A 144,179-nucleotide genomic window follows, 5' to 3' on the forward strand; every position below is an offset into this window, starting at 1 on the left:
TGACTTTGATTGGACATTTCTATAGACTTGTTTTAATTGGGACATTTTCTCGGCCTTAGAACTGTAAACCAGCAACTCATTAAATTCCCCCTTTTAAAAGTCATTCCATTTCGGTATATTGCACTCCAGCAGCTAGCAAACTAGAATAGGTACCCTGAAGAGTGAAATGGGGAACTGGGTGTATATATACAATGGAATATTGAACAAATGTGAGAAGGAAAGAAGTCGTGAGGCATGTAATAGATGAATGAACCTTGAGGACATTATGTTGAGAGAAATAAGCCTGAAATGAAAAGGCAAATATTATAACACGTCACTAATATGGACTAACTATAATGTGCAAACTCTGAGGATTGAATCTGAGAGTACAGGTTATCAGATGAAGGCCTATTATAATAGTTCCTGGATTGTAAGCTTTTACAGCAGTCCCTGTATTCCAAATTTGTTACGGTATTTCTAACTTCTGAGATGCTGAGCTCTTTGTGTATAATCTGGTTGTTCCTTGGAAGTTTGGGTATTTGTATGATACCTGAGACTCAGAGCCAGAGTTCTGCAGCTATGAAAGTCAGCATTATGTTAAAAACACTGAAGAAATGATCAGATTTCAATTAGATATATGAATGAAACTGATCTGGGTAGGACTAAGGTAAATCATACAAATGGTAAAGGATGATATTGACTATATTTTAAAACTTCAACTTACATGTGAGATCAAAGGAAGAGATGTTTATTTGGTGCAAAATTTATATTTTCAGTAGTACACTATCTAATTTAACTTGCATGGTCAACTAATTTGAACAACATAATTATATGGAAACTTGAATAGGAAGTGAGATCTTGTTGGTTTATCCAGGTTGGTGGGATGCCTCAATACATCCCAAAGTAATCAGGGCAGAAGATTAAAAAGTATTTTGTGAAGTTCCCTTGAGGGAATTGGGGGAAGGCGCGAATATTAAACCTTCCTTGTGGGGAATTCCTGATATTCTTTTAAGCATTAGGGACTGCCAATTTGATAGGACAGGCCTTTGATCTTTGGGCTTGCCCTTATGAAACTTATTTCTGCAGAGGGGAAGCTAAGCCTACTATGAATATGCCTAAGAGTCACCTCCAGAGAACCTCTTTTGTTGCTCAGATATGGCTTCTCTAAGTCAACTCGACAGATGAACTCACTACCCTCCCCCACTACTTTGGACATGACTCCCACAGGTGTAAACCTCCCTGGCAATGTGGGACATGACTTTCAGGGATGAGCCTGGCCCTGAATTGTTGGACGAGAAATCCTTCTTGACCAAAAGGGAGCAGAGAAATGAAGCAAAATAATGTTTCAGTGGCTGAGAGATTTCAAATAGTATTGAGAGGTTATTCTAGAGGTTATTCTTATGCAATATATAGATATCCCTGTTCAGTTTTTGGTGTTTTGGAGAGCTAGAGGGAAATACATGAAATTTTTGTATTGTAATCCAGTAGTCTTGATTCTTGAAGATGATTGAATAAGTATAGAGGTGGTTTTTGTGTTTGTTTTTGTTTTGTTTGGGCAGGCACTGGGAAACAAACCACTATAGAGCTTTTAAGATGTGTCCATGTGATTGTGAAAAGCTTGTGACTGACATTCCTTTTATTCAGGTCATGGATGTGTATTAGCTGTTAAATGCTGCTAGAATGCAAAATACCAGAAACAGAATGGCTTTTTAAAAGGGAATGTATTAAATTATAAGCTTACAGTTCTAAGCCATCAGTATACCCAAAGTAAGAGAAAGGTTAGAAAGAGAAAGGTTCCTTGACTCAAGAAAGGCCAATGTCTGTCACATGGGAAGGCATGTGGCTGGCATCTGTTGGTCCTTGTTCCTTGTTCTGTTGTTTCCAGCATCTGATGCCAGTGGTTACCTCTCTAAGCATCTGTGAACTTTCATTTAGCTCCTCTAGGAGCTAACACAACTTTGGGCTCTGGTTTGCTTAGCATCTCATGGGAAGATATATGACGATGTGTGCTGGGCTCTGCATCTCCAAGCATCCATGTGTAGGCATCTGCTCTCTCTGTCAGCACTTCAAGCATCTCCAAATGTCTGCATCTTTGTTGGTTCTGAAGCAACTGTCTAGCTTCTGTTGACTCTTTTACTTTCTGGTGTCTCCTGGCACGTCTGCATTTCCAAACATCTCTGTCTGCATCTGCATCTGTTGTTTCTCCAATATGTTTCCCCTTTTAAAGAACTCAAGTAAACTAATCAAGACCCACCTTGAATTGGCAGAGTCACATCTCCATCTAATCCAAAAGTAACACCCAAAATTGTGCCTGTCATATGTCCATGGAGTAATCTAATCAAGAGGTCACACCCACAGTTGAGTGTTTCAGTCTCCAGGAAACAATCTAATGAAAGGTTTCCACCCTACAATTTTGAATCAGGATTAAAGGACATGGATTTTCTGGGGTATACAATACTTTGTATACAGGATGGATGAGTAAGAAAAAAGAGACAAAAAATAATAAACAAGGGTAAGGATGATGGATATCGGATGCTTTGGGTGTTCTTTTTTACTTTTATATTTGTTTTTATTCATCTTTTTTTTTGAGTAATGAAATATTCAAAAATTGATGGTGAGGGTGAATGCACAGCTATAGATGGTACCATGAATCACTGGTTGAACAATTCAGATAATTATATTATGTGAATATATAATGTATATCAATAAAAATGCAGGGAAAAGAGCTGTATTGTGTGATACTTGATCTCAAATGTTCAGGAAATGAAAAGATAGAATGGTTATGGCATAGGTGGCAAAATATTAAAAGTGGTGCACATGAATATGGGTATTTGTGTTATAGTTCTCTGCATGGGATTTGTATTATTTTAACTTCCTATAAGTTTGTGAAAGTATTTCAAAATAAAAGGTTAAAGGAATGGAAAATAACAGGTTTTGGAGAGGATGCATAAATAAGAATACTCATTCATTGCTGGTGGCAATATAAAATTGTGCAGTGGCTGTTGAAGACAGTTTGACAGTTCCTTAGAAAGCTAAGTATAGTATAGAACCACCATGTCGTGGCAATCCCACTAGTAAGTATATACCCAAAAGAATTGAAAGCAGAGACTTGAACAAATATTTGTATACAATATTTATAGCAGTATTAGTCACAATTGCCAGAAGTTGTAAAAAACCCAAGCATCCATCAACCAATGAATAGATAGAATGAAGTACATACCAACAATGGAATATTATTCACCTGTAAAAAGGATCAAGCCCTGATGCAACAACAATGGATGGACCTTGAAGATATCATGTTGACTGAAATAAACTAGACACAAAAGGCAAATATTGTATGATCTCATTTTTTTTTTTTTTTTTTTTTTTTTTAAAGGGAGGAAGGGAAGGAAAGACAGAGAGAAGGAAGGAAGGATGGAAGGAAGGAAGAAAGGGAAACATCTTTAAACATTTTCTTGTTTTTATTATATTTTGTTTGTTTGTTTGTTTTTTACATGGGCTGGGGCCGGGAATCGAACCGGGGTCCTCCGGCATGGCAGGCAAGCACTCTTGCCCGCTGAGCCACCGCGGCCCGCCCTGATCTCATTTTTTTAAACTATTAGAATAAGCAAACTCATAGAATCAGAATCTAGAAAGTAGCTTACCAGGAGATGGGGTAGTGATAGGTAGTGGAAAATTAAGTCTTAAAATGCATAGTTTTCCTCTTTGGGATGATGAAAATATTTGGTAATGGATGGTGGTGATGGCCATACAACATTGTGAACACAATTAACAGCATTTAAATATATACCTTGAAACGATTAAAAGGAGAAATGTTAGATTATTTATATGGCAACAGAATAAAAATGTTTAAAACTCCCTGGAACTACATTACAAACAGTGAACCCTAAGTTAAACTGTGGACTTTAATTAATAGTGTGATTATAAAAAGATGCTATCAGTTGTAACAAATATTCCAATCCAGTTTGAGTTGTTGTTGTTGAGACGGTGTATGGGAATACTGGGTTTTATGAATGATTATTCTGTAAACCGACAACTTCTCTAATAAAAACATCAGTAAATGAATTTTGATACTTCATTTGGCAGATGAAAAGCAAAACAGAGTGAGCCAAAGCTGGGTTCCAATTGTTTCTACTACCTACTAGCTAAATGCATTTAGTTGTATTAGGTTGGGTTCTTTAAAGAAACAAAACCAAAAAGATGTATGTATATATGTATGTGTGTGTTTGCGTAATGTGTATATATTAAGATGTTCATTTTAAGAAATTGGTTCACCTGATTTGAGGACTGGCAAGTTAAAATTAGTAGGCCAGGTGAACAGGCTAGAAATTCTAGAGAGTGATATTTTAGTCTTGAGCCCAAATTTCTTAGACGTCAGCAAGCTTGACATTCTGGTCAGGGCTGATTGGAGATATTAGTCTGAAATTCCTAGGGGAGGCCAGCTGGCTGGAAAATCAGAGAAGAGTTGAGAGTATATTCTTAAAGTAGAATTTTTTCTTTTTCTGGAAACCATGAGTCTTGCTCTTAAGGCCTTCAACTGATTGTATGAGGCTAGTCACCTTAAAATCAACTGACTGTAGATGGCGATGTGTATCACAGAACACCTTCACAGCAGCATCTAGGCCAGTGTTTGACCAAACAACCTGACACTATAGCCTAGCAAAGTTGTCACATAAAACCATCACATTAGGTGGGTACCTTAATTTCTCAGTAAAATAGGGCTAATGATAACGACCTCCTAGGTTTGCCATGAGGACTAAATAAGATCAAGTATGGAAAACTCTAATTTAGCACCTGGCACCAGCAGTTGCTCAATGGCTATTATTAATAAACGGAGACAAGGCAGAGTCAAGGTCTACCAAAATATTTTTTTTGTGTGGCAGATAGAGACAACCATCATTTACACTTGAAAAATCAACTTTTAAAGTACTAGGTTCAAAGTTCAGAGGAAATACTGATTTAGACCCCATTAGGTAGCGCAGAGTGTGTCTGAATGTTGACTCCCTTCAGTGAGAGGGACTTTCTCCAGAATTCAGACAGGCTCACATTATAGGCTGAATCCAATCATTTTTTGCAATGATTTTGAAACCTTCAAAAAGCTATTTATATTTGCTGCCTTTTTTAGGAAAAAAAATTTCATTAAAGAGAAATTATGTAGTGTAGTAAAGCAGATGTTTTTTTTTCTTTTTTTCTTTTTGATCAGGAATGTTTGTGATAACTTAGATAAATATTATTCAACATCCCCACCTACTGGTAATCCTAAACATTAATATTATTCAATTAGTGAAAGAAATGGAAATTCTTGGCTTAAAATATATAAAATTCTACAAATAATGTTATTGACTAATATATTTGAGCACATAATAAGTATTAGAGATCTATCTAAGAGCTTTATGATAAGGTGATTCACAGAATAATAAATCGTATTGTGGATTGAATCAATATGACCTACAGAAAAAATAATTTTCAGCATTATCAATGAGCAAAAGAACAAGTGGCTCACTCAATATAAAGGAGGTCTTGGGTCCACATCATCTTATGCCCAGATTATTGTAACAGTTTCCTAAATGTGAAATCACAGTTTTGAGGTTGTGTAAATATCCAAATCAAGGCATCATCAATGTGATACTTTCTTCTTGAGTACTGACTGCCAATGATTCTTGGCTCCTCTGTCACATGGAAAGGCACATGGGGGCATCTGCTGGTCTCCCTTCTCTTTTGAGTTTTGCTTTCATCTTTTTACTTCCGTGGTTTACTTTTTTTTTTCTTTTTTTGATATGGAAAATGTTTATTGTTGTTTTAAGTCACTGAGTTTACTTTTTAAAGCAGTTTTATTGAGATAGATTCACAAACAATTAAATCTATCTAATCAATGCCTATTAGTATCATCACATATACATGTGCATTCATCACCACAGTCAATTTTATAAAATTTTCAGTGCTCCAAAAAGAAAAACCCTAAGCCCCTTAGCAGTCACCTCTCATTCCCTCTACCCTACTCCAGCCCTACTAATATAATTCTGTCTTTGTAAATTTATTTGTTTATATTTTATATAAATGGAATCATACAATATATAGTACTTTGTGGCTGGTTTCTTTCACGTAACATAACATTTATTTACAATTATTGTTTTTTTTTTAAATTAGAGAAGTTGTGGGTTTGCATAAGAGTCATGTAAAAAATACAGCATTTTCCTCTGTGCCCCCCATTGTTGACAGTTTGCGATGGTGTGGTACATTTGTTACTGTTCATGAAATAATACTAAAATGTTATTGCATCTGTAGTCCATAGTTTACATCAGGTATATATTTTTCCATATACCACCTATATTAACACCTTATAATAATGACAAATATTTGTTACAATTCATGAAAGACCATCTTATATTTGAACTATTAACCACAGTCATTTTCCACAACAGGGTTCTATCTTCTAACATGTTTTATTTTCTAACTTTCCTTGCAGTGACATATATACCCTCAATCTTCCCCTTTCAACAAATTCACAAACATGATTCAGCACCATTAATTACACCCAGTATGATGTGATACCATCACCATGATCCCTTTCTAAACATTTACAATCAATCTAAATAGAAATCCTGCACAAATTAAGCATCAGCTCTCCATTCTCTACCCCTATTCTATCCCCTGCTAACTTATATTCTAGATTTCAACTCTACGAATTTGGTTATTATAATTAGTTTATCTCAGTAGGAGCATACAATATTTGTCCTTCTGTGTCTGTCTGATTTCACCCAACATAATGTCCTTAGGGTTCATTCATGTTGTCATATGCATTAGGACTTCATTCCCTCTTATAGCTGAGTAATATTCCATCATGTGTATATACCACATTTTGTTAATTCATTCACTGGTTGATGGGCACTTGGGTTTCTTCCATCTTTTGGTAATTGTGAATAATGCTGCTTTGAACAATTATGAATATATATGTACCTAATATCAGAGCCCCCAAACATATGAAGCAGATACTGACATTTAAAGGGAAAATTGATGGTATTTCCTACATTAATAGTAGGAAACTTTAATACACAACTCTTAAGGCTAGAACATCTAATCAGAAGGTCAGTAAGTGAGTACAGGACTTGAGTGATACTCTAAACCAACTAGACCTAAGGGACATGTATAGAACACTTCACCTGACAAAAACAGAATTCACATTCTTCTCAAGTTCACGAGTCATTTTCAAGGATAGGCCATATTTTAGGTCACACAACAAATCTCAATACCTTAAAAATATTGAAGTTATACAATATATATTCTCTGATTACAGTGGAATGAAGCTAGAAATCAATAAGATGGAGAAATGGAAAATTCACAAATGTGGATATTAAACAACATACTCTTCAACAACAAATGGGTTAAGGAGAATATCAGAAGCAAAAATTAGGAAATATCTTGAGGTGAATGAAAATGAAAATATAACATATCTAAACCTAGGGGATGCAGCTAAAGCAGCGCTAAGAGGGAGAAGTATGGCCCTAAATGCATTCATTAAAAAAGAAAAAAGACTCCAAATCTGATTCATTCTTTCTCTTCCTTCTTTTTGGGACCCCAATACATGCACGATGATATTTCTGACTCTATTCTCTAAATTGTTTAGCCTGCCCTCTATGGATTTAAATCCTTTTTTGTCTTTCAGCAAGTCAGTCTGAATATTTTCTTCTGATTTATCTTCAAGTTCACTAATTATATCTTCAGCTGTGTATAATCCATTGAATTCTTAATTTCATTGATTGAAGTTTTCATTTATAGAATAACTATTTCCTTTTTACAGAATCAAAATTTTCAATCTTGTTTTTTATTTCTTTGAACATATTAAGAACAATAATTTTAAAGCCAGTGCCTCATATCTCTATTATCTGCATCCTCCTGGGCCTGCTTCAGTTGATGTTGATTCTTGTGATTTTTAAAAATTTAATGTTTTTATTTCATCCCTCATTGTATCTGGCTATTTTTGGAGTGCCAGGTATGGTATAAGAATATATATTTTTTCAGAAATAATTGAGGCCTGGGATGTTTTCTTCATGCAGAAAGGATTTAAATTATTTAATGAAATTTCATGGACTGAGAGTATTTAAAATTACCTTCAGTTTCTCCCAAAGACAGTCTATCATCAATTTCCCCTTTCTCCTAAGGGAAATGGACCCTTCACTGTCTCACACCATGCCTCTTGGTCAGGAACCCCTTTATTTAATAGGCTCTGAAGTTCAGTGCTTAGCTAATGAGTTTTGTGAAGATATTAATACACTGTCTAGTTTCTCTGCCTCTGAGGCACCCCTTCTCCACCTGGAAGATACACTCAGGGAAGAAGCTGCTCTTAAAGCCAGGGTTTCTTTTCTGGTTTGCTTCTTCCCTTGGATTTTGTTTGATTGTTCTTTATTGCATTGTGGGCTTTCCATTGTCTTAAAAGAGAATTATTATTTTTTTATTTTGCTTTTCTGCTTGTTCTCAGTAGGAAAGTTTATTTCAATTACCTAATTTATGATTACTGGAGGAAGTCCTTCCTATTTTCTATTTTAGTTTATGATACAAGTCTGTATTTCTTCACTTTAGAAAATATTTTAGAAACCACCCATTCCAACCCCACTGCCTGCTCCCTGTTTCAGGACATTTTCTTGGTGTGTCCATCCTTATGCAAAGAAGAAGGAAGAAGACAGTGGCTGATTCCTTTTCTTTGACACTTTCTTCTTTCTTCCTTTTTTTCTTATGTTCATTTCCTTCCTTGGCAGCACGGATCCAACTGATTAAATAATTCCCAGCAAGCTGTACAGCTGATCTACTCATTAATGCATGAAGATAACACCTAGATTGAAATTCATAACTGCAATTATTTGTTTAACCATAAATATATGGGAAAATGTAGAGAACCTTAATGTAGCTGATGGGATATTTTTCTAAAGGGTTTTCAGTCTAAAGACCTGACATTAGGCGGACCCTATTTTTTTTTCCTGTACTCTTTAGAGAAGTGGAAATGTGTCTGTTTTAAAAAAAACTGAACTTCTGTTAATTTACTCAATAGGGCTTAGCAGAGCCTTTTTTTTAAATTAAAAAAAAACTACTTTTTTAAACATTATTGACTTTTTCCATGGGAACTTGGATCTTGGATTTTTTCCATAGGTCTCTGCCAAGTGCTGTACATGCTTTATATAAATTATCCTTTAAAACAGGTATTTTTTGTCAATTTTGTAGAGGAAAAAAGTGAGACTCAGAGAGGTTAAAACACGTGAACAAAGTTACACAGATACTGAGAGGTAGATTCTGGATTCTAATACAGGTTTGTCTGACAATAAAGCCCATATTCTTAGATTTTATACCATACTGCTTTCATTTCATCATTTATGTTTTGGCTTGGTAAAGTTGCCAGAATGCAATATACCAGAAATAGTCTGGCTTTAACAATGGGGATTTACTAACCTATACTTTATACTTCTTAAGCTGTGAAATGTTCCAATTGAAGGCATCCAAAGAATGATACCTGGAATCTGAAGACAGGCTGTTGGGATCTGGGACACTTCTGTCACATGGGAAGGCATATGGTGACATCTGCTGGTCTTTCTCTCTCTCAGGTTTTGTTACTTTCATCTTCTGGTTTCAGTGGCTTCCTATCTATTTTCTGTGGGTCTTTTCTTAGCTTTTCCAAGGTTTTTCGCATAACTTCTCTGGAGCTTTTCTCTTCTTATCCTCTTATAAAGGACTCCAGTAAGAGGATTAGGACCCTTCTTGAATGAGGTTCAAGGAAATAACCACCCACAATAGGTCTATACCCACAAGAATGGATTAAAATAACGTGACCTTTTATGGGGAAACTACCATATTTTAGTAGAATATATACTGCATTTGAGCAGGGCTGAGTTAATTCGTTCTTTTTAATAACGGCACATAGCACCTTAGCAGGCACAAATTTTTTGCTGTATAGATTTATTGACTGATATTTTTACTTATTATTGCCATTTCCTCTAAGATTACTATTAAGTTTAAGGTCCTGAATTAATTATTCTAGTTATTAAGAACCTGTATATCAATCAGAGTCCAGTCAGTAAAACAGAACCCATGCTAGGTAGTTCAAATAGGAATTTTAGTATAAACTAACTACAAAGATGTTGTTAAGAGCTGCCAGAGAATGGTAAAGCAATGTAGAGATCAGCATAAGACCAGAGGTGGAGAGACCAAGGGAAAAAGATGATATTATTGAGGCTGGACAGGGCCAGGCCATTTGGCAGGAGCTGGACCACTGCAAGCTGCTCAAGGGGAGCCACGACGTTGGAGGAAGGGGCTGTCTTACAGGAGGCAGATCCTAGGAGGAAGTGCAGCCAACACAGAACACACTACCTGAGGCAGAGAGGTAGTCAGCTTGGCTTCTCTTTTCTGCCTCTCTGCTCATCTTGCTTTGGCTGAATCTAGCCAGAAGCCAATTGTCAAGATTTAGCCTGTATGTTCAGGCATCATTCCTCTTTTCCTATTTGTTTTTACATTTGCATATGAATATTTCACTCTTGGTTAGTCTCTGCATCTTAACCCAAGCATTCTCCACCTCCTTGCCATGGATCCTAACTTAAATGTTTACATTTTACATCCATAGAATCTGTGAGGTTGAATAAAACATTATCTATGTTCATATCAGCGAATCCTGTTTAAGTGTTTAAACAAATGCCCACTATCAGAAGCATTTTATTTCAATTTATAGATGTTATCAGTATTTAGTTGGAGGAGCCAGGATGCTCAGTATCCTATCAGGATAGTTCCACACATCAAAGACTCACTCTACATCTGCATGACTTCCAAAACACAGTGCATTAAGGTAGATGAAATATCTGTACATAATTCTATAAGCACAAAGAAGTTTGAGGTATGTTTTCGATTTATAATGACTTTTCTAGGAATTCAACCACCATGTAACTGGAGAAAAGAGTGTAACTTTGTATGGAACTTTAAGAAGAGTCGTTTACCAGTTTGGAAAATCACATCGCCAATCACCAATAACACCACCTCTCATGTATTTGAGTTGCAGTATTAGTCTGCATTTGTGACTGTCCATTCATGGTGATTCTGTGCTTAGCTGCCCAGATCAGAGTGCTTAATGATATATTTTAGTATAGTCATGCCTGAGCATTATCTATTTAAATGCATATTATTGATTATGAACTGATTTTCTTTTATTTCCTCTTTATATTAGAAGTAGTAGATTACATGAATTAGAACACATATGTAGTTAGCTATGAATTTCTTTCAATATGGTTAAGAGAGTATTACCAAATATTTATTATAAAAGGGGGTTTAGTGATCGGGGTTTGACAGGACTGAGAAGCATGTGTCCAGGCATGAGACTGAGACCCAGCATCTACTCTAGGTGGGAGGTCTGACACGCTAACATTGTTGATTTATTAAGAACATGAGCCTTTAAATCAAGCAGGGCTGGGTTCAATCTTGAGTCCTCATTTATTAACCAGGAGATCTTGGAAAAGTCATTTCAGCTTTCAAAGTCTCAGATTCTTCCTCTGTAAAAAGGCCATATTAGCCTCTACCTCATAGATCAGTGAGAATAAAAATGATATAATATAGACAAAATTCTTAACATAGTACTCAGCACATAATAAATGTTTGTTATATGATAATTCTTTTATTAAAAACTAACAAGTTAATTCTTAAAAGAATATTGAACATCAGTTGTGACCAAAGTATTATACACTATTAATAGTATTAATGTTGATAAATGCTTTACATGTATCTTTTCATTTCTGAGGAATTTGGACCTCAGTTCTAGCTTCAGTCATTGGATTCAATGTGCTATAGTCCACTGTGTGCTTTTTCCAATTAGTTCAAATTCTACCCCTTTCTGTTTATCTTAGTTATTTCCCTTGGATCTTCTTGAATTTGCATTTAAATATTTCAGACAATTAGACTTTTTTTTTTCCATTTTCTTTTCTCTCATTCTCTTGTCACCCCTTCCTATTTCTCCCCCCCATCCCAGACTTTAAGACTGCACATAGGTGAACGGGAAATCTCAGACCTGTTTAGATATCTTCAGTCCTGCAGTGCAGAGGAGGTTGCTTTGTTGGGAGAGACTAGACAACCTGCTTCTTCAGCAAACCTGGATGTATCCTCTCACTGTCTGAGTAAAAGTAACACTCAGACACAGAGGGAGCTTTACTGCCTAGAGTCCTCTACAAAGATATACCTAGAGAGAGCACTCTACCTACTGCTCACTGAATGCAGATGTGAAGACATCATATCCTTCCATCCCTGATGCAATGAATTTTAATAACACACAGGAAGGTCAAGAATTTGAGAAGTTATTTTACAACAATAACTTTTAAGCTAGACTCAGAATTTCATTACCTAGAACATAATTCATATTTCCACAGTTTTTCATGTGTACCAAGTTTAATAACAGCCAATTTGGGTGCATTTAAATCAAAGTGGGTGATGAAGTAATTCTAACATATGTCTGTTGTTGGCACCATGAAATTGCTTTGTCTTTCCATAGGCCTGTAATTATCAGTACCCCGGAATAGGGACAGTACTAGAAATCATCCTTATCATGACCCTGAGTCTACTAAATCCTTATTTTTACCTTAATCATTTCCTGTTTCAACCATTGCAATTTCCAGTTTTTATGGTCTTCCTCTAATCCTCTTATCTCTAACTAAGTGAAAGGTGAAGGCAGCTAGCAACTCATAGAGTATTTAATGGAAATTTGTCCTAGAAGATTTTCCATTGGTTTAATTTTTCCTTATATGGCCAAGCAGAAAACCATATAGTGACCTGGCTAAGTTACCTAATGTTTCTGGAGGAACCAATTAACTTTTTTTTTTTTTTTTTTTTTTTTTTTTTATTTATTTTTTTTTTTATTAACGGAAAGAAAAAAAAGAAATTAACACAATATTTAGAAATCATACCATTCTACATATGCACTCAGTAATTCTTAACATCATCACATAGATGCATGATCATTGTTTCTTAGTACATTTGCATCAGTTTAGAGGAACTAGCAACACTACAGAAAAAGATATAAAATGTCAATATAAAGAAAAGAAATAAAAGTAGTAGTAATAGTAAAAAACAACAACAACAAACAAACCAACAAGCAAACAAAAACAAAAAAAAAACCCTATAGCTCAGATGCAGCTTCATTCAGTATTTTAACATGATTACTTTACAATTAGGTATTATTGTGCTGTCCATTTTTGAGTTTTTGTATCTAGTCCTGTTGCACAATCTGTATCCCTTCAGCTTCAATTACCCATTGTCTTACCCTGTTTCTAACTCCTGCTGAACTCTGTTACCAATGACATATTTCAAGTTTATTCTCGAATGTCCGTTCACAACAGTGGGACCATACAGTATTTGTCCTTTAGTTTTTGGCTGGATTCACTCAGCATAATATTCTCTAGGTCCATCCATGTTATTACATGGTTCATAAGTTTATCTTGTCTTAAAGCTGCATAATATTCCATCGTATGTATATACCACAGTTTGTTTAGCCACTCTTCTGTTGATGGAGATTTTGGCTGTTTCCATCTCTTTGCAATTGTAAATAACGCTGCTATAAACATTGGTGTGCAAATGTCCGTTTGTGTCTTTGCCCTTAAGTCTTTTGAGTAGATACCTAGCAATGGTATTGCTGGGTCGTATGGCAATTCTATATTCAGCTTTTTGAGGAACCGCCAAACTGCCTTCCACAGTGGTTGCACCCTTTGACATTCCCACCAACAGTGGATAAGTGTGCCTCTTTCTCCGCATCCTCTCCAGCACTTGTCATTTTCTGTTTTGTTGATAATGGCCATTCTGGTGGGTGTGAGATGATATCTCATTGTGGTTTTGATTTGCATTTCTCTAATGGCCAGGGACATTGAACATCTCTTCATGTGCCTCTTGGCCATCCGTATTTCTTCTTCTGGTAGGTGTCTGTTTAAGTCTTTTTCCCATTTTGTAATTGGGTTGGCTGTCTTTTTGTTGTTGAGTTGAATAATCTCTTTATAAATTCTGGATACTAGACCCTTATCTGATATGTCATTTCCAAATATTGTCTCCCATTGTGTAGGCTGTCTTTCTACTTTCTTGATGAAGTTCTCTGATGCACAAAAGTGTTTAATTTTGAGAAGCTCCCATTTATTTATTTCCTTCTTCAGTGTTCTTGCTTTAGGTTTAAGGTCCATAAAACCACCTCCAGTTGTAAGATCCATAAGATATCTCCCAACATTTTCCTCTAACTGTTTTATGGTCTTAGACCTAATGTTTAGATCTTTGATCCATTTTGAGTTAACTTTTGTATAGGGTGTGAGAGATGGGTCTTCTTTCATTCTTTTGCATATGGATATCCAGTTCTCTAGGCACCATTTATTGAAGAGACTGTTCTGTCCCAGGTGAGTTGGCTTGACTGCCTTATCAAAGATCAAATGTCCATAGATGAGAGGGTCTATATCTGAGCACTCTATTCGATTCCATTGGTCGATATATCTATCTTTATGCCAATACCATGCTGTTTTGACCACTGTGGCTTCATAATATGCCTTAAAGTCAGGCATCGCGAGACCTCCAGCTTCGTTTTTTTTCCTCAAGATGTTTTTAGCAATTCGGGGTACCCTGCCCTTCCAGATAAATTTGCTTATTGGTTTTTCTATTTCTGAAAAATATGTTGTTGGGATTTTGATTGGTATTGCATTGAATCTGTAAATCAATTTAGGTAGGATTGACATCTTAACTATATTTAGTCTTCCAATCCATGAACACGGTACGTCCTTCCATCTATTTAGGTCTTCTGTGATTTCTTTTAACAGTTTTTTGTAGTTTTCTTTATATAGGTTTTTTGTCTCTTTGGTTAAATTTATTCCTAGGTATTTTATTCTTTTAGTTGCGATTGTAAATGGGATTCGTTTCTTGATTTCTACCTCAGCTTGTTCATTACTAGTGTATAGAAAAGCTACAGATTTTTGAATGTTGATCTTGTAGCCTGCTACTTTGCTGTACTCATTTATTAGCTCTAGTAATTTTGTTGTGGATTTTTCTGGGTTTTCTACATATAGTATCATATCGTCAGCAAACAGTGATAGTTTTACTTCTTCCTTTCCAATTTTGATGCCTTGTATTTCTTTTTCTTGCCTAATTGCTCTGGCTAGAACTTCCAACACAATGTTGAATAATAGTGGTGATAGTGGACATCCTTGTCTTGTTCCTGATCTTAGGGGGAAAGTTTTCAATTTTTCCCCATTGAGGATGATATTAGCTGTGGGTTTTTCATATATTCCCTCTATCATTTTAAGGAAGTTCCCTTGTATTCCTATCTTTTGAAGTGTTTTCAGCAGGAAAGGATGTTGAATCTTGTCAAATGCCTTCTCTGCATCAATTGAGATGATCATGTGATTTTTCTGCTTTGATTTGTTGATATGGTGTATTACATTAATTGATTTTCTTATGTTGAACCATCCTTGCATACCTGGGATGAATCCTACTTGGTCATGATGTATAATTCTTTTAATGTGTTGCTGGATACGATTTGCTAGAATTTTATTGAGGATTTTTGCATCTGTATTCATTAGAGAGATTGGTCTGTAGTTTTCTTTTTTTGTAATATCTTTGCCTGGTTTTGGTATGAGGGTGATGTTGGCTTCATAGAATGAATTAGGTAGTTTTCCCTCCACTTCGATTATGTTGAAGAGTTTGAGGAGAGTAGGTACTAATTCTTTCTCCAATTAACTTTTATATCTCCCATGTGTTCCTTCAAAATTAAATTCATAGTTGGAAGCAGATAATCAACCATCTTTTGATATGATTTGTCGTAAATTAGTATTTATAACTGCTATGCTGTAAGGATGAAATGTCTAGTTAGTCAATTCATAAAATCAAAGTTTAGTTAACATTAACTATGAGTCCATGAAGAGGTCTTCATGTGCACTTTGGCTTTATATTTGATTTTATGTTGCCCTACTTGTCAATGATTTTAGTTTCTGGAAACAAGAGCAAAAAAATTGAAACAGATCAGCCCAAAATGTGTTATCACAAGTAATTATTTTTCTCCATGTTAGTGTAAATGTTCTTGCAGTTTGCTTTTAGTGTTGTGTACCATTTAATTTTTTTTTAATTTGATACATGATTTTCAAAGTTACATATTTTCTGATTTTTTGCAATATTTTGAAGCATCCTACTGATGTGCAAAGTTATAATATCACTAAAATTCAACATAGTTTGATTTATGTAGATACAGGAACTCACATTTTTAGTACTATCCGAATTTAGGAAAATCATCAATAAGCCTTTTTATTTGAAATATATGTTTCTATCATGAAAAATGATTATATTGGATGATTCCAGTGCTATTTCAATTTTACATAAGTTAATATTAAAGCCAACTTTTGTTTTCTTTGTCTCTGATTTATTTCCCCCACTGTCTATTTTTTTTTAAACCTGGAATGCATGTTACGTGTTTCTTTATTAGATGCCAATGTGATCAACAAAGAATTTTCATTAAGGATAAAACTAGATTCTCTCCAGCACCTTTGTATATATTTGGCACTTACATCGTTTCTTCTTTACATGGATTAATAAAATTCTCTTGAAAATTCACTTCCTGGCACCATAGGTTGTAAACTGAAAAGACAACACAGGTAAATTATTTATTTATTTCATTTGTGAGTAAATAAAAACAGTAATTGAGAAAAATATTCTACATGAAATGTCACATCCTTTTGACAGTGTTAATTGATTGACTGTGGAAATAGAGAAAATATTCCATCTCCTTCCTTAAAAGGAGCTTGAAACTGACCCAACATCTTCCCATATTAGTCCATCTCTCTGTTCAATGAAGTAGAAAAGGCAAAACAGAGCTAAGGCATTGATAGCTAAGAGCGTATTGTGATGAACACATTAGCAGAGACAGAGTAATGGATATTTCCTAGAGTAATTCCCCCCTCAAGTCAGTCTCTTTTGGCAGTCCAGAGTCTTTGGACTCTGGCTTTAAGAAGACTCATCCCTTTACCCCAGAGTGGTAAATATAATGTTATCATTTTCCACATGTCCCACGATATAAAAACCCAGGAAAACACTGCTCAGACTACTGAGGGAATGGCATCACCATTTCATTCAGCAGCCTGCCTCTCTCTACCACCCACCTTCTCTCCCTTTAGCCCTCTCCTCCATACAGCCCTTCTGAACAAGCCAATACTAAATCTTAATCCTGCTGAGGGCATCTTTCAATTTTCCTTGCTTTGTTACGAGGAATTTATAAAATATGGCAGTATATTGATAAAATCCATTTCATGCATTGATTCCCTGGTTCTGAGGAGGCAATCTTCATATTTCTCAAAGACAGCAGGTCATTCTAATGCAGATGGTTCAGCACTGTTCTAATCCTTGGGTTAGATAAATCAACCACCTTTTTCCCTGACCTAATGTTTACATACTTATTATGTATTCTATTGTTATTTATCCTCCACTGGCACCCAAAAGCAATACATTATGGAAAAAGTAACATTTACTCAGCTCCTCTATTTGATAAATGGTACAGTAAAGATGATACATTGGGTGCGAAAGCTTTCGGACAGAATGAAGGATGAGGAATAAATGCATTGTACACAGTCTTGGAACCTCAACCTGGGGTTAGCATAGTCATTCTTTCCACACAGTGACACTGTACACAACTAGTAAATTAAACAAGACTAACTTTGTCTAGCTTTCAGGAAGTTACACACGTTCTGGAAAAAAAAGTTATTTCAACATTTCATATAAAAACAACACATTTCATCACAATTGCTAATGATAATTAGTCAAATTATGATATATAGTAAAGTGATTACAATGAGCATATTCAGTGTCAATTTTATAAAATTCTAAAAGTTGGAAGAGGAAGAAAAAATAAAGCTACAATCTTAAATATTCATGGAACTGGAATTCTAAGTAAAGGAACCATTTCTAGAGTGTATTTCAACTGAGTAATGATATAAAGAAGTACACTGAGAGGAAAAGCAAAATTGGAGCCAGCTATTGATTACAAAAATTAAGGACGAATTCATGATAAATTATAAATAGCCCTAAATTTTACATGATTTAATTTCTTCTATATTATCCATGGCAGTAGTTGAAATCATGACTAGAATTTCATACTTGGTTTATAAGGCATTTAATTTCAGTCATTTGCCCTATTATATTAGGAATTCTGGGACTGAAAATCATTCTTGTTTTGTCCATTTCTCCCAGCTGAACTTCAAAATGGCAAGCATAAAGCATATCGCATTATGTTTTAAAATGAAAGGTTTTCTGTATCTGGGATTCTACAAAAGTTTCATGCACTAAGATCAGTTTGTGGAAACGGACAACCTCCACATGGTTTCTAGGCCAGAGAAGTCCTGAAACCCAGAGGGGTCAGCCTTTCCAAAAACATTAACTGGTTTTATCCCTTTATCCCATATTATTGACAGCCCCTTTCTAACATGAAAAAGTTAGAATGGGTATAGTTCAAATACCCCTAGATTGGGAGAAGGATCAAAGAAGAAAGAGGAGTTACACAGAGAAGATAAGATTTAACAAATGAATATGACTTTTGTATCATTATATTGATATTTCTTTTTGTCTCCAGTGTCTTGGAGCAGCTAAAAGGAACCTGAAATTGTGGGACTGTAAACCATACCAAACTCTGACATCTGTTCTGTAACTACTTGTTATAATGTATTTTGAAATGTATTGCTTTTTTTTTTTTTGCATGGGCAGGCACCAGGAATCAAAACTCTGCCACTGAGCCACCACAGCCTGCCCAATGTATTGCTTTTTTGTATATGCTATACTTCACAATAAAAAATGTTAAAAATTAAAGGTTTAATAAAATTTATCTTGCTACATAAATTATTTCCTGAAATAAAAGGAACTTCAGGCCTGAGATCACTAGGGAAACGTGTGATAAATGAGAAACTGTAACTAAAGAGCAAAAAGTAAAGGAGGGTTTGGTTAACTCTCAAACATTCTTAATTTATTAATAAATATTATTAACATGGTTTACATTTGGAATATCTTAATCTGTTTACATCTGTAATGTGTCTCTATGTAGACGCGTCATTTCAAAGAAGCAGAATTATCTGGGTTTGGAAGTAGAAGGAGATATCTGTCTACAAAGTTACATTTCACCTGTAAACAGAAACTGCAGGGAGGTGTTTTAGAGTGTTCTGGGGCACCTCAAGTTTCTTCTCCCCTAAATGGGATGTATGTGTATACCTACTTGAACACAGTCCATCAACATCAAATAGAAGAGAAAATTAATATGGTATAACATTTTTCTTTATTTTACAACTTATGCAGGTAAGTTTAATGATCACAGCAAAATGCGATTAATTAGAAAAAATTATATGTAAGAGATGTCTTACATAGAATATTATATCCTTTTCATGGTGACTATTTTAACGGGGATTAAAACGAGTGGTTATTTTTCAGTTTTCTGAATTAAAATAGTTTAGGTGGCCATAAAGTCTGGAGACACAGACCAAATACATAATAAATAGTTTATTGATAAAACATGCTGTCAATGTATTGTTCCTCACTAACAATTCAAACTTTACTAAGCTTTGCGAAATTACAGTGAACAATGTAGATTAAAGCAGCATTTCCATCAATCCTTATATATACATGCATAATGCATTTTTTAGAAGATCTATATCTCTACTTTTCACTGAATAAACTTGTGCCTTTAGCATACCTGAGAAGAAGTAATCAAGGGAGTTCAATCTATTAAAAAATATTTATTGTCTATGTTTCTAGACTTTGTAACCACTTGTATTTCATTTTTTATAAGATTGACCTATTGCAAATTTTTAATTTTTCCCATTTGTATATACCAAGAAAAAATGGATACCAATTATGAGATAATGGAGGAAAGAGTAAAAACACACAAACAAACAAAAAAAGCAACTGTATTTTCCTGGTTTTCAAATAATTCTATACCAAAACATTTTGCTGAAAATGAAGTGATTTTTAATCTATAGATAAAATGTTCTCTGAATGATATAAAGGATATATCCCAAATTTAATTTTAAAGTAGACTTACATTTAAAACAGATCTTGCAACAATTTCAATAAATCAGGCATTCCAGAACACAATGTGGAGGTACAACAGCTATGTGATGACTCCTTAACCCTCGAGGGATAAAGAGCTTTTTCAAACATAGAAAGAAATCCCTGCTAACCCTAAGATCGATTCTCCTCTATAGACTAATATTATTGTCAGATTCGTATACTTTTACTTTAAAGAATTGCCACCCCAGGAAGACATCTCTGAAGCTTTTCCCAGCTATATACAGCCACATTTTCTGTCGTGCTCCCGACCTCAGTGAAATATGGCATATCCAGACTGGGTTTTTGTCTGCAAGAGGCTTCATAATTACCTCCTCCATATACTCTTGAAGTTCAGTCAAGTTCATAACCATCATTGTAAAAGGATCATCTCTTCATGTACTGTCACTACAACTTTGTAATTGCGCCCATGGCCCTTTAGATTGCTGCATTTCCCAAAGTTTCAGGTTTTCTTCATTTGCCCTGGAGCGGGTGCTTGAGCTGGAGGAGACCCAGCGGAGCTTGCGCGGGGTGATGGGGCCGGAGCTGCCGCCACTCTGGTTCTGCAACGATGCCAGGAGAAAGTGTCTCCCTCCGCGGTTGCCAATATTATGTTTCTTTTGGTGTTTTTGCGTATATTATTACATTTTTTCTTTTTTATTCTTATTAATTAATTTTTTTAAAACATTTTTTCTTTCCATGAACCCATTAAAGTGCATTTTATTATTAAAAAATCTCCTTCTGAAGGTAGTTCACTAGTGGGTATATCAGTAACATTACCATATTGGAGGTGAACATGATAGAAAGGAGTTGTATAGACTGTGTCTCACTGATTAACACTACAAATATAAATGAGTTCTTGATGAACTACTGCAAAGGTATGAAAAAAAAACTCCCTCTACTTTGGGTTCCATTCCTCCTCATCTATAAGCAAACAAGCAAACATAAAACCCCACCAAAAACAAAAATTAAAAAATTGCCCACACTCATTCACCAAACTGCTTCCCATCTCTAAAATTCAACCACTTATTGTGACCTATAGCCAATCCAGTACTGTACCAGTTAGTTGTTGCTGCAAAACAAACCACCCCAAATTTTAATGGCTTAAAACAATGATTTATTAGTGCAGTATTCTACGGATCAGCAATTTGGGCCAGATTCAGCTGGGTTGTGTTTCACCAAGGCTCACTCATGAAGCTGCAGTTAGCTGGCTCCTGAGCTGGAGAACGCTTAATTTAGAAGTTCTCCATGTGTGATGCTTAGATTTTGGTGTCAACTTGGCCAAATGATTATACCCAGTTGTCTGGTCAGACAAGCACTAGCCTGACCGTTGCTGCAAGGATATTTTGTGACTGGTTAATTAAATCATCAATCAGTCGACTGCATCTGTGGCAGATTAGATCTGCAATCAACTAAGACATGCCTCCCATAACAAGATAATCCAGTCAGCTGAAGGCTTTTAAGGAAGAAGAGAGACTCTTTCACTACTGCTTTAGCCAGTGAGCCTCTACTGTGGAGTTCATGCAGACCCTTCATTGGTTCATAGGCTGCCCTAAAGATTTTGAACTCTTCCGTTCCCATAGTTGTGTGAGACACCTTTATAAATCTCCTATTTACAGATCTCTCCTGTTGGCTCTGTTTCTCTAGAGAAACCTGACTAACACAGCATGCATATCACATGTCTGGCACTTGAATTTAGCCAGTGGTTAATTCTGGCTATTAGCTGGGGTCATAGTTTGACATATCTCTAACAGTTTAGCCTTAATTTAATCACCCGGAGTAGTCCCAGCCTCTCCAGGATCAGCAAGAAAAGTGAAACTCCAATGCACAAGTGGTTTTCAAGACTTTGCTTACACATTTGCTATTACATGGCCAAGCTCAGTCAGCATAGAAAGGTCTCACCAAGGACATAGATGGAGGATGCATGAATCATCAGAGACCGATACTGTAGCAATTTACCACAATCACCATGTATTCACCCTCAATATGTTTTTTAATCATGCCTTTCTTTTCTAACCTTACTGCCATTCTCCTAGTCCAAACTTCCATTTTTGTCATCTGGTCTTCCTAACTTCCCTCCCCCACAATCCATTCAACCTTTATGTTTATTCCTAAAGCTTTCCAATGACTTGTTATTGTCAGTTGTGATAAAGTACATATTTCTTAGCTTGACGAGCAAGGCTTCTCAAAATCTAATCTCAGTTCACGATATTCCATGTTCCATGATGCTTCTTAGTGTCCAACTGCAGCCAAATAATGACTGCCAATCAACCATGTTCCTTCTTAATTCTGTATCTCTGTATATTCTATTCCCTCTATCTGGAATGTCTTTTCACCGTTCTCCTTTCTTGTGAATACATCTAGTCCTTCAAGACCAATTTAAATGTTCCATCCTCTGTGAAGCATCTGCCCTGCGTGAATTGAGGCTGCCTTTGCCAATCATTCTTCCCTCTGTGCTCCCAGAGCACTTTGGGCATATCACCATTATAGTATTTATCATGCTGCATTTTAATATACCTACCCCCTCTCCTAGACTGAGAGTACTGAAGGGGGAGAAATCAAGTCTTAGGTATCTTTGAATCCCCAGATCATGAATAACTTGGCTATTATTATTGGTTGAATGAATAAACAAGTGGGTACTATTTTTGGTTGAGGATGGAAAGCTGACACTACTTCACATTCACATTTACAACACATATTCACCAGGTATCTACTATGTGACAGCTTCTGTTTAATATATAATCTAATATTTACTTGCATTCGTAACATAGTTTTGCTATTTACCATTTGTATTTATTGCAACACCGTATAGGAAATAGTTTTCAAATACACATAAAGCTGTCTATTATTTACTTTTGTGCACTGGCTAACCTAATCTACTTTCTTTCTTCACTCTTGCAAACATACAATTAGTTTTATATTAATCTAAAAAAGATCATCACACTATCTTTTATTGGAAGTGGAAAGAGAGGTTAGTGGTTATTTTCATGTGAAGGACAAAGGTTACTGGAGACATTGGATGTGGAAGTTTAATGAAATAACTTTCAATAAAAAGTAACAGGATTTCACTTTAAAGAAGTGAATATTAAAATATTTCAAATGCATTCTCTCCATTTTTTAACAAATTGTAATCAAAACCTATATTTCCTAGGATTTTAGATATTTTATGTGTGCTGTCTTAGAACACATAAATAGGGAAATGAAATTGATGGGAGATAGCTATAAATATGAGATTTTATAAAATTGTCTCATGCAACTATGAGGATGCACAAGTCTAAATTATGGCTTGTAAGCTGGGAACTCTGTTGAAAGTTTTCCATGAATTCCCCCGGCGAAGCTGGCTGGCTGAACAGGAGATGGAAATTATCTCTTCTGGCTGCTGAAATTATAATTTCTCCTTTTAAAATCTTCAAATAGATGAGATGTCTCTCACTGTTGAAGGCACTCTCCTCATTTGATTGCAGATGTAATCAGCCATAGATGCAATCAACTTACTGATGATATAAGTCCACAAAATGTCCTCAGAGTAAAAACCAGTGCTTCCTTGACCAAACAACCCGGCACCATAACCTGGCCAAGTTGACCATCACATGTGCATATGCACCCCCAGAATTATGTAAATATTTTCCATTTAAAAACTGCCATAGGTAAATTTTACTAAAGATAAAAAACTTACTCTGCTCTTTAAATTTTGTGTTGTAACAATTTTAATCTGGAGAAAAGTAAAGAGATTAATGTAATAAATACCTGTACATTCTTTCTAGTGGTATTTTTACCTTTCTAATGAAAATATAAAATACTAAAAAAATAGTAGGATTAGTCACACATTTAAGGTTTATAGTATGGGGAGTTACAAGGGAAGAAGACATTTTATCAAAGCCATAAAGAAAAGCTAATGCCCTGAATGTGGTTTCAGCATCCAATGCTTTCCACAGGGACACTTTTGTTCCAGGGCAGAATTTAGTAGCTCCATGTCCTAATTCAAGCTGACGTCCCTGCACTTGGCTTCAGACACAGGTCTGTCCTTGGAATGGTGGTGGAAAGAGAGGCAGTTGTTCCTCATGGAACTGTCGTAACTGCATCTAGCAGTGACTGTAGTGAATTCTTGTGCAGAGGTCATAGTGACTGATGGAGGAACTAGCTGAGCAATTCTTTCACATAGAAAGTTCTCCTGATTTTTCATGATAGTGCCTGGGATTGGGAGTCCTTTCCACTCAAGACCTGCCCATCTGTCACCAGGCAAAACTGATTGTTCCAGTTAAGTAACATTAATATCTGCCATTCTTATTTCCAACTGTACATTCCATTTCCCGGCCCTGTCCCTGCCCGTATGGAATCCTGCAATAGCTTGCTAGCCAACCCCTTTCCTTGATAATTGATCTCTTTTACACATGACTTACCTTAATTTTGTCCAAATTAATTGATCTTTTACACTAAATGTCTTATGTTAAAGAATGGTTTTGCCACAATTAGCCTGAAGCCATCAATTTGGTCTCCCAAATTCTAAACATTTGGGTATATTTATCTTATTAATTTTTAATTGACTCCCCTACTCCTCTCAGACATTTTTTTACCTTTCCTTTTCTCTCTCTCCTCTTTTTTCTCTGTTTCCTATTATTTCTCTCTCATCCCACATGCAATAAGGACAGAGAACAAAAACAATAACATATGGCACAATCAAGATCAAAGGAACAAGAAGTTAAACTGAAGAAGAATGGAGACATATTGGTTGAAGTTTATAGGACAGTAGCAAATCTGATAGCTTGTATTCTTAAACCAAGTCTGTGAAGTTAATGCACACTTCATAAATTTCCTTTTATAAAGGCGAGAACTCTGCCACCGAGCCACCATTGCCCGCCCCACAGCAAAGTTTTGAATATGGTAAGAGCATACCAGATTTAAAAGCTGTTTCTTTATAATGACCCTACTTAAAAATTTAAAAATTGAAATAAAATTCACCTACCATGAAATTCATCATTTTAGCCTCGTTGGAGTGTGTAATTTGGTGGCTTTTAGTTTATTCACAATACTGTGCAACCATCACCACTATATCTAATCTTGGAAAATTTTCATCATCCAAAGAGGGTATCACATACAGATTAAACAGTCATTTCCATTCCTCCCACACCAGACCCTGGCAACCACCAATCTACTTTCTGTCTTTACGATTTGCCTCTTCTGAGCATTTCATATAATTGGAGTTATATCATATGTGGACTTCTGTGACTGGCTTTTCTCACTTAGCATAAAAATTTTAAAGGTTCTTCCACATTGTAGCATGTATCAGTTTTTATTCCTTTTTATGGCTGAATAATATCCTATTGTATGGATATACATTTTATTTAGTCATTCAACAATTGATGGATGTGGAGAAAGAGGCACACTTATTCACTGTTGGTGGGAATGTCAAATGGTGCAACCACTGTGGAAGGCATTTTGGCGGTTCCTCAAAAAGCTGACTATAGAATTGCCATATGACCCAGGAATATCATTGCTAGGTATCTACTCAGAGGACTTAAGGGCAAAGACACAAACGGACATTTGCACACCAATGTTTATAGCAGCATTATTTACAATTGCAAAGAGATGGAAACAGCCAAAATGTCCATCAACAGACGAGTGGCTAAACAAACTGTGGTATATACATACGATGGAATATTATGCAGCTCTAAGACAGAATAAACTTATGAAGCATGTAATAACATGGAGGGACCTTGAGAACATTATGCTGAGTGAGACTAGCCAAAAACTAAAGGGCAAATACTGTATGGTCTCACTGATATGAACTGACATTAGTGAATAAACTTGGAATATTTCTCTGTTGGTAACAGAGACCATCAGGAGAGAAATACGGTAGATATTGGGTAATTGGAGCTGAAGGGATACAGACTGTGCAACAGGACTGATTGTAAAAACTCAGAAATGGACAGCACAATACTACCTAACTGTAATGTAATTATGTTAAAACACTGAATGAAGCTGCATGTGAGAATGATAGAGGGAGGAGGGCTGAGGACATAAATGAAATCAGAAAGAAAGACAGATGTTAAAGAGAAAAAAAAACAATTGATGGATATTTGGGTTGTTTCTGTCTTTGGGCTATTATGAGTAATGCTTCTGTGAATATGTGTATACATGTTTTTTATTTCTCTAGGTTCTACCTAGGTGTGGAATTGCTGGATCATATGGTAACTTTTTGATTAATTATTTGGTAACTGCAATGGGCTTTCCACAGTGGCTGCACTATTTTACATTCCTGCCAGCAATGTATGAGGACTCTAATTTCTCCATGTTCTCTTTAACATTTGCTATTCTCCAGTACTTGCTAGACTCCATATTTGTTGTTGCTGTTTATTTAACAATAGCTATCCCAGTGAATGTGAAGTAGTAACTCTTTGTGATTATGATTTGCATTTCCCTAATAGCTAATTATGTTGACTATCTTTTTTTTTTTTACATGGGCAGGCACCAGGAATCGAACCCGGGTCCTCTGGCATGGCAGGCAAGCATTCTTGCCTGCTGAGCCACCATGGCCCGCCCTTGACTATCTTTTTGTGTGATTATTGGCCACTGGTGTATCTTCTTTAGGGAAATGTCTGTCCTAATTTTTTGCCCATTTAAAAATTAGTTGTTTATCTTTTTGTTCTTGAGTGGTCAGTGATCTTGACATATTCTGGACATTAGACCCTTATCAGATATATAGTTGGCAAATACTTTCTCCCATTTTGTGTGTTGTCATTTAATTTATTTGATAGTGTCCTTTAATACATAAAAGTTTTTAATGTTGATGAAGTCCCATTTATCTTTCTTCTCTTGTTTCTTGTGCTTTTGGTGTCATGTTTATGAAACCATTGCTTAATCCAAAGTCATAAAGATTTATACCTATATTCCCTTCAATGCATACCTTTCAATGTGGATATCCAGTTGTCTCAGTACCATTTGTTGAAAAGACTGCTGTGCTGTTTTGAAATTGTTATGCACCCCAGAAAAGCCATGTTTTTCCAGCCCAATCTTTGTGGGTGCAGACCTATTGTGGGTGGGACCTTTTGATTAGGTTGTTTTCTTGGAGATGTGACCCACGCAATTCAGGGTGGGCCTTGGTCCTTCTCTTGAAGTCCACTATGAAGAAAATGAAAGGCAGAAAACGTAAAGAGAGCTCAGAGCCGACACAGGAGAGAGATGAAACCAAGTGAAGGACACTTGAAAAAGGAAAACATCTCAGGAGGAGCCAGAATGACCCACAGGAGTTGAGAGGTCCATTTTGAAACCAACTCAGGAGAGAAGGGCCAGCAAACGTTGCCATGTGTCTTCTTATGTGACAGAGACCCCCCCCCACCCCTTCCCTGGCACAATCGGCCTTTCTTGAGTGAAGGAATCCTCTTATTGATGGCTTAATTTGGATATTTTTATGGCCTTAGGACTGTAAACTTGTAATCTAATAATTCCCTTTTTTAAAAGGCAACGTATTTCTGCAATATTGCGTTCTGGTAGCATTAGCAAGCAAAAAAACTGCTCTTTCCCCTCATTGAATTATCTTGGCACCTTTGTCAAATCAATTGACCAACGGTGTATGGGCTGACTTCTGGACTTAAAATTCTATTCCATGGAATAGCAGTTCTTATGGTAGTACCACAAAGCAACTGTTTTGATTGTTGCTTTGTGATCAGTTCTTAAATTGGGAAGTATGAGTCTTCACCTTTATTTTTCTTTTTAAAGATTTCTTTGGCTATTCAAGCCCCTTGTAATTCTGCATGAGTTTTAGGATTACTTTGTCTGTCTCTGCAAAAAGAGACCATTGGAATTTCATTGAAATTGCACTGAATTTGCAGGTCAATTTGGAGAGTGTTGCCTTCTAAATATTGGCATATTAGAGTATTAAATCTTTCAATCTGTGAACATGAGAGGTCTTTATTTTATTTCAATGATGTTTTATGGTTTTCAGTGTTCAAGTCCTCTACTTTCTTGGTTATAATTATTCCTAAGTATTTTATTTTTTGGATGCTATTATAAATGAAATTGTTTTCTTAATTTCATGTGCAGATTGTTTATTGCAAGTGCGTGGAAAGATATGTGATTTTTGTATATTGATCTTGTACCCTGCAACTTTCTTGAACTCATTTATTAGCTTTAATTTTTTTTTGTATCTGTGGAATCTTTAGGGGTTTTCATATACCATTTAGGGGTTGCTATGTCATCTAATAGGAATAGTTCCACTTCTTTCTTTAAATCTGGATGCCTTTACTTCTTTTTCTTGCTTAATTGTCCTGGCTATCACGTCCAGTACAATGTTGAATAACAGTAGTGACAATAGACATCTTTGTCTTGTTTCTGATCTTAGATGGAAAGCTTTCATTCTTTCCTGGTAAGTTTGATGTTAGCTGTGGGTTTTTCATATATGCTGTTTAATGTTAGTTGTGGATTTTTCATAAATGCTCTTTAATATATAGAGGAAGTTTCCTTCAATTCCTAGTTTTCTTAGTGTTTTATCAAGAAACGGTGCTATATGTTGTCAAGTACTTTTCTGCATTAATTTATTCCTTTGGTCTCAAAGAGTAGGTGAGTTTCTAAAATATAGACAATGTCTTCCTTACCCCTGTGTTCTGAATTACCTTAATCCTGATTTGATCGCCTTAGTTCTTATTTCTGAATACCAGGTTATACATATATAAAACAGCCTTTAATATCCAAAAATAATAATACCACTCTGAACAAAATGTGACTGCTAAAGAGCTTACAATATAGGGTCCTGTTTTCTTTTAAGCATTTTCTAAATGAGATCATACAATAATTGCTCTTTTGGAGATTATTTTACCACACCAAATATCCCACAGTTTCATTCACAATGTTACATGCCTCACAACTTTGTTCCTTTTGGTAGCGGCACAATATTCGATCATATGTATTCACCATCATTCACCAGTTTACTTCTCTATCAGTGCATCCTTCAGCCACCTTTACCATGGTCATGAAAGTGGAGTCACACAGTATCTATTCTTTTGTGTCTGGCTTATTTCACTCAAAATTATGTCCTCAAGGCTCATCCATTTTGTCATGTGCTTCAGAACGTCATTTCATCTTACTTTTGTAAAATATTCCATCGTTTGTATATATACCACATTTTGTTAATACGCTCATCTGTTGATGGGCACTTGGATTGCTTCCATCTTTTGGTGATTGTGAATAATGCTGCTATGAACATTGGTGTGCAAATATCTATTTGTGTCACTGCTTTCAGCTCTTCTGGGTATATATTAAGTAGTGCTATTGCTGGGTCATAGGGCAACTCAACATTTTGCTTACTAAGGATTGCCAAACTATTCTCCGTAGCAGCTGTACTATTATATGTTCCCACCAGCAGTGCAAAAGTGTTCCAATTTCTCCTCATCCTCTCCAACATTTGCAGTTTCCTGTTTGTTTAAATGCAGCCATTCTTATAGGTGTGAGGTGTTATCTCATTGTAGTCTTGATCTGCATTTCCCTTTTAACCAATGAAAATGAACTTCTTTTCATGTGCTTTTGAGCCATCTGTATTTGCTCTTCCAAAAAAAAATGCCTATTCATATCTTTAGTCCATTTTATAATTGGGTTGTTTGTTTTTCTGTTGTTCGGTTGTCAAACCATAGTCTGATGTGTGATTTCTAAATATTTTCTCCCATTGAGTTGGCTGCCTCTTTTGAGGTACAAAAAGCATTTGATTTTGAGGAGTTCCCATTTATCTATTTTTTTCTTTTGTTGCTCGTGCTTTGGGTTTAAAGTTTCAATACCTCCTATTACTAGGTCTTGAAGATGTATCCCTACATTTTCTTCTAGAAACTTTATGGTGCTACTTCTTATATTTAGGTGTTTGATCCACTTTGAGTTAATTTTTGTATAGGGTGTGAGGTAAGGGTCCTTTTTCATTCTTTTGGCTATTGATAACCAGTTCTTCCCTGCCCATTTATTGAAAAGACTATTTTGTCTCATGTAGAGGATTTTGAGGGCCTTGTCAAAATCAGTTGACCATAGATTTGGTGGTTTATTTCTGCATTCTTGATTTGATTCCATTGGTCAATAATTTATCTTTGCCAGTACCATGCTGTTGACCACTGTGGCTTTATAATAAGTTTTAAAGTCAGGACGTGTTACTCCATCCACTTCATTCTTCATTTTTAGGATGCTTTTAGCTATTTGGTAACTAGCTTTTCCAATTCTTCAAAGTAGGTTGTTGGAATTTTGATTGGTACTGCATTGAATCTGTGATCAGTTTGGATAGAATTCACATCTTAACTATATTTAACCTTCTTATCCATGAGCATGGAATGCCTTTCCACCTATTATATCTTTGATTTCTTTTAGCCATGTTATATAGTTCTCTGTGTACAAGTTCTTTACATTCCTAGTTAAGTTTATTCCTCAGTACTTGATTCTTTTAGTTGCTATTTTGAACAGATTTTTTTCTTTAACTGACTCCTCAGTTAGGTCATCACGCGTGTATAGAAACATAGGTGATTTTTGCACATTAATTTTATATCCTGCCACCTTGCTGAATTTATTAGCTCAAGTAACTTGGTTGTAGATTTCTCAGGATTTTACAAGTATAGTATCATGTCATCTGCAAATAATGAAAATTTTACTTCTTCCTTTCCAATATGGATGCCTTTTATTTCTTTGTCCTGCCTGATTGCTCTAGCTAGAATTTCTAGTATGATGTTGAATAATAGTGGTGACAGAGGGCATACTTTTCTTGTTTCTGATCTTTGAAGGAAAGCATTCAGTCTCTTTCCATTGAGTATGATGCTGGCTATGGGTTTTTTATGCATGTCCTTTATCATATTGAGGAAGTTACCTTTGATTCTTGTCTTTTGAAGTGTTTTTTTTTTAATCAGAAAAGGATGTTGAACTTTGTTCAGTGCTTTTACAGCATCAATCAAGATGAACACGTGATTTTCCCCTTTTGATGTGATAATGTGCTGTATTACATTAATTGATTTTCCTGTGTTGAACCATCCTTGCATTCCTGGTATAAACCCCACTTGGTCGTGGTGTATAATTCTTTTAATGTGTTGTGTGGTGTATAATTCTTTTAATGTGTTGTTTGATTTGATTTGCTATTATTTTGTTTAGCATTTTTGCATCTATGGTCATTAGGGAGATTGGCCTGTAGTTTTCCTTTCTTGTAGCATTTTTATGCAGTTTTAGTATTAAACTGATATTAGCTTTATAAAATGAGTTGGGTAGTGTTCTTTTTCCCTCAGTTTTTTCTGAAAAGTTTGAGCAGGATTGGTGTTCATTCTTTTTGGAATGTTTGATAAAATTTCCCTGTGAAGCCATCTGGCCCTGGGTTTTTCTTTGTAGGAAGATTTTTTGATGACTGATTGAATCTCTACTTGTGATTGGTTTGTTCAGATCTTTTATTTCTTCCTGAGTCAGTGTAGCTTGTTTGTGTTTCCAGGAATTTGTCCATTTCATCAAAGTTGTCTAGTTTGTTGGTATATAGTTGTTCATAATATAGTCTTATGATTTCTTTTATTTCTTCAGGGTCTTTGGTAACACACCCCTTCTCATTTCTGATTTTGTTTATTTGCATCCTTTCTTTTTTTCTTTATCAGCCTTGCTGGTGGCCCATCGATTTTATTGATTTTCTCAAAGAACCAACTTTTGGTTTTATTGATTCTTTGTATTATTCTTTTGTACTCCCATTCATTTAACTATTTATCTTCTTCTACTTGATTTGGGGTTACTTTGCTGTTCTTTCTTAAGTTCCTCCAGATGAGCAGTTAAGTCCTTGATGTTTGCTCTTTCTTGTTTTTCAGTATAGAGCAATATATTTTCCTTTAGGGAACATATTTAGGGAAATAAATTTCCCTTTCAGCAAAGCCTTCACTGCATCCCATAAGTTCTGATATGTTGTTGTATTCTCATTTTCATTCATCTGCAGATAGCTATTGATTTCTCTAGCAATTTCTTCTTTGACCAACAGGTTGTTTAAGAGTGTATTATTTAATCTCCATATATTTGTGAAAGTTCTTATTCTTTGGTGGTTGTTGATATCCAGCTTCATTCCACTGTGATCAGAGAAGGTGCTTTGAATAATTTCAATGTTTTTAAATTTATAAAGACCTATTTTGTGCCCCCACATATGATCTATCCTGGAGAATGGTCCATGAACACTAGAGAAGAATGTATATCCTAGTGTTTTGGGATGTAATTACCTATATATGTCTGTTAGGTTTAAATCATTTATCATGTTGTTTAGCTTCTCTATTTCCTTGCTGATCCTCTGTCTGGTTGTTCTATCTATAGAGGAGAGTGGTGTATTGAAGTCTTCTACTATTATTGTTGAAACTTCTATCACTACCTTCAGTTTTGTCAATGTCTATCTCATGTACTTTGGAGCTCCTTAATTAGGAGCATAAACATTTATGATTATTATTTCTTCTTGGTGAATTGTCCCTTTTATTAACATATAGTATCCTTCTTTGCCTCTTATGATGTTTGTACATTTAAAGTCTATTTTTTCCAATATTAGTATAGCTAATCCTGCTTTCTTTTGATTACAACTTGTGTGCAAAATCTTTTTCTATCCTATCACTTTCAATCTATTTGCATCCTTGTGTCTAAGATGAGCCTCTTGTAAGCAGCATATAGCTGGATTATATTTCTCAATCCATTCTGCCAATCTGTATCTTTTAATTGATAAGTTTAGTCCATTAACATTCAGAGTTATTACTGAAAAGGCATTTCTTGACTCTACCATCTTATCTTTTGGATTTTGTTTGTCAGATCTATATATTCTTTTCCCTCTAACTCTTTTTATCCTTTAAGTTACCCTTACTGGTACTCTTCAGTTCTGTGCCCTCCTCCAGACCTCCCTTTCCAGTCTTTTTTTTTTCAAGTGGCAGATCTCCCTTTAGTATTTCTTATAGGGCCAGTCTCTTGTTTACAAATTCTTCCTGGATTTGTTTGTGAAAATTGTAATCTCTCCCTCAACTTGGAAAGACAATTTGTCTGGGTACAGAACTCTTGGCTGGAAGTCTTTCTCTTTCAGGATCTTAAATATATCATGCCACGGCTTTCTCACTTCCATAGTGCCAGTTGAATAGTCTGAATTCAGTTTTATGTGGTTTCCTTTGTATATAATAGATTGTTTTTCCCCTGCCACTTTCTGGATTTTCTGCTTCTCTTCAACATTTGACAGATTGATTAGTATGTGTCTTGGGGAAGGCCTATTTGGATTTATTCAAAATCAAAGGCTTCTTTGATTTGTGTATTCATGTCCTTTATAAGGGTTGGGAAGTTTTCCCCCATTATATCCTCAACTAATCTTCCTAGCCCTTTACTCTTCCCTTCTCCTTCTGGGACATCTGTGATTCTTATATTTGTGTGCTTTGTTTTGTCTATCATTTCCCTGAGAGCCAATTCAAAATTTTCCATCTTTTTTGCCATTTGCTATTTTAAGTGTTCAAAGTCAGTTGTCCTGTTCTCTAGTTTGCTTATTCTTCCTTCTGCCTCTTCAAATCTGCTGTTGTGTGTCTTGAGCACATTTTTTATTTGGTCTACAGCATCTTTAATCTCTGTGATATCTGCTATGTTTCTATTTATTCTTTCGAATTCCTCTGCATGATCTTCTAGTGTCTTTTTTTCTTCTGTTCTACATATATAATCAGTAATTCACAATATCATCACATAGTTGCATATTAATCATCATGATCATTCTTGGAACATTTGCATCTATTCAGAAAAAGAAATAAAATGAAAACAGAAAAAAAATTTATACATACCATAACCCTTACCCCTCCCTTTCATTGATCACTAGCATTTCAAACTAAATTTATTTTAACATTTGTTCCCCCTATTATTTATATTTATTCCATTTGTTCTACTTGTCTGTTCTAGTGTCTTCTTGATCTCCTTTATGTCATTAGCCATCCCATTTATTTTATTTAGTAGAGTTAAATGGACATCTTTGATTAGTTGTTCCAATGTCTGTGTCTCCTCTGGTGTTTTAATTTGATCATTAACCTGGGCAATATCTGTCTGCATCTTGACATGCTTAGTGACCTTCTGTTTTCTTCGTGGCATGTAAATATCTTGATTGGTTTACTTTGTAAGTTGATTTCTTTCAGTAGTGTAAAGCTTTGTATTTGCAGGATGGATGTGGAGCAGTATGCGGGGTGTGGGGTGGGTCACAACAATGCAGTGATTTGTTGCAGTGCAGGTATAGGCACAGGTTGGGGATGCTATGCTGGTGCCTTTGAGCATGGGATTTGTGTCGTGGGGTTTTAGAGATGTGGTGTGGGGGCCTAGGGTATGGGGTGCAGCTCAAGCAGACCTTGGAGCGCAGGAGCAGGGGGCAGCATAGGGGACACAGAGATAGCACATTCCTAGTCCTAGTCTTCCAGTCAATGCACTCTGGGCTTCTGCTTGGAAAGGGGTGCCCTAGGCTGTCTGCACCAGCCAGACAGTCTCCGGTTCTCTGTGTCTCAATTCTTCAGCTTTTTAAACCAGGGTCTCCCTATAGAAAACCCTCCCAGGTCACTTACACCACAGAATCACCATCTCAGTTACCTTCCCATCCCTTTCCAGTTGTTCCTTGGAGCTGGGGTGAACTTGATCTATCCTATTTTGCCATCTTCCCAGAACCCTCTGTTCCACCATCTTCCAGGAACCCTGGGTCCAGTCCTTTCGCAGAAATTTGTGCTGTCTGACTCAAAAAGCTTCAGGTTTGTTTTTTTTTTCCCATCAACCCTGTCCCCTCTCTGCCAGGGCAAAAATTCCTAGTACCTTTAATGCTTATTCCAGGTTTATCTGAGTTGGGGTCCTATTTTCAGTAGTCAGAATTTGTTAGTTAATTCTGCAAGTGGAGCTTGGTTGAGCTAAGCCCTTGCTGCTAGTAAAGTTTGATTCCTTTCCCCTTGGGGAACCAGCCTGCCATGCCTATGGGGGAGAGGCATTGGTCTCTGTGGCTTCGGGGACTTACAGGTCTGTGCAGGCTCTCAGCTGATTCAACTTGTCCAGACTGGTGTATGCTGTGTGTCCAGTCATTGATGTAGCCCAGCAGTTGTTCTGTACTGTTCCTGGCTATTTTCTAGCTGCTCTGGAGATTGAACTGGAGGATGAGCTAAATTCCATACGTCACTAAGCCACCATCTTGCCTCCATCCTGTAATTGTTCTTTATATATCTAGTTACTAAGCCTTTATCAGGTATATCATTTGCAATTATCATTCTGTAGGCCTTCTTTTCACTTTCTTGATAATGTCCTTTGATGCACAAAACACTTTTAATTTGAGGGGAGTCACACTCCCCAATTCCAAAACTAACGATAAAGTGACAGTAATCAAAACAGTGTGGTAGTGGCACAAAGATAGAATGTGTTAGAATGAAACTCATACGGGTTAGAACTGAAAGTCCAGATATTGACCTGATCATCCATGGCCAGTTGATTTTGAGGGGAAAAACAGTCTTTTGAACAAATGATGCTGAAAATACTGATATACATATGAAAAAAATAAAGTTAGACTCTCACTTCATATTGTATACAAAAATTAACTCAGAAAAGATAAAAAACTGGTAAATAAAAGGGTTAAAGCAAAAAAAAAAATCCTAGGAAATAACATAGGGGCAAATCTTTATGATCTTGGATTTGGTGATGGATTCTTAGATATGACACCAAAGCATAGGCAATAAAGGAAACAATGGATAAATTCAACTTTATCAAATTAAAAACTTTTGTTGGAAGTTTTTGTTTACTATTCATTCTTTTGTTATAGGTCTGAAATTTGGTTTCTTCATGAGTAAATTTTGGTAATTTGTATATTTATAGAACTTTGTTTCTTCTAGGTTATCTAATTTGTTGACATAAAATTGTACACAGTGTCCTCTTATGATCCTCTTATTTCTATAATGCTAGTAATAATGTCCTCTCTTTCATTTTTTACTTTAGTAATTTGAGCCTTTTCTCTTTTCCTTGGCCATTCTGCTAAAGGCTGGTTATAATTTTTGATCTTCTAAAAAACCAACTTCTCATTTCATTGATTTTGTCTCTTTCTCTATTATCTATTTCAATTACCTTCATGCCGATCCTTATTATTTCATTCTGTTTGCACTAGGTTTGTTTGGTCTTCTTTTTATAGTTTCTTTTCTTTTTTTAGGTGCACAGTTGAGGAATCGAACCTGGGTCTCCCACATGGAAGTCGAGTATTCTACCACTGAACCACCCGTGTACCCCTTTTTATGGTTTCTTAAGGTGGAAGTTTAAGTTATTGATTGAGTTCTTTTTTTTTAATGTATGCATTTGCAACTATAAATTTCCTTCTGAGCACTGCTTTCATTGCATCCCATAAAGTTTGGTATATTGTATTTTCACTTTCATTCATCTCAAAGTAGTTTCTCATTTCTCTTGTGATTTCTTCTTTGACCCATTGGTAGTCTAATATTGTACTCTTCTATTTCAACATATTTGTTAGTTTTCCAAATTTCCTTCTGATATTGAAATCTAATTTCATTCCATTGTGATCGTAGAACACACTTTGTATGAAATTAATCTTTTAATGTTTATTGAGGCCTATTTTTTTGGCTTAATATATGATATATCCTGAAAAATGTTCCATATATTCTTGAAAAGAATATATATTCTGCTTTTGTTATTTGGAGTGTTCGTTGGTGTCCATTAAATAACTTATAAATCTTCTATTTCCTTTTTATCTCTATTCAGTTGTTCTATCCATTATTGAAAGTGGGGTGTTGAAGTTTCCAACTATTATTGTTGAACTGTCTAATTCTCCCTTCCATTCTGTCAGTATTTGCTTTGTGTATTTTGGAGTTCTGTTGTTAGCTATATAACCCAAATTTACTTTTATTTGAAAGTAGCAACAACATGAAAATTATTAAAATAAGGCAGACTATGAAGTTCTTTCTATAATAGCAAAGTTCATTTGGTAGATAAAAATAAAATTAGGGGAAGCATGAACTTTCATGGTAGAAAATTTCATAGTATATGATTCCTCCAGACCATACCAATTCCAGGCATAGTGCAGACAAGGAGAAAGATGTTTCTCAGCAATGAAAGAGTGAAATTTTATTTCTTTGTTTTTGAGAACTAAAAGGGATCTAAAGTTTTGGAGTAAAAATATTGGATATATTTTATTAATGGCTTTCTCTGTCCCAGGTACTATACTAAGTTCTTCTTTGTGATGTTTCATTTAATCCTCATATCATGAATAAGGTGGTGTCTAATATCAACAGAACCTGATCAAGCATTCATGTGTAAGGGTGATGCTTCACGGAAGTGTTCCCAGGGAAATGGGTGAGGGACTAGGCATTGCAGGAACGGAGGGTGAAGAAGCCAAGCAAGGATGGGATTTCAGGAATGGTCCAGTGGAGGATGGATTCAGCCTGAACCCACAGAAGAACTCTAGATTGTAAATGATGCCCCAGATTTTCATTGTGAAGACAAAGAGCCTGGCTTTCAATTCCTCCGAATCATCAGTCATTGACTAAGGGTTGCTCAAGGAATATAAACTCCAAGGCCCTTGGACTGTTTCTGCTTATGTGCAAAGGCAGTCTGGTAGCCAAGGGAAGCTCCTCTGAAGGACCTGAGGTGCTCTTAGATGGTGACAGAGGGGTGCTCAGAAGATGAGAGGGATCAAGAGGTATGTCTGGACTGAGCACCCATGAAATCTACTACAGATAGGTACTCTTGTTTCCATTTTAGAGAGAAGGAAAGTTAGGCCAGAAGGCTAAATGTGCAATCACATAAAGAATGAGTGCAAATGTATCTGACTCCAAAGTCCTATTCCTTTCTCCTTATTATGATACTTCTAGTCATGAAGATATTGTCATTTGGGAACTTCCAAGAATTGTCTTTCAGAAATCATTATTCTGTTTTCTTAAAATAGAAACAATTTTGTCAGGGATACTTTACTTAGGATCTGTCAAATCATATGTGAAAATTTGCCTGCTTGAACGTGAGTTTTTCATGTGCCTTTCCAACTCGCCCCCCCACCCCCGGCCCAGGGAAAGAGTCGATGGCTAACACGAATTTCTCAAAGGAAATACAAAACACAAAAGGTTAAGAGCCACAATTTTCAAAGGCCAGTCTCCATATTTACCTACTTTCCTATGTTATGACTTTACTATTCACTATTACTTCTCTAAAATATCGGTTCTCATGAGTTTAAATTTATTAATAATAGATGGAAATTTGGGGTTATGACTTTTTTCCCTCTTCGTTTTTTGCTGCATGTCATAAATTTGTGAAAATTAGCTAAAGCTCTTTTAAATCACTCTTTAAACATTTGGTAAAATTCACAGTAGATTAATCTTATCTGAGGCTTTTATTTTATTTTGTAGTTGAAATCTTTTTATAATTATAAGCCCATTTACATTTTCTATTTCTGAATAGAAGCACAAAGAACTTTACATGCTATTTTGTTAGGCAGATGACTTACTTAAATTAAGGCAAAAAGTTCAGTTGGGGACATAAAGGAACTTGGTTTAAATTTCCATTGACCAATGCAGTTGGATAATTGCCAGATATTCACTTAGTGTCTGTATGGCTTACACATACACACACACAAACACACACAAATACAAACACACAACAACCTGGGTATCAAGTGAACAACATTAAAAAAAAATCCTAGTAATTTGCCTGAACAGAATTTTCCTGCTGTTTATGCCATATAACTGATCATGCAGTTAATCACCAGGCCTGGCTTTACAGAATGAATCTAAAGCTATCTTTTTAGTATTAAATAGCTAACCCCATGTCCTGAGAGAGCTCTCTGGACAGCCTCAGGTATCTGGATGTGTGAATGGGTGGGTGGACCCTGCCAGACCTAACTGCTAGAGTTACCAGGTAAAGGAAAAACTTTTGACAGAGAAATAATGCCTTTCCCAACAAGCGGTGCGGAAAAAAAAAATTGGAGAGGTTCAGATATACCCATAATTTTGGTTGCTTAGGTAACCTTAGCAATGTATTAGAATGTATTTTTAGAATACAGAATGTATCATTCTTCCCCATAATTTACCTTTCAGCCACCCACCACCTTGGATCAGATCCTCTTTTGTTTCTAGTTTAAATTTCATTGTAATCTAGTTTGATACTGAATTTGCATTCAGCGTCTTTCTAATGCTGCAAGAGAGAGGATGAATGACAGGATGAAGTTGTGGTGAGGCAATGTGAACCAAAGCTGGATCCTGGCTTTTCCTGGAGAATGCCCGGCATAGAGTAAGCGCAGGGCTGATTTGTTGAAGAAACAACGAATGGAAGGAAGGAAAGATTGTGTGGCAGTCAGGCAACCCCGGCCCAACTCTACGCACTGCTCCTTCTTAGAGAGAGCATAAGTGATGTTCATGACTCTTGACATTAATTATTTCAATTTCATTTCAACAAATGTTCGTTGCATAATCCCTAGATGGATGAGGCATTTCCAGGGACCCGTTTAAATAACAAAATATTGTAAATGGGGGTAAAGGCATCTTTTCCAACAAGCCCAGGGCCAGAACCCCGAGAGAGGCGAGACTCCGGAGTTTGAGCCCTTGTGTGCCCTGGAAGTGCTCTCCGCGCCCGCGAGCGCTGCTCTGCCGCCCGCACTACGGCTCTAATGTATCCTCGAGCCACTGAAAAGAGCCCTCATCTGTCCCTAGGTTATTCCGAGAATAAGTAAATCCCTGCCACTCAGCGTACAGAGGGAGCGGAACTCTGCACCCTGTTCTGTGCGCACACAGCCACCGCTACCCGTTCGGGAGCATCATTTGCATTTCTCGAGAGTAGCGATGGGGCGAGTTTCAGCTGCGCTTCCCCGGGCAAGAAGAGTAGAACTTTTAGGATAATCTGGCCTTGGGTATGAAAAGTGTCCTCCGGCCGAGCAAGAAAAGAGAGGAGGAAGGAGAGGGTAAGGGTGTGGGGGAAAAGGACTGCATTGCTTGGGCGCGACTGGGGCGCAGGTGAGGAAGTGAGTTCTGAGTTGAGCCGCTGTCGAGACGGCACAGGGGTGGAGAGTGGCAGGCGGTCGCACTCACCCGCTCTGGCTTCAGGGCCATCCGAGCCGTAGCCTTGCCCTGCGATCCTCCTCCGCGACGCACCTGGGCGCAGGAGCCTCCGGCCTCCTCCCCCACCCCAGTGGCCCCAGGTCCCCACCCCCGCCGCGCCCCGCCCCGGGCTCTGGCTCGGGGCTCCGCGGGGAACCGGCTGGCGGCGGCGCAGAGGTCTCCGGTGGCCGGAAGGATGGCCAAGGTCCCGGAGCTGGAAGACGCCTTTCTGCAAGCGCAACCTTCGCCCGGAGTTCCCCGGGAGATGCCGGAGGAGTGTTGTGTGCAGTTACTGGGTAAGGGCTTGCTCGCCTACCCCGAGGAAAGGGTGTACCTGGAGGCTGAAGCGCAGCCGGGGGGCGCGCTGGGCAGCGGGGAGAAGGAGGAAGATCCGGAGCTGCTGGTAGGAGTTAAATCAGGTGAGTGCTTTCACACACACACACCCCCTCCCCGGGGAAGTGATTGGGACGCGAGAGTATTCTAAGCAGGGCATCCAATAATAAACTTATACACAGTGCAGACATACATATAAGCAGAATGTTCTGTCCAGATCTTTATATTTCCCCAGGAAAATGTCAACTAGAGATTGTTACCTATTGGGGATTTTGCATAGCTGCGCCCCTGCCCATGACTGACGCAAAATTATGTGTAAAGGGTACTTGATTGATTTCGTACTCTGCTTTTCTCCATCATCTTTTCGACTGACAATCAGAAATGCATTTAAGCAATGGTAACTTTTCTTCTGAAGAAGAGGATGCAGATAGTCACGACAGCAAAACCAAAGTAGCCGATCAACACCTCTCTCAGAAGAAAACCATCACGCAGATTATGAAGGATAAAAAGAAACAGACTCAGCTGACACTGCAGTGGTAAGATTGTCCCGCGGGGGCACATCTGTGCACCTGTTGCTCTTTAAAAGCCAGTGTCTGCACCTTTGCTTTTCCTAATCTGCTTCTCCCTCGAAGCTTTTGGGGAAGTTAAAAACTCCAGTGAAAAATTCATTCAAAACTTTTTTCTCCTACTAACTTGTATATGTTTGTTTGTATAAAGTCATTCTGGTAACTGATCGAAAATTATCTGTAATAAATACGAACCACATTACTTTATGGTTTTTCTTCATCATGAGAACGTTCATTCAGTTGGTCCTTTCGTTTGTTATTTGGCAGTTATCTCATTCACAAAGCATAATTTGAAAAAAAAATAAAGGGAGAGAGGACCTTTATTTAACTTTATTCATGAGGGCAAATTAAAAATAGTGTATTGATCATAAGATGCATTGTATCTAAACTAGACAGAAAAATCAGCTTAGATATCACTATTAACTAAATAAATGTTGAACTATTTTATAGCACCTGTCACATATGAGCTGTTATAAAGAAATATCATGCATTGGATTTTTAGCAAATCTTTTAAAAACAAGAGATTATCAGTATGCTCTTTCTCTATGTACAGGATATTTTGTAATATTGATCTAAAAGGGAAAAAAGACCTAAAGTAACAACATAATGTAAGGATTTCCCTCATTATGTGAAGAAATAGAGTATACATTTCCTCCCAAATAAATCAACAAATCAATAAAAAGTGTTATTTACTCACTGATGAGTTAAATATTCTGTTTGTATGTCAAATCTGATACGAACTTTAGAAAAAGATAATAGAAAAAAATTGACAAAAACTAGTAAACTTTATTTTTATCTATTTAAACATTGAATTAAAATTTACATGCACTGATTTTTTGTGATTATGTACTTGAACTCTTTGAAATATTTTAAGTATTCCTCTAAAGCTATGGCTTAAATATTGTAGTTGATGTGTTTACTCGCTAAGAATACACTAGAGCTGTAAATAATTGACCCAATCATCTCGAATATTTAGGACAAAACTATTTTTGTTAGGATAACTGGGGCAAAATGTTTTGATTTCAGGTATATTATGGAGGTGTTTTGAATAATCACTCCTTTTTTTATTTCAAATTGAGTAAATGGAAACAATCTTGGGTTTTTATTTTATAAATATTCATACATTAAGTTTAAAGAAAATTATGACAAACTCAAATTTAAAATTTTACTCATGTTTATGATTACTTAGTATTTTTGAAGATAGGCAATGCTTAGAACAATAAGATGTTTTATTAGAAATATATATTTTTTGAAGATGAAAACAATGCCTAGAAAAATATTAATATAGGTGAAAAGTAGGGATTATGTGTATATTATAAAAATGTCATTTTTAAATAACTGAATATTTCCCAAAGTGATTTTCATACTTTTTGAAACTATGAAATGCTGTAATTTTTGCTGTAATTTTCTATACCCTCTCCAAAAAAGTGAGTGTTATACTTGCATCCTTTGAAATTATAAATTGTTTTGGGGATGTTAACAATTAGAACTGCAAACCAGAATGAAAAAATATGGCTGATTAACTCATTTTCACTGTCAAGAAGATGTTTGGTTTTATAAATGCAAATTGATTTTATACTTTAAATCCTTAGGTCTTACTGATTTTTTCCCCAAAGAAGACGAGTACCTGATGTTTTACCTGCCCAGGGAATACTTCCTTTAGCGTTTATCTTATGCACATTGAGAATATATTAAATCAGGAATCTTAAAGGGTGCCGTCATTTTAAATCTGATCGTGTACTCCGTATTATATTGTTTCCATATTATAATTATCATGATTTTACAACACATAAAATGGGCATAAGTAAGTTTTAGCCAGATTCACCTATTGAATTTTTAGAAGATCGAAATAAAATCTAAAGGTTCTGATTTCTAGATTGTTGTTCAGATAATTGTAACACATACACACATATATTTAATGAATTGATTTAAACTGCATTTGCAGAAATCCAGATTAAATATAATTATTTTTCAAATTTAAAATTCATATAATTATATTCATAATGTAAAGTTGAAATTATATGTCCTATTTGAAGGCAACTATAGAGAATTACCTTCTTTTAAGTGTACAGGTTGCCTTAAGTATTATAATAATGATCACAGCAGAAAAGGTAGTGTGATAGAAATAGATCAGTATCATTTCAGACTTGAGTGAAATTATTTTTGTGTATTTTGCAAATAATTACATCAAATTATTTGGGGTTCAGTACTTTTTAGGGAAGAAAAGTAAGGAATGTAGGCTTTTACCAACCTTGGTGTTGAGAATGTTGAGTTCTTTTAAAAAAAAATCATGGGCGGGCCGCGGTGGCTCAGCGGGCAAAGTGCTTGCCTGCTATGCCGGAGGACCTCGGTTCGATCCCCGGCCCCAGCCCATGTAACAAAAACGGAGAAACAGAATACAATAAAAACAAGAAAATGTTTAAAAATGTTTCCCTTTCTTCCTTCCTTCCTTCCTTCTATCCTTCCTTCCTTCTCTCTGTCTTTCCTTTAAAAAAAAAAAAAAAAAAAAAAATCTTCAATTACACCATTCAGTTATATGTATCACAGAGCAAATGAAGAGTGAGGATTTACATAAATGTCAGACCTAATATTTAGGGTGTGGATTAGGCATGGTGTTAGCCATGGTATTTTATGTTAGCCATGATACTTTAACTGCCCTAGCAGAAGTTCACAGGCATTATTGCTTTTATAACATTAATCCTTGTGATTCGATTTTTAATATTACCCGGATTAAAAGAAGTATATTCATGAACTCATTTGTATAAAGTGTGGTATTCAAAATGAACATTGAATCAATGTGAAAGGGGAAAGGGAAGGAGAAATAAACAAAAATTTGGGGATAATTTTTTTTTTTTGCTTTTTTTTTTAGGCTTGAAGAGAATTACATTGTATGTGAAGGAGTTTGTTTACCGCGGTGCATTCTTTATGCACACTATTTAGATTTCTGCAGGAAAGAGAATTTGGAGCCTGCCTGTGCAGCCACCTTTGGAAAGGTAAATGACATATATTGAGTATTTTGCATAAAATCATGTTAGGCAGACATTATGGAAACAAATCCATTCAAACAAGTTCTCTTAAAGAATATTGAGATATTTTTTTCACAAACATAAATAATCTCTCTTAAAACTGCTATATGTTTATACCTTGATTTTGAATATTAGAAACCTGGTTATCATCACCTCTCAGCCTTTTGGCTAAGATCAAGTGTAGAAACCTGGTTATAAAAAGATATAATGTGACCTAAAAGCAAGCTCTATTCAAGCAGGAACATTTCTCTTCAAAGAAGGATATGTTAAAGAGTATGGTATAGCTTTGTGTTAGGAAGCAAAATTAAATGGTGCAAGGGTCTTGTTTATGCAATTGGTGGTTATGTTTATTATTTAGTAAGTGTCCAAGTATATGAGTTAATAGTTTAAAAAAAAATCAGCTGTCTTAGTTCTCCATCATCTATTATCCATTTCACTCTGAGAACCATCACACTCCAATTCCCAATATTTTATGATGAGATTAATTAACTTTCTCTCATTTAAAACCACTCCTTTCCACCCAACCTGTATGGTTTGGATGACAATCTGCAAAACTGACATAACTATACATATACAAGTTGATTTCATTTCTAAAATCAGAAGTAATATCAATCTTATTGGCCAGGTGTGGTTTTTGGTTTTTCTCTGTTGTCTGAGAACATAGGATATCCTAGAAAAACTAGTAGGAAGCTTCAGTTTCAAATACTGCACCTTATATAAACTGAAATCCAAATTCTAACCTGTAGAGGGACTCATTGTCCAGGAAATAATGAATACTATGATCTGGCTTCCCAGTTTTTAACTAATTAATTAATTGATTAATTAATTTAGAAAAGTTGCTATGTCTATGAAAACAATGCCATATGGTACATCTAGGTTCTGTTCTTGACTATGGCTAATTTGTTGTGAGATCTTTTTTTTTTTTTTTTTTTATTAATTAAAAAAAGAATTAACAAAACAATTAGAAATCATTCCAATCTACATGTACAATCAGTAATTCTTAATAACATCACATAGTTGCATATTCATCATTTCTTAGTACATTTGCATCGATTTAGAAAAAGAAATAAAAAGACAACAGAATAAGAATTAAAACAATAATAGAAAGAAAAAAAAACAAAAAAAACAAAAACAAAAGACCTATACCTCACATGCAGCTTCATTCAGTGTTTTAACATAATTGCATTACAATTGGGTAGTATTGTGCTGTCCATTTCTGAGTTTTTATATCCAGTCCCGTTGTACAGTCTGTATCCCTTCATCTCCAATTATCCCTTCTCTTTTTTTTTTTTTTTTAATTAACGGAAAAAAAGAAATTAACCCAACTGTTGTGAGATCTTTTGAAAACCACCTAACCTCTTTTTGACTCAGTTTACTCATTCAATTAAATGAGGAGATTGAATAAGACAACTAATAGCCATATTCACATTACCGTTTTATGACTCCATCTTATGGCAGTAATTCTTAATTTTTTTAAAGGGTCACGAAACATCTTGAGAATATGATGGAAACTATAAACTGAATCTCCAGAAAAATTAACACGTAGATTAAAATGTCCAGGAAGTCCTCTGAAGTTTATGTATGGATGGGTCTCCTGTGTTATAGGTTAAAAGCTCCTACTTTAGCTTTTAGAAAGAGACTCTCATTCTTTAATCAGATCCTAATTTTAGAAAATTTAGAAAAGGACCATACTAATGTTTTGTATCACTATTGTGGGGATCCTGTAAGACAGATGGAGTTTTCAGGGTTAGGTTGGGATAGATATTTAATTTGGATAAATCTCTGTATGGAATTATTATAAAGAAACCCAAATCTTCTCACAAAAAGCACAAATAAAGCAATAACTGCTGTGGTAGTAACATCGAGCAAAAGCAGGTATTGTTATGATCTGCCCTGGAAATTGAGATAAGGGCAGTAAAACACTCCATCAAAGGATACCTCCCTGTCTCTGCTGATGTAGTGCTTATCAATATGTATACGATGTTACTTTTCCTACACTAATATTTACCTGCAATTCAATATTTACTTTATCGAAGTAGTTGAGATGAGTGGCTTGCAATAGAACCACATCATTTCTAAAAACTAAAATAATTGGCTTTCTTTTTTAGACAATTCGTCAGAAATTTCCCCTCCTAACTACACGACGGCTTGGAACCAGAGGCCATTCAAAGTAAGACTTCGACGAACACATGTCAGAACTGCCCTTTTACATGAGGACTGAAACAGATGCAAAATACGTATTGTTTTTATCAGTAAAAGATCAAATAGAACCAGGTATTCTCTTCTTGATGAATCAGACTTTTGCCAGCTGTGGGAACTAAAGAGAAAATAGGTAGAGTTTAGAATGTGCCTTACAAAGCAAAATGTATACTGAAAAAACACACAATATATTATTCTTTCTTCTGAAATAACCTCAGTGAATCATTTCATAATCTTCAAGCCATTACTGAAGTTACTAGTGTCACTGAAGGGAAATGTATATGTGGCTAATTAAGTGACTAAATGTATCCATAGCACATGTGAAAAACAGGGCCAAAAGTTGGGGGTTGAAGAGCTGTGGGTGAAACAAAATTGTCAGAGCACAGCTCAGTTTCCTTTTCCAGTTTTCTTTACAGACAATAATTTCTTAATATCCTCTTCTTTTCCCTACGAAACAAATGACATGCTCTTGTCTTTATCTCTTTGGTCATCTCTTAATGTAATTGTAAACATAATATAAGCTGTCACATATTCCCTATGTTGGTATCTTTAAGTTTTCTTTTCTTTTGTGGCAATCTCTGCAGATTTTTCAGTTACAGTTTCTTGATTATCATTAATTTCCTCTGCCTGTTGTGTTTAAGTTTCTCCTTTCCCTCTGCTGACAAATAGACCCAGATCTCTTATAGGCTGAAAGCAAATCGTCCCGAATCTGAAAACCCTTCAGCACTGATTATCTTCTTCTCTTTGCTGTTTCTTAAAAGAGCTACCTGCTTGCTTCCCTGATCACTAATCATATCCTCTCTAGTCCATTACTTTACCTGGGCAAAAATCCAGTGGCTCTTACTACCTATTGAGAATGTCCTTTCCCCTATACAAATGCTGAAATCTCATCCACTTTAAAAGAATGTCTCATGACTTCTTCCTTTGGCTCTTTTCTTAGCCTCTTGTTTCACTGAAGGCTTTTTCTCTGAATCCTCATAGCAATTTGTTGGTATCTATCTTAATGTAAAATTAACTTATCTCCATTGCCACAACAGATAGTAAGTGTTTTGAGGATAAACTCTTTTTTTCCTATTGATTTTCATATCCTTTCTGCTGTTGGATAACCAGTAGATTATCGATTAATACTTATTTAATTGATTTGAATTAAAATGAACTGATTTGTGGCCTGGGAAGGATAAATAAAAAGCCAAGTTAAAAAAGACAGACTTGGCCTTTCCTTCTAACCAAATCAGTTATATTTCAAAATTGACTTAACTGGCTGATTTCTACTAAATTTGATTCCTACAGATTATATAGGAGGAGGAGAGCCCAGACGGGGCTTGTAGTAGACAGATAGTGGGAAAAGAGGTAAAGCAATGCAAAGAAACCCTCCTCACAGAATCGATAAGAGGGCGGGCAGGCTGCGGGGAAAGTCAATTAGTCCTGGAAGGAGCCTTAAGGATTACCAATGAATCATTAACCCTGTCCATTGTGACAGGATGAGGACCTAGTGTTTAGGTTTATGTACCAACATGTGGACTTCAGGCAATCTGTTTGATATCTAAGAGCCATAGATGTGCCCAAGAGCAAAGCATTAACTATTCGTTGATTATTTTCTGCCTTAATGGTTTGCCATTTGCTTTTCATGGCTTGAATATTGTTTGTTTTTGGCATTCTGATATCAAAGGGAAAATTTTTCTGTAAGTAAATTAACTATGTTAAAAGATAAAGTAAGATGTAGAATTTATGTATCTTGTAATTGGTAATGCTATGATGTAAATATTCTCAGCCAGGTAGTTTTCCTGCCTTTATTTATTTTCAAGAAATAGCCTTAGATTTTATCTTGGTAGATAATATATCAAAAGGCAGCATAGTCTAATGGTAAGGACATGAGTTTAAAGTTGAGTAAATGTAAGCTTGATCCCCATATTTCCATGTGTAGCTGTATGTCAATGGATGAATTACTCAACTTCTCATCAGTATAGTGGATATATAGTATCTAATAGAATTCTTGTAAGAATTGAATGAGATAAAATGTAGGAATGAATGAGGAAATGAGTGATTTTTCAATCTTACTATCCTTAATAATTGAGTGAAATTATCTACTTAATGCCTCAAAAAGTTAGCAATGTAATTAAAAGTCTTTAGGATTTATTGAGCACTACACACACATACACACACACATATACTTGTTATCTCTAATCCTTGGAATAGCCATAAAGATAGGAATTACTGTGTTTTACAAATGAGGAAACTGCAGTTCAAAGGTTATTGACTTGCCCAAAGTCACACAGATAATTCAAAATAATAATGTTGGCATTTAAATGAAGGTTTATCTGGCTCTAAAGTTTGTCTGGCTCACCTAGTAAAGCTTACTTCTTTCTGATATTGGTCAAAACAACAAAATAATTGTTTAATTGAATTTTAAGTATTTTGAGATATGAGTTTTCTTCTGATTTTAAATATTATCCAACTTCCCCCCCCCCCCCTTTTTTACATGGGCAGGCACTGGGAAACGAACCCAGGTCTCCGGCATGGCAGGCAAGAACTCTGCCACTGAGCCACCGTTGCCCTATCCAACAGCTTTTAAAATGTTAATATATCAAACTCTTCTTCAAAGAGCTAATAATATTTTTTCAAGCTTCAATCATGTTATTTTAATGAAATTTATATTTATTTAGAGATATTATGTTTTACATAAAAGTAAATTTCAGCACAAACACAATTCTGCTTTCTGTTATAAATTTTTGTCCTAATCATTTCTTTATGTTGGCATATTCTCTTCATAACCATCATCTTTAATAGCTATTTAATTTTCATAAATTTATATTTTATGAAGATATTTTGTCTATGGAAATACGAACAGTTTAATGAAACACAGAAATGTATAAATGAAGAAACAAGCATAGACTGGTAAACCAGGAATTCATGATTTCTCCAAATTTTGCTAGTAATTTTTAAAAATTTTTGTTATCATTATAGGCATAATAGTGTTGTAAATACATTGTTAGTAAATATTTATTGAATTATTTCAGAAATATAGCTAGCTATAGTATTAATTTGTTTTAACTCCATTGACTAGTATGCCAAAATATGTTGTTCAGATGATCATTAAAAAATGAGTGTTCAATTTTTACCAAATTCTCATAAAATAGCTTGTGTATTGATTAACTTAAAAGATTTAAATATGTTCTGAGCACAAGGTAACTCAACTCCCAATTCTGTCTTTAGATGTCTTTGGGACTCATGGAAATATAACATCTCCAAATTTGTCCATTTATGAAATCCAAAAGTGGAAAAACTGATTTCTGAGATAAAGAAATTGTTAGTAATTCCTCTGAAAGTTGTAGTATGAGTGAGTTCTCTGTTTTTCAAGTACTGTTTCTCCGAGTCCTGACAAACTGGGTCTTACCATAATCATCCCTCACAGCTCTTGCTTTGTAAAGGTGCTACGTTTTTTTCATATTAAAATGTGGAAGATGAAAACAGGTGATATAAAATGAGCCAAAAATGTATTCAAAAAAAGAGAGGGAAAAGTATTTTGAGCAAACAGCTACCTTAAGAACACAAATATCCAAATGGATAGAATCACTACACAGAGCCACATAGCATCCGCTGTCAAATTAGAAACAGTTAAAAAAGGAATAATTTGTTTCTGTTCCACATAGGAAGGCATTGCTGCTGCGATGACAGGTAAAGGTCTCGCAAGGTTAACATCTTCGGTCAGAAAACCGGTCCAGGTGTTACCCTGGATCACCTGACCTAAGAGTGCTTTGGAATCAAAATCAGTCAATTTGCAGACAGCTCGATTTGCAGTATGAGCAGCTCAGCTCTCTATCCCTCCCTTCACTGTTACCAACTCTCTAGGGGTTACCAAGAAAACCCCTACCCCAATGGCAGACTCTACACTCTCAGCACCAAGATAATAATTGATTTTGCTTTTGTGGGTCTTCTTTTCTTTTTGATTTAGCACTAAGGGCAAAAGCGTACACCTGCTTTTTTTTTCTGTGTAATATTTTTAAATTTAGGTTTTGAATAACTAAAAATGAAGCAAAAACCAATACATAAAATAGAGTATCCAATGAAAAACTGTCTTCCATGTTGTATGATTATGATTGGCATTATATCAAGAATCATTTACTTAATCATACTTACACTAATATATAAATCATAATGCTAAATGGTGTGGGAGTTACAAAGAGCTATAAGATTGGATATCTGTTATCCAAAAACTTTCACTATTAATGTATTTTTTATTTAATAAGCATTTTTTCCTGAATGCCAGGTGCAGACTAGGCCCTGGGGATACAGTGGTGAGCAGAAAGAGTCCGTATCACACCTTTGCTCAGAACAGCTCACCTGAGTTAGGGAGAACATAGTTGAGTTCCTTGAACAGATTTTGTGCACATGGTAAACTATTTGATTGGAAGTTATATTTTAATTTCTTATAGACTTTGGTCAGTCAAATCTTGGTATTCAGACATGATGGTCAAAAGCTATTATCTTATTTATTAGTAGTGATTTAGTGGGTTAATAAAACTGATATGGCAGCTGCTCTTATCATAGCAAGTTATTGCAAGTCCCTGAACAGCTTAATCCCATCATTTCCTTATCAGTTATCTTTTGTGTAGTGTAAACTAACATCAGGGCTACCAGCTCAGTGGGAACATATGTTTCAGGAATTCTATATAATGACCAAAATGGAAAAGAAGGAATATAGGTGCAGGTACAAATTGATCGGCAAATGAAAGTATTAGATGCAATGTAAATATTTTAGTTGTAAAAAAGAGCAGCAATAATTGCATTTGTTCTATTAAACATCTCTTTAAAATGTTGACACAAATATTAGTTAATTATTCTTTATTCCTAAATCGTAAGTGATCTCTATTACTTGAAATAAGGCTAGGGACAGTTGATGCTAATGAATGAACACAATTTTGTTAGATAAACACGAAGTCTGTTTTCACTAGGCAAACGTTTTCTTAGAAGAATTAGCTAAGGCTTTGTTGAGCATATACCATACATTTTCTTAAATAAAAATGGATGAATAATTAAATAGGGAGTGAAAACTGTGAAATGCTTGGGAGTTTTTATTCAGAATCACTAATAGAGTAGGTATCAGATGGTGTTATATAAATTAAAACAACTGGTTATCCCACGGTAAGGCAAACTTCATATTTTATCTAGCATTCACCATCATATGTTCTTGTTGTGCCAGAATATTTTTGGCGTATTTAGTATATTTCCTAGGAAAATTTATTTTAAACAACAAATTTAATGTATAAAATATTGCATATGAGATGAAAAATCCATGTATACTTTGCATGAAATCATCCTCCCAGTTTTATAAGGTTAGAAAGAGATCTGCTCATTTATAATTTCTTCTACTCTGTTCTCAAAGACCCTACCTCATCACTTAGATGATAACAGGTACCTAGTTATACTAAAAGGATGATTAAAGGAGAAAGATTATTTTATTGGCTGAACATTGAGATTTGTATTCTAAACCTTGGTGTCTCTACCTAAGCACACTGATTTCATGTTCTTTACATACATTGTTTAGGTGTAGACTTTTTTTAACCCCCGTCTTCAACTTGCAACCTGGAAATGCACAGTTCCAGGTAGTGGTTATTTAAAATGATTTTCATTTTATCAGTTTACAAATTCCTACTAGAAGAACACATGGACTCTCCAATAATGTTTCAGATTTTCCTTTGCCATAATTTCCAAAGGGGAATATAATGAAGGGAAAGATAAGTCTCCTTCCCCCACATAGTTTGGTAACAGAGGCAAGCCAGGCACACACATACCAGTGATACAAGGGATAAAGCTATATAGGATAAAAAATTAATACAGGAGCTCAGGGGACAGAGAGATTTGTTTTGTCTGATAGACCAAATAATCTTCACGCACTAAAGCTGTGCCTTGATATATGGGTATAAGATGAAGACAGGAAAGAAGTACATTCTCAGTGAGCACAGTATGAAAAAGACAGCAGGGTGGGAGAGCACAAGCTATTTATGGACAGTGAACAATCCTAGTAGTAAAGATAAGGTTATACCTTACTTGCAATAGAGTTAAAAAAGTTAGTAGATTTCTTTCCATCATTGTAGACAAGAGATCTTTTAAACCTCTATGAAATTTTAAAGGTGCTGATATGTTTAAGTATATGAATGCTACATGCATGCCCTCTATTGACAAATTCTTTATAAAAGTTTCCTGACACATAATTAGTTTTTACTTTTTCACATTTTCATTCCCTTATTAAACAAATGTTTGTTAATTTCCTATAGGGAGCTTACATTCTAGAGGATGTCTTTGTTTCTATATGGAATGTCAAATATGAAGTACCTACATCATTGATTTAGGTCTTAGTGATTCATGCCAATTATCAGTGCTTTCATGTTGAACTAGAAGAGGGAGTGTGAGTGTATCAATGTAAATATATTTGAACTTTATTTCACTTGTGAGTTTCCAATTGTAAATACAATTGAGACACAAAATTATATAAATGTAAATATATATCTCTTGTATCTTGAGTATGGAGGCAACCTGGTCTGTTGAAATAGTGAGTATTCTGTGGAGCATCACTATTCTATTCTGGGTTTGAGTTTTGACCCCTCCATTCACTCACTGAGTGAGTCTTAGACAAATCACACAACCTCTTTGAGCTTCTGCTTTGAAAGGGGATAATACTTAATTTGCAATCTGCTATAGAAATTTGATATCATAACATAAAGTTCCTGACATATAACAGGTGCTTAATAAATGGTAGCTATTACTACTCTTATATGCTACTACTTGCTCCAATTATGCACATATTAATCTGGTTTTGCAGTTCTATTTTTGCATGTTTTTCTCACTACAAGATTGCCAACTCCTCTGAGGTAGAGATCTTCTCCTATCTCACTTTAAACTCTCCACACTTAACACATAGTGAGTGCTTAATACATATTTGAAGGACAGAGAGAGCATTTGCACTTTTTACTTGTTTCCTATAGGCTGACATGTTTATAAGATTGTATGGATAGAACGTACTCAGCCATAGTGGCTTATCTGTATTATGAGGTATTGCTAATGAGAAAGGGTCCTGATATTTCTGATTTGTAGAAACTGATGTAGCCCTGCTAAGTCACCTTCCTTAGATGCAGTGGGAGTCTGGGCTGACTGTGGCATTAACATTTGACCTACAAAAATATATATATTCCTTACTGGAAAGTAATTTATTCATAGATATAAAATCTTGATTCTGAATATAGGTAGAGGTGTTAAATACTTCTATTTTAAAAGATATCCTTCCCTCAATATTGAGGGAGGGGATCAAGGGATACAGTTCTTTTATGAAAATAAGAAACAAATAAATTGTGCAATGAAAATATCTTCTCCTTAAAAGTCCTAAGTAATGTAGGGCAAATTTAGCAAATCCTAAGTAGTCAGTATTTGTTGGGTCCTAAAAGACGTTGCAATTTTTAATGCAATCATTAAAAATAGGAAATTAAATGTGTCTCTGTGCTAGATACCCATGTAATGTCTTCACTGTTGCATTATTGGCAGGTGATCTGGTTCAGGAAACCATGGACTGGGGTGAAATTCAGAATCACACATGTTTCTGACCTGATTTTGCATGTCTTTTTGTCTTGTATTGACAACCTAAACAGGGCTCAGGACACAGCGCACACTCTAAATTTGTTGACTTCACAGTCATTCCTTTGACTTGTCTTATGACAATGTCTACCACCTTGTGCAGGTAAACCATTTTGGTTGGTAAACTATTTTACCGTGGTATGATATTATTTACATATTGATAAAAAGACCGGAGTTGAGAAACAAGATGAACAAAGTCATACTAAAAGATTACCAACTTTTTAAGCAATGTTGAACTTACATTGTTTCAGCCAGTAGCTAAAATGTAGTCATTTAAATATAAAGTCGAAAGAACAAACAGTAAGCATTGCAAAAGAACATGAAGTTATAATAATATCATTTAATTGTCTTTTTCTCAAGCATCACTCAGTTTGTTTCTACTAATAAAAGAGATGTTTATTTTGGTATCTCATTTTGCCATGGCTGTTATGGCAAATATCACAGAATTCATTGACTTAAAACAGTCTTACAGTTTTGCATGTTAGAAGGTTAACATAAAAATCTCGATGGTGCTTGCTTTCTTCTGAAACCGGCAGTGTACCAGCAATCCTTTTCCATATGGTAACCTCTCTCTCCTTGTGTCTGCCTCTCTCATTCTCATTCAATTTGGGCTACACTTTAACTAATAACATCTTTCAAAGTTTATCTTTCTGCCAAAGTTGAGGGTTTGAAAATATGTTTCTGTCTGCTACCATCCTAAAAAATCTTCATTTAATGTCTTTATCCTCCATCACTGTTTCTCAAATATGACAGCTCTTTCTGAAAACACTTCGTGTTATAATATATGTATTTTTTTCACGTTTCAAAAATTCTGCTCCTCTCCATCATGAATGACCCAGGGTTATTTAGAGACAACTTCACTGCCCTAGTATTGCCCTTAGATCTTGGCAAGAGAGAACTTACTTTTGGGCCTCCCACTTTAGAGCGCTCTGCTTTGGCCTTCCTCCAACTGTCCCCCTCCTCCTGAGGCGAGAAATCCATTGTCTGGGTGAAAGTGTCCAGCCAAAGCCCACATCCCCCTTCCAGAGCAAGTTTCTGGTCCCGGGAACCCTAGGATTCCCATCAAAACAGCCCAGGTTGACCCTTCCCCCATCTACATGGGACATGACTCCCAGGGGTCTGGACCTTCCTGGCAACGTGGGACAGAAATCCTAGAATGAGCTGAGACTCAGCATCAAGGGATTGAGAAAACCTTCTTGACCAAAAGGGGAAAGAGAGAAATGAGACAAAGTGTCAATGGCTGAGAGATTCCAAACAGAGTCAAGAAGTTATCCTGGAGGTTGTTATTCTTACCCATTAAATAGATATCACCTTGTTAGTCAAGATGTAATGGAGAGGCTGGAGGGAACTGCCTGAAAATGTAGAGCTGTGTTCCAGTAGCCATGTTCCTCGAGGATGATTGAATAATGATATAGCTTTCACAATGTGACTGTGTGATTGTGAAAACCTTGTGTCTGATGCTCCTCTTATCTACCTTGTCAACAGACGAGTAGAACATATAGAATAAAAATAAATATAGGGGAAATGTTAAAATAAATTTAGTTTGAAATGCCAGTGATCAATGAAAGGGAGGGATAAGGGGTATGGTATGTATAAATTTTTTTCTGTTTTCATTTTATTTCCTTTTCTGAATAAGATACAAATATTCCAAGAAATGATCATGATGATGAATATTCAACTATGTGATGATATTGTGAATTATTGATTATATATGTAGAACAGAATGATCAAAATAGGAATGTTTGTGTTTGTTTGGTGTTTTTTTGGTATTTAAAAATTAAAAAAATAAAAAGAGCGGCTCAGGTTGGTTTCCTGGGCCTATGTGGGGTCTTCTTAGATTCATCCTCCAGGGGGTATTTTATGACTCTAGGCCTGAGGAGTGACCAGGTGGTGGCTGTTGTGGGGGGTGTAAATGCTTGGATGTTGGGACTGCAGTGTCCACAAGAGGCTCCTCACAATGCACATATAAGCAGGGGTTGGGAAGAGAAGGGGTGCCGGGCAGCTCGCTTTTACCACCAGGCTCCCATGTGAGACTCCAGGGGTCCAAGCATTCTAAATTCAAACCTGCCCACCAGATCATTTGGAAGGTAAAATTGTTAAGGTAGGAGGATAGAAGTACTTCACCTAGCAGTTTGTTAGCTGGGTTTATATTTTTTTAATATTTGGATATATGGCCGGTGGATCTCTAATTGTACTCTTGCCCCAGGCCCTTGAGATGTTTAGGAGTGAATCTAGTGGACTAAGTCCTTTATTTATTGCTCAGGTCAGAGAAAGGATCTTGAAGTGGATATTCTTCATTGTCCCATGCACTTTAAACAGAGACAGTGGTGCTAAGAAATAAAACTTTGATATACAGTAAGTTGGGCTGGAGAACACTGGAAACCCTCTTAAGTTTTATTTTATCCCTTTCTAGATCTTAAATGCATACAAATCGAAAGGGGAGGTAAGCAAGCAACTAGTAGTAGTGCGGGAAAATGGAACTGACCATTGAGAGCAGATGGCAGCAGACTTTGCCACCCTCACTAAACACCCACTATTTGAATAACTTTTGTACAACACTTGTAACATTTGCACTCGGGTGTACAGTTATGTTAGGAGCCTGTGGCTTAGGAGAATAAGCCATAATTCAAAAAGCATGATATGTTGTACTTGTCTCGTGGCTCATGATCCACTGACACGTTTACAGCAAATTTTTTGCAGCACTGTTAATTCCCATGTGTCATATTTCTGTTGAAAAATGTACTTGTCTTCATCTCAAGTGTTCTGCAAAAGTTTGAAGTGAAGATGACAGTGAATGGGGTTTCGTATTTCTCATGAGAAAAATATCTTTTAAAAGGTCTTATGCTTCACACATATTCCTATGTGAGATGTCAGTGTTTTCCTCAGATATAATGTCATACTCTTTTCTCCATTCAATATGACATGCCATGAAGGAATCATGATATTTTTTCATTAAATTGACTCAATTCAAATTGAACCAAGCAATTTACAAATAGATTATACTTGACATACTCAGAGCTAATGACTACATTTGCAGGGATTTTGGTTTGTGAAGCCTAACTTTTTAGGGGATGTGAGGGGATTGGCACGAGGTGATTCTTCTATCTTTTTTGAGCCTAGACTCAGAAATGCAGTTGTATATGTAGAATTAGTGGGATTTAGCACATTAAGGTGCTGGTAGAAAGAATCAGGAAAGTAAGATCATGAAGGAATTGCAGTTCCTACTTGTATGGTTTACTTCGGTTTTATTTTAGGCATTCTTTTGTCTTCAACAAACTTCTTCATTAACACAGAGCTGGTTTCTGTTCTTGTTTTCTAGGTACCATTATTATGGGATTGGCATCAAAGAGAGCAGCGCCTACTACCACTCAGTTTACTCGGGAAAGGGCCTGACAAGGTAGAGTCCCACCATCTTCAAGACAGGTTTTTTTCTGATTTCTGCAAATATATGCTATCTACTCAATAGATTTACTTTTTTATTTTGCTTATTGAAATGCTTTCTCTTAAGGGTTAGGCCTTAATTTCAACTTTGAATAGAATTTACAATTATGTGGCCTAAATTACTGAGCAATTTAGATAATTTGCAGTCATTTATCAGAAGTTAGTGATGAGTCAGGTGTTCCAGAGAGATGAAACTGAAAACTCGGTGAAGCAAAATTGCTTTTAAATTATTATTTACTCATAAGTCTGAGTTCAATTTTCAGACTGGGTTCAATAAAATAAAAGCAGAAAATGTGTTTATATTGTTTTTTTCCTAAGAAACAAACTGTTCTCCAATCTGTGTACTTACCCATATCTTACCCAGATATCTTACTCAGATAAAAAGTTTATTACAATCTTCTCTAATCACATATGCTTTGAATACCATCTCCTGATGATTTTCAAATTTGAATTGTTTAGATCTCTGTGACAGGGAAAACACAAACAAGTACACAGAACAGGTTGCTTTTAGCTGCCATTAAACACTGGGCAGAGGTTATTGTCTTGACAAATGAGGTGACATCAAATAAACCAGTGATAATATGCAATACTTTCTGTAAAGTATGGGAGTCTGAATAACTAATTCTGTATCTGAGATTGCCTGATGTTATGATTTACCAAGAACTGTTTTCAGCTCTCAAAAGAAAAAAAATTTTTTGAAAAATAAATTATCTTGTGGAAAAAAAATTTAGCCACCTGAGTCATACTAAGAACTTAGATAAGAGGCAGCCTTCCAGCCGCTACCTGCTGTCAAGTACAGACATGGGCTACAAGACTCTGAGATGTTAGATTAATGGAAGGTCTTGTTCTAAGGCTGGAGGCTCAGGTCTGCTGCCATCTGAGCTGGGTCTTTAGCTTCTCAGCCCCTTTTATGATAACTGATCTCTAAATAAGGAAAGGATCGGGCAAAGGCTGCCTTGCATGGAGGTTATGATAATACTGGGAAGAATATATGTGAATGAAATATTCCATGAATGGAATATTTCTGAACTCTACAGAGAAAAGAGGCAATTTAAATTCTATGAATTGAAATGATAACTTTAAACAAAGTCCTGATACATAAAAATAGGCTTAAGAATTGAATATGAAGGAGTATGTTAGAAAAAGCTATTTCTGAGCATTAAAAAAATACTATGAATATAACTCTGTCATGATCTTAAGACCACACTATGTTAAGATGACAAGATTACTGTTATTTAATAATCTAAGCAAATTATGTTTTCTGGAACATCTTTGACAAATGTTTAATAACAGGTGTTTTTTTAGCCTCAAAGCTTACCTGACTTCCCTAAATATCCCTCATTTTACTTTCACCTAAAGAACTTTTTGAGTAAGTTGAGAAAGATGCTTGGATGTCTTTGAAGACCCAAACAGATTTCTCCAGATTTATTTCTCTGATCATGGTATGAAGTTACTACCTTTGTAGTTCCTCTGCATTTCTTCAAATGCTATTAACAGTTATTTTTTTGAACTAATGGAAAATGTACTGATTTTTAAGGTTTTCTGGAAGCAAGTTAAAGAATGAGGTAAGGATTATTTTCATCTGTATTTTAATTTGCTATAATATGCCTTATAAGCTGAACAATAAATGTTAATCATCTTTGTTGGCAAATTCAGACAAAAATGTTATTTACTGGTAGTCCCTTGAATGAGTGAGGACTTTAGACACAGCTAAATTAGATTTGGGGCAAATTGTGCTTCTTTACTGGACCTATTGCACAATTTCCAATTAGCCTAGGAGGGATCATTTTTTTTCCTAAATATCAAATATTTAGGAAATTTCAAAAAAAGAATAGCATTGATCCAAGAAATTTACACTTAAAAGAATAAGGAAAAAGTCTAAAGATATGGCAAGAATTGATATTTGGTGTATACCCATTTTGACAAAATCTTTAGTAGTTATCAAGAAGCCCAAATACTTGGGACTGTTTTACTACATTATGTGTGTGTTTGTCTGTCTGTCTGTCTATCTATCTATCTATCTATCTATCTATCTATCTATCTATCTATCTATCTATCTATCCATCTATACATACATACATACACTCTTTCTCCTTCCCCTCCCTTCTAGTGGAGAGCAACTCAGCAAACTGACTTTATCTAAATGAGCTAGACTACCATTAGGGACTTCATGGCTAATTAGACCCATGATAAGGCCCTCATTATCCTAAAGTTAACTAATGACTAAAAAGAGGTGCCACAGACGTACGGGCATGTGACAGTGTGTTATATGGTAAATTTTGACCTGAGGTAAGTCATAACTCCATTAGTTTGGTGAAATGATGCAAACATATTAAGAAAGAATATAAACCCCAACCCTCTGAGATGACCAATTTCTTTCTCCTAGTGCTTTTAATGCAGTTAATGGTTAATTACATAATAAAGTGCTCCAGATTGCTCTTTTTATCAATGAAATAATACCTCTTTATTAGATAAACAATTGTGAAACTGCAAAAATATTGACTCAGAAATAGCATTTCGGTTGACTAAAGTTTATGTCAATAGGGAATTTAAGTAATTTCTCTCAGGTGCTCTTTCTACCAGTTTGATGAGGCTGCTGATACAACTGACCTAGTCAATTGCTATTAGATATTGTGTATGGCAAGCCATTCTTTATAGAATAAAAGAAAAATATTTTTCAATTCTACTTTTTCCTCTTTAGAAGAGTATACTACAAATTAAGGTATAGATTTTTTTTTTCTTTTTTTTGGCTAAGTGAATAGGAAATATTTTACTCTGGGCTCTATAGCCTGTAAAATTTTGAAAGATCTCTGTAACAATAATAGGGTATAATATCATGATAATTATATAAATTAACACAGTTAAGGCATTTCTAAAGGCTCAGATAATTTTTAAACTCCTTTTTTTTGTATAGTATAACATATATGCAAAGCAAAGAAGGGAAAAAGCAATAGTTTTCAAAGCACTCTTCAACAAGTAGTTACAGGACATATCCCAGAGTTTGTCATAGGCTACCATACAATCCTCTCATATTTTTCCTTCTAGCTGCTCCAGAATATAGGAGGCAAGGAAGTTTAAATATTTTTTTATCATCACCATCGACTTTTATTCTGTCTTTTTTTGTGTGTGTGAAAAATAACATATATACAAAAAAGCTATAAATTGCAAAGCACAGCACCACAATTAGTTGTAGAACATATTTCAGATTTTCACATGGGTTACAATTTTAGTTTTTTACTTCTAGCTGCTCTAAAATACTGGTGACTAAAAGAGATATCAATTTAATGATTCAGCATTCATATTTATTTGTTAAATCCTATCTTCTCTGTATAACTCCACCATCACCTTTGGTCTCTCCATCCCTCTCTTTAGGGCTGTTTGGGCAATGGTAATTCTAAATTTTTCACATTGGAAGGGTCTGTCACTAATATGGGGTAGGAGATGGAACTATCTGATACTCTGGAGAGGCTGGGCTAGGTTTCAGGACTTATCTGGACCAGGGACCCATCTGGAGGTTGTAGGTTTCTGGAAAGTTACTCTAGTGCATGGAACCCTAGTGGAATCTTATATATTGCCCCAGGTGTACTTTAGGATTGGCCGGAATGGTCCTGGTTGGGGGTTGGCAGATTATGATAGGTAGCAAGGTCTAACTGAAGCTTGCATAACAGCAACCTCCAGAGTAGCCTCTCGGCTCTATTTGAACTCTCTGCCACTGATACTTTATTAACTATACTTCTCCCCCTTTTGGTCAGGATGGATTTGTTGATCCCATGGTGCCAGGTCTGGACTCATCCCTGGGAGTCCTCTCCCACATTCCCAGGGAGACTTTCAGCCCTGGATGTCATGTCCCACATGGGGGGGCGGGGGTGGGCAATGATTTCACTCATAGAGTTGGGCTTAGAGAGACTGAGGCCACATCTGAGCAACAACAGAGGTCCTCCAGAAGTAACTCTTAGGCATGCCTGTAGGTAATCTAAGCTTCTCTGGTAGCTACATAAGCTTCACAAGAGTAAGCCTCCTGATCCAAGGGCATGGCCTGTTGATTTGGATATCCCTAAAGTTTGATACAGTATGAGGGGATTCCTGATGGTAAGGATTAATAGTTCCAAATTTTTCTCCCATCCCTCAAGGGACTTTGCCAATATTTTTTGATTATCTGCTTTATATACTCCAGGATGTATCCAGGCATTACAATAATCTATACAGGATTAAAGGACCTGTTTCTTATTCTGTGCTCACTGTGTTTCAATTGTTCAAATGAGCTGTATAGATAGGTTGAATTAGACTATGCACTAAAGAAAATTTTCAGTTCCAGACCAAATAAACCTTTCTTCCATTGGTCTCAAAGAGTATGTGTGGTTCTAAAATATAGGCACCGTCTTCCTTATCCCTGTTTTCTGAATTACTTTAACCCCAACCTGTTCAGCTTCATTCTTATCTCTACATATCAGGTTATATATATATATAAGACAGCCTCTCAAAATCCAGAAATAATAATCACCACTCCGGACTTAATGTGTCTGCTCTAAAAGCTTACAATCTAGGCCCCTGGTTTCTTATAAGTGTTTTCTAAAGGTGACCATACTATTCTTATTCTTTTGTTTCTTGCTTATTTTGTCTCACCAAATGTCCCACATGTTCATTCACTTTGTTGCATGCCTCATGACTTTGCTCCTTTTTATAGCAGAACAACCTTCGTTCATAAGTATACACCATCATTTGTCAATCTACTTCTCGTCAGTGTATCTTTCAGCCACCTGCATTCATTGGGCATCACGTAGAGGGCCCAATGTCCATAGTCCATCAACATTCTCGATTTTAGATAATTTCATTGTTCCCAAGAGAAAGAAAACCAATGAACATACCCTCGCCAAATAGAAAATCTAAACCTCCTCTTAACTCTTGTCCCTCCCCCCATTATTTATCTCTGCTGTTGCTGTGGTAGTGCTGATGGTTTCCTTTTGAACATAGCTTGTAGCATGCAATAGCAGTTTTCCCCTTGTACCCTGAACTCTTTATACAAGTATCATATCTTTGAAGTAATTCTTGTGAGAATTCATATTTCTAGTGTTAATCAGTGGGACATGTAGGTCTATACAACCCCTTTCAATAATGTTCATCTTCACTATGATGATATTACTTATAGATCCACTAGAGAATCACCTTCACCCTTGTCTATTCTCTTATTTTGGAGTTCAACCTCATTAGCTAACAGTTCACCCATCTCTAGCTTCTATGTATCTCTAAGTCCCCTATAGTCTGTACTATAAGCCTCTGATTATACCTTTATGCTTTGTCATAAAAGTGGAATCATTCAATATCTATCCTTTTGTGTCTGACTAACTTCACTCAGCATTACGTCCTCAAGGCTCATCCATCTTGTCATGTACTTCAGGATGTCATTTTGTCTTACTGCTGCATAATATTCCATTGCAGGCTTATACCACATTTTGTTGATCCACTCATTTGTTGATGGGCATTTGGTTTGTTTCCATCTTTTGGTAATTGTGAATAACGCTACTATGAACATCAGTGTGCAAATGTCTGTTTGTGTCATTACTTTCAGCTCTTCTGAGTATATACCAAGTAGTACCTTTGCTGGGTCATAGGACAACTCATTATTTAGTTTCCTAAGGAACCACCAAACAGTCTTCCATAGTGGCTGCACCATTATACATTCCCACCATCAGTGCATAAGTGTCCCAGTTTCTCCACATCCTCTCTAAAATTTATAGTAATCGCAGTCATTCTTATAGGTGTGAGGTGGTGTCAGATAATTTTTAAAATGGTAATAAAATATTCATAAAGCACAGCTGAAAATTTATTTTTTCATGTTTGGGTCACCAAGCATCTTGGTTTGCTCGGGATTGGGGATTTCCTGGGCTGTGAGACTTCAGGGCAAACCAGACAGTTTGTTACCTTACAGATACTTCTGGTCATTTGAACGTTAGTAACTGTGAGGCAGGGAGAAGTGGTGCTAACATGGCTTATTTACATCTAAAGAAACGGAGGCTGAGAGATGTAGTTACTCTCTGAATTTAAAAAATTCAGAGAGCAGTTCTATTCTTTTAAACCCATGAGCAATAAATTAACCAATAGTTATGTAGTGTTACAGGTACTAGGGAACAAAATAGTGATTGAATAGGTATGGTCCTGCCCTCAGCGAGCCTTGTGGTGTAACAAGAAAAGGACAAGGAATTATACGTAAAGTAGTTATAAATGGGGTTATGGAGTTCACCTAGTTTAGGGACATTTCCTGCAGAAAGTGACATTTAAGTTAAGAAATGAAATTCAGTGGGAATTAGGGAGAAGAGTGAAGCCGGTGAAGAGAGAGAAGGAGCCTTCCAGACGGAGATAGCCACATAAAGGTAGGAGGTTCTCAGTCTCAACATCTTTGACCTTTTGGGGCTAGATAATCGCATGTTGTGGGAGCTGTTCTGAGCATGGTGGCATGTTCAGCAATATTGTATCATCCCTGGCCTCTGCCCAATAGAGTCCAGTAGCACTCTACCCTACTGTGGTATACAAAAATGTCTCTGACATTACCCAAAGTCCCTGTAGAAAAAATTAAAGAAGCTATTGGCTGTGATGCAGAATGAGGTGGACAGTGGAGGGAGCTGTGTGCAGAGGCTGAAATGGATTCTGCAATGAGAAGCCACTGGTGGTGGGGGGGGGTGTGGTGTGATCAGACTTGTATTTTGTAAAACCCATTCTGACTATGCTATGGAGAAGGGTATGAGAAAGGAAGCCAGTAATTCCATTGGAGATGGTACTGGTCATATGGACAAGAGAAGATTGGAAGTAGGAATAATAGCCAGGAGGATGGAGAGAAGTATTAGCTATATTTTCAAATATATTCTGACTGAAGCAACTAAGTGTTTGTGTCATAATCTGAGATAGGAAACTTTGGAGGAGCAGAACAGATAGTGGGTTCTGTTTGCAACTTGTCATGTTTAATGTACTTGTGAACCATCCAGTATAGATCTGAAGTGGGCTTAGTCAGATATATGTGACTGGGATAGAGGTTTTAGTCAGAGATTTTATTTGATGGTTAGTGAAACCTGAGCAAAGGGTTAAAATGCTTATGGAGAAAAATGAATGAGGAGAGAAGAAGTTATTTGAAAAGAGTTGTGAAAAGTGGGGAAGAGGAAGAAGCTTAAGAAATAACTGTAGATAATCCAGAGATGTAAGAAAAATAGGAAGAAAATGTGGTTATTATGGAAGCCAAGGGAAGAGAATGCCTCTAATATTAGGGAGTGGCTGCTACTATCAAAAAGAGCTGAGAGGTCATCAAAATATGGACTGGAAAGGATAAATGAAATTAGTTAACCGGAGATAATTAATAGCTTTGGAGTGGATAATTTCAGTGGATACCTAGTGTGACATGAGTGCGGAGTGGATGAAATGTAGAAAATTTAAACAAGTTAAGAGTGATAGCTAAAGGAGGACTTGACATTTCATCCTGAAGGATAATTGGACAGATGTTCGAATGTTGTTGAAACAGAACTTGTAAGAGTAGAGACTGGAGACATGAAAGAGAGAAGAAAAATAAGAACAAAATGTCACTGAGGAAGTGGGAAGGGAGGAGCTTCAGAGTACAGGTAGAACTGACCCTAGATAAAAGGAACACATCTTCCATTAAAATTGAATAGAGGAAAGGCTAAGTTCAGGAGCAAGTAGATTCGTAGCAGGAAGATGGGGTAGGTTCTACTTGGGAGTTTCAGATTTTTCTCTGAGTTAGTAATTTAGATCACCTGCTCTCATTGAAAATTGTAGAAGTAGGAGTTTGGAGAGCTTAAAGAAATGAGACAACATAAAGTTTCAGTGGCTCAGAGAGTTCAGAGTTGAGAGGTTATCCTGGAAGTTATTCCTTCTCATTATATAGATATCCCCTTTTTATTTTATTGTGTATTGGAGTGGCTAGAGGAAAGTATCTGAAACTGTTGAAATGTGTTCCAGTAGCCTTGATTCTTGAAGAAGTATGCATTATGACATAGCTTTTACAATGTGATTGTGTGCTGGTGAGAACCTTAGGTCTGATGTTCCCTTTATCCACAGTATGAACAATTGAGTTAATAAGGATAGGAAACGAATGAATAATAGGGGGGATGGTAGGTAAAAAATTGGGTAGAGTAAGATACTGGTGGTCTGTGGGAGAGAGGGGTATAGGATGTATGCATTTTTTCTTTTTTCCTTTGCTTTCTTTTTCTGGAGTGATGCGAATGTTCTAGAAATAATCATGGTGATGAATACCCAGCTGTATGATGATGTTGTGAGCTGTTGATTGTGTACTATGGATGGAGTATGCATGTGTGAAAATTTCTCAAAAAAGAGAAAGTACCAGTTCTTCTCAACCAGGATTTCCAGGGAGCCTTGCCCTAACCAGCAAAAATGCAAAATATTTAAAACAGTCATATAAGAGAAGCTAAGGACCTATCTGAAACACACACACACACACACACACACACACACACACACACACACACACACAGATATAAAAGGTAATTTAGAATGAAAAGGTACATTACATGCCTGTATAGGAATACTAGCTACTCTAAACATTATAATAATCCATAAATTAATTTAGATATTTAATACTCTAGTAAACATTTGAGTGACTATTCATTTTTGGAAATGACCAGAATGGTATATGCCTGATCTAGAAAAATAACAAGATGCAATAGTTAAGAGAAGTGTAAAAGGAAAGAAAAGTCAAGGGGATTTTCAAATTCCCCTTCAAATCATAGTCCAGCAGCTATCAAAATATGACACTACGAGACTGACCAAACTATAGATGGAATGAAACAGCACAGATAGATACCTGAAAAAATACCCTAGTATATACAGCAATTTAGTGTATGATCAAGGAGACATTACAATCAATGAAAAGAGAAAATAGTTTTTACTTGTTTTGTAGTAATTTTTTATTAGATAAGTTGTGGGTTTACAGAAAAATCATGCATAAAATGCAGGGATCCCATACACCACTCTAGCATTAACATCTTACATTAGTATGGTACATTTGTTACCATAAAAATGTATGAACGTACATTTTTTATAATTTGCACTATTAACTGTAGTCCATATTCACCTTACGTTTCATTGATTGTGTCATACATGGACTTAAAAAAATTATTCTAGTAACACATAAATAACTTAAAATATCCCCTTTTAACCACATTCAAATACATAATTAAGTGTTTTAATTTATTTCACAATGTTGAACTATTATCACCCCATCTACTATTAAAACGTTTTCATCATACTGAATAGAAGCACTGTACTTAACTCTCTATTCCCTGTCCCCACTCCATCCCATGGTAATAACCTATATTCTAGATTCTGACTCCATGAGCTTGCTTATTTTAAATCAGTGAGATCATAAAATATGTGTCCTTTCATGTCTGGCTTATTTTACTCAACAAGATGTCTTTAGGGTTCATCCATGCTGCTCTATGTATGAGAACTTCATTCCTTTTTCATGCTGAATAATATTCTACTTGTGTATGTGCTACATTTTGTTTATCTATGCATCAGTTGATGGACACTTGGGTTGCTTCTATCTTTGAGCAATTGCAAATAATTTCGCTTTGAACATTGGTGTGCAATATCTGTGCCCCTACTTTCAATTATTTTGGCTATATGCTTAGAAGTGGGATTGCCAAGCCATATGATAATTTATACTTAACTTTCTTTGGAAACACCAACCTGTTTTCCATAATGGATACACTATTTTGCATTCCCATCAATGATGAATGAGGGTTCCTATTTTTCCTCTTCAACATCCTCTCCAACACTTGCAATTTTCTGTGTTTTTCCTTTTTTTTTTCTGTTTTATAGTTTTTGGCAAGCAAGTCCTTTATATACTTATTTTGATTTATTCCTAGATATTTGATTCTTTTAGTTGCTAGTGCAAATGATATCTTTCTCTTGATTTCTTCTCCCAATTGTTCATTACTAGTATATAGAAACAATACCAATTTGTGGGAGTTAATCTTGTAACCTGCCACTTTGCTGAATTCATTTATCTGTGGATTTTTCAGGATTTCTCTATATAGGATTATGCCATCTGCAAACAGTAAAAGTTTTACTTCTTTTCCAATTTGAGTGCCTTTTATTATTTTTTTCCTTGCCTGATTGCTCTGGCTAGAACTTCCAGTACAATGTTGAATAACTGTGATGAGAGAGAGCATCCTTATGTTGTTCCTGATGTTAGAGGGAAAACTTTGTCTTTCACCATATGAGGTGTAAGGTACGAGTTTAGCTCTTGGTTTTCCTGTTTGCCCTTTACTATGTTAAGGATGTTTCCGTCTATTCTTAGTTTGCTGAGTGTTTTTTTTTTTATAAATAAGTGGTGATGGATTTTGTCAGATGCATTTTCTTCATCAACAGGGATGATCACATGTTTTTTTCCCCTTCATTCTGTCAATTTGGTATACTACATTAATTGATTTGCTTAAGCTGAACTACCGTTGCATATCTAGGCTAAATCCCACTTGATCATGATGTATAATTCTAATGTGTTGTTGGATTTCTTTGAGGCTTTTTGTGCCTATATTCAGAAGAAATATTGGTCTATATATTTCTTTTCTCATGGCCTTCTTATATGACCTTGGAATGAGGGCGATGTTAGTTTTATAAAATGAATTTGAGGACATTCCCTTCTTTTCAAGTTTTTGCGATGTTGAGTGGATTTGTGTTAATTCTCCATGGAATATTTGATTAAATTTGCCATCTGGTTTTGAACTTTTCTTTGTTGGGAGGCTTCTAATTGCTGATTCAATTTTTTTACCAGTTGTTGATTTGTTGAGGTCTTCTATTTCTTTTGGAGTCAGCGTAGGTAGTTTGTGTGTCTCTGGGAATTTGTTTCATTTCATCTAGATTTTCCAGTTTGTTGGCATACAGTTGTTTTAATTTCTGGGAGGTTAGGGTAGTAATGTTCCTCTATTCGTTTCTGATTTTTGTTTGTTGTAACCTCTCTCTTCATCAGTCTAGCTAAAGTTTGTCAATTTTATTGATCTTTTCAAAGAACCAACTTTTAGCATTGTTGATTATATATTTTTAATTGCATTTTTTCCTGCTCTAATCTATGTTATTTTCCTCCTTCCATTTGCATTGGGCTCAGTTTGCTTTTGTCCTAGCTTTTCCATTTTGGAGGTTAAGTCTCTGATTTTAAATCCTCCTTCTTTTTTATTTTTTAGTTATTTTTTCTTATTTTTTAATGTAGCATTTGCAGTTATAAATTTCCCTCTCAGCAGTGCCTTTGCTGTATCCCATGAGTTTTGGTATGTTGTATTTCTGTTTTCATTCATCTCAAGATATTTCCTAATTTTCCTTGTGATTTTTTATTTAACTCATTGGTTGTTTAAAGGTGTGTCGCTTAATCTCCACAGAGTTGTGAATTTTCCATTTATCCTTCTTTATTGATCTCTAGGTTCATTTCATTGTGGTCAAAGAAGATACATTTTATGATTCTGATAGTTTTAATCTACTGAGACTTGTTTTATGACCTAACATAAGGTCTATCCTGGAGAATGATCCACATGCACTAGAGAAGAATGCGTGTACTATTTTTGTCGGGTGAAATGTTCTATATGTGTCAGTTAGATACAGTTGATTTAGATGATTGATCAAGTCTTCTGTTTCCTTATTGATCTTCTGTTAGATGTTCTATCCTTTATTGAAAGTAGCATACTTAAAGTCTCCTACCAGTAAGGTAGAACTGTTTATTTCTCTCTTCAAATCTGTTAATATTTGCTTCATATTTTTGAGGCTCTGCTGTTAGTTGCATATATTTCTTTAATCGTTACGTCTTCTTGCTGAATTGACCCCTTTAGCAGCATAGAATTGCCTTTTTTTCCCCTCACAACAATTTTTAACTGAAAGTCTATTTTATCTGACATTAGTGTAGCTATCCCATTTCATTTTTCCATCCTTTCACTTTCAATCTACTAACACTTTTGAATTTACGTTGAGTCTCTTTTAAACAGCATATAGGTGAGTCATACTTTGTTATCCATTCTGCCAATCTCAGCGTTTTGACTGGATAGTTTAATTCATTTACTTTTTCTTTTTTTAAAAAAAAATTAATTTACTTTTAAAGTGACTACTGATAATGCAGGACTTTCTTTCTGCCATTTTGCTATTTAGTCTTTATAAGTCTTAGACCATTTTTGTCTCTTAATTCTCTTTTAATACCTTCTTTAATATGCATTTGATTTTTTTTTGTATTGTACCATAGTGAGTACCTTCTCATTTATTTCCGCATATGTTTTTCATATATATTTTTTGTGGTTGCCATGGGGTTAAAATTTAGCAATCTAAACACATAACAATCACATTTGATTAGGTACCAACTTGACATCAATAGCTTACACATACATTTTTAGTGTATGCCTCTTTTCCCCTACCTTTTATTATACTTGTTACAAATTATACCTTTTTACATTGTATGTCCCAAACCATAGAATTGTCTTTACTTTTATACATTTACATTTTAGCACCTGTAAGAAGAAGTGGAGTTATGTACCAAGATTACAATACAGTAGTACTGGCATTTATAGTTACCCATCTGATTATGTTTACCAGAGGTCTTTATTTCTTTATGCCACTTTGAATCACTGTCTAGTGTCCTTTCTTTTCAGCCTGAAGATCTCCCTTTAGCATTGCTTGTGGGGCAGGTCAAGTGGTAATGAACTCCCTCAGATTTTGCTTATTTGGGGATGTCTTAATATCTCCCTCATTTTTAAAAGAAAGTCTCACCGAATATCAAATTCTTGGTTGGCAATTGTTTTCTCTCAGCACTTGAGGTATTTCAACCTATTGTCTTCTCGCCTCAATGGTTTCGGATGAGACATGGACCCTTGATTTAATTGGGAGTCTCTTGTACATTGCTTTGCTCTTGCAGCTTTCGGAACTCTTTACTTGTCCTTTGCATTCCATAGCTTAGTAAGTATATGGCAGGACACATTTCTCTTCACTTTTACCCTGTTTGATGTTCTCTGGACTTCATGGGTGTGGGTATTTACATATTTTGCTAAATTTGGGGAGTTTTCTTTCATAACCTTTTTGAGTATTCCCTCTTTCCTTTTATTTATTTCTTCCCCTTCTGGAACTCCCAGGATGCGTGCATTGGTACGCTTGATGGTGTTCCACAGGCCTTTTATGTTCTCTTTGCCTTTTATCATTCTTCTTTCTTCCGGCTCCTCTGTCTGATGCATTTCAGTTGTCTTGTGTTCCAGTTCACTGACTTTTTCCTTCTATCAGCTCCAATCTGCTGTTGAAATCTTCCCAGGAATTTTCCATAGTTTTCAACTTGAGTCATCCTGTTAGTTTCCTTTTAAAAATGTGTATCTCTTTATTGAGATTCTCATTTTGTTCATTCATATGAATGAGCTGATCTTCTTTATTGATGTTTTCTGGATTTTTATCCTCTTCCTTTGAATGGGCCATCATTTCCTATTTGTTTGTTGAGTAGCCTTTTTAGTGCAGTATACATTTTAATATCTTAAAATGTTAATGTTGGGATTTGTTCCATGAGTTATTTGTTTCTTGAATTTGTAATCAACTAGTGTTATGGCAGAGATTTTCTTGAGTCTAACAGCCAGCAAACTCAAGCAACCTAAGCAAAAAAAGTCTTTCCCCATGCTTGCAAATTGGCTTTGCATTAGCTGGCTCTCTCCTTCAGAGTTCAATCCTTCTAGTAAGACAGTCAGCCCAAGGTGAATACAGAGTGCAGGGTTGTTCTAGTTTGCTAGCTGCTGGAATGCAATATACCAGAAATGGAATGGCTTTTAAAAGGGAGAATTTAATGAGTTGCAAGTTTACAGTTCTAAGGCCGGAAAAATGTCCCAATTAAAACAAGTCTATAGAAATGTCCAATCAAGGGCATCCAGGGAAAGATACCTTGGTTCAAGAAGGCCGATGAAGTTCAGGGTTTCTCTCTCAAGTGAGACGGCACATGGAGAACACAGTCAGGCTTCTCTCTCGGCTGGAAGGGCACATGGTGAATATGGCATCATCTGCTAGCTTTGTCTCCTGGCTTCCTGTTTCATGAAGCTCCCCGGGAGGCGTTATCCTTCTTCATCTCCAAAGGTCGCTGGCTGGTGGACTCTCTGCTTCGTGATGCTGCAGCATTCTCTGCTCTCTCTGAGTCTCTCATTCTCCTCTTTTATAGGACTTTGGAAACTAATCAAGACCCACTCAAATGGGTAGAGACATGTCATCTCCTAATCCAGTTTAACAACCACTTTTGACTAAATCACATCAACCAGGGAGATGATCTCATTACAGTTGCAAATATACAGTATTGAATAGGGATTATTCTACCTTTATGAAATGGGATATATATTAAAACATGGCTTTCTTAGGGGGCATACTTCCTTTCAAACCAGCACAAGGATCCTCCCTGTTTCATCTGCTCCTATATCTTCTCTTGGGGTTGTGCTTGCTAATGGCTTTAGGTATTCCCCTGTATACAGAAATTTGGGTCCCCCCTCCACTCCATGGGAAACAGACCTTCTTCTTTTCCCAGGTGTTCCATGACAGGACTTAAAACAGGTAATCTTTTGCCCCAGGCCACCAGACTCAATTGTTTCTTACTCTGTATTTGCTTTCTCAAGGTGCTTCTGCTTGGAGGGAAACTATTTTTGGTGGTGGTGGGGCACTCTGGAGAGCTGTTTCCCAAGCCAGTCATTCCCAGCTAAAACAAGGCCAGGGGCTCTCAAAGAGAGCATGCACTGGCTCCAAACTTCTCTGGGGAGAGGTGAAGGACAAGCCAGGAAGGGCATCAGAAGCTTCTGCATTGGCTCTCTAAAGCTGTGCTTTCTTGTCTTGTGAGAAATGTCCATCAAATATAGTCCTTCCACTGTTACCTGAAGCTCTAAGTAAGTACATTGTCCTTAAGTCTTCTCTGCTGCCTTTGTCTGGGGTGGTTTAGGGCAATAGCCACCCTCAGAGCTGGCCCCCAAAACTTTGAAGTAGCTGATTGAGAGCAATGGTCAGTGCTAAGGACTTACGCCCCTAGACCTTGAGGACCAGTTTTTTTATGTCCTGCTCTGGCTCCAGCTGGCCACACCTTACCTTACTGCTGTCTGCTGGGGTTGAGGGATGGGTGACAGTTGCTTTCCAAGGGAGAGTGCAGTTCAGTGATATTTAGTGCAATTTACCAGTCTCTTCCTCCTGGCACTTCCCTGCATGGTGCACTGTGTTCTACTAGTCTGCGGTTTTGAAATAGTTTATTCAGACAGTTCCTGTCTGTTTAATAGTATCTCTGGGGAAGGGGCTGGTTTCTGGAGCTTTGTACTCTACTATCTTCCCACAATCCTCAAGAGAAAATACTTTTTTTTTTTCAATGGGTTGTGTTAAGTCCTTTCCAGAGGTGCCAAATAAATAAAATTCTTCAGGGCATAATATTAGAAAAATGGATTATCTTGGAAAAATAAATTTTTCTACATTATGCCTTATAAATTTCATCTGAATTATTAAATGTAAAATGAATACTTAAGAGAAATAAATGTATATATATCATTTCTGTATTCAGAGTGACTCCCTCAGCATAAAAAAATTAAGAAATCTCAAAGTATAATATGTAAAAACATAGAAACATAAGACTTCTTTGCATCAAAAATATATATACAGAATTAGAAGTCAAAGAGAAAACTGGAGAAGTATTTTTGGCAAATATGAAAATGGGGTAATGTTTACTACATGAAGAAATCCTACTCGTTTGCAAAAAAAAAAAAACATGAAGACTACAATAGATAAATGGTAAAAGACATGGATAGATACTTCACATAAGGAAACAGGCAAATGGCTAATAAAATGTATGAACATGGGCTATCAAAGAAATAAAAATTAAAAATTAAATAACATGTTAAATGATAAAATGATCAAATATTAAGAAATTATAATGAGGCTGATGAAGGTATGGTAAGAAGCAATTTCATGTCCTACTGGTGAAGGCTGAACAAACTTTGAACAATCATTGAAAGAGTTGTATCAAGAGTCATTAAAATGTTCATGCACTTTCTCTTACTAATTCTACCTTTTTCTTTTAATGAATCTCACATAAAGGAATAATAGAAAATGCAGATTAAATGTGATGCACAGAATTGTTATTGAGCACGATGGAAACTGCATGCAATCTGACTAATAATAATGAAATGGTTATGTAATTTAATGATAATTTTATGGAAGAGTATTATTTCATTTGTTGAAAGCTTCTTTTGGTGATATAGAGAAATGTTAATGAGAAAGACAAAAAGGATATACAAGTACATATGTATGTATTGGCCTCAAATAGGTACAATATGCATAAACTGAATATTTCTATGATCTGTCAATCTATAAATAATTGACAGCGGATTGACATCTAGAACTGTGTGCTGCAATATGGTAGCCACTAGCCGCATAAGGCAAGTTAAATTAAAATAGAGTAAAATTTAAAATTCAGTTCCTTAGTCACACTGGCCACATTTCAGGTGCTTAATAGCTATATGTATTTTGTGGCTACCATATAGTGCAGATATAGAACATTCCATCATTACAGAAAGTCTGATTGGGCGGCACTGATCTAGAATATGTAAATTCAACTCAAAAAGAAAACCCAGGAGATATATGGTAGATATACTGCAAAATATATGAACAGGCAATGCACACAAGATGAAAAAGGAATGTCTAATTAATAGCATTGGTGCTTATGGCGCCTCCTCTGGTGGCCCAATGTCAATAAAATTCTGAATACCATTCCTGCCGGTAAACATAGAAAAAGTTCTCAATCTAAACATTAATCAGGGAAAGGCAAGCTAAAACCACTAGGAGATATTATTTCACAATTATTGGATCAGCAACAATTAAAAAAATCTTAAAATGGAATGCTGGTAGGAATATGGAGTAAAGGAACTCTCATGAACATCTGGAGAGACATTATCCAGTAAAGCTGAAGATCCACGTTCTTCATGACTGCATTCCTAGAGAAACTCTCACACTGTGCACAAGAAGACATGTATGTGGATTTCATTGCAGCATTGATTATCATCACAGAATCTTAGAAAAAAATCTAAATGTCCATTATGATATAATTGAAGAATAAATTCTTGTGTACTTATACAATGGAATACTATACTGCTTTGGAATAGTTGAACTGCAGCTATAGAACAAATTAGGTTTGGGTCTCAAAAACCCAAAGTTGAATATGGAAGGGCAGCCTGTTGAGTGCAGAAGAATACATAATGTATGGTATCAGTTTTAAAGCAGTAGTATATATTGTTTAAGGATATTTACATGCAAGATAAATTTTTAAAGATTTGAATAGTAATTATGAAAAACCAAATCCAGAACATTAATTGCTTCTTGTGGAGAGGCAAGGAGATGTGATTAGGGAGCTCTGCGAAGGTCATTTTAATATTTGAAAGGCCTAGTATCTTAAATAGGTGGTAAGTACCTGGATATTTATTATTTGTCTTTATACCTTTTTAAAATTATTAACTAATTCATAGTAGAGAAGCAAACAAACAATAACAAGAGCAAAATGAAAAATCAGGAAGAGAAGTGTAAGAGCAGTTATCATTTCATGTGTTGAATTCCATTGTTTAAAATTTTTTTATTCATAAATGTTGTGGCTCAAATAGCAATGCTCAGAGAACCTCTTAGAATCCTCACTGGAATAAAACAAACAAACAAACAAGCAAAAACAAATCCCAGTACTTTGTCTTGTCTGGTTAGGAAAACTTTCCTTTTCTTCTGAATCTGCAAGTGTGGGGCTAAATTTCACATTACATAGCTGAGTGGTCATTTTTCCTTAGGGATTAAGCCCCTTCATTTCATGCATTTCAACCAGGAAGTTTCTCTGATAGCCTGAGTTTCCTTCTCCCTTAAGGTCAACCTTTCATAGCCAGTTTAACAACTTTGTACCAAGATAAATAACAAATCCTCCCTCCTTAGTATATGCTTTTCAAATATTTGTAGACTGTTATCATGCTCTCCTTTAGTCATCACTTAGCCAACCTGTGAAGCTTAACTCCTTTAATCTTTACTCATAAATCAGACCCTCTTGTCTTCTAATCATATTTGCTTCTTTTCTGTAGGTCTCTTTTTCCTTTCTTTTGGAAATAATATTAATAGCTCACAAGAATATTGAAGTAATTTTGTCAGTCAAGGAGGGAAAAACTCCAACTCTGCAGCTGGCCTCTGATTTGACACCTCCTTCAGTTCAATTAAAACAAAAATATTATTGAATTAAAATGATCATATTTTACTTTTTATAAATCATCAGCTCCTCCCTTATTTTTGTGCTATTACACATTCTGGAAAGGATATTATTGCTTTATTTATGCAGTTGGTACCATTTTTGGTCACTATTATTGACATATCCTAACAAATTTAATTAAAAATTTTTTCTTTGGACTTTTTGGCCCCTTATTGATGATCTACACATTTATTACACAAATTATTAATTACAACATGAGTGTTCTAAAAAAGTTTAAATAAAAGACATATTTTGTTCCTTAATATGTGTTTCCTTATTCCTGCAACAGTTTTTATTGGGGAATGTATTATTCTTAACATAGAGTTTTAAAAATAGCCATAAGATGAAAATGTGAGTACCTATGACATACCTTAAAAGTGAAACATCCCCTGTGTGCCCTAACTCATCACTTACCCCTCTCTCCCTCCTGAACATTACCACTTTGCAGAATTTGGTGTTAAATCACTCCTTTGCCTTTCCCTAAAATTTCATCATGTTAGATTGTACCTCTATACAATATTGTTTAGTATTGCCTGGCTTCTCCCGACATAGAATTTGATTCATACTATATGTATTTTCCTGTGACTTTCTGTTTTCAATCAATATTAGGTTTTGGGATTTGTCAATGTTAATGTATGTAGTTCTCACTCTTTTCTTTGTACTGTTGTATAGTATTCCATTGCATGAAAATGTTAAAATGCATTTATTCATTCCACTTGTGATGGACTCTTTTTTCTTGACAAGTGGTATTTTCTAGGTACACATGTATATGAGTTTCTCTAAAGTATATATTCAGGAATGAATCCTAAGTGCTAGGGTATGCTTATGTTTAATTTTATAGTTAAGGACAAGTTGTTTTAGATAGGAATAGTATCAACTTATACCCCCTCCAGCAGTGTGCAGACATTCTTTTTGTGCCACATCCTTACACACTTGAGATTGAGTGGCATTTTAGTGTTTGCTAGTCCTGTGTGTGTAAGCTGGTATCTGTGGCTTTAATTTGGAAATGAAGTTTTGAATCCAAAAAGCATGAATATCTTTGTGGATTCTTTTTGGCCATTTGTATTTTTTTCATTTGTGAAATGCTTGTTCAGCTCACTATTTTCCTATCTTTAAAATTTGATTCTTGGAAATTCTTTGTATATTCTGGGTATGGATAGCCTACAGATTAGGTGTTTTAACTACCAGTTGGTGACATAGGCCAACAACACTCTATAGTGTCTTTGATGAAGATAAATTTTTATTTTATGGTTAACTTTTTTTTCTTCTTCTTTTTTTTTTTTTTTGCATGGGCAGGCACTGGGTATCGAGCCCAGGTCTCTGGCATGGCAGGCAAGAACTCTGCTTGCTGAGTCACCATGGCCCGCCCTTTATATCTTGTTTTAAAAAAAAAAATTGTTGTGTATTCTAAAGTCATAAAATAGTCTTCTAATTTTATGTCTTCTAATTTTTAAAAACCAAGTTTTAAAGTTGTTCTGAGCATCTAAGTCTTCATTTCACCAGTAATTGATTCTGAGTTCAATATGTGGTATGGAGCCATTTTTATCTCTTCTAATCTGAAAAGCCAATTCTTTTTTTTATCTCCTTTTCTTCAATTAGAGAAGTTCTGGATTTATAGAGCAATCATGTATAAAAACAGGATTCCCATAAACCATTCTGTTGATAATACTTTGCATTGGTGTGGATCATCCGTTACAATTGGTGAAAACACATTTTTATAAATGTACCATTAACTATAGTCAGTCCACGGTTTAACTTAGGGTTCACAATTTGGGTTGTTCCATTGCAATGCAAATTCTGTCATGTATTCTTGGGGCATTTTCTGGACTGTATGTTCCATCCCAGAGTTCCTTTGTCTATCCTTGGGGCAATATCACTTTTATTTATTAAAACTACATAGTATGTCTTATATTTGTTAGCATAAATCCTCCTGCCAGGTCTTTCTTACCCTAAATGTCTTCTCTATTCTTGATCTTCAGCATTTCCATATATATTTTAGAATCATCTTGTTAAATTTCACAGAAAATTCTGTTGGAATTTTTATTATAATTAAATTGAAGAGGTATATCAATTTGTGTTGAAATTGAAATTTTCAGAATGTTGAGTCTTCTTATTCATAACTTCTTCAATACCTTTTGATAAAATTTAATAATTTTCCTACAAACATTTTGCAAATATGTTAGAGTTATCCTTAGATATCTTCTAATATTTGTTAGTATTTTACATAGTATCTTTTTTATTGCATGTTCTCGATGTATGGTCCTTGGTTTTAGAAAGTCAGTTGACCTTTGAATTGATCTTCTACCCGGAAAATTTGCTAAAACACCCTCCTACTATTAATTATAACAATTTTTTATGCACATTGTTTCAGGTTTTCAATGCAATCATTCATGTCAGTTGTAGATATGGTAGTTTTCTTTCTTCCTTTCCAATCCTCAATGTTTAATCCTTTTTCTTGTCTTCTGCTCTGGGTCGGAACTCCAGTGTTTAATAAAAGCAGGACAGCAGGCAACTTTATATTGTTCATGATTTTTATGGGAATGGTTATACATTTTTACCATGAATGTGATATTTGCTGTGACTATTTGACAGATACTCCTTATTGGGTAATTAAGGAATTTTTCCTCTATTTCTAGCTTACCGTGTGTGTGTGTTTAGTGAATAGTGGTTGGATTTTTAGCAATTTTTTTAGCATCAATATAAATGATTGTATGACATATGGCTTTATTCTTTTTCCATAATTGTGGTGAATTTAAACCAAATTAGCTATGATATTTTCTAAAAATTGCTGGATGTAGTTTGCTAATATTTTGTTTGGTAGTATTATAAGTATGATCATAAGTGAGATTGGCCTATAATTATTTCTTTATCTGTCATTGTTTGGTTTTGGCATAAAAGATAAACTGGATTGGGAAGAGGTCTTGTTTCTGTTATCTAAAAGAATTCTTATAAATTTGAAATTATCTGTTTCCTGGATGCTTGTTAAAATCCACTGGTTAAATCTCCTCAGTCTGTTTATTTTTCCTTGTGGGATGATTTCTGATTACTAGTTACATTCCTTTAATAGACATGAAACTATTCCCATATACCTTAGATGAATTTAATGCAATATTATGTATTGTGATTTTCTCGATTGTATTTTTTTTTACCACCATCTCACCAGATTATATCTTGGAGTGAATAAACATGATTTTCCATCCAAAGAAAGCGTATAAGAAAAAAGTATACACTTTTCTAAAATTAGAATTTAGGTGCCTTTTTATTACGCTTCTATATCAAATATTAGCTTCATATTTTGCTATACCTTTTCTTCCTTTAAGATCAAATTATCTATTTTCTTGCATTGTATATTATTTTCTCTGTTTACTGACAGTGTCATTCTTTGTGCAATGAAAATTGGTGGTCATAAATGTTGACATATCTTTAATTATTAAGACAGATTAAATATGGGGGATTGGAATCAGCTATGCTATTTTATCAGTTTTATGATAATGAATCACTTACATAGTAATTCTTTATTAGTTCAAAAATTGTTTAATCAGAATAATCCTTTCTCTATCCATACTTGAGAATGAAGGTAATAAGGCCAGAAAGTAAAACCTAATCTGAAAAAAAATGGATTTTTACTACATTTTTAATATGAAATGTATTTAAAATATTATATAGGATCAGTCAATAAGAAGACAATGGCTCTAAATATCTTTTAGAGATATTGATTAAAGATACTTCTCAAAAGCACTAAAAATTCCTCCCAATTCCTTCACGGTCTACCGCAGGATAAGTCTACAGGGTTCGATGAAGACTGATAATGATAAGTTGGGAATCCAACCTACTTATGTTAGTAGTAAAGCTTTGTTTTAATAAACATCTTCTATGTGATGGACACAAATGAACACAAACACTCTAGAAAGAAATATGGGAAATTTTGGGAACGAGTGCTATGAGGACTTTACTCCCTTCCTTACTCATAATTGATTTTTTTGCCCTACCTTTTGCTTGTAATCGGGTTTGTTAACATTTTGTGTGTGGAATAGGAACACTATTCATGGACTGTGACTTGCTGAGGGCCCTGTCCTCACATGAATATGCACCCTTCTTTCTCTGTGGGTTTCTTGTGGGGACATAAGCAATATATATTTTTGTTATTTGCCACTTTCTCTAATTTTATGAAAACTGCTAGTTGTGTGCTTTCCTCAAGAAAATAGTAAGAACAAATACAGGTGGGACTTAAGGTAGGAAAAATTGGAGATGGGAAAGTCCAGAGTACTAGTTTGTGAATCAGAAGTCTTAGACTTCAAGCACAATCTACCGCTAATTATCTCTGAAATTTGGACAAATTTTTTTACTTCTCATGATCTCATCTATTTCATCCATACACGAGGACCTTGGATTTGTCAGTTTCCAAAGCCTCTCATAGGCAAAATAATTTCAGTAGTTGTAAAGGTATATATTTTTTGAAACATGCCATTGACAAATGTGCATTAATTAAATCTCTAAAAGTTGTGAAACTGACCAAAGTTTGGAACTGAAACCAGAAGTCATGTGAAGATGTTCTGACTTTGAAACTATTAAAACTATTTCTGCTTTGGAAACAATAGTTCTGCTGACATCTATAGCCTATTCAGTTACACAATCTAAACAGTTCACTCAAATCTCCTAATCACTCATGATTTGTGGGATGAAGAAGAATGAAATTTTATGAGTTTCAATTTTATTAGAATTGTATTTCAGAGCCATTAGTTGATAATGGTGCATTTCTCTTCATTTTTCTAAATTATAGGGTGGCTTCACTCGGAAATATTCACTTAGCTCCAAAACTGGAACACTTCTTCCAGAATTCCCCAGTGCTCAACATCTTGTGTACCAAGGATGCATTTCTAAAGACAAGGTATCAATTAAAGATACTTCTCTATTGATTTTCTGACATGTTGGTTTAGTATCTCAGTTCGCTGGAAACATCATGGCACTTGCAGGAAACAATCAGAAATCTGCATAATCAAATATAATTGGCTGATATATAGGAGGAACAAATGTTTACTAACATTGATTAAACACTTTCCAATTAATTATTGACCATTTCCATGATAGTGTGTAATCAGAAGGTGGTAAAATAAACCTCAGAAGTTTAAAGGTTATTCTTAGTTAAAACCCATTTTAATATCAAGGAATATAATACTAGAATGTGTGCATCACAAAGTTTTTTTTTCTTCGATTAGAAATATTATGTGCTCGATTAGCTCCTCTTTATTTCAGTAAATAGTCATGAAGCATCTCTCTAGGAAAGACTCCATTCCTAGCATTGAGAAGTAGATATACTGAATGATCACAAAGATTCCTTTCAATTCTAAAATTCTGTACTGTCTTCCTTTTTGCATTTAAAGGTTGAGAAAGAAACATTTTTGTAGTATTCAACTTATAAATAATCCTGAATATAACTTTTCAATGCTTATATTATAATGTCTAAGGTTAATTCTTCCCAACTGCTCTGTTTCTGTACTTCTAAAATTAATTTATTTGGTCTTACTGTAGGATTAAAAGCAGGATTCATTATTAAATCTGGAAATAATTTATATATAATTTATTATATATAATAATAAATTAAATTATTTATTATAATAAACAATTTACATAATTTTTCTTTCAATTAAAGTTCACTTTTTTCATTAGCATTCAAAGAAAACACTTTTCACAGTGAATTTCATCAGTTAATATTTTTGAGGTACAAAGAAAGAATATGATTAACTCATGCCCAACACTATTATTTTAGTAATGGGCTCTCTGTGGAAACAAGAAATAAATATAGCACACTGATAAAGATCTATTGATGGATACCTAGGGATACACAGCAACCTTCACAATTCATTCTGATAAGAGACCTATTATTAGTGAAGAGACAGCAGAGTATTGAAATAATTCTCAGAATCCAATTGCAAGCAACTCTCCTGAAGCAAGTCCACTTCCTTTCATTCTCCTTTCCCATCACATTTTCAAATTTAACATCTAATTTTTTTCTTTTACTTTATTTCAAAAACTGACACTAGATGACACTAGGGTGGCAGTTTGTGGAGGAATCTGGGGAAATCAGAGGCACTCCAGGGAATACAGTTCTTTGGGGAAGGTACCATTGGGTCATTTTTTGTGGAGAGGATTGCTTACATGAAAACATGTGATGAAGATATTTATTGTGTAAGTGTACATGGTGAGAGCAGGAGAGAGAGAGAGAGAGAGAGAGAGAGAGAGAGAGAGAGAGAGAGAGAGAGAGAGAGAGAGAGAGAGAGAGAGAACGAGCACACACAAGAAAGAACAAAAGAGATGGGGGCCAGTTTCCAATAGTCCATTTTGGTATCTCTGTAGCCTCCAAGGAATTCCTTACCTGTCACCTTAACAAATTGCTCTGAGGGTGATTGCTCACCCAGGTTTCAAGGTGCTTGTGGAAGCCCTGGTTTCTAAGTTCATTCCTAATGGACCCATCATCAACCCAGGGACTGACACTCCTCCTTGTCCCTTGGGGACAGCTGGATCCTGCCATTCATTTTCTTAGCCAGTGGCCAAATGCTCCAGATAACTTTTCAGTCCCTAGGAAAAGAGGTGGACTGAAGCTACGCAGTTGAAGCACCTGCTTCCTTGAGGCAGAAGGAATGGAGGCTGCCATGTGGGAAGTTGCGTCCAGTGAGGGGGGTTGATTGAAGCTGGGGGCCTGCTTTCTGCTTGGACCTAGTGTCGCTCACCCATCTTCATGGAGATCATTGAGCAAAATTATGTTGCTAAAGAAGGCAAGGTGTTACAATTAAAATTTATTTTAGGACAATGTAAATATAATGTAAACAAATGAAATATTCATAGTAAGCTTACAAATTTGGAACTTGTGTATAAAGAAATCATGATGCAAATAAAGAGAAGCATTGTGAAGGTAGATGGCTACTTGTTATTTAGTAGGTTACAGGTCTCAAGGGATATAATGATATGATATTTTTTGACGTTGTAGGTTTATAGAAAAAGCATGGAGAAAATACAGAGTTCCCATATATCCCACTCATATACCCAATTTTCCCTACTATTAACACGTTGCATTGGTGTGGTACCTTTGCTACAAATGATAAAAAAATGTTGTTACAGTTGCCCATGGTTTACATCAGGGTTCACTGTGTGTTGTACAGTCTATGGTTTTCTTTTTTTTTTAATTTTTATTCCAGTAACGTACATGCAGCCTAAAATTCTCCCTTTTAACCACATTCAAATATATAACAAGTGGTTCTAATTACATTTACCATGTTGTACCACCATCACCACATCCATTATCAAAACCTTTTCATCACCTCAGACAGAAAGTCTGTACAGATTGAGTGCTATATCCCTACCCCAGCCTTTGGTAACATATATTCTAATTTCTGACTCTGAATTTGCTTATTCTAATCATTTCATATCAGTGAGATAATACAATATTTTTCCTTTTGTGTCTGACTTATTTTAATCAACATGAACTCAAGGTTCATTCACATTGTCATGTGTATCAAAAGTTCATTCCTTTTTAAGGCTGAATACTATTCCATTGGCTGTATATGCCACGTTTTGTTTATCTATTCATTGGGTGATGGGTACTTGGGTTGTTTCCATCTTTTGGCAATTGTAAATATGCCACTATGTAGAACAGTGTACAAATTTCTGCTCAAATCTCTGCTTTCAACTATTTTGGGTATATATAAAGTAGTTACTGCTATCATGATCTCCATTTTGCAGATAAAGGAATTAAAGTATACAGATATTAGGTATTTTATCCAGTGTTGCACAGCTAGTAAGTTTGCAAATCAGAGCTGGGATTAAAGGTAGTCCAAGTGCAAAGCTCGCACCTTTATCTCTGAACTATGCTCTTTTTCATATGAGTAACAGGTAGGGATAGTTCTAACATATAAAATAACATTTTTAGTTTGATATTGTTAAGTTGTTGGAATACCATCTAGTTCTAGTCCTTGCAAACTTTGAAATATGTTTAAAACTTTCTAAACTATGTAGTTCAAACATCATGAAAACTTGGAAATAGAGGAAGACAATTCATAATAGATGCTGTATTCAAATCCTTTTCTGGTACATGTGTCATTTGATATTTACTCCTAGGTAACATTTAGTGAGGTCTCATGGCATGCATGCCAGACACTGCTGTATATTCATCACATCTTTTTTAATCTTCGTAACACTATGAGCATAATATGTTATTGCCCCCCTACTTAAGTTGAAAAACCTGGGCCTCAGAGACAAAGCCACATACAGTAAGTATGTGGACACTCAGTTTCTGTTGACTCCAGAAGCAAGCGGAACCCACCATGCCACACAGCTCTGAGGATCCATTTCATAAACGGTGTGAAGACCTGATGTATTTTACCATTTTCTGTTTACTTCCTCAATTAAAGATAACTTTGCTTATTAGGCAGAAAATTAAAATGTTGCTTTTGCCCACAATTTCTTGTACCCTCACCATTTTCATTTTCTTGTCATGCTATCCTGTAATTAGCAATTTACTTGCCTTTCTCCCTTCACAAGGCCAATATGTTTCTTGGCAAATAAGAGCTGTGCCTTTATCTCTGATTCCTCAGCACTGAGCACAGTGCCTGCTACAGAGCAGGAGCTTAAAAATGGGTGTTTAATGAAAAATGAATGCAAGAAAAATAAAGGTGGAATTAAAAGGATGCTTTGGTTAAGCGCTTTTTTTTCCCTTGAAACAGGTGGATACTCTCATAATGATGTACAAAACTCACTGCCAGTGTATCCTAGACAATGCAATTAATGGAAACTTTGGAGAGGTGAGGGCAATAAAGAGTACTTTAACCTTATCATACACACTTTCATATCCTATTCTTTACACGAGTTAAGGGGAAATCTTAATGTGCATATTCTTTGCTCTGCAACTAGATCCAGCATTTCTTATTACACTTTTGGCAAGGAATGCCTGATCATCTTCTTCCTCTGCTTGAAAACCCTGTTATCATTGACATTTTCTGCGTTTGTGACTCAATTCTTTATAAGGTAAGCCCTTGGGGATATGTTAAACATGATCCATGTATTTCCTTAAATAGCATTTTGTTTAAATTATTGAGGAATATGTACAATAAATTTGCTATTTATGGCTAAAGATACACTATCAAGTTTTTTTCTGATGAGAAAATAATCAGCTGAATGGTGCATGTTAAGTAGTTTGCATTTTCATATAAATTTATAGTAAGTGAAACAAAATCAATTTCTGTTTATAGCTAAAAATGAGTCTAAGTGTGACAGAGTTACAAATACAAGAAAACTTAGCTAACTTATTATTAACTCTTTAAGGTTGTTTTCAGATTAAAGACATGACTTTTTCACAATATTACTGTGTGTGGGTGTGGGGGGGAAGCAGAGTTAGATACCCTAGCAGGATTAATAATGTGAAGATCATGAAAATCCCCAGCTTTATTGTGTTAGTGTCCAATTCTAGTCCCCAATGAAAGGGACTCTGAGTGTCTACGGAAGGGTCACAAAGATATCCTTAACAAATATGAGCTGCTTGGCCTTCTAGCAAGACATCTAGTGAAGGTGGGAGAGAAGCCAATTTCCCGGCAGTCTCTTCCCTGAGCCAAGCAATGACAAGGTCCAAGATGAGTAAATGTGTCACATGATATTATTTTTGCTTCTGGATAATATTTAGTAAGGTCTTACTATGAGGGAGGAAACTATTGCAAACTAGATACTTCAAAGTGAGTTTGTCTACATTTTCCTGATCAATTATCATAAGGAAAAAAAGCGACTTTCCTTATAAAAAATAGTCTATGTGAACTAGGCCTCAGGCTGGGGCCCTGCTAACATTTAGGAGAGAAAATCCCTCTGCATTAATTGCTACTCTTGGTTTCTCAGCTTTGCAGAGAAGTGAAGCAGAAGCTAAGTAAATTCAGCCCAGAAGCAACGTTGGAGACCAAGATTTGAGATGTTTGAGGCAGAATGAGGGAGCCATGATTTCATCCTCGGTTCAGTTCTTTATCACAGAATAAGAGAATGGAGGAGTCAGTACAATATAGTCTCTGCTTTCAGTTCAAGTTAGATTTGAATAAGGACCAAGGAGATGAAAGATTGTGTCGTTTTTGTACGTCAAATAAGAAAGTCATTATTTAGAGAAAAAAGATTTAGTTTGCCTTAAGTAGACTTCATGCTTTAGATTCAAGGAAGCAACCAGAAAAGGGAAAGGAAGGAGTTCCAAGAGTTGATACTAGGAAGCGACCTTAGTTCGTGCACACACATATGCCACCACCAAGAAAACCACAGGACTGTTTTTCAGCTCCTCCAAGATATACCCTAAAAACCACTGCTTTTTCAAATAATCTCTTTTTCTGAGCCCACAAAAATCCTAAGTTTAAAATCTTTCAGTGAACCTAGTTTCTTATCTCATGGTAGTCAAGGGAGGCATGGTGAGCCCTCAAAGTAGAGCAGGTAAAATGGAATTCTGTTATGTTCCTGCAAGATCTTTATCATTCCACCTTTAGAGAGTAGGCATCTTTTTTGTCCATAAATAGTACATGATATCAAAATCCAATCCACTGGCAGTTAAAATACTTGGCATATACATTGCTATCTCCTGTTTTACTGTCTCGCACACACAGGGAACATGTGCATTCTGCTGATGGGCTTTTAAGGCCTTCTTAAATCAGTAGCTACCCATATTTTGAAATATCTGCTACCCTAGACCTCTTTCCCAGGCTGGCCCATTCAGTTTATCAGCCAGCTTGGAAGATCTGAGCTGCTCTTATCCTCACTCCACACATTCTTTATTTATTCTAGTTTTTCCTGAGCTGGGATCAGACAGCACTTCCTAATTTCTTCTTTCTACTAGTTCTCATCAAGGGCCTACCCACCATCTCACCTGCTTTCTGGGCTTGTCTCCCACTTTCATTTCAGTGCTTTTTCTGCTCTGATAATTAATCCTCTGTACCCAATACATTAGTATCACCTGTTTAACCTTATATTGCCCATGTTTCTAGAATTTTCCTTTCCCCCTTCCCTTTTACATTCGCAGAAACATACCCACAGCTCACACATACATGCGTTTCTTTTAGAGACAAAATTACAACCTTCAGAAAGGATATAACAGACTATTCTCTAGGAAGTTGGGGAAGAAAAAGTAATTGACAAATAAGAAGTGTCTTTCAATAGAAATACTAAAGTAGAGATTTGTATTAACTCTTTTTTGCTATGATTAAGGTTCTTACAGATGTACTAATTCCTGCAACAATGCAAGAAATGCCTGAAAGGTAGGTTCACTCAAAAAAGCATGTTAGTTGCTTAGCATAGGGCTTAACCTTATATATTCTATCAAAGAAACACATTAGACTGTGATTTCTTTGTTTGACAAGATTATTTACCTATTCTTATCCTTTTGTATCACCTAGGAATGATGTGCCTCAATCCTAATATTTGAACCTCAGAGAACAAAATTAATAGAACAATCCTCAAATCTCTCTCATTTGAGAGCTGCTAAAGTGAAAAATCAATGTATAAGTGATTCATCATCCAGATACTGAGATAGTTCTTCAGTGGAAACTGGTTTGAGGATGATATATGGGGATACTTGATAGAAAATTACCATAATAATAAAACTGATAAGGAAAATTATTATATTTTTATTATTAATCTTAGTCATAATTGCAAAATAAGAAAGTAGTACAATGGGATCACCATCTTCCTTTAGAAAGGAATAAGATCACAGTTTATTGAAATGATGCCTGAAGATATTTTGCAGAGTCTTTTCCAATGGGAGAGCAATAGAAATTTGAAAAAAAGACCAAAATTTCCTTTGATTTAAATCATGAAAGTGTAAGGAAATCATTAAATTTATTTTAATATTTTGGGGCCCAAATACATAGAGCTCAATATAGCCGGCGCTCAATGAATATGTGTTCATTATAAAACATTTGATTTTTTATTTACCTTTCCTCTGGATTATTTTATTTATTTGTAAAATAGTTTGTATTGGCCTTGTGAGTAGCTCCTTTTAATGTTCAATTTGAATTTTTGAAGTATCTCATCTGTGCTCAGCATGACTGTTTAGAATAAAAAATGGTAGCTAGCCTTTGTGAAACACAATGTGGGCTTTGAGACATGTATCAATTAGTTCATGTACTTTGTACAATGAGCCTGAAGGATTATTTATATGTTTATTTCTCTCTTAATTATGCAAGTAATTCATGTTCATTGTAGAGAAATGAAAACCATGCATAATCGCAATTTTAAAAACCACTCAAAATCTTACCACATTGTTAACATGTTTAGATTCCCTCACTTTTTCCTTTGAATGCACATTTTCAAAAAATGAAATAATAGTATACATACCATAGGGTATATCATGAAAACCTTTTCTACATCAGTAAATATAAATTAACATCTTTTTAAATGCTGCATAGATTTCTAGCATCTGGGAAATGGTCTACTTCATGTAACCAATTTCTTATCATTGAACATTTCATTTCATTTTTCAGTACAACTATTCAGACTATTCCAAAGTAGCTACTATGATCCCAGAAAATAACATATGAGGAATCTGGAGGCAGAGAGAAGTTACTCTATTTACCCAGAGTTGGCTAATTACTAAGAAGCAGAGCCTAGATTTTAATCAAGATCTCTTTAACTCCAAACTTTGCCTATTCTTCTGACACCACGTCAATGCTTCTCAACATGGTCATCGTTCCAAATAGGTTCATTTTTGTTTTTTTGACTGAATGTTTTAAAATGCTCTCATAATATATACACAACCAGCATTTGCAATCTTCCAAGTAGGGTCTTATAATTAGTGTGCTCTTGATAATTCATCCCATAGTGTTATATTTTTGGATTCTGAGAGTATATCATTAAGAACTAATATTAAGTATCTGAAATGATGTTATGGTCCCAATGTGATATACTTTGCAAAGCCTAGAGATGCAAAATTAAGTGCACATTTATACTGTTCCATAGATATTTTATAATAAATGATCGAATCATAAGTTATTAATAATAAGAAGGTAGTATTCATTGAGTGCCTCCTGCATGCCAGGCTTTAAACTACACTTTTGATGAATTATTTGAATATGTTCCTGACAGCAATCCTAGGAGACAGATATTATCCTTGTTCCCATTTAACAGATGAGGAAATTGGAGCTTGAAGAGATTTAGTATTTTAATGAAGGTTGATAATGGCAGAAGTAGACTAATTCTGCATAACTTCAAAAGTCATGCTCTTGGAATGATAGAATAATAGCATAGCTCCATTAATCTTCACTTGCTTAATGCATTTTTGAGCAGTTTAGCACTTACACATAGTTTTTTTTGTAGCTTATTAGCAGATATAAGAAATTTTGCTAAAAATTGGGAACAGTGGGTTGTTTCATCCTTGGAAAACTTGCCAGAAGCCCTAACTGACAAGAAAATACCTATTTTGCGGAGATTTGTATCTTCTCTAAAACGACAAACATCGTTCTTACATCTTGCTCAGGTAAGTTGGTAAGCCTGAGGTATTTGGGTCACCAAATTAAAAACGAATTTCTGATCAAGGCAGACTGAGAAACTTTCACAGATTGAAGGAGACTAAAGATATATAACAATTAAATGCAACGTGAGATTCTAGATCGCATCCTAGAACGGAAAAAGATCCAGTGGAAAAATTTGTGAAATTCAAATTAGATCTGCAGTTTAGTTAATAATGTCATGCCAATGTTAATTTCTTGATTTTAAGAGTGCAGTGTGGTTTTGTAAGATGATAGTATTCGGGTAGCAGGATGAAGCATTTATGGAAACACTCTGCACTTGACAACTTTTTGTAAATTTAAATTTATTTCAAAATTGAAAATTTATTAAAAAAACAATTTCTGAATGCATTGAAAATGTAAAACACTTATTTGCCACATGAATTCAGTTGGTCAAATTAATTAAGTCCATGTGGTATTACAAACTCAATACATTATAAACTGTTCCCATGGCTCTCTTACATGGAAAGGAGAAAACTAATTCTTAAATTAAGAATATAATGTTTGTGTATTATTAAAATATACTCCCTCCTCCCCACACACAAAAAATGATCATTTGCTTAATGAAGGTGTCTACATTCCTAATTTTGAAAGAACTAATATAGGATAGTTCCTGGTAAGAAATGTGACATTTTAAAATTGTGATCATGGATAAAAAGATTGATTTCCGAAGTCTGAAAATTTTTAAAAAAATCTTTACTAGATATGATCATAAGTCTCAGCAATTTCTTTTAGTATAAAAATAAGAAAAAAGTTATTTATGATATGTCTTCCTCTAGTGTTCTAGTTTACTGGCTGCCGGAATGCAATCTACCAGAAACGAAATGGCTTTTAACAAGGGGAATTTAATGAGTTGCTAGTTTACAGTTCTAAGGCCGAGAAAATGTCCCAGTTAAAACAAGTCTATAAAAATGTCCAATTTAAAGGCATCCAGGGAAAGAAACCTTGGTTCAAGAAGGCCAATGAAGTTCAGGGTTTCTCTCTCAAGTCAGAAGGCACATGGCAAACACAGTCAGGGCTTCTCTCTCGGCTGGAAGCGCACATGGCAAATACAGTGTCATCTGCTAGCTTTCTCTCCTGGCTTCCGGTTTCATGAAGCTCCCCGGGAGGCGTCTTCCTTCTTCATCTCCAAATGTCACTGGCTGGTGGTTCTCTGCTTCATGGTGCTGCAGCATTCTCTGCTCTCTCTGAGTCTCTCATTCTCCAAAATATTTCCTCTTTTATAGGACTCTAATAAACCAATCAAGATCCACCCAAATGGGTGGAGACATGTCATCCCCTAATCCAGTTTAACAGCCATTCTTAACTAAATCATATCAACCAAGGAGATGATCTCATTACAGTTTCAAATATACAGTATTGAATAGGGATTATTCTACCTTTATGAAATGGGATTTATATTAAAACATGGCTTTTCTTAGGGGGCATACTTCCTTTCAAACCAGCACATCTAGGAACTATTTTTCTAGAAGCTAAAACTTTCCTTTGGTTAGAATTTCAATGATATAGTTTAGTGTCTATTCTACTTTCTCTAAACAGATTGCCAGACCAGCTCTCTTTGACCAGCATGTTGTGAATTCCATGGTATCTGATATTGAAAAGGTTGACTTGAATAGTATTGGATCTCAGGCCCTTCTCACCATTTCAGGCAGCGCAGACACTGAATCCGATATCTACACTGAACGTAAGTCTGGTCTCTGTTTCAAGCAGAGTTTCCCAACTGTGGAGCCATTGACATTTTGGACCAGATGATTCTTTGTTGTGGGGGGCTAGCCTGTGTATTATAGGATGTTTAGTTGCATCCCTGTCCTCTATCCACCAGATGCAATAGCAGCCTCCCTGCAGCCATGACAAGCAAAAATGTCTCTAGAAATTGCCAAATGTCTCCTCAAACACATAATTGGACTTGACTGAGGATTCCTGGTTTATAGAAATATTTTAATAAAATAAAATTGCTCTCTGTTTAAAAAACAGTTGTGGGAAACCCTGACAATACCAAAAATATTGAAGAAAATAAAAACTATCCCTCACCTCATTGCCTAGCAATGGTCATTTGTAAGTTTTCTTTCAGTTTTACATTTCACATGTGCACATTCACATCAGTTGTACACTATTTGGCATCAATTGGTGTATGAAACATGTCATTATCACAATACCATATATATTTCTTCAAGGCAGAGATCATCTGTTTAGGTTTGGACTATCACACAGAGTTTAGCAAACCACTGTGCGGGGCTACACTAGGCTTGATTTCCCAGGAGTTATAGTTCACCTTCTTCCTGTGAAAACACAAAAAGTACACCCTCGTAAAGGCTGAAGCGCAAAGGATGGGCTGCTCCCTGGGGACAGTCCAATCTCACCTCTATTCTCTGTTTCCTAATGTAAATGATATCACTCTGATTCAATACCCACCCAACTTTTCAGTAAAATGATAGTCCTAAATTGACCCTTTACATTTTTTTTTAATTTTATTAATTAAAAAAATTACAAGAAACAAACATTCCCAACACATACACTCAGCAATTCACAATATCATCACATAGTTGCATATTCATCATCATGATCATTTCCCAGAACATTAGCATCAATTCAGAAAAGGAAATAAAAAGACAACAGAAAAATATAACAAACAGAAAAAAAATTTTTTACAGGCCATACCCCTTACTGATCCCTTTCACTGATCACTAGCATTTCAAACTAAATTTATTTTAACATTTGTTCCCCCATTATTTATTTTTATTCCATATGTTCCTCTCATCTGTTGACAAAGTAGATAAAAGGAGCATCAAACACAAGGTTTTCACAATCACACAGTCACATTGTGAAAGCTATATCATTATACAATCATCATCAAGAAACATGGCTACTGGGACACAGCTCTACATTTTCAGGCAGTTCCCTCCAGCCTCTCCATTACATCTTGGATAACAAGGTGATATATACTCAATGCATAAGAATAAACTCCAGGATAACCTCTTGATTCTGTTTGGAATCTCTCAGCCATTGACACTTTGTCTCATTTCACTCTTCCCCCTTTTGGTCGAGAAGGTTTTCTCAATCCCTTGATGCTGGGTCTCAGCTCATTCTAGAGCTTTTCTCAATCCCTTGATGCTGAATCTCAGCTCATTCTGGGATTTCTGTCCCACGCTGCCAGGAAGATCCACACCCCTGGGAGTCATGTCCCACGTAGACAGGGGGAAGGTGGTGAGTCAGCTTGCTGTGTTGGCTGGAGAGAGAGGCCACATCTGAACAACAAAAGAGGTTCTCTTGGGGATGACTCTTAGGCTTAATTTTAAGTAGGCTTGACCTATCCCCTATGGGGTTACGTTTCATATGAACAAACCCCAAGACTGGGGGCTCAGCCTATAGCTTTAGTTTTCCACACTGCTTGTGAGAATATCAAGAATTCAACTTGGGGAAGTTGAGTTTTCCCTTGTTCTCACCATTCCCTGAAGGGGACTTTGCAAATATTTTCCACTCACTGATCAAATCACTCTGGGATTTATCAGGGCATCATCTGGACAAACCAACAAAATCTCATGTCCTATACAAAGTTCTATGTATTTAAGGTGTTCAATCAACTATCTACATAAGTTATATTAGGAGATGCACTAGTCAAAGTATAGATTTGTACCAAATAGACATTTTTTGCTTTAGTCTCACACATTAGTTGAAATTTTAAAATATTAAATACCATCTATTTTCAGCACACTGCAGTAATGACATTCTTTTGTTCTTCCTCATGCAAAAGCATTTTTTAAATTTCTACATTTAGTCACTATCATTATACACTCTAGGCATTCCTAGATTACACCATCTCAATCTTTATCGTCTATCTTTCTTTGTGATTTCATTTATGCCCCAGCCCTCCTCCCTCTATCATTCTCATATGCAGCTTCATTCAGTGTTTTAACATAATTGTATTACAGTTAGGTAATATTGTGCTGTCCATTTATGAGTTTTTATATTCAGTCCTGTTGCACAATCTGTATCCCTTCAGCTCCAATTACCCAATATCTCACTCTATTTCTATCTCCTGATGGTCTCTCTTACCAAGGAAATATTCCAAGTTTATTCACTAATGTCAGTTCATATCAGTGAGACCATACAGTATTTGTCCTTTTGTTTCTGGCTAATCACACTCAGCATAATGTCCTTAAGGTCTATTCATGTTGTTACATACTTCATAACTTTATTCTATCTTACAGCTGCATAATATTCCATCTTATGTAAATGTCCCAGTTTGTTTAGCCAACTGTCTGTTGATGGACATTTTGGCTGTTTCCATCTCCTGGTAATTGTTAATAATGCTGCTATAAACATTGGTGTGTAAATGTCCATTTGTGTCCTTGGCCTCATGTCCTTTGAGTAGAGACAGCATATAGATGGGTCCTGTTTTTTAATCCATTCTGCCAGACTATGTCTTTTGATTGGAGAGTCTAATCCATTAACATTCAGTGTTATTACTGCATGAGTAGTACTTTCTTCTACTATTTTGCCTTCTGGATTTTATATGTCATATCTATTTTTCCTTCTTTTTTACCTTTACTCATAGTCTTCCTTTCTACACTCTTCTCCCCACCTTCCTCTTCTGTGTTCGTATCTGTCTCTAGTGTTCCCTTTAGTATTTCTTGCAGAGCTGGTCTCTTGGTCACAAATTCTCTCAGTGATTTTTTTGTCTGAAAATGTTTTAATTTCTCCCTCATTTTTGAAGGACAATTTTGCTGGATATAGAATTCTTGATTGGCAGTTTTTCTCTTTTAATATTTTAAATATATTATCCCACTGTCTTCTCACCTCCATGGTTTCTGCTGAGAGATCTGCGCATAGTTTTATTGGACTTCCCTTGTATGTGATGGATTACTTTTCTCTTGCTGCTTTCAAGATCCTCTCTTTCTCTTTGACCTCTGACATTCTGATTATTAAATGTCTTGGAGTATATCTATTTGGATCTATTCTCTTTGGAGTATGCTACACTTCTTGGATCTGTAATTTTAAGTCTCTCATAAGAGTTGGGAAATTTTCAGTGATAATTTCCTCCATTAGTTTTTCTCCTCCTTTTCCCTTCTCTTCTCCTTCTGGGACACCCACAACACATATATTCGTCCGTTTCATATTGTCTTTCAATTCCCTGAGTCCCTGTTCATATTTTTCCATTTTTTCCCTATAGTTTCTGTTTCTTGTTGGATTTCAGATGTTCCGTCCTCCAGTTCAGAAATCCTATGTTCTGTCTCTCGAAATCTACCATTGTAGGTTTCCATTGTTTTTTTTTTTATCTCTTCTACTGTGTCTTTCATTCCCAAAGTTCTGTGATTTTTTTTCAGACTTTCAGTTTCTTCTTTTTGTTCTTTCCTTGCCTTTTTTATATACTCCCTCAATTCATTGATTTGGTTTTTGATGAGGTTTTCCATGTCTGTTCGTACATTCTGAATTAATTGTTTCAGCTCCTGTATGTCATTTGAATTGTTGGTTTGTTCCTTTGACTGGGCCATATCTTCAATTTTCCTAGTGTGATTTGTTATTTTTTGCTGGCATCTAGGCATTTAATTACCTTAATTAGTTTATTCTGGAGATTGCTTTCACTTCTTTTATCTAGGGTTTTCTTGCTGGATGAATTTGTTGTCTATCTGTTCTTTGACATTCTGTTCAGCTTTATCTGGACCTTTAGCTTAAGTTTTGTTCAACAGAGGAGAATTTTTCAGTTCTTGTTTTCTTGTTTCTTGCCCTGCTTGTGTGGTGCCTTTCCCCCACACACACTTAGGAGGGTCTACTTAGATATTATAGACCCCAGCCAGATTTTCCCAGACCAAACTGGCCTCCTATAAGGAGGTAAGAGTCACCTGAGTCAGTTTTCCCTGAGGGTGAGACCCAGCAGGTTGAAAGACTTTCCTGTGAAGTCTCTGGACTCTGTCTTTCTTATCCTGCCCTGTGTGTGGTGCTTGTCTGACTGCAGGTCCCACCAGCATAAGATGATGCGGTACCTTTAACTTTGGCAGACTCACCCTGCTGGGGGCGTGGTGGAGACAGAGGAGAGGTTGTAGGCTGGTTTTAATGGCTTCAAATTACCAAGCCCTGGTGTCTGAATTCCTTGATGGAGGGATTCCACCTGGGTGGGGCTTCACACCACCCCTGGGGAAGGCACAGGCTCCAGATAAGCTCCCCAAAGAGCTCACTTCTGCCTATGCCTGGGGCAGTTGCAGCCTGAAAAGTCCTGCCACTGTATCCAGAGGCAGTCAAGCCTTTGTAGATACACAGCCACAAAAACCTCTGTTTCCTTCTTTTTTTTGTTTTTCCCCCTTTTTCTGTCAGTCCTGCCCCCTTGGTGCTGGGGAAAAATGAGCAACCTCTGCTTTGATCAGGTTAACCTAAGCTGGGGGCCTATTTTTAGTAGTCAGAATTTGTTAATTAGTTCCACAATTAGTGTTTGATTGTGCCCAGTCCCTGCTGCTGGTAAAGTCCTTTCCTTTCCCCTCTGGGAAGCGGCCTGTGGGGAAGGGGCACTGGCCGCCACAGCTTTGGGAACTCACAGTTCTGGGGGGTGCTCTCAGCCAGTCCAGCTGGTCCAGACTGGGGTATGCTGTGTGTCCGGTCACTATCATGGCTCCGGGAGCTGTTCTGTACTGTTTCTGGTTATTTAGTAGTTGTTCTAGAGGACGAACTAAAACGTGCACGTTGTTAAGCCACCATCTTGACCTGGAACGACCCTTTACATTTTACATGATAAAAGATTCATGTAAATGGCTTAATTCTACCATGTAGAATTTAAATTTTGCTAAAGTTAAAGGATATTTCAGAAAGCAGGAAATCAACAACTTATCCTAGTTCATTCTTTAGCATCCTACTAATTTGTACCATTCAATGAAAGCCCTGGATTCAAAGTGGATGTTTAATGATGAGAACAACCTCAGTAGTCTTACTTAATGTATACAAAAGTATATAAGATATAGACCTATATATTAAACTATATCAGGTTACATTCACGTATGATTAAAATTCTGAGTGATAAATTACTAATTTTTTGTTGCCCTTCTCAGGTTGTGAAATTACTTTCACACATTAATTTGCTCTACCTATTTTTCTCTTTCATGCTATACAATTGTTATTGATCTGTGGTGATAGGTTTTCTCTTGGGTTCAAAGTAACAGTTTTCATTTCTTTTTTCCTTTCTTTTTTACATGGTAGATGACTCTATCACTGTATTCCAAGAACTGAAGGATCTCCTTAAGAAGAATGCTACTGTGGAGGCTTTTATTGAATGGCTGGACACTGTGGTAGAACAGAGAGTTATTAAGGTACCTTTCAATGATAGATTCAGAACATACATTTTTCATTAAGAGAAAATGCAGAAGTGGCTGTAGTTTTCAGACTTGGTGGAGAGGACTGGCAACTGTGCATAAATATGCTTTGTAAAGTTTTTAGTAGCCCTATAAATAAGGCAGCCATAGTACCAAAATCAGGGATAGGTTCCAGGTTTGAGAACTTAGGGCATGGATTCAATTCTGTTCCTCTTTTCTTGTGCAGTGGCTGCAAGACACTGTCCCCTCCCTGTCAGTCAATAGAGTTATAGTTGAGTAATGTCAACAGTGAAAGATAAACTTAGAAACTGGAAAGTTCTGGCCTTTTTTATAAAGCAAGTTTTCATAAATGCTAACAAAAAATAAGATCTTAAACATCTGCAGTTATGAATTCCAAGAATTTAGTATTTTGTATGTCCTATGTGGTCTCCTCAACTCTTTCAAGCCATCCATCATGGAAGAAGGCAACACGAACATATGTATCCATCACTAATTGGTGTTAGCCGTTCCATATCAAGGAAACTATTTATTGTTTAGGGACATGCTTTCTTCTGGAGGGAAAACAGATTCTCATCCAGGACCAGAGAAGTTGGAGTTAATCATTCACAGAAACATATAACTCTTCCTTCACACTTCACCTTCTGTTCTTTTTAAAGTTCTATCAAAAGAAAATTAAAAGATAAAATTATTTTGAAAATCATTTTATTTTTTGGTCTCATTCCATCAGGTAAGTAAACAAATATAGAATAAAGACTTCTATGGAATATAGAATAAAAAGTCTTTAAAATGACAGCAAAAAGGGGCAAATCTAAATCCCTGGACAGATAATTTTATCTGATGAAATAAATGGCACACCATCTGTCCATTTATCAGTTAATCTACTTCATGATCTAACTTAGGATGCATGTGGTAATGAGATCACAGATTTTATAGTTTCATTTTGTCCCTTTACTTTTAGACCAGCAAACAAAATGGAAGATCATTAAAGAAGAGAGCTCAAGACTTTCTGCTAAAGTGGAGTTTTTTCGGTGCTCGAGTAATGCATAATCTCACCTTGAACAACGCATCCAGTTTTGGTACCCTATGTGCTTTATAAGACTCTTCTTAAATGAGTTATGTGATCTGCTCCCCAATCATACTTTCCTATCATTTTTTAAGTACATGCCATTGTCATTCCTCAAACCATATCTGAATATTGAACTAGTAGCTGAGAGCATGGATTTGGAAGGATTAATCCAAGCACTGCTTCTCTCCGGCTGTGGGATGTACCCAAGCTGGTCAGTTCAGTGTAGAAGGGAGGAAATATTGTTCTCAGAGGGTTATATAGAACTTTAGAGAGATGATGTTTATTAGAACACATTGACACCTAGGAAACAATAACTAGTAGCTATTTGATTATGCTGTCAATGCTCAGATAAATTTTCTTTGTGAAGCAAACAAATAAACAATAATTAAGACATTATTTTCCAAAGGCAATAGCCATTGCAATATGGTAATTTAAAAATCTCTTCTGAGCACCCACTCAACTACACTCCAGGAAACAAAGAACAGCTTAGAAGACACACCTTCATATGTTCCTGAACCATCTTTCCCATCTATTGACTTGTGAAATATACTGAGTCATTAGTTTTTCTAAAAGTCCAGTACCTTCTTTTTCTTAAAAATTCTAAGATACTTATTATTTTATAGATATAATACTAAACTCATGTGTAGTACTTCTGCATTTTATAGTTACATTTCAACAAATCTTCACATTATAAAATAGATTATAATTTAGCTGAATTGTTTTTATTTAATTGTCAATTGAATTGAATAAAGTCAGTGGATTTGTATTGAGGGATTAACTAGATCTGCTAAATCTATTATTAGAAATATCCTGTTCATAGTTAAGCTTTTTTAAAATATAAGTTTTTGAAGCCTGACTTTAATATGAAAAAAGACTTTTGGTGGGGAATCTGCTGAATAGTTAAAGGATGTTTAAGATTTTCTAGTTCATCTTTGACATAAAATTACTCTTTTGGTCTCTTCAAATCAAAGGGTATTTTCTTTCAGGCTAGAAAGTATTTTCCTTACCTGATGCTTTTTTTTTTCCAGACCCTTTTGGCCATTGTCTAATTATTGAGTAAAAGTAAACAGAAAAAAGAGTAGAGTAGAGCTCATTCTCCCCAGGTTAAAGCTTATCACACTCCAATGTGTGCCCTCTTAAGGCATAAAGCATGTCTCACTTTCATCCGTATTTTCCTTTGATGTAATTAGTGGCCAAAGAGCTGGCAGGACAGTGCACAAAGTGAGCTGAGCAGGCATTACACAGAAAGATTAGAGACCCGAGTTAAGCATGTTGGTCTTAGCAGGTCATTTAAAGTCCAACAAGTATTTGTTTATTTCAGTTGCTCCTTGTAAAGTGTTGCGAGATGGTCACAGAGATAACTTGACTTCTCTTTCTCTTTCGCTCTCCTTCTCTCCTTTTTTTTTTTTTTCATCTCACATCATCCCTTCTCTATTCCCAACGCATGTACCAGGTTCTTTCCATCTGATCCGAATGCTTCTTGATGAATACATCCTCCTGGCCATGGAGACCCAATTTAATAATGACAAAGAGCAGGAGTTGCAGAATTTGTTGGACAAGTATATGAAGAATTCAGGTAATTTCAAATATCTGTCTTGTTTTGCATATTTCTTTGTTTAAAACCTAAGATCAGTGTTTGTAAGTGCACATTGTCAGTGGGTTTATAGTAGTTTCAGAGTTTCTCCTAAGCATCAAAGTATGCTGGCACTCATGGGACACTGTTATTGCCTTTCTCCATTTATACATACAGTAGTCAAGTACTCTGCTGCAAACACTTCAAGATACACAGTTGGCATTCAGAGAATTTAAATGTAGTTGGAGAAGTGACTATAATATAAGAAATAACAATAATCCAACACAACACATGTGGTATGCTACTATAAAGGTGTAGAGATAAGGTCTATAAGCATTACAAAAAGGAAGGACCACATAGATTTGGGATACAATGACTTGCATTTTGATGACTTCACTCCAAGTGGACTATTTAGTGCCCCTCAGACTATACCTGCACCCACAACTACACAGCTAACCAAAGCACCACTGCCAAGACCAAAGACCTGCCAGCCATGTTTCCCACAGAAAACATCTCTCAGGAGTTTCCAGGTTAATTCCACAACCACAATACATTTTCGGTTTCTTTTACTTGGGCCTAACTACTAGGATTATGGGAATGGTTTTAGCATTCCCATTAACAAGAATAATCTTTCCAGATGCAAGTAAAGCTGCCTTCACTGCTTCTCCGAGTTCCTGCTTTCTCGCCAACCGTAATAAAGGCAGCACCGTTACCAGTGATACTGTGAAGAATGAAAGCCACCTAGAGACAGCCTACCTTCCTTTGCCAAGTCAGCATGGAGTTTTAACCCCTGTTCTGCACCCATTCCCGGCTGGGAACACAGACAATATGTCACTCCCAGGTATGTGGGGAAACCACAAGAGAGCCCCAGAGGTCTTTTCCTTGTAACTGATATCCTGCAGAGAGTCCAAGAACAGAAATGACTTATCTCAACTGACTTGTGATAAGCTTCATAATATTGTTGTGATTTTTGGCAATTGTCATTCACATTTTTATTAATACCGTTATTAACATAGGAATCACACCTTGATGCACTCGCTAAGTTATACCAGGAGTGTGAGCATATTCTCCTTTTAGTGGAAGAATAAAATAGGTCAGCTTTACATAAAATCCTTAAGATGCTCTAAAGATCAAAAAAATGGGTTGCTTATTTATTTTTTGTTTTTGAGGAGTCTTGTTCCCTTCTCCATTAAAAAGTGGAATTGGTTATGTTAAGAAAAGCATTACAATAACTTTTTTTTCTTACCTTGGCCTAGTTATGGTCTCCTTGATGCCAAAGTGAAGGGTTAATGACTTGAGTTAATAGATAATACTTTAAACCTGTTCATCGCCTTGTGTCTTTTTGAAATCCTTTTATATACATTACTTCATTGGAAGTAAAAGAATGCCAAGCCTGGAAGAAGCTTATAGATGAGGAACAAATGCAAAATCAGAGCCCAGGGATTTAGTGGCATCTCTAAGTCTCATCGCTCATCTATATTGCTTACCTGGTGTCTTGATTGGCCCCTTTGAAACCATGGTCATTTTGACACTATTGCCTTTTTCTTTTAACCGAAAAATCAAACTGTTGAATGTTCAGCTTGTCCTTTAATTACAGAAAAATGTGAGCAGTAGAGTCCCTCATCCTCCACAAACTCAACCTCTAGTTATCCTCCATCCTCTGGGAGCCTGGGGTCAGCACAGACCTTCCTCAGTAGTCACAATCCCCAGAGGTCCCCACCATTGTCATATGCACATGTTTTATGGTAAAATTTTTTAAAGATGGATTTTTGGTATTCCCCAGTTCTGTTATTTTGCGAGGGTAGGAAGGAAATAAGTTGGAAAAAAAGTCATACTAGTAAGCGTTTTTCAAATATATATGTTTTAAAACATGAGTCAATCTACTTTAGTAACTACTTAAAATGCTACCAAGTGAATGATCTGGCTCTGTTTTTCCAGGTCAAATGGAGCTTCCCCAGAGTGCTGGCCATCTGATGACACCACCCATTTCTCCCGCCATGGCAAGCCGTGGAAGTGTCATTAACCAGGGGCCGATGGCAGGGAGGCCTCCAAGCGTGGGCCCCCTGCTGCCAGCTCCAGCACACTGCTCAGCATACCCAGAGCCCATCTATCCCCCTCTCCCGCAAGCCAACCCTGACTTTTATGGGACCAACTCTAACTATCAGACTGTGTTCAGAGCACAGCCCCAAGCCCCATCAGGACTCTACCCACACCGGGCAGAGCCCAGTCGATGCATGGCTTGGAGTGAACAGCAACTTTCCAGAGACTTCTTCAGTGGCAGTTGTGCTGGGTCTCCATATAGTCCCCGGCCACCTTCCAGCTATGGACCATCCTCACATACCCAAGAGCCACACAGTCTGCAGTTCCTAAATTCAGGAAGTTTCAATTTCCTGAGCAACACAGGGACTGCCAGCTGCCAAGGAGCAACACTGCCTCCTAATTCACCTAATGGTATAGAAATTTTAAGATGATTTTTCCTGACTTTTGAGATCTTAAAATCAAATGTTGAGTTTTACCTCTGCTGAATAGCATATTATCCCATGTAAGGCCTCTAAAGCTTTTAGCCTCTTAGACACTTGGAACTTGTTTCTGCTACATACAAACATATTCACTAATTTTTGTGGGTTTATTAAAGTTGTCCTTCTAAATACCACAAATGGTGAAAAAATATTATGTCAAAGACTGTAAGACAAAGCTTAATAAACTTAAAGAAGAACATTCTGTCCTTTGAAAATATGTTCAGTGAATTATACTTCTTCCAATGAAGTAAAAGCAGATTTCAAAGATGGGGCCAAAACGATACCCCTGGTTAGGCTGATAGGACACTTGAGGGCAAGGAAGTTGGCGATGGGCTGCTCTGATCCCTCATTCCTACATGTGGGACAGTCCTTTCCCCATAAACAGGAATCTGTAAATAAAAGTTGTATTTGCCAAGTAGCATAATCTCTGTGAGAGGCTAATTGTGCTCTTTTTACTTTGTAGGCAGATCTCTTTTATTTAGATAAGGGAAATGTGAGAGGGGTGTGATCTTTGTCTCAGAATTAATAAAAGAATAGCCCTTCTGTATTTTTTTTAATAAACAAAAGCAGCATAGTGAAATCTGTATAAACACCTGTCCAACTGTATAGTTGATGTTAATTCACATATAGCATTTACAGTTTGAAATCTTTTGGGCTCCACCCAATTACCTTGTCCTTTCTTTCCTTCCTGGAATGTTCTTTGTAATAAGTTAACAAGGCATTCTTGACATCTTCCGTTGCAGGATACTATGGCAGCAATCTAAACTACCCAGAGTCTCACAGACTTGGATCAATGGTGAATCAACATGTTTCTGTCATCAGCAGTGTTCGCTCACTGCCCCCCTACAGTGACATTCATGATCCACTTAACATTTTAGATGATGGTAGTAGAAAGCAGACTAGTTCCTTTTATGCAGATGCATCATCTTCCGTTGCCTGCCGGACTCCAGTAGCAGGTAAATGTTATTAATAATTCTTGAAAACATTTTAAAAAGTCACTAACCTCAGGTATGCAGTGTAACTCTGGAGGGAGAGGCGCTGAAGTGAACTGGGAGCTCACATTCCCACAGATGATTTTCACTTTGGTCTGAAGTTCTATTTTTTCTGCATATGCATATGCAGTTAGTAACAGTTACAATTTCCAAGTATATATACCACCTTGCAACCTTATGCTAGATCTGTTATTCTTTCCCAAAGGAATGGCTGGTATTTGTATGTATGCAAAAACGTAACATAAACTGTCCAAATGCAATCTAAAGACTATAAGCTTTATGAGAGTGCTAAAGATGTCCTTCTTTCATTCTTGCTTCTTCACCTTTGGACTCAGGGGCAAGTCCAAGGGGTGTTTGCAAACCCTTCAATCTCCATCAATAACCCAAAGCCACCCCAAGCTAAAAAAAAAAAAAAAGGTATCCTTTGAAGGTGGCTACTAGCATTTTCTCACTCTTGTGTAAAGTGTAATTAAAAGTCTCTGTAGAGGGCAGAGCGATGGTGGCCCAGTGGCAGAATTCTTGCCTACCACGCAAGTCCCAGTGCCTGCCCATGCAAAAAAAAAACTCTGTAGAAAATGTTGCTATTTTTATTGTTTATAAGATACAATTTAAGTAAAAATGAGCAAAACAATATGCTTGTCAAGGAGTTCCTCTAGCATCTTCTTCCAACCAGGTCACACTGTCCCTACATCTCATATAAAAAAAACATGCCACTTATACCATTTGTATCACCAGCACCCAGCAATGTGTCTGACCATCCCATAGGAGGAGCTCAATAAATCAGGGAGTGAATAAAGGGGTAAAAACATATGCAGAGATTTCACTTCTAAAATAGTAAGTTGGGCGGGCCACGGTGGCTCATCAGGTAAGAGTGCTTGCCTGCCATGCCCGAGGACCCGGGTACAATTCCCGGTGCCTGCCCATGTAAAAAAAAAAAAAAAAAAAAAAAAAGAAACTTACTAGTAAGTTGTTGCAGGGCAAGTGCATATTCATATAAGTCTCAAAATAGTATTAATATTTGTATGTGATGATTTCAAACTAGCAAAAAGTAAAGAGCATTGACACCCAAACAGAGCATAAGGGAGTATGAGATAAGTTCCATCCCTCCTCTAACAGTGTGCTTTTTCAATAATTCAATAGGAAGTACTTCTTCCCTTCTGTGACTGTCACAGATGCTCCCTGAACAGAGTCCAGCAAGACCATCTCCTGCTATCTGCAAATGGTCATTGCTTCTAGGTTACTCTAATGAAGCAGAAAATTCCACTCCAGGAAGTTTCCTCTCTGTGAGACTAAAATCTACTGTGTTGCTATTGTTACTATTAGTTCTATTTAACTGTAGAGATAGTGAAAGCTTTGACGGAACGTGGATTGGGTGTAGGGTGGACTCTAAGCTTTAGTTGTCAGAGCTGCTTACAAGATGGTTGTAAAGAGGGTTTCAGGTGAAAAGTGCAACTAGAGTAAGTAGTACAAAAAGAATTGGCACCCACTATAATTTCCTTAATTATAAGGCTGGCTCTTAGGGGCAGAAAGTCTAGTAGATAGAATAAAAAGAAAAACAGCAATGAAAAGACAGCAAACTAAACTTCTTGAAATGTAGAGCTAGTGAGCCAACTAGGTTTTTGGAGAACCTACTATGTGCTAGACTCCATTCTAGATGTGAGGATCCAGTGGTGAACAGGACTGAGTTCCTAACCACAGGAATGTCCATTTTAGTAAGGGGAAAGTAATACAATAAATATGCAAACAAATAAAAGATGATTTCAGGAACTCCAAAGATGATTAAATAGTTTGGGTGTCAATGTTCTTTATTTTTGCTAGTTTGAAATCATCGCATTTAAATATTAATACTATTTTGATTCTTATATGAATATGTACCTGCCCTGCAACAACTCATTAGTAATTTTAGAAGTGAGAGCAGTGGAGGAGCTGTTTTATGTAGAGTACTTGGGAAAGGGATCCTGACCCAGAAACATTTGAGTTGAAACTACATGATAAAAAGGAGGCGACTATGTGACGATCTGATGGTTTTCTAGAAGAAACAGCAAGTACAGACTCTGAAGTGGAAACAAGTTTTGGAAGGTCAATGGGCAGAAAGAAAGCCAGAGTGGCTTGAACTTCATCCATGAAGAAGAGAATGGAGCAAACAGTTAGACTGGCAGAGGCCACATAGGGTGTCATGAACAGTGGCTAAGAGTTTGGATTTTGCTTGAAAAGTAATGGGAAGTCATTGTGGTGTCTGAGCGAAAGAGCGACAATCTAATTTACACTTCTGCAGGATTATTCTGGGTGTTCCCTGAAGGGTGGGAGGTGGGGAAGGTCATGAAATTAGTTAAGTGATTGCTGTGTTGGTCTTGGTGAGAGAGGATGGTGAATTGGACTATGGTTGTAAAGGTGCAGATGTAATAAGGATATATTTTGATGATAAAACCATCTAAATTTAAGTTGAGGTTGAGTTTCCTTTGTGCAATGTGGGGAAGAAATCACAATTGAATAGTGAGTGGGAAAAATAGAAGAAAAGCTGAGGATTGCTCTGATATATCATAGACACTCAAATTTATTACAGTTATGTGTGCTAAATGCAAAAATAAATACAGAGACTTAAAGTAAGGGACAGTTGCAAAGTAAAGAAAATGTCAATTTTCAATGGTTAATTATGTTTTCCCTTGCAGCATCCAGCTTGCAAACCCCAATTCCTTCCTCCTCATCCCAGTGCATGTATGGAACTTCCAGTCAGTATCCAGCTCAAGAAACTCTGGATTCCCATGGAACTAACAGTAGAGAAATGGTGTCCTCTTTGCCACCCATTAACACGGTGTTCATGGGAACAGCAGCTGGAGGCACTTAAACCAACCGTTTTGGAAGGAGGTTGAAACTTTAAATGTCTCTACCACCCAAATATCAACATGAAATTACCATGAGAGTAAAGAAAATGATCTGTGCAGTGGCTGCACATTTTATGAAGCCACTGGTCCAAAACGATGGACAACTCCATGGCAAAAGGAGATCCTTGCAGAGTTTGCATTGCACATGAATTGTTTAAAATGTGATCTCATCATTAATTATCAAATGCAAAATCAATTATCAAATGGAAACAGCAGGAATTTGAAGATGCAAACATATCAATTATGAAGATTTAATATTTCACTCTCTAATTTATTGAAAATCAGTGTGCTCTTTCATCTTTGGTGTCTAAAGGAGAGAAGTTTATTTAATGCCTTTACAATGCCCTTAATTTATGAAGATCTCAAAATCACTGTTTACTATCCCTTATTTGACAAGAGTCAAATGTGTATGTTCTACCTCCTATGGAAATGTTTACAAGGTCAAGACCTAATGCAATTCAGCCTAAACCAGAGTTGCTTGACTTTCAACTACTGTGCATGAGTGTGATGATTTCTGTTACATAACAGTATCCCGTTTGTATGTAACAGAACAGAAATGATAAATGATTTCTTCTCTTTATTTAAAAAAGATAAAATATAAAAGAAATAATGGATGGATATATTTTCAACAGCTTGGTTTGCTTTCAGGACTGAACTGTTTCTGAAGAATGCTGGGAATTTGCAGACAGCGAACCTTTGGATATCAAATTAAATTGTAGAGCTGGTTGGTCAAAACATCCTAATTCAAGAATTTTTGTATATCAGATCCAATACATATAAACAATTTGTGATGGGTAGACTGGACTTCTATTAAGATTGGAATCAACCTTTAATTAAGAATTTTGCTACAAATTGAGAGTGAATGAATATGCAGGGATCATCAGGATACAAAGGTTAATTCAGAAATAGAGGATTCATCACATATAAATTAACGTAACTTTACACACCATATGTCTAACTCTGTGTCTTTTTCTTTTCTTTATGTCTTGGTTGAAGCGTCTGTTGTAAGATTCATGGCGTATAATAGGAAAGTCCATTAACTTTACAGACTTGTCCTATAGTCCTAAACAGGCCTCGTATTGTTTGTATTAAGGATTTGGCTGTACTATAAGCCCCAGATACATTTTACGAAGGTCTGCAATCTTTCAAAGCACCATTATATATCATGATGTAATTTGATAATGGCGAACTGTGGAATTGTTTTCAGCAAGCAATAAAAAATTATCTCCATACTTGTTAGAGTGTTGCTACCACTCACTCAGTAGAGTGCAGCTTATGATTTCATTAATTGAGCAGAAAAATTTCAACACTAACAAGTTAAGAAAAATAGCAAACTAACTGTTCTGTTATTTGTTATTGTAACATGGGAGTACAAAGGAGGGTAAACTCAGTAAAGGCTTGGATTGAATTTATTAACAAAAAAAAAAGCTTGAAAAAATGTTTTGACATAAGTCCTGAAAGCTAAGAACCAAATTTTCATTATATCGTGTTTCGGTTCACTAAAGCTGCTGGAATGCAATATACCAGAAATGGATTGGCTTTTACAATGCATTTATTAATCAATTAATTTACATATTAACTTACAATTTACATTTCATAGGCCATGAAAATGTCCTAATTAAGGCATTGGTAGGATAATACCTGGACTCTGAAGACAGGCTGCTGACACCTGGGGTTCCTCTGTCACATGAGAAGGCACATGGCTGGCATCTGCTGGTCCTTTGCTTCCAGGTGTCATTGCTTTTTTGAAAAAACAAAAAAGAAGTGTTCTAGTTTGCCTGCTGCCGAAATGCAATATACCAGAAATGGTATATTGATAGGAAACAGTTTCACTTAAGATTTTTGATCAGAAAAGCAATATGGGGGCTTATTTTCCTTTCTCAAGATGGTATTGCACTAAAAAAAAATTAGAAAGGGAGACAAAGTAGTTCTCTTTAGTCATTATTCCCAACTAAGTAAGAAAAGTTTGTTTTTTTTTAACTAAGCTAAATTTCAATTACAGTTATGATGCAAAATCTTTCCTTTTATACTGTTTTAGTAGAGAAGAGTATATGAGACCCTCAAGGCCTGTTGTGCCCAGGGCCCATCTTGGATATCGTAGTAGGGGGACATGTCTTAGCTGTCTTTGTAAGAGGGGACAGGTCCACTGGCATTTCGTCACATGTGGCTATCCACCAATACAGCCGGGAGACTTGAACAATGAAGAATTGTCCCACCTTGAAAGCCAGTAACACTTCTATTGAGAATTGGAGGTAGAACAGCAGGCTATGAGGTGATTGTCCTCAGATGAGGCACAATAGTGGTACTCCAGAGCACATAACACCTAAACTAATCCAATCAGATTATCCTTGAGTTCTGTGACCACAAAATCACATGCACAGCTTAGAGAAACAAAACAGTAGAGAAGCAGAGCTAGAAGCAGACAGCAAAGCAGAGCTAGAGAGAAACTGGGTTGTGTGAGTGGCCACAGTAGGCAGCACTGTCTAGACTCTTCTAATGGAACGCTGAGCTGACAGGTCCCCAGAGCAGTGGTGGACACCAGATCTGCGACTGCACTGTCCTGGCCAGTGGGGAATAATGCAGAATTCTCCTCTGTTCTCTTGACTTTGCTGTTGGGGCCTCAAGGGACGGTTTCTCCATTTCACTACTCAAAGAATACAGCTGCTTTACCCTCCCAGGTCCACAGCAGTAGTGTGTGCCCTATTCCACAGACAAGCTTGAGAAACAGTGAATTAGAGGCTAACTGATTACATTTTTGAACCACTGAATTTCTGCTCTCAAAAATGCAATTCATAAAAATAGGACAAAGAATGCTGCCCATCGATAAACAAATACATAAAACCTTTGAGACAAATGAATTCTGAAATCCAAACCCAAACTTCCAACTCTTAAAAAAAGCAGAAGGCATGTGAAAATGATAAGTCTGAATGCCCTGGGAAGACATATTACAGGGATATAGATTTCTATACAAAGGAGTGAAATTAATTGTCACGCAAGTGTCAACAATAGGAATTATGAGCCCATATGAGGCTCGAAGTAATAAATTGTTCATATTGTATTTTAGAGGCAGATTTACAACCTGTGGTGAGTTACAGAAATTTAAACAAAAACCTTCTAGAAATGTAAACATTAGTAACTAAGGCATACAGGACATTTTGTCCTTTGAGAAAGATAAATGATGAATTTATATAAAAGGTTATTGTATCATCTCATTCAATTTTTGAACTCTAAATTCTTCAGTTTGTAAATGGCAGAAAGCATGACTGCTTGTACCAAAAGCATTCTGAAAATGAAAAGAAAAGAAATTTCAATTACTCCTTGATTTTAGGCATTAGAAATAGCTGGAAAGCATTTGGCAGTTTTAAGTGGACTCCAAGGAATAATCCATTCAATAATTTTGAAAGGCATTGAATTACAAACTAAGGCCTTATCTCCATTCTGGTTGATATAAAGGTCTCAAATATCAAAATCCTATAAGGAGTGCTTAATTTTTATTGATCTTGGCTATAAAGTATTATGGTAGAAATCCTTCTTCTTATTAAAAATGTCTATTTTCCAGAATGAGCAAAATCATTTTTTATTGAGTACTCTGTAGAATCTTAATCTTGGTAGAATTTTTAAGACAATAATTTTTCCCCAAATTTCTCTTTTAATTTCAATAATATTCAGGCTAATGTTTATGAGGTACCATCAGCCACTCATTGGTTAGACCCTTTTACTTGTCATTTTATAAGATTTTAGTAAAAGTCTCTATTCAATAACATGGAAAGCTTTGAGCATACAAATGTAGAACCCCTCTAGACTCCTGTTCCTCCTAAGAACTTTTATCTCATTATTTGCAAATATTGCAATTTCATCTCAGTGAACTGAACATTCTTAATGAGGTATCTTGGCAGTGTTCCTGGATGCAGTAAGATTTTGGTAAAGAGTTAATGTGCTCTGGGACCAGGAGATTCTTCCCTTCATCACCCACTTTAATAAATGTGTCTTCTTATCACTGGAAATTACAAAAACAGAAAAGGGTCCTCTCCTCACATAGCCTACAGTTTAAGAGGGAGACAGACATAATGCTAAAAATGTGCGCAAACGGGTACAGTTAAGTAATAGTTCATTGAAATTGTAAAAGAAGGAAAGGGTAATCACAGAAATTATAATGTCCATTCTGTGGATGTGTGGGGGACGTGGAAGGTGGGGTGGGGAGAGCTAATTTTGTGAGGGCTTTAACTTAGGTCTCTACTGAATGATGAGGTCAGCCAATAAAACCAGTTTTAACAGAATTCTCTATTCTTTACCCAAAAATTTCAACTGCAGACTGCCTTCATTGAAAAAGGCATTCAAATAGCAGGGGCAGGAAAAATACGAACATTATTTCTAACTGGCATTTTCTGTATTGCTGGTGTGATTGATTTTAGCCTTAAGGATGAAGGAAGCTGAAGGTGAAGTGAAGATCAGAACCAGGATTTCTCAGTAGAATGTGGTGGCTTTACCTCTCTTCTTAAAACAGACGTTTTAGAGCTGCTAAGTAAGACCTGAGTGAGAACACATTTACAAAAGTGAAAAATTAACTACTCAATATTATACCTGCTCTAAAGTAAAGAGAAACCATTGTTTTTATTAGTTGAAAACAAGGGTGCTCTTACCAATCAATAGTCAGAATGAGGGTCAGAGATTTATAGCCTTTAAGCATCTTTAAACACATCGAGGCAAATATGAGCTTCATGGGCAGTTTGCTCATCAGGTTTTGTCATTTGATTTTGTGTGTTTTTGCTTAATGATCCTTTACACGTGACCAATAGAGAAGAATAAAATTGTTTCCATTTTTTATATTAAAAAATGGCAAGCTGTCTGACATTTGAATTTGGAGAGTAATATAGTGTATAATTTTCTGTCCCCCCTCCAGTTTGTCATTCATTTCTCATTGTCTGGACAACTGTATGACTTATAGTGTTCACTCTCCAAAGAAACTTTATCCAGAAAGCATGACTGAAGATAGTATCTGAGGCGTTTTCATAGGAAGCTGAAGGTCCAGTTGTCTGGGGATTGAAGACACTTGGACATTGGACCAGTGGAGAAAGCCCTCCCAAGGTACATTGGACCTTTGATGAAAAATAACCTCTGGGCATATTGCTGGTTCTATCACATTGTGATGCTCCTCAGGAAATATAAAGCAAAAAGTGACCAAGAACTGATTAGTGAGTCCCAGAAACCAAGAGAAATGAATGACTCATCTTTGACATGTGTTTCAGTGCTAAGTGGCTTGACCCAACAGTACTCTTGCACAAGCTTTTTCTAGACTTCTGACATTTGAGACTATGAGACCATCAAGTTTTTATTGAGGAACTCTAGTCCTAGAAAATTACAGGTAGGTTTCAGAGGGTGCTTAGAAGTATCAAGCTCTCCCAGCAAAAGCACCGTCTCAAGAATCTCAGACTCACCTCAATTAACATCACTGAAGTGGTTGTTGAAGTTTATATTAAAATATGAAGACAGAATTAACACAAAATATGATTTCAAAGAATAAGCAGGGGTCAGACATCTGTGTTTGAAACCACATTGCCTATATGACATACTAGATATCTTCTCTGAGACTCATTTTTCTCATCTATAAAATGGCCCTAGTAATAATATCCACCACAGAAGATTTTTGTGAGGATTTGTTGAGCTAATGCTTATAAAACAATTATCATGGTTCCTGGAACATTGAACATACTCAATAACTGGTAACAGTATACTATTATTTTACAAGCCCCATGTACTCTGTAGTGTTATTGAAAGCAGTGCAAACTCCTCTCGTGAGCATTTATATGTTATGTGGACCGTTCTGTTGTTAGGGTTTACTAATCTAATAAGATAACCGAGGCCAGTGTTCATTAAATAAGAATTTATAATGTGAAAGTAAAGGAAAAAAGCAAAAGGTAGGTAAATTATTAACTCCTCCATTAAATTCATAGAGGTGACACTCATAAGGCACAATATGGTCTGATTGTTAGATATCAAACAAGAGTATAAGCAATATTCAAAAACAATATGTGTTTATATGTGTTTTACTGGTTTCATAAAATGATAAAAATTCTTCTTCTATTAATCAATAATTCTGACAGGGAAAATGTCAGCATTTTGGTCTGTTAGTCTTTGTTTCCACAAATCTGTAATAAATAGCCAGAAAAATATGAGACTTTTTCTGTGAATATTTCTATTAGGAAAAAAATAAATGCACTGATTAATTTTTCCCTTTTAAAAGCCAATTAAATTAGTATTTTTAAAAAATAAAGCTGGTTAAATAGATAATGGGAAATTATTGGGTACAGAAAAGAGGTCTTACCCTAGAATATTTGCTAATTGGTGAACTGAAAGAATAAGGTGCTGGACATTTCTAACGTCTGCATTCCATAGCTGCGTAAAGGGCATAGTGCTTTCTGTTCTCTTAATTAGAAGGAAAATCTTTACCGTAGCCAAGAGCTCTCTCCCAAGCTACTAACCGAACATCCAACTACCTATTATTCAACGTCTCCCCAAAGGTGTCAGAGACACGTGAAGCTCAGCACGTGCTGACCCAGGACATTCTCTTCGTTTTCAGAGCTCGTCATATTTTCTCTCCCCGTTACAGTGCTGTGGAAGCCAACACTCTGCTTCCCTGCCCCCTCTTCCAGTCACTTGAATCCTTCTCTGGTTATCCTTCTGAGCTCTCATCTCATTCTCCTCATCCTCATGTACAATGGATGCCCGGGTGCAAACCCTCCTCTTGTCAGGATGAAGGTTTATAGCCCCCATTCAATTCTCTGCATCACTTCTGCAGGGTTCTTTCTTGAACACATATTGCATCTTTAAGATCATTTGCTGGCTTCTCTTTGACTTCAGAATAAGACCTGAAGCCCTCTGCATGGGGCCTAATATTAAGCCCTATAATTTATATGCTATTTGGGACTTTGTTTGCAATTGAAAGGTTTATAGGATTTTTGGAGGGCAAAAGTAATCACTGTGTAAGTATGGGGATTTCCTTTGCATTTTGTGATCAGAGTAGGACATGTAGGAATATGAATGATAAATGGTTAATAAGAGACAAAAATGCTTATAAAATCAATACCTTTAATGACTCTGAGATTGTCAGGATATTAACATTTGGCACAAGCAATGTTGAAAGAAATTTATTTAATGAAAGTTCTGGCCTGTGTCTCAGTCTTTTAAATGTGTGACAAGGTGATGCTGAGGCTATAGATCTTTATGGCCCACAATGACATATAAGCACATAGATTGCTTAACGAGGCAAAAAACACAAGAATTCAATGAATCCGATGAATGCTCTTCCTTCTGCATCTCCTTTGGTCGGCTAATTCTTACTGAACCTTCCAGTGCAGATGCTACTTTCCTTAAGAAGTCCCTCCTGAAGTCCCAAATTCCAAGTTGGTGTCCCTCTTATGTGCTCCTTTTAGGTCCCAGTACTTCCCACTTTTCATGTTATTTTTTTATCTCCTGAATTATATGTAAGCTCTAGGACAGCTGAAGCCATTATCAAGTGCATTGATGTGTTCCCACAATAAATACATGCTTTATTAAAATGGCACGTAAATAATGCCTTTAAACTTAGAAAGAGCAATTGCCTTTTGATCCATTGGTCAAGATGCACAAACAACATAATAAAGCCAGAACCAGGCATCATCTCTCAGGAAGCCAGAACTGCACAAAATATGATAATTTGCCGAAGCTGGGCTTGCCTTGGGATACTCACAAATCTGAAACATTCTTTGGGGAAGAAGGTTGAACTACTTACTAAAGAAAAGGTTTGTCTTTAGGTTTTCTTTTATTTTGAGTTAAAACACAAGGGAACTCTTAGAGCTAAGACCTAGTTGTTTATTTTAGTGAACTAAGCCCTCAGCAAATATTGATTGAAGCACTGATTGATTGATTGGGGAGGTCTGGAAGATGCCTTTGTAAGTCATGGGAATCCCACTATATTTCCTAAATAAATGCTTGAGTTTTGCTCAAGTAGACAGATAGCAGGATGTTCATTGCAGCATTATGTGTAATGGCAAAAACTTCAGAACCAACTTAATCATCAATATGTGAATGGATAAAATAATGCATAAATATTCATACAATGGAATACTATACATCAGGAAAGAGTAATGAAGTAGATATACATGTATCAACAGAGATCAGTCTTGACAAGGTCTTGTTGAAATGAGTGAAAGCAGGTTCAAAAGAATACGTAAAGTATAATATTTATGTAAATTTGAGGACCATAAAATGATACTATTTGTTGTTTATGGACAGACATATGTGGTAAAAGTATAAATACGTGTTTAGGAAGTACTCGTGCCATCTTCAGTATGATGACTACCTTTGGAGAAGAGCACAGGGGAATAAATTTGGAAAAGGGATGGTTATTCAACTATATTTGAAATGCTTTTTTCTTAAAAAATAGATGTGAAATAAATATGGCAAAATGCTACATATTTGTTAAAGTGTGATAGATACATCGATGTGTGTTATATTCTTTGTTGTGTATTTTAGTAAATTTTAAATATTTCTTAATATTTCTTAGATTAAATAAAGAAAAATTAGCTAGAAGAAGGGAGCTCCCATGCAGATTTAAAAATTAAAACTTAACCATAGAACTAGTTCAATAATGAAACAGTGAGTGGAATAAAATACATGTAATTGAGAGTTATAGAATTATGTCCCTTTAGTAAATTTTTGTCTAAGAAGGTCAGTAATAAAGACAGTAATAAATAAACACTAATAGACTGTGATATTAGTCTGGTTGGATAAAGAAATTTCAAATATACTTTCCTAATTACAAAAGCAAAAGATGTTCAAAAATGCAAAATAAGAAAACAAAAAACTCATATAATCCTGTCCTTTGCAAATAAAACCTATAAATATAATTTTTATGCATACACATACATGCCTACATGGATATATGATTTGAGAACATAAGCATAGTGGTTTATATTTAGTATTATATGATAAACGTTTTTCTATGTTATTTCATTTCCGTAACAGATTTTTAGTAGCTGTAGAGAATTCCATCATACGGATATGCTGTAACTTACTTAATCATTGCCTACTGTTGGACATTAAAAAAAAAAAAGATAATGATTTTCTGGCTCATTGGAAATAATATGGTCTAGAATAGTTTCCAATTCCAGCATTGTTTTCATCTACCTGCAACATAAACACACATATTCTTTTTTTTTTTCACAAATAAGAATTTTTATTTGCACTTTTTAAAGTCTGAATTTTAAACAGATTCTTGGACTGGTGGCTTATATCTATCAGTTCGTTCCACGTGATCATCCATCTCGTCTCCAATTGCTTTTCCAGAGCTACAACCTTCACCGTGAGGCTCCCTGAGTCTTCCCAATTCAAACTTGGGCTTCTTCATTTTTACTTTCCTAACAGGCATATCGTGGAGAGGATAAATAGCCTGGCAAGCCTTTTCTATATCTTTACCAATGCTGTCTGGAATCAACTTGTTGACTTCTTCTTCCAAGTCATCAATCATGGTCTGACATTTTTCGACCATGGAGCATATTTTGTCATGGGTCAGATCCATGCCATGGAATTTGGCTACACAGTTTTTGCCCTGCACATCCTCAGTAATTAGCTTGAATTTTCTAAATGTAACTTCACCATTCTGCAGAACAGCAAGGTTCACTTCAAAAATGCAAACCTTAAAAAAACAAAAAACTCACAACACTTAAGGCCATCAGATGCAATTTTGGTTCCTTGAGTCCTTGTAATTAATGTTTGCCTAATATTTCTTATGGTAAACATTGCTGGTGCTTTCACATCACACCGATCTTACTCAGAAAGTGGATCAGCCACTTTCTTCTTGGCTCCTTTTTGGCCACCTTTTGTAAGGTGCTTGTTCTTGCCAACTGCCGTGGTGCTGCTCAGAGACCCGAAAGGAAACACACATATTCTTGATATATATATATTTTTAATATAAGGAATCATTCAGATGGCAGACTAAATTTCCCAGTTTATTTTCGGCATGCCTGATGTCCAAGAGACAAAACTGCTATAACATACTGGTCAGCTACCTTAGCATTTTTGTTACCTGTCTACTTTAGAGGTGAAGAATAGGGATGTCAAACATTATAAATGCTCAAAATAAAATTCTGAGGGGATAACTGAGTTGTTTAAATATTCTTAAATGACCATACCTTCCAAGATGTTAATATTATTAATCTCTGTGTGTTTCTTTCCTATATGTCAGTTTTGTGTTCTATGAATACCTTAGATTTTAATCCTCACAGCACCACTATGCAATATATTTCACATTTCCATTCATGCTTAATGTTAGGAGAAATCGATTTATAATACCTTTAGAACAATCTATCGCAGAATAGGCTTGTTGGCTTAAATGTCAACAAAGGTAATCTGAAAATAGGAACTTCCATTGGAATTCAAGTTAACAATGCAGATGGATTTGTAAAGACACAGATCCATGAGGATATAGCAAATAGTCTAGATACGAGATAATGATGTTCTGCACACTAGAGAAAGCAGCAAGTAACATTTAAGTGAGAGCAAATCCATTAAACAGCCATGCTTAGTAAAATTCAGGCACTATGGAGGTCATGAGCTGATCCACTATCAACGGCAATGTCACAATTCATTCTCTCAGGTTCAGTTAATATTGATGAGGTTATAAACATGTAGCTTCCTCCCTTGAAATTATTTCTCCATGCAAACAAACCTCTCAATAGCCTAGCAACTCATCTGTCTTCTCCTGCTTCCATGGCTAGATGCATCATCACACATTCCCTTGGTTAAAAGGAATGATTCAGACACATCTTCTGCACATCCCTTTCCAAGGAATAAAATCTAAATCTCTGCCCAAGGTCAGTGCAAACCTGAAAGTCCAATGATTAAGGACTTCGCAAAGTTATAGTAAGTAGATCAATTGCTGCTTGGGTTGGCTTCCATAAAGCTAGTCTGTGTGTTCCTGCTTCTGCTGGAGTCCAAGAAACTCATGGGAGGAATCTCCATGTATCAAATGAAAGCTGTATTTAGTACCTGGAATTCCTTGGGTTGCTACAATTTGTATAATCAGTGAGGAAGATACTGCAATATTCCAGTTAAAGGTTGTAAAAGGTCTCAACTCTTGTGATAAATTTGATAGGTTAATAAAGACAAGGCTTGATTAATTCGATGTGAGGGATGGATGTGGTTGGTAAAGAGATGGGAGAGGAAAAGACTGATCTGGACACCTAAGTGTGCAGTGGTTCCATTAACTGATTAAATAACAAAGGATGAAGCATACTGCTTCTGTGAGGGATGTAAGAGTGAACAGTGAAAAGAGACATAAATGTTTTGCACAAGTTAATTTTGATGTTACTTAGGGACATGCTTGGACTGGCTTATTCCCAGTATGAGACTCATGGAAACTGTAAAGGAGGGAAATACACACTTGATGGTCATTACCATAAGGTGATAGTTAAAATTAAAATTATAAGCATCAAAATTATTACCCATGGATAGTACACGGTCTAGGCAGAACAATGGACCCAAAGAAGATTTCTGAAAAAACACATGTAAAAAAGAAGGCACAAGAGAAGGCTTCCATGAAAGAGATTGATGATCAGAGCTAGGAGCAGAAAAATGGAAAAGTTGTAACTTGAAGGCAAAGAAGTAGAGAGTTCAAGAATATGTGATGGTTAATAGTGGCAAACATAGCAGAAACGCTCCCTAGAGAAAGTTGGAAAACATCTATAGCATTTGGCAATATGTGGATTATTGTTGGGCTTTGTGAGAGCAGAGTGGAGTGGTCTAAGCAAAAGCCAGTTTTCATGGGTTTGGATTGAGTGAGTGATAGAAAATGAGAAAAGGAATGGGAAGTGAGAAAAGCAAGACAATGAATGTGAAACACTCTTTCAAAACCTGGCTGAAAATTGAAGGGAAAAATATTTGGTAGCAGATAGAGGGGGATGCAGGTTAAAGAGGATTATTCTTTTTTTGTTTTTTTCTTTTCAGAAAGGAGAAATTTAATCATGCTTCTGGACTACAGAAAAATAGCTGGCAAAGAGAAAGACATTGAAGGTCTAGGAGAGGTGGGGATAATGGGTGGAACAGTGTCCCAGAAGGGGTGTCCTTATGGTGGTTTGGCTGCATCCATGGGACTTATTACTGTTTTGTCTCATTTCCCTGCTCCGATAGACCCTATTCTCATACTATTCCCTTTTCACATGCTTAGGCCGGCTCTGTAACATGACCCATTTCCTGTGGGGTGGGGAAATAGGGTTTTCAGAGCCAACCCCAGTCATTGGAAAATCAACCTCATTTTATTTTTTGGTGCTGATCTATACAGCACCTGATGTCTCAGATGTGGGCAAGAAAGCTGCTTCTAGCATCAGAGTGATCTGGAAGCTCAATGCTGTTATATCAGAGACTCTAGAGATCTATTGATGTCATATGAGTGATGTATTTGAAAAATTATTAAGATACATAGAAACTCTAAGATGCCGTATGAATTTTCCTCAAGTGCTGAAAGAAATGTATTAGTTTAGCTAATTCCTAGGGATCCCCTACATTAATTTCCCCTTTTGCTGTTCTTCACACACAAAAAGAGTGCTTGTGTTGAAGACTATTATTAGCAAACCTGTACTGCACAGTCCATATACATGCTTTGATGTTTCTTAATAGAAAACAGAATTGTGCCCACTGCTTTAAGTCTAAAGAAGAAATAAAAAGATAAGATGATGCTGTGGCAGAAGAAAATTTAAAAGTAACAACAACATCAACAACAAAAAAGAAATAGCTTATGGCTCTTCAGATTCACAGAAATGAGTAACATACACATTTCCATTCATAGAATGGCAGCCCATACAAATGCATATGCAAAGCAGCTTTAAATGTCCATTTCCCACTGTATTCAGCTCCTTTATTTCTGCCAATTTTTCCTTCTTAATGGTGGCACAGATGGACTCACAATTGGAGAGTACCAAAAAAAATTCTGTTTAGCAGGTGAGCTAGGAAAGCTGATCTGCCTTCCTCTGAGCTTGGTTGATCATTACCCTTGAACAAATACAGAGCCACATGTTCAGGCTGCCCTTATGCCCTGGTTACCACAATGAGAGAAAGAGTAAGAAACAGAAAGAACTCTTAAGACAAGATAGTTGTTCCCATATAAATTTGCCTATCATCTGAACAGAAACATATTCTGTGTATTCAAATTCTTCGTTTTTTAAAAGAACATTTAAAGGGGATGAAAACGGCTCACAAAAATCATTTACTCTTGATGTAATGGAGAAGATAATCTCTTGCAATAACTTCAGACTTTTAAAATTAGAAATGTTTTGTCATGGGTATGCAGAAAAATACTCTAGATGCCGGGTTAAGAGTGAGGAAGAGAGGGGTAAGGGGCGAAAAGAAAGAAGGGATATGGAAAGAAAGCCAGAGAGCAATATCCGCTCATAACTTCTTATTGGATCCTTGTGGGGTACAAATATTTGGGGACCCTTGCAGCCTCAACTATAATAAAAATGAGAGAATTCATTCTTTTTTCCATTTTCCTTGGGCCTTTGGACGTACTATCTTTTAAGCAGGGTAAGATACTTAATAGGCAGTGTCTTTATACTTTCCATTTGAGCTTATCACATTTGATAAATATTTGTATCTGCCTTAGATATTTCTGAAAGCAAATACTTTACAAAATGAGTTGTTGTTTTTTCTCCCAGAATGAATTTTAAAACCTAATGTTCTTCAGAAAAACATGGAAAGATTTCTGAATGTGGGGAAACAGCTGGCAAATTCTTATGCAAGATACACTTTTCTTGAAAACGTACCTATATATTGTGGTGTATGTATAAATAAGATGTCAGGGAGATGATTAGGCCTCAAATTATTGATAGCGATTTTACAGGGTGAGGAAAATTACAGGGACTTTCGATTTAATGATTTCTATAATCATTGAATTTTATTGATTACTCTCGTAATTTGAAAAAAACTAAACATCATGTATTATAACAATCACAATATCAAGATTTAAGAGTTGACAATTAAAGTGTAGTGATAGTGGAAAAGAAGTTAGATATTTTGCTAGTGACCAGGGGCTAACCTGTGTATCTTGAGAATATTTCTACCCAGCAGGCATTATTTGAACTTTCTCAACCAGATTTGTGGACACATCTAACCCTGAATACTTGCTTGTCTTGTTGTTATGGAACTTCTTTGTATTGTCCCATTTCATTGGTCCCAAGTCAAGAGAAAATGACAGGCATTCTAAGGACTGATGATACATATGCACACAGTTAATTTTAGAGAGATTATTGCAGTTGCCCAAGACAAGATGAAAACCAAAATACAGCAGACCATTTGTATCCTTTCAACATAAACCAGATTTTAAACAATAGTTATTTAATTTGGACAAAAAAAAGTTTTTGGTGAAGGTGCCTCGTGGAGGTAAATAAATAACTGGGACTTTGGGAAGCTTTCAAACATGAATGACAAGAGAGACTGGGATAATGAAAAAGAGTGAACATCACAAAATCAGCCCTAGAGTGATGCCATTCTGGGCATGAGGCTGTGTAAATCTTAAAGATGAGTATATGTTCTTTCCATTTTTAAAGGGAAAAGAAGCTGAGAAAGGGCTTCTCTTTCACAAATGTGAAAGAAATGTGATTGGAGGGCAATGTCATTTAATTTGATGTTTCCACTGCTGCTGAAATCAGGAATGACTTGCTCACTCTGCAAACATGAGCATGAAACTAAGTCTATTCCTTTGACATCATCAACAATGCCATCTGCCAAATTTTGAGAATATAATTTCAAATTTTGAAATAAAGGGCTTTGCACTTTGTGGCAACTTAAAACCACATATATTTATATTAAAGATCACTTTAAGCAAAATGATTAAAATGGCATTTTTCATTCCATACTTATTGACCAAAATTAAATCATCATCTCCTTTCTAAGTAACAGGGACACCGAAGCTCAGAATGGGTTTTCAAGAGTAATATCACATCTTTGCAAGTTAACTCTCAACCATTTAATTATATTAATGCTGCTTACTCTCAACAGGTGACGATGGATGTTTTCCAGGGGCTGGGGGTGGGGGGTGGAAATGGAGCATATTTAACTGCTTGTGTTCACCTTCATTCTTTCTGGGCACTCCTTGAAAGTAAATCTATATATTTTATGGCATATTCAATTGCTACTTCTCTTTTTTCATCTTGCTGCAAAAGTTGGTCTTTCTCAGCGAGATTTTGTAGCTCAGATAAGTGGATGCCTTCCATTCCACGGTCCCCTCATTTCTGGGATGCCTTGAAACAAGCATAACCCAGAATATAGAGATAACTTCCAGTGCAGACACGGCTAGAAGATAGCATTTCTTTAACATGGTATTGTCTGTAATCTGCTGGCTCCATGAAGAGCATCTGCAACTGGCTTTGTCAAACAGTCACACTGAGATCAAAGCTGATGCCTTTGTGAAAGGACAAGATGAGCAGAGCCAGAGGACAATAGGAGGCTGGTGCCCAGCTGATGAGTTCCCGTGCTTTCCCTCACATCTGGTCTTCCTCATTTTATCTATACCGATAAGAACAAGAAAATTATATGAACTGGCTAATGATGGCTTATGATTAATATATTCACATGTAATTCTAAAGGTCTAGTTGTAACTCCCTGAACAGAATCAGGTTGTTGTTTTTGTGTTTAGCTGAGATTTGTGTTGGTCCTCCAAGGCTTCCCATCTCACCCCTTCTTTTCTCCCAATTCCAAAGAGAAGGAGTTTGGCCATAGCTCAAGGATGTGCCATTGAGCTACCAGGGTTCCAGAGAGTATTGCTCTCTCGACTGATTACGGGATGTGAAATAGGATTTGTATATTCTGTAGAAAGCCCAAAGTGAATAGGAAACCCTGAAGCTGCCAAAATAATTTCCTTTTCTACAACATTCTTTTTTTTCACTGTTAGCTTTAGTTTCTTTTCAATTTTGCATAATTTTACATGTTTTCATAGCTAGTCTATAAATTTCCTACTTATTAGAACAGTTTTACAAATCCTAAAGTGTACCTAGATTATGCATTTACATGAAGTTTTTATATCCCCAGAATTTGGGGGATTATTATCATAAATATTTATTATAAGCTAACTATAATAAAATCAAAATACAATTGCATACACTTTATTTTCTTAACCATAAATAAGACACAATTTTATGAAAGTCTTACTTGTCTTTTCTAATCAGAACCACATCCGAATCACATCCAGGATTTCATGGTGATGTATGTCATTGATGCAACTCAACTGAATGCATGTTCCTTAAGTAACTGTTAAGTGTCTTGCACAGTGTGAAAGGAAAATTACTTTTCATCTTTCATTACGGGGTAAAAAGGATTGCTGCCTTACTGGTTTTCTGGCATGACTATGACTTTAATAAGGGTTCATATTAATACGGTCACAACAACCCCATAGAAGAAAAAAATAAGCCTTTTGATTAACAGAGAACAAGTAAGAGGAGTTAAATGCTCTTAACTATTCGCGACATCAGTGGCAACTCTCTTATCTTGAATTCCACTACTCAGAGGCAGTCTGCACATGTTAACTCTGGCATCCTTGTAGTGAAGATAAATCTACTGAGTGCCGCATATGGTCCATGGATTGTGCTAAAAGTGCATTGTATGCATTACCTTAGTAAGCTTTCACATCAACCATATGAGGTAGTAGGTACCATCGTTATTTCCATTTTACAGATGAGAAAACTGTACAGGAGAGATTACGTGGGTTCCCAAAAATTACACATCCAGTAAGCAAGGAAAGCCTGAGTTAAAGCTAAGCACCTGGCCTGCATTCAGAGCCATTAGCATTCTGCCTGGGATTGGCCTTATGCCTTGCTCCTGCCCCACCCCTTCCTTGCACCCCATCACACACGTGTCCCATGCTTTAGCCAGCTATTGTTGACTTGTCGTGAGCTGTTTAGGAGGAATCTCTGAATTAGGCCTTTGGTATAAAGTTTTCAAACTACTTGTAAACAAAAAAACAAAAACAAAAAAGGAAAGGAAAAATAAACCTTTATTTAATAATGGATTTTATGATAATTGGCAATTATTTCCCTCCCTTGTTTCTCACCCTAAATGAAGATATATATCAGATGTCAGTCAAAGAGAACCATTGAATTGCTTTAAATGTCCACCACCAAGCTACACATCCAATTATTTTTGTTGATATAATCTCTACTGAAATGTAAAGGTGAAATGCCTCAAGAACTTGCTTTCAGTAGAGTGATCATTTGAGAGCAAAGCATAAGTAAATGTTGGTACGCTTTCCACATGCCATGCGCTGTAGCAGGACTCTAATTCATTATCTCATAAAGACCCCACAACAACCTGTGACGGAGTTACTTTTACTTTGACTATTTTATAGATGATGGTCCTCAGGTAGGGAAGTTAAGTAACTAGCCCAAGTCCATGAATTAAAACACAACAGAGATATGAAATGGGTCCTGATCTGACTCCAAAGTGGGTATTTTCAAACTCTCTTTGCTACATCTCCCAAATGCAAAAGGTGCAACTTACAGTAGTGCAGACATTTCCCTATGCGTGTTTTGGAGGTAGGAGATGAGATTCATTCCATGCTCTTTAAAAACATTTAACAGAGGGGCAGATTAGGCCACTCTTCTCCTTCCTCTTTTTTTCGGGGCCAGAAAGGCAGGACCTGTGCCTCTGCTTCACTGCAGGGCCAATACATTTCCTAAGCCGCTGATTTAAAAGCCATCCACCGGGAACATTCTGCTGTGTTCTATGAGCCTCTGTATGTACTACAATAAGCACCACAGTACATGTGACAAATGCACACTTCTGTATGTACTACAATAAGCACCACAGTACATGTGACAAATGCACACTTTTATAGTCCTGACAAGAAACTAAGGTAAATGAGCAAGAAAAGTTTCCAGTATTGTGAAACATATCAAAGTTGTCTTCAATATCAAGCTTTCATCCTCTAAGAAAATAATACTAACTCTGCATCTACAAGAGGCAAGTACTTTCATCTGCATTTATTTCGAATTCTATGACAGTCTTCTTTTTCCATCTCTCAAGAGAGAATTTCCTCCTTATGTCTTCTGATGTGCAAGCAAATCGGCAAGCACCCTAAAATCAGAATTCTGAAAGAAAATGAAAAAGAGCACTGTAGATTTTTTTCCTGTATCTTGAGGGGGAAAGGAGTTCACTCTCTCACCTCAACAGATGGTTTTAAATGCAATGATTACAAAATTCTGAAGGTAAAATGGTTTAATTACAAAGTCAATACCGCCTCCAACCTGAGCTGAGTCTTTAACGTAAAAACAACAGACGGAGCAGTGCAAACGCTAGGGCAATGTTTAACCAGAACTTTGCATAGCTCCTGGAGCAGGGCTTTCCATCCTGCCTTAAGTAAAAGGACAGAACAGATGATTCCGGGGTCCTATTCGTTAACCATCCTCAGACGGCAGAGTGTGATATACATGCATATATATTTCAATACACAGTACATGCACACCTATACAAACAAGCTCCGTAAGTATTACTGGAACCCAGTTTCGTAAGGCAAGGTTCAATTTGAGCAAGAATGAACAATCAGGAAAAGTTGAGGATACACAAAGAAGGAGTTTGTCACAGGAATGGATTTGCAGTTCTTAAAAAAAAAAAAGACATTCTGAAATTATACATTAGTAAGTTCTTGTTTCTAAAAAGTAAAGTTTGGCTTAAAACTCAAAAGAAAAGCAATAACAGATATTAAGAAATAATCCAGTTGCAAGATGTTTTTAATTGTTTAAAAATAAATCACACATGAGGGCAAGTCTGAGTTGGCTTCCATGTAAAAATTATCATCCCTTTCCAACACAGAAAGGATACGGAAAATGATTCATGGTTTAAACCTTGATTCTAATTAAACTTAAATCATTGAAAAATAGAATTAGAGAGCCCAGTGAAAGTTTTTCTATATGCCTAACATTACATTCACTGTTCCTTGAAATTCTTTTCATTTTAGTCATTACACAGAATTAAAACCACCTGTGAAAACTAATGTAAAAGAAAGTCATATGCGTCTTCCTTAAGCTGGTTTATTTTTGCCTCATATCCACTAAGCATCTAATATAGGCAATTATGAGAATTAGGATTCCTGGGCTGAGCAGGTTAGCAAGATCTAAAGAGTTAAATAAAATCAACATTTTTGACAGCCTTATCGCTGGGCTTTCTGATCTTAATAAATGTCACCCAGGATAACCTAAAACAACTCTTGTAGCAATTCTTTGTGGGGTATTAACATTAGAAGCGTTTTGAGATTTGTAACCTGTTTAGGTTGTTCTGGAAAGAAAAATGTCTCATTCCAGAAGGAAGTGTCAGTGATTATATTCAACAACTTTTAGAAAGTTTGTGGCTGAAGTTGAAATGTGGAGAAAAAGAAAAAAAAGGAAAAAGGAAAAGAAATACTATGTTTTAGAAATGGAAATGTCTTAGCATAATTTTTATAAATATTAATTAAGGTAAAGTAAGTATATTTCTGATACCATAATTACCGCATGTTGATATTGCCTTTGGAGAAGTATTGAAATTTAATTATCCAAGACACATCTATTTGCTTGCTTATTTCATTTTCTGTCACAAATTTTCTAAAAACTCCTGAAGCAAAATGTGTATCATCTTATTCTTATAAACCTCATAATCAAATTAAGAGACTGCTTGGCATTTTTCAGTAATCAATTCTGAAAACCATTTCTTTGAAATTCATTCATTCATTCTCTTGTCATGCCCCTCTTGATGGGTAACCATTCCAGCATATTTAATATATAACAAAAAAATCTTAATACTGCAATACAATAGACAAATTTAAATTTTCATTTATCCTTATTGTACGTTCAATTAATTTTCACAAGCTGAGCATACCTATGTATGTTCCAAAATCAAGTGCCAAAATCAAGTAGAAATTGACAGGACCTTACAAGTCCTTATGTCCCCTTCTGGTGGCTTTCAGCTCAGGGGGACCACCATCCTATTAACAGAATAGATTAACTTGGATTGATTTGCACTTTATAAAAATGGAAGCCTACCAATTGCATTCTGCGTGTCTGGCTTTCTTAGCTCTCAATGTTGTATTTGTGAGCTTCAGCCATGTATTTTGCTGATAAAGAGTGTTCATTCTTATTGCTGTATAAATATTCCATTTTGTGTAATGCCATCATTCGTTTATCCATTCTATGGTTAATGGGCATTTGGGCAGTTTCTAGTTTTGCTCTTCCTGAGAGGGTTGCTAAGGACCTTCAGGCTCATCTTTTGCTGTGTATGCATAGCTTTACTTGATATGGTCAAGGCCATGTCACAAATTGAGTGTTTGTACAGTGCCCTTTGCTTCTTGCAGAATGTGAATTCCTTTTGTATGCATGAACTTTTATTTATAGGAGTGGTTTATGTTATATATCTTATTTTGTTTCTCACTTTTCTCCCATTCAGCATTGTGGATTTAAGATCCAAGCACACTGTCATCTGCACATAGAACATAACTGCTGTGTAGAGACCCTTGGCACACATCACCACGTGATGGAGAGTGGGGGGTTTGAAACCATAGAATTAAACCAACAGGGTATGCTTGCATCCAGACACTGAAACACTGTAGCCCATTTAAGACCCAAATTTTAAAGAATATTTGGTTCCATGGGAAAATAAATATTTTAAAAACAGAAAGATATAAAACTGCATATAAATCATGATCCAAATTTTGTTTATAAATATATGTTCTGGAAGGAAATATAGTAGGTGTTAATGGTCTTTACTGCAGTATAGGATTTAAGGTGCTTTCCTTCTTCATATTTTTTCAGTATAATCCAAGGACATTACAATTATAGACAAATATAAAGAAGAAACTATATAAATCATGAACTACAAAAATATACTGCATTTCTGTGATTTAAGTATTATAGAGCATTCTTCCTTTATAATATCATATCTGTTTCTTCTATGTGCTTAACATCATTGTTTTCATAATTGTTATAACCATCAAAATCTTGTGTGCTGCCTCAGCATCCATCTTATTTGGGCTAAGCCACTCGCCTCCCCACTGACCTCTGGCCTAGTTAATAAGCAGATTTTACTGGAGGCATAAACTTCCCCAGAGCCCAAACTCACATCTGTGGCCACCACCCACACCTCACCCCAAACCCATAGCTGGTCCCAAATGAGAAGCTAGATATCCCCACCACCCTCGAACCCCCAGTCGCTTTCCCTTTTAATGCACATTTACTTTAACCAATCCCTGACTCTCATGAGAAACCTACCAACCTCCAGCCCTGGAAGGACCACCATAAAGTCACCAGCCCACGGGGCTGTCCCACTCGGCCTATGTGCTCTCCACCAGCTGGTTGAACACCCAAGCCCGTCATGTTCTCGCTAATCCCTCACAGTGTCCTCCCCTCTCTCTGGGACCTGAGAGTAACACACTTTCTTTTCTCATTCATTATGGCCTCTGTTTCCCATTGTGTTGCACCTGACCTCTGCCCAGACTGAAATTTAAAATCTAATTTAACCAATTTGAAGCAATAATCATTTACTGTTCCTATTAAGTCATTATCACATCTTCTGACCTGCCACCTGGTTTTAATGTCTTCCTCCTTCCTCTCTCTTCAGTCTCTTCTACTTTACCCCTTTCTGGTTAGAGAGGCCTAGCAGAAGTCAGTAAATCTCTTTTCTCCAAGACTTGGCCATCTTTCCTTAAAGATAATAGTTGATAATTTCATATTGTCCTCATACTTGTTGTTACTGAAGAGAAATAGGATCTCATATTAGATTGGGCTTTTCTACACTTTCAATTTTGCTAGAGCAAGGACTCGTGTTACTCATTGTTGAGTCAGACAGTTTTGGGTAGTTTAGAAAGGAAAAGTAAGTTCATCTAATTCCAGTGAGGACCACTGAGGTTGAATGGATTTCCCAATTTTTCATAGCTGGATTGGGCCTTGCCAGTAATAAACTAAATGTCAAATCTTGACTTCCATTCTAAAGCTATTTCAGCTACTCTGTGCTACTTCTATTGCAATCTAATATGAGGGATGAAGTTATTCTTTATCTGGTTGTTAATTGACGTCCAACTTAAAAAAGTGTTATAGAGAATTCACATCCTGCAAATTTTTTAGAATGTCTTTTCTCTTCTCCAGCTCATTTCCTAATTAACCCAATCATAGTATCAAACCCACATGGAGAATACTTTAAATTCAAGGACAAATTAAAATTTGTCAGATGGGAACCTACAAGCAGGGCTGCATTATGACTTTCATGGGTCCAGGGCACTTTTGTCTTCATAGATCCCTTCATACATACAGAATATTAAAAGTCGTATTTTATGACTGTGTTAGAGTGAACTGTGTGTGCCAATTTTTAATATTCCTAAACTTAATCCACAATCCTGTGGGTATGAACTCATTGTAAATAGGATCTCCTAAAGATGTTATTTTTAGTTCAAATATGGCCCAACTGAATGAAGCTGGGTCTTGACCTGCATAACTGGAGTACTTTACAAGCAGAAGAAATTCAGGCATAGTCAGAGAACAAAAGCAGAAGTCGCGAGAATCTAGAAGAGGAAGGAGAGAGCGTCGTCACATGACAGGAAAGTCAAGGTACCCAATGATTGTTGGCCTGTCCAAAGACTACCGACCACAGAAGGAAGACTTCCAGCGTCTAACCATGAGCCAGTACATTCTGTTGTTTAAGCCAACCCATTACGTGACATTTGTCATAGTGGCCTGGAAAACTATGACAATGAGTGTACTGTTATAAAGACAAAGATGATAATATTATGTATTAAAACATTTTCTTTGACCTAAACATTTGGGTTGTTTTCTTCTGATTCTAAAAGAAATGAAGACATTTTCAGGGGCCCCCTAAAGTATCATTGGCCCTAGGCAATGTGACAACTGTGCTTAATGGAAAAAGTTGGTCTTGCATACTAGAAAAAGCTGGAATATTTGCACTTTAATTTGGTCAGATCAATTCTAATTATTAGGACGCAGCTTATAACCCATCTCATTTCCCAATCAAGGCAGATGGCTACATTCCTCAGCATACCAGGCTTAGCCTCACTCTTAACTCTCATTGGCTCTACGTAGTAAGTTCAGGGCCACACTGTACAACCTTGGGCCATGCCATTCACACTGTCTCTAGGCAGAGCACAGTCTCTTCTGCCATAAGTGCCAGCCTTCATTAAGTGTCATCTAAATGTAACTATTTCTCAACTTCCAATTCTCTCTTTTTTATTTAAGAATAATTAAAATATTCCTCAATACCTGGATTCCAGTCCAAATTCTGCCTCAACAACTTACTATCCTTTCTAGCTCTCACTTTCCCCTATAAAGGCTCTCATGTAATGAGACCTAGAAAATAGTGTAATGACAGTGAGATGCTTTGTCGTCCTGTCGTCCTGGGGTTGGGGTGGCTAAAGCCATAGATAAGCCATATTGCACCCTTCTTCCCATCTCCTCCCTCTACTCTTTTTTTTTTTTTATTTTTTTATTAACGGAAAGAAAAAAAAAAGAAATTAACACAACATTTAGAAATCATACCGTTCTACATATGCACTCAGTAATTCTTAACATCATCACATAGATGCATGATCATTGTTTCTTAGTACATTTGCATCGGTTTAGAGGAACTAGCAACACAATAGAAAAAGATATAAAATGTTAATATAAAGAAAAGAAATAAAAGTAGTAATAATAGTAAAAAACAACAACAACAAAAAACAAACAAACAAGCAAACAAAAACAAAAAAAACCCTATAGCTCAGATGCAGCCTCATTCAGTGTTTTAACATGATTACTTTACAATTAGGTATTATTGTGCTGTCCATTTTTGAGTTTTTGTATCTAGTCCTGTTGCACAGTCTGTATCCCTTCAGCTTCAATTACCCATTGTCTTACCCTGTTTCTAACTCCTGCTGAACTCTGTTACCAATGACATATTTCAAGTTTATTCTCGAATGTCCGTTCACATCAGTGGGACCATACAGTATTTGTCCTTTAGTTTTTGGCTGGATTCACTCAGCATAACATTCTCTAGGTCCATCCATGTTATTACATGATTCATAAGTTTATCTTGTCTTAAAGCTGCATAATATTCCATCGTGTGTATATACCACAGTTTGTTTGGCCATTCTTCTGTTGATGGAGATTTTGGCTGTTTCCATCTCTTTGCAATTGTAAATAACGCTGCTATAAACACTGGTGTGCAAATCTCCGTTTGTGTCTTTGCCCTTAAGTCCTTTGAGTAGATACCTAGCAATGGTATTGCTGGGTCGTATGGCAATTCTATATTCAGCTTTTTGAGGAACTGCCAAACTGCCTTCCACAGTGGTTGCACCCTTTGACATTCCCACCAACAGTGGATAAGTGTGCCTCTTTCTCCGCATCCTCTTCAGCACTTGTCATTTTCTGTTTTGTTGATAATGGCTATTCTGGTGGGTGTGAGATGATATCTCATTGTGGTTTTGATTTGCATTTCTCTAATGGCCAGGGACATTGAGCATCTCTTCATGTGCCTCTTGGCCATCCGTATTTCTTCTTCTGGTAGGTGTCTGTTCAAGTCTTTTTCCCATTTTGTAATTGGGTTGGCTGTCTTTTTGTTGTTGAGTTGAACAATCTCTTTATAAATTCTGGACACTAGACCTTTATCTGATATGTCGTTTCCAAATATTGTCTCCCATTGTATAGGCTGTCTTTCTACTTTCTTGATGAAGTTCTTTGATGCACAAAAGTGTTTAATTTTGAGGAGCTCCCATTTATTTCTTTCTTTCTTCAGTGCTCTTGCTTTAGGTTTAAGGTCCATAAAACCGCCTCCAGTTGTAAGATTCGTAAGATATCTCCCTACATTTTCCTCTAACTGTTTTATGGTCTTAGACCTAATGTTTAGATCTTTGATCCATTTTGAGTTAATTTTTGTATAAGGTGTGAGATACGGGTCTTCTTTCATTCTTTTACTTATGGATATCCAGTTCTCTAGGCACCATTTATTGAAGAGACTGTTCTGTCCCAGGTGAGTTGGCTTGACTGCCTTATCAAAGATCAAATGTCCATAGATGAGAGGGTCTATATCTGAGCACTCTATTCGATTCCATTGGTCGATATATCTATCTTTATGCCAATACCATGCTGTTTTGACCACTGTGGCTTCATAATATGCCTTAAAGTCCGGCATCGCTAGACCTCCAGCTTCGTTTTTTTTCCTCAAGATGTTTTTAGCAATTCGGGGCAACCTGCCCTTCCAGATAAATTTGTTTATTGGTTTTTCTAATTCTGAAAAATAAGTTGTTGGGATTTTGATTGGTATTGCATTGAATCTGTAGATGAGTTTAGGTAGGATTGACATCTTAATTATATTTAGTCTTCCAATCCATGAACACGGTATGCCCTTCCATCTATTTAGGTCTTCTGTGATTTCTTTTAGCAGTTTTTTGTAGTTTTCTTTATATAGGTTTTTTGTCTCTTTGGTTAAATTTATTCCTAGGTATTTTATTCTTTTAGTTGCAATTGTAAACGGGATTCGTTTCTTGATTTCCATCTCAGCTTGTTCATTACTAGTGTATAGAAAAGCTACAGATTTTTGAATGTTGATCTTGTAGCCTGCTACTTTGCTGTACTCATTTATTAGCTCTAGTAATTTTGTTGTGGATTTTTCTGGGTTTTCTACGTATAGTATCATATCGTCTGCAAACAGTGATAGTTTTACTTCTTCCTTTCCAATTTTGATGCCTTGTATTTCTTTTTCTTGTCTAATTGCTCTGGCTAGAACCTCCAACACAATGTTGAATAATAGTGGTGATAGTGGACATCCTTGTCTTGTTCCTGATCTTAGGGGGAAAGTTTTCAATTTTTCCCCATTGAGGATGATATTAGCTGTGGGTTTTTCATATATTCCCTCTATCATTTTAAGGAAGTTCCCTTGTATTCCTATCTTTTGAAGTGTTTTCAGCAGGAAAGGATGTTGAATCTTGTCAAATGCCTTCTCTGCATCAATTGAGATGATCATGTGATTTTTCTGCTTTGATTTGTTGATATGGTGTATTACATTAATTGATTTTCTTATGTTGAACCATCCTTGCATACCTGGGATGAATCCTACTTGGTCATGATGTATAATTCTTTTAATGTGTTGTTGGATACGATTTGCTAGAATTTTATTGAGGATTTTTGCATCTATATTCATTAGAGAGATTGGTCTGTAGTTTTCTTTTTTTGTAATATCTTTGCCTGGTTTTGGTATGAGGGTGATGTTGGCTTCATAGAATGAATTAGGTAGTTTTCCCTCCACTTCGATTATGTTGAAGAGTTTGAGGAGAGTAGGTACTAATTCTTTCTGGAATGTTTGATAGAATTCACATGTGAAGCCGTCTGGTCCTGGACTTTTCTTTTTAGGGAGCTTTTGAATAACTAATTCAACCTCTTTACTTGTGATTGGTTTGTTGAGGTCGTCTATTTCTTCTTGAGTCAAAGTTGGTTGTTCATGTCTTTCCAGGAACCTGTCCATTTCATCTAAATTGTTGTATTTATTAGCGTAAAGTTGTTCATAGTATCCTGTTATTACCTCCTTTATTTCTGTGAGGTCAGTAGTTATGTCTCCTCTTCCATTTCTAATCTTATTTATTTGCATCCTCTTTCTTCTTCTTTTTGTCAATCTTGCTAAGGGCCCATCAATCTTGTTGATTTTCTCATAGAACCAACTTCTGGTCTTATTGATTTTCTCTATTGTTTTCATGTTTTCAATTTCATTTATTTCTGCTCTAATCTTTGTTATTTCTTTCCTTTTGCTTGCTTTGGGTTTAGTTTGCTGTTCTTTCTCCAGTTCTTCCAAGTGGACAGTTAATTCCTGCATTTTTGCCTTTTCTTCTTTTCTGATAAAGGCATTTAGGGCAATAAATTTCCCTCTTAGCACTGCCTTTGCTGCATCCCATAAGTTTTGATATGTTGTGTCTTCATTTTCATTTGCCTCTAGGTATTTACTAATTTCTCTTGCAATTTCTTCTTTGACCCACTTGTTGTTTAAGAGTGTGTTGTTGAGCCTCCATGTATTTATGAATTTTCTGGCACTCCGCCTATTATTGATTTCCAACTTCATTCCTTTATGATCCGAGAAAGTGTTGTGTATGATTTCAATCTTTTTAAATTTGTTAAGACTTGCTTTGTGACCCAGCATATGGTCTATCTTTGAGAATGATCCATGAGCACTTGAAAAAAAGTGTATCCTGCTGTTATGGGATGTAATGTCCTATAAATGTCTGTTATGTCAAGCTCATTTATAGTAATATTCAGATTCTCTATTTCTTTATTGATCCTCTGTCTAGATGTTCTGTCCATTGATGAGAGTGGTGAATTGAAGTCTCCAACTATTATGGTATATGTGTCTATTTCCCTTTTCAGTGTTTGCAGTGTATTCCTCATGTATTTTGGGGCATTCTGGTTCGGTGCATAAATATTTATGATTGTTATGTCTTCTTGCTTAATTGTTCCTTTTAATAGTATATAGTGTCCTTCTTTGTCTCTTTTAACTGTTTTACATTTGAAGTCTAATTTGTTGGATATTAGTATAGCCACTCCTGCTCTTTTCTGGTTGTTATTTGCATGAAATATCTTTTCCCAACCTTTCACTTTCAACCTATATTTATCTTTGGGTCTAAGATGTATTTCCTGTAGACAGCATATAGAAGGATCCTGTTTTTTAATCCATTCTGCCAGTCTATGTCTTTTGATTGGGGAATTCAGTCCATTAACATTTAGAGTTATTACTGTTTGGATAATATTTTCCTCTACCATTTTGCCTTTTGTATTATATATATCATATCTGACTTTCCTTCTTTCTACACTTTTCTCCATGCCTCTCTCTTCTGTCTTTTTGTATCTGACTCTAGTGCTTCCTTTAGCATTTCTTGCAGAGCTGGTCTCTTGGTCACAAATTCTCTCAGTGACTTTTTGTCTGAAAATGTTTTAATTTCTCCCTCATTTTTGAAGGACAATTTTGCTGGATATAGGAGTCTTGGCTGGCAGTTTTTCTCTTTTAGTAACTTAAATATATCATCCCACTGTCTTCTAGCTTCCATGGTTTCTGCTGAGAAATCTACACATAGTCTTATTGGGTTTCCCTTGTATGTGACAGATTGTTTTTCTCTCGCTGCTTTCAAGATCCTCTCTTTCTCTTTGACCTCTGACATCCTAACTAGTAAGTGTCTTGGGGAACGCCTATTTGTGTCTAATCTCTTTGGGGTGCGCTGCACTTCTTGGATCTGTAATTTTAGGTCTTTCATAAGAGTTGGGAAATTTTCAGTGATAATTTCTTCCATTAGTTTTTCTCCTCCTTTTCCCTTCTCTTCTCCTTCTGGGACACCCACTACACGTATATTTGTACGGTTCACATTGTCCTTGAGTTCCCTGATACCTTGTTCAAATTTTTCCATTCTTTTCCGGATAGTCTCTGTTTCTTTTTGGAATTCAGATGTTTCATCCTCCAAATCACTAATTCTATCTTCTGTCTCTTTAAATCTGTCATTGTAGGTATCCATTGTTTTTTCCATCTTTTCTACTTTATCTTTCACTTCCATAAGTTCTGTGATTTGTTTTTTCAGTTTTTCTATTTCTTCTTTATGTTCAGCCCATGTCTTCTTCATGTCCTCCCTCAATTTATCGATTTCGTTTTTGAAGAGGTTTTCCATTTCTGTTCGTATATTCAGCATTAGTTGTTTCAGCTCCTGTATCTCATTTGAACTATTGGTTTATTCGTTTGACTGGGCCATGTGTTCAATTTTCTGAGCGTGATCCGTTATCTTCTGCTGGCATCTGGGCATTTAGTCAGATTTCCCTGGGTGTTCGACCCCACAGGTTGAAAGATTTTTCTGTGCAATCTCTGGGTTCTGTTTTTCTTATCCTGCCCAGTAGGTGGCACTCGTGGCACACGTTTGTCTATGGGTTCCACCAGTGAAAGTTGCTGTGGGTCCTTTAACTCTGGAAAATTCTCGCCGTAGGGGAGGTTCGGCAGCCGAAGCACCTTGGAAGAGTGCCAGCCGGCCTGGGGTTCCGAATACGGGGAGGGTCGCCGGCCGCCGCAACACGGGATAGCGTCCGGCCGAATTAGCTAGTCGGCCTGGGGCGCCAAGCGTGGCGGGAGGGCGCCAGCTGTCGCAGCCCGGGAGAGTGCACTGTTCCCAGCCGGACGGGGGAGTCACGTGTTTGGAAGGGATCCCCCGGTCACTGTTCTCTGCAGTATGGGGATTTCCGACCCAACTCTCTCAGTTGGTCCAGGGGGCCTCGCGTGGTGGGGGCACCAGCCACCGCGGCCTAAGGGGACCGCCTGTCCAATTCTACCAGCTGGCCTGGGAAGTTGGAAGGGAGGGACTCCGGTCGCTTGCCGTCCCACCCAAGAAAGCCCGTGCCCCTTGGTGATCTCACCGGAGCTGGTTCTCCCAGATAGTCAGCCGTTCCAGGATGGGGTACTCCGTCCCTTTGATCTCCCTCATGGCTCCGGGAGCTGCTCTGTATTATTTCCACTCCCCCAGTAGCTGTTCTGGAGGAGGAAAGGTGAGGGTGGCAAGGCTGTCGAGGCTGGTGGCGGAGGAGCCGGTGAAGGCGGAAGAGGGGAGAGGAGGGTGGGCGGGTCCGCTGCTGTGGGGCGTGGGAGCCGCGCGGAAGGCCGGCGGACAAAAGAGGGGAGAGGAGGGCCTCCTCCCTCTACTCTTGAATGTCCTTCTATATTCACGGAAATACAAGGCCATTGAGAGGAAGAAAAGCTAGACAAGGAAAGGTAGAAGCCTAAAAGGGGTATTGGGAAAGAGCTTGTTGTTTCATGCTGACTTTCAACTGGCACAACTCTTGCTCTAGCTCTTAAAAATCTGGGACTATAAAAAAACAAATCTGGAGCTATGTGGCAAAACAGGCTTTAGGCAATTGATAATGATGAGAAATGTTATTCCTTCCTCTCTCTGTAGCAGTCTTTCATTTCCTTATGTCTTTCTATCCTGTATTTTAAAAGAACCGTGAGAACTGAATGTTCTGTTTGTTTATTCTATTATTTTGCCAGCATGATGCTGGGCAAAAGCAGAAGCTCATGAAATGGTAACCTGTTAAGCTTGTTCATTCTCCACTGTTTTCCAAATGCACTTCCAGACTGTACCTCTCTGTCGCCCCAGCCCTGACTCCCAGATGAGATGGGACATGCGGGTCTACTCCAGAACAGATGCCCCTTGGGTAGAGAGCATGTCTAACACCTCCCAGCTGTTTGGGGGGAGGTTCTGATGGTGAGGCCAAGAGAGCCAAGAAGTGGGATTTCTAGGCCCAGCTTTGCTTTGCAAAGTGTCTACTGTGGCTGTGAAATCTCTCAGCCACCTACTCTAGGAACTGCTCCGCAGAGTTTTGCTTTTTTAAATAACTGTTTTGTTTATAAAGAGCACATAGTGTACCACTGCCTTGTGCCTTCTCTTTCCTCTCTCATTTCTAACCGTTGGGTAGTTAACTCAATCAACAAATATTCGTTGAGCCCCACCTACCATGTTTCAGCGGCTCTCTGGGGGATGGGGACATTTATTATTATTTACTCTCCCCATTGCTCCTGCTTCCTCTGATTTCCTTCTCCGTTTCTCCTTCACACTTTCTGCAGCTCCTCCTTCCCTATCCACAACCCTACCCCTTCTCCTGAGTTGTGTGGATTTATGTGGAGAAATGGAGGGACCAAAAGAGGAAGGCAAAGAGGCAGGAGGAGAGAGACAGAAAAATAGAGGGGAAAGCACACGAAGAGAAAAAATGATCCAAGAGCCACCCAGGGAAAAGACTTGGTTGTCGTTGTATGAATTCAACAGACATGTTGCAGAATCCATCTCTCTTACTTTGTGTCTTTAATTGCGATTTCTTATCCTCAGAGAGACTTCTTTAGAATTACGAGGTTTAGACTTGGTCACTTTTCTAGGTTTGTCAAAATTACTTTTTATTTACTTCTCTGGATATATTTGAAGTTCTCAGTTTCCTTTTAGAGTCTGAAAAGCTGATAGGATGGAGAAAAGCAATTAAGGCTATGAAATGGGGAAGGGAGACAAGGGAGGTGAGCAGAAGGTTCTGTGCAGTAGCTGGCTGGGTAGGGAGCTCCTCTCCGGCCTGCATTTATTCACTTCTCCCTTACTGCAAACCTGGGAGATGCCCAGGGCACCCTTGGCTGGTCCCAACCACTGCACTCCCAAACTTTAAGTTTACCGTGCTCTTTCAAGGAACTTTCCCTGTCCTCAAGTTTGTTCCCTCAAGTCCCTGCTCTCTGTGTCTAGCAGCAACCTGGAAGTTGGACAATCCTTTAGTAAATCTCTTGATTTGCTATTGGAGAAGGCACTGCTCAAAGTAAGTCACCTTGTACCTTATTCCTTTCCTCACTGTAGTAAAAACCATGCCCTGATGCCTACTGGCGATTTTCTAGAATGTCTATACACTTTTGTCAGCTGACTCAGTGGGGTGATTACAGACTTGGAAACTCTGGGCAGAAAGTGGGGGCTCTCCCTGGCAGGTCAGCACCCTTCTCCTCACACAGCAAGGCAACCTGCTAGCTTACCCTGCACCCAAAGCTAAAACATCTCTGCCCACAGCACCTTGATACTTTGGATCCACTGAAAAATAGCTCCAAAGCAGTATGTAATCCAAGGCTAAATAGAGGAGAAGGCCCAGACATTTTAAAGCTTTCCCTTGGTTAACGATTTTTACTAATGATGGCAACAAAATTATTAGAGCCTGCAATAAGCCATCCAGTGGTCAAATAGGTCACCTTATGACCAATATTAAGATTTAAATATCCTTTAAAATTAAACACTCTGGGGTCATTAATGTTTCCTTTCCTCTCAAAATTTTTGTGTTGAGAGGAGGTATGGGAGGAAATGTATTAGCAACAGTAGGATGGGGAGAAGAACTCCAAGTACATGAAACATCTGTTGATGGGGCCATTAGCACACTTTGTAGATACCGCCACCTGGTCTTTATTCCATTTTGCCCAAACTTTAGTACCTGAAAATATACCGCAGCAATAGTGGTTCCACTTCTATTAGATCTTTTACTACTGTATTAAGTGGAGCATAAGTGCCATTCAGTCCTCACTGAGACAAAAAGACCTGCTGATTGCAAAAATCAAATGCCAATAAGAAAGTGCCAACCAAGGGTTAAACATCACTTAACATCTCAAACTGGGCATGTCACTGTCTGTAGGAGAGGAAGTCCTTCAAATAGCAAATGGAGGCAAAGGCAGCTAGAGTTTGTATAATGATGGCCAGGGGGCTAAATAAAATAGGATCTCGAAAAAATGTCTTCATCTTCCTTGAAAGCTAAACTCACAATACTGTTTCTTTTTTTTTTGGAAAAGGCATGTAAATAGGTTCTTCTTCTGAAGTCTCAACAGGTTTAGAAAGTCCAAATACAGGCATAAAATATTCCTCCCTGAAAGGCCAATGGTTTTACTGATTTATACCCAATTCATCCCTTGTCTTCTGTGAAAGATAGTCCCCATGCTACAGAGGCATTCTTTCTACCCTGTAACAAAGCTGGGCTTTGTTTGCTGGCATCTGGGCCCCTTTTGTATTATTATTTTCTTGGTGTGAAAGTAAACTCTATTGAAGAGGTTCACCATGTTTGCAGAGGTGTTTCTTGGGAGGATCAAAAGTTCATTTTTTAGCACCTGTTCTAGTTTGCTAGCTGCCAGAATGCAATATACCAGAAATGGAATGCCTTTTAAAAAGGGGAATTTAATCAGATGCTAGTTTACAGTTCCAAGGCCGAGAAAATGTCCCAGTTAAAACAAGTCCATAGAAATGTCCAATCAAAGGCATCCAGGGAAAGATACCTTGGTTCAAGAAGGCCAATGAAGTTCAGGGTTTCTCTCTCAAGTGAGAAGGCACATGGCTAACACAGTCACAGTTACTCTCTCATCTGGAAGGGCCCATGGTGAACATGGCATCATAAGCAAGCTCCTTCTCCTGGCTTCCTGTTTCATGAAGTTGCCTGGGAGACATTTTTGTTCTTCATCTCCAAACGTCGCTGGCTGGTGGACTCTGCGTCTTATGGCTATGTCATTCTGCTCTGCTCGCTTTGAATCTCCCATTCTCCAAAATGTTTCCTCTTGATTAGTTCAGAAACTAATCAAGACCCACCCAAATGGGTGGAGACACGCCTCTACCTAACCAGTTTAACAACCACTCTTGATTAAATCACATCTCCAGGGAGATGATCTGATTACAGTTTCAGACATACAATACTGAATAGGGATTAGAAGAAATGGTTGCCCTTACAAAATGGAATTAGGATTAAAACATGGCTTTTCTAGGGTACATACATCATTTCAAACCAGCACAGCATGTCTATGAAGTACCCTTGTTTCTACCTTGTCCATTTGAGATTGGAGGCCTCAGTCTACTGCATTTAGGGAATGAATGGATGGACTCAAGGATGCACTTGTTCTAAAAGGGACCATGCTGGGGCATCCTTACTCATGCTTAATTGGTTAGGGCAACTGCATCTCTAGCCTCACATACTATAGATATGAGACATTACTTGAAATTATTTTTCTCAGCTCCAAAAAGTAGCAAACTCTCTCTTTTCCCCATGTAGGTGCTCTGTTTTATCCATTAGACGCTTTGAAACTCTGTGGTCAGGTATCAGCCCTCCATTATAATTCAGAAATGAGGTTTGGGCCTATGTCTGAAGTTGCTGGGTTGATTTATCAATCCAAATCTTGTCAAAAGCATCTGTTTTTCTGTTCTTACTACAGATTGATGGTGTGTGTTGTAGTGAGATTTAAGTGTTTGGCTTTATTTGACAATGCAATTTAGTTATTACATTTGTTTTCACAGTGTTTTTCTTAGATAATTTGAGCTTTAGTTTCCCTATTTGTAAAATAAGGAAAATGATGCCTGGACTATATTCTTTGATAATTATAGGCATAAATGAAAAAAATGTATTTTGAAGCATGAATATAAAGAACAGCTATCGAGAGCACCATCTATTACCTTTTCCCCTCTCCGTTCTCAATGTCACTGTTCTACTTTACAAACATTTTAAGGCCTGCCTACATTACCTCCATCCTGCCCATTTGAAATCAATTTCTCTCTTTGGGCTTTTTGACTACACCCTTTTATAACACGTTCAATAAAAAGTTGAACTCTTGAAAACAACAATAACGACAAAGATTACTCTGTGTGAACACAGATTCTCCAAGACTCGAATGAAATATTTTTTTTCTCCCTAGAGAGTTCCCAGTTCTCCCAGTTACTCTCTCTTAGAAATAATGCTCAATTACCATGTTTTATGTTACATTGTTTATTTACGGTAAGTCTGTCTCTTCATTTAAGTCCCAAGTTCCTTGAGGCCAGTAGGATTTGATTCCCTTTTCATCTTCAACAGTATCCAGAACAAGTCCTTGAAAACCTTTTTCTTGAATTGAAGTAAATGAAACTAGTGAAGAGACCTAGCTGAGAACATCACACTATTAAGAAATAAAATTATTGAACTCTTCTCGAGTTCTGTGACCAATTCTCTATATCTTTAGGACTTCTCAGCACCATTTGATGCAGCTGCTCACTCTCCTTCCTGAAACATTTTTTTTTTTCATTCTAGGTTTTTGGGACACCACACTTTCTTCCTTTTCCTCCAACTTTTCTGACTACATCTCCATTTTATTTTCTGATTCCTCTTCCTCTGTTCACCTTTAAATGCTAGAACATTCCAGGCCTCTGTCAATAACACCATACCCTATTTATTAACTCTCTCTATAGATATCATCCTGTCTGTTGGCTTTAAATACCATGTATTTACTGCCAATCACAAGGTTATATCTCCAGCTCAAAATGTTCCCATGAATTCTGGACTCATATACCAATTGTCTGTGAGATTTCCACTGGGATGATCAATCGTCACCTCAGATTTTTGTCTGATACAAAGTTATTGATTCCCCTTCATTCCTTTCCAAATCTAATTTCTCCCCCAGTTTTCTCCACCACGTTGATAAGGTTAACAATCTAGGAGTCATCATCTACTCTTCTCCTTAATCCTTTATAGCCGCATCCATCCATCAGTAAAACCAGTCACCTCTATATTCAAAATATATCCACCATCTGATTCTTTTCTATCTCTCTGCTGCAACCATAGTGCACACCATCACCTTTTGCTTAGATGGAGGTCTTCTCGCTTCCTGACTTTCACCACAGTTTCTTCATCACCCAGTTATCAGAGTAAACTGTGTTGTTGTTGTTTTTAAGAGTTCAATTTTTTATTGGACATGTTATAAAAGGGGTTTTGTCAAAAAGGCGAAAGCCCATGTCATCACTGGACTCATCAGATTCTTCTCTCTATGCAGCAGTGGCGGAGGGGGCAGGGCCTCCTTCCCTCTGGTCCAGTGCCTGCCACATCGCAGATGAAGCTCCTGGGGTTGACACTGGCCAGGGCCTGTGCGAACCAGCCTGGCCAGAAAGATTCAACATTCACACTCACTGCTTTAGTGAGGACGCTGGTTTTATCCTCCATGACCATTCTGCTGGTTAAGGCCTGGTTGACGCAGGCCAGCTCAGAGATGGAGGCCTTGGTGTGGGCGAGCGTTGGACCAGCAGCTGCCATGTGAGGTGACAGTCACCAGAAAAGATGAAGTGAGGGCCTCACCCTGACACAGCCTAAGCTTCCTGAGAGAACCAAGCACCTTGGTGGCAACTGCTGAAGGGGCCAGAATAAGCTTTTAAAAAGCGTACATCCATTTATGTCAATTTCCTGCTTAAAAATCATCCAACAGCTTCCCATTGCTTTAGAATAGTATCTAAACTTTCTTCCATGGGCAACAGAGCCCAACATGACCTAGGCTCTGCCTGAATCTCTAAACTCATCTATTGCAACTTTCTTTGTATACTCCACTCCTGCAGGCTGTAGTCAAAAGCTTTTGCATCAGCTGTCTGGACCACACTTCCCTCTGATATTTGCACGGTTTCCTCCTTCTCATCATTGGGTCTGAGCTCAATGTCACTTCTTCAGAGAGGTCTTCCCTGGCCACCTGAGCTACAGTAGCTTCGCTCCCACTTATAACCCTCTGTCCCATTATTTTATTTTATTATCAGAAATTATCAGTCTTAGAAATTATGCATTTATTTATTTTCATGTTTAGTGTCTGCTTTCTCCAGCCCCTCTTTGATTTAGGGACATTTTCCTGTTTGTTGATGCAATTAGCATTTGGGACAATGACTGGCCCATGGTCATGATACCTGAACAGGTATCAAGAGATACCTGCTGAATGACTTGAACTTCTATTTTATTTGTTCATTTAAAAACAATCATTAAGGATATACCATAAGCATATACCAAGCCCTGTGTATGTCCTGATAATATCAGTCTGATAAAAATGACCCTGACTTTCAGGACACTCAAAATTTAGTGGGGAAGAGAGCCAAGTAAACAGAAGAGTACAGAGGCTGGGCTGAGGCCTCCACGAGGAGCATGGAGGAGCCATGATGGCATAGGGTGGGACACGTGACATATGTGGGACAGCTCATAGGTTTAGGAAAAGGTTTTCTGGAAGAGGATATATAAGGGTTTCTATTGCTGCCATAACAAATAAACACAAATTTAGCATCTTAAAATAGCATCTGTTTATTATTATCTCATGTTTCTATAGGTAGAAGTCCCACTGGGCTCAGCAGTTTCTCAGGTTAGAGCCTCACAGGCCAAATAAGGTGTCAGCAGGGCAGTGTTTCTGTCTGAAGGCTCTGGGGGTGATCTGCTCCCAAGCTCATTCAGACCATTGGCTGATTTCAGTTTCTTGTGATTGTAGGACTGTGGTCCCCATGTTCCTTGCTGACTATCAGCCAGGTGCTGGTCTTTGCTTCTAGAGACAACTCACATTCATTTTCATGCTTTCTCTGTATGACTCTTCCAGCAATGGGGGAGTCAAGTCTCTCTCACTCTTCAGATCTCTCCATTCTCCCCTTCTGCTGCTTTTTCTCTTCTGCCACGAGTCAGAGAAAGTTCTCTGCTTTCAAGGGCCCATGTGATTATATTGAGCTCACCTGGATAAACCAGGTAACCTATTTAAGATTGTAACATAAATTATATCTGTAAAGTCACTTTTGGCAAGAATGCGTCAGATTCACAGGTCCCAGGGATTAAAGCGTGGGCATCTTTGGGGATCATTATTCTGCCCACCACGGAGGAGATGCCCACTCTAACTCTTGCAGATTCATTAGGAGTTAACTAGGCAAGAAAGGTGAAAAGAACTTCCCAGGCAGTGTGTGTGGGTGGGGGGAACAGTCAGAGAATCACAGAATCATTGTCAATGATTCCACATGCCTGGAGCACTAGCTCATGGGCATGTGTGGGAGGGGCCTGGAGGCTAGAGAGATGGGCAGAGCCAGATGTTGCAGGGCTTTGAGTACCATAAGGAGTTTGGATTTCACCATGAGGCCACTATAGAGTCACCAAGAGACAGAGCTGGGAACTCTAGGTGGGGTCTGTGGAGCATAAGGGTAAGAGCAGAGGAACTTGTTCTTTGGGAACATTTCTGTGATCCAGCAAGTAAAGAGGAGGAAGTAGCTCATTGTACACAAAACCAGGTAGAATACTCCAGATAGCCTGGACAGACTCAGGTGCTATGATTTTCTATGTCCTGGTAGGTAATTCCAAATTATCTCACTTACCTAAGTCTGAAGATCTTTGCTAAGTTTTTTGTTTCATTTTTGTTTTTTATCAGTGCATAGTCTGGAAATCGAACCGAGGATTTCTATATGGAAGGTGAGCCTTCTACCACTGAACCACCTGTGCACCCTTTGTTTAGTTTTAATGTAAAAAAAATCACCCATATCAACATCACATTGGTTAAAATGCTTCCAGGTTTGTTGTTATTCTTTTAAGTACTACTCCCTTTGCATCATGATTCAATTCATTCATTTGGTGGATTATTTAGCAAAATACATTGAAAATCTACACCATTGGTTCATAATCAACAATGCTGTTATGAAACTTACTTCCATCTTGAGAAAAGAGACTTAGAAATGTCTTGAGATCCTGTGAGGAAAAACTGAAAGAAAATGAAAATATCTGTTTGTTTATGTTGGTACCTGTGGCAGTTAGATTTATTTGTCAACTTGGCTAGGTGAAGGCACCTAGTTCTGTTGCTGTGGACATGAGCCAATGGTATGTGAACCCCATCTGTTGCTCATTACATCTGCAGTTGGCTAGGAGATGTGCCTGCTGCAATGAATGATGTTTGACTTAATTGGTGGGTGCTTAAATGAAAGAGCACAACGCAGCACAGCCCAAGCAGCTCAGCATACCTCATCTCAGCACTCGCAGCTCAGCTCAGGCCTTTGGAGATGCAGAAAGGAATCACCCTGGGGAAAGTTGTCGGAACCCAGAGGCCTGGAGAGAAGGCCAGCAGAGATCGTCCTGTGCCTTCCCATGTAAGAAAGAACCTCATATGAAAGTTAGCTGCCTTTCCTCTGAAGAACTAATGAAATAAATCCCCTTTTATTAAAAGCCAATCCGTCTCTGGTGTGTTGCATTCCAGCAGCTAGCAAACTAGAACAGTATCAATCAGTTCACCTCGTCTCAAATACTAGGTTTAGTAGTTTGGAGTGGACATTCATAACTGAGTGTGAATTAGTAATGCCCTTTTTAATACAATCTCTGACTTAGATCAACCATAATAAAAACCCACCAGAATTAAAAGAGTTAAGCACATTTCAGAGAGTGGCTGAGAAGACTGTCCCATGGCAAAGGAGGTTCGGGGAAGCAATGAGGTGCTCAGCTGGGGAACTTCAGAGTGCTTGAACCTGGGCCAGGGAATGGGGCATTCTGGTCCAGTCAATAATCAGAGGACATGGAAGCCAGAAATAACATTACAAAACTGCTCATCCAGG

At 36.6% G+C, this 144,179-nt stretch overlaps 1 protein-coding gene and 1 pseudogene across 1 annotated transcript; one reads left to right on the forward strand and one right to left on the reverse strand.

The window, feature by feature from the left end:
- The first annotated feature begins 40,242 nt into the window (after positions 1-40,242).
- RFX6 (regulatory factor X6) lies at positions 40,243-106,538 on the forward strand. The gene is made up of 19 exons (XM_077159306.1): positions 40,243-40,465; positions 40,759-40,915; positions 43,815-43,938; positions 46,080-46,141; positions 57,116-57,193; positions 58,775-58,802; positions 80,265-80,372; positions 84,202-84,279; positions 84,389-84,502; positions 86,699-86,748; positions 88,805-88,964; positions 90,535-90,679; positions 96,178-96,287; positions 97,249-97,366; positions 98,810-98,932; positions 99,567-99,770; positions 100,868-101,380; positions 102,192-102,404; positions 105,110-106,538. The coding sequence occupies exons 1-19, from the start codon at positions 40,243-40,245 to the stop codon at positions 105,283-105,285; spliced, it is 2,784 nt and encodes a 927-aa protein (XP_077015421.1). The 3' UTR covers positions 105,286-106,538.
- Positions 106,539-114,563: 8,025 nt separating this feature from the next.
- On the reverse strand, positions 114,564-126,684 carry LOC143683401 (small ribosomal subunit protein eS1 pseudogene; annotated as a pseudogene).
- Positions 126,685-144,179: the final 17,495 nt, after the last annotated feature.

This window comes from Tamandua tetradactyla, chromosome 5 (assembly GCF_023851605.1).
Source record: "Tamandua tetradactyla isolate mTamTet1 chromosome 5, mTamTet1.pri, whole genome shotgun sequence".
NCBI classification, from domain to species: Eukaryota; Metazoa; Chordata; class Mammalia; order Pilosa; family Myrmecophagidae; genus Tamandua; species Tamandua tetradactyla.

Bases quoted from the DNA above. Each gene is read 5' to 3' on its own strand.
- RFX6 (XM_077159306.1), top strand. From the start codon at position 40,243: ATGGCCAAGGTCCCGGAGCTGGAAGACGCCTTTCTGCAAGCGCAACCT. The intron at 40,466-40,758 runs GTGAGTGCTTTC...ACTGACAATCAG, and splicing joins GCTGGTAGGAGTTAAATCAG to AAATGCATTTAAGCAATGGT. The intron at 84,503-86,698 runs GTAAGCCCTTGG...GCTATGATTAAG, and splicing joins GTGACTCAATTCTTTATAAG to GTTCTTACAGATGTACTAAT.